The sequence below is a fragment of the Mobula hypostoma genome, chromosome 1, assembly GCF_963921235.1.
Source record: "Mobula hypostoma chromosome 1, sMobHyp1.1, whole genome shotgun sequence".
Classification (NCBI taxonomy): domain Eukaryota; kingdom Metazoa; phylum Chordata; class Chondrichthyes; order Myliobatiformes; family Myliobatidae; genus Mobula; species Mobula hypostoma.
The window spans coordinates 28,987,895-29,132,073 of NC_086097.1; the positions used below are offsets into that span (position 1 = coordinate 28,987,895).

Below are 144,179 nucleotides of genomic sequence, written 5' to 3' on the forward strand. Positions count from 1 at the left end.
TCTCTTCTCACTGCTGCCGTTGGGAAGGAGCCTTAGGTCCCACACCACCAGTTTTAGGAACAGTTATTAACTTACAACCATCAGGCTCCTGAACCAGTGTGGATAACTTCACTCACCTCAACTCTGAACTGATTCCACAACCAATGGACTCACTTTCAAGGACTTTACAACTCGCGCTTAATGTTATTTCTTTATTTGTTTCTTTGCTTGTTTATCCATTTTCCTATTTATTTATTTGTTGTTGTATTTGCAGTTCCTCTTCTTTTGCGCATTAGTTTGTCAATCTTTGTTTGTGTGTAGATTTTCATTGATTCTATTGTATCTCTTTGTTCTATTGTGAATGCCTGCAAGAAAATCAATCTCATGCTAGTATATGGTGACATATACGTAGTTAATAAATTTACTTTGAACTATGAACTTGAAAATAAATCAGAAGAGGGAGACACGAGAGATCTGGAGCAACACACTGTTATAGAGAAAAGAACCATGAGGTCTAATAACTAGTAAACAGAGATGTGAATTCTGCTAATGCCATAACAGGGAACTGCGGACAAAAATAGAGACATGGAATGCAGCAGCGATGACACCTAAGTTTCAGGTTTCAAGTTTCATAATTCACTAATTATGTTATAGCGTGCACCCATTGTTGTAATAGAAAACTGGATTTACTGTTAAGCCTGTAGACGATCATTTTATCCTGTAATCAGGACCTAATCTGCTACATAATTAAGTCTTCCTGCAGCTACCATTCTGTTATCAAAATGTAATTTTACTGGGAACCTTGTCAACTGAGAATATAAAAGCTCTACCAAGTTCAAGTTCATGCTCAGGTCAACCACTTCCAGTCAAGATGGCGCCAGTGTACAATGTCGATATCTTCCAGATAGTCCACAAAATTGGTTATTTCACTTTTGTATCTGCTGTTTATCTTAAGTGTATTTCTCCAACTGTTTGAGCCTGCAATTCACAGTTTTGAAGGTCGATTGAGTGATCTAGAGCTTCGCTGTCTCCGAGAAGACTCCAGGAAGCGTGTGTGAGCGCGAACAGCTTCTAGGAAGCTTAGAGATGGGGTGCGAGCCCGTTAGAGTCCATTTCACTGATTAAAGCATTGAGGAAGATTGAAACATTGAGGTGAATGCGGAAGGCAAGCGAGGATTCAGAGCTGACTATTCAGTGATTTATAGATTAGAGTGTGGACCGTGGACTCTTTCATTCCTATGGTTTTTATATTCTGTGTTTTCTCCCATTTTTTCTTGTTGCTGCTAGGAGATTCTCAGAGTATTTTTGTGCAGGGGTTGGTTTGGGGGCTGATGTTCTTGTGGCTGTGTGGTGCGTTTTGTTCGTTTTTTTCGGCGGGGAGGGGCTTTGATGTTGATGGACGTGTTGCTTTCTTTTTTGTGCAGGGGAGGGGGGTATAATGTTTTTCTCGAACGACTCCATGGTTTTTATTGTTTCATGGCTATCTGGAGAAGGTGAATCTCAGAGTTGTATACTGCATACATACTTTGATAATAAATGGACCTTTGACTGGTATCCTGATGTCATCTGTTATTTTGAACACCAGCCCCCTGTGATCTTTCAGTTTGCTCAGCAGGTCAGGCAGCATCTATGGACATAAGACACAGAGTACCTCAGGCGAGTCTAAGCACTTCAGCCTATGAGGTTGTGCCAACCTATTAACCTGGTATGGTAGATACAATACATTATAGATGCCGTCTATTCCTCCTTGGACAGAGATGAGGAGAAAGTGCTTTTCCCAGCGAGCAGTGAATCTGTGGAATTTCCTGCCCAGGGAAGCTTTACAGGCTACCTCATTGAATGTTCTTAAGACACAGTTAGATAGATCTTTTCATAACGGAGGAATTATTCACATTTGAAGCATTATGTGCAACTTTGGGCCCCTTACCCAAGAAAGGATGTGCTGGCATTGGAAAAGATCCAGAGGAGGTTTTCAAGAATAATCCTGAAATGACAGGGTTAACATATAAGAAGGATTTGATGACTCTGGGCCTGCACACACTGGAGGTTAGAGGAATGAGGGGGGAATCTCATTGAAACTTATTGAATATTGAAAAGCCAAGGGAACTTCAACTTTCCCTACCTATAGAGAAACGGGATAAAATTTTTCAATTAGTCAGAACTTCCTCTATATGTGCTAAACATACATTAATACAATTTAAAGTAGTGCATAGAGCCCATATGTCTAAAGATAAATTAGCCTGTTTTTATTCCCATATGAACCCTATTTGTGATAGATGTCACTCTGAGGTGGCTTCTTTAACTCATATGTTTTGATCCTGTCCTCTTTTGGAAAAATATTGGAAAGGTATTTTTGATATTATCTCAACAGTTCTGTGTTTTGATTTACAACCCCATCCTATTATGGCAATTTTTGGATTGCTAATGGTAGAATATAGATCTTTGTCTTCTTCAGCCTGTTGGATGATTGCATTTGTTCCTTTAATAGCCAGAAGATCTAATTTATTGAACTGGAAGGAGACCAATCCTCCTACTACATTGCAATGGTTTTTCCAAACTATATTATGTTTAAATTTAGAAAAAATTAGAAGTGATATTTTTGTTCCTTCAGTTAAATTTGAAGAGACTTGGAAACCATTTATTCAACATTTTCATATGATGTAATTTGACCTTTCCAAATCCTTCTTATTAACTTAAAATATATGAATAGAGGAGCAGAGTTGACGACATTACTGAACCTGTTGGATTTAAGATATTGGTCTAGCCTTGTTTTGTTCCGTTTGCTTTTTTGGGTTTAGTATTTAGTTCTTTTTTCTGTTTTTTTGGTGGGGGGGGTTTCTTTGTATTTTTTAAATTTTCTTTTCTCTATGATTAATTACATCATGAGTTTGGAAGTCTATTATACCTGTGTTATCTGAAATCTTTTCTGTATATGTTTATTAACAATAAGATTATTCCAATCTCTTCGTATCAACGTTGTTATCTTGTTTATAATCTTGGAAAAATTAATAAAAAGATTTAAAAAGAAAGAAAGAAAGAAAGAAAAGCCTAGATAGAGTGGAGGTGCTTCCTATAGTGGGGGAGTCTCGGACCAGAGAATACAGCCTCAAAAGAGAAGAATATCCTTTTAGAACAGAGATGAGGTGGAATTTCTTTAGCCAGAGGGTGGCGAATCTGTGGAATTCTTTGCCACAAACAGCTGTGGAGGCCAAGTCATCAGGGTAAATTTATAGTGGAAATTTATAGATTCTTGATTATTAAGGGGTCAAATGTTACAAGGAGAATGCAGGAGTTGAGAGGGACAACAAATCAGCCATGATGGAATGGTGGAGCAGACTCAATGGGCCGATGGGCCTGATTCTGCTCCTACGTCATGGTCTTAAGGGTTATGGGGAAAAGACAGGTAGGTGGAGATCAGTCCTTGGCAGATCAGCCATATTTTTATTTAGTGGCACAGCTGGCTCTATAGGCCAGATGGCCGACTCCTGTTCCTAGTTTTTACGTTCTTATATTCTAAAAACAAAGAAGTATGTGTTTGAGGTGAGAGGAAGGAGTATTGAACAGTACAGGCCATCCAGCCCACAATGTTGTGATTCTGAAGGGGATGTTCTTTTCTGAAAGGGTGGTTGACATCTGGAATGTGCTGCCAGAGATGGTGGTGGAATCAGACACAGTTACTACGTTTGAGAGGCATTTATACAGGTACTTGAATAGGGAAAGCATGGAAAGTAATGGATAGGAAAGGGTGAGAGGGATATGGGCCAGATGCAGTTAGCATAACACTATTAGTGTCCGAGACTTGGGAACAATTCCCGCCACTGCTTGTTAGGAGTTTGTACATTCTCCCATGACTCTGGGAGTTTTTTCTGGGTGCCCTGGTTTCCTGCCATGTTCCTAATGCTACGGGGAGAGTACCTGGGGAGACTACCAGTTAGTAGGTTAATTGGTCATATGGGTGTAATTGGGCAATGCAGGCTCATTGGGCTAGAAGGGTCTATTACTGTAATGTATCTCTATATAAAAATAAAAATTTCAATAAATGGGACAAGCTTATATAGGTAACACACAGAAAATGCTGGAGGAACTCAGCAGGTCAGGCAGTGTGTATGGAGAGGAATAAAGAGCTGATGTTTCAGACTGAGGCCCCTTACAGAAAGTCTTCATGGGTGTCATCATTGGCAAGGACCACTTGGCTCAAAGAGCCTGTTTCCGTGCTTAAAGCCTTTCGGACTCTATGATACAGCCCTAATCAGACAAATGGGATTAGATTAGAGATGGGCAAGAAAGGTGGGTGATGGGCTGAAGGGCCTGTTTCTCTAATTATAGAAAATGCTGGGAAGTACTCAGCAGGCCTGTGCAAAGAGAACCAAAAATAACATTGCAGTTAAAATCTGCTACATGGTATGTGTCAAAGTTGTTATATTTATAATATTAACCTGATGGCTTTTTGCTAGAGTCTGTTCAATGCCAAGTTAGCCAAACACACAATGGACATGTGATCACTTTTGAAGGTCGAGAGATTTATGAGTCACTTGATTTTGGCTTCCCAGAGGAAATACTGGAAAACAAAAGTGTGGTCACATTACCGGTATTGTCCAATCTCATGTCTAACGATGGCATACTAGTTAGAACTGTCATGTGATAGATATTGGATGACTAGGAGTAAAGTTGCCATTATGGGAATTGTACTGCTTCATAAACCAGTTCAAAATTACAGGTATCAATATTTTAATAAACACTCAGTGGCCACTTTATTAGATACCTCCTGCACCTAATGAAGTGGCCACTGTGTGTATGCTAATGGTTTTCTGCTGCTGTAGTCCAACCCCTTCGAGGTTCTTAGTGTTCTTCAAAGAAAGTTCAAAGTTCAAAAGTAAATTTATTATCTAAGTACATATATGTCACCATAATACAACCCTGAGGTTCATTTTATTGTGGACCTACTCAATAAATCGATAATAGATTAATGACCATAATAGAATCGGTGAAAGATCTCACCAACTTGGGAGTTTAACCAGAGTGAAGAAGACAAGAAACTGTTGAAGTACAAAAAGAAAGAATTAATAATAATAAATAAATAAGCAATAAGCATTGAGAACATGAGATGAAGAGTCCTTGAATGTGAGTTCGTTGGTTGTGTGAAAATTTCAACGATGGGGCAAGTGAACTTGAGTGAAGTTATCCCCTTTGGTTCAAGAGCCAGATGGTTGATGGTAGATGTTTTCTGAACCTGGTGGTATGAGTCCAGAGATTCTTGTGCCTTCTTCCTGATGGCAGCAGCGAGAAGAGAGCACGTCCTGGGTGGTGGGTGTCCCTTATGATGGATGCTGCTGTCCTGTAACAATGTTTCATGTAGATGTGCTCAATGGTGGGGTGAGCTTTACCCACCATGGACTGAGCTATATCCATTGCTTTTTGTAGGATTTTCCATTCGTGGACATTGGTGTTTCCTTACCAGGCTGTGATGCAGCCAGTCAATATACTCTCCACTATACATCTAGAGAAGTTTGTCAGAGTTTTAGATGTCATGCCAAATCTTCACAAACTCCTAAGAAAGTAGAGATGCAGCTATGTTTTCCTCGTAATTGCACTTACATGCTGGGCCTAGGACTAGTCCGTGTAAATTTTCTTGTTCAGAGATGTTGGGCACACCACTGTTGTAACAGGTGGTTATTTGAGTTACTGTCACCTTCCTGTCAGTTTGAACCCATCTGAACATTCTCCTCTGACCTCTCTCATTAACAAGGCATTTTTGCTCACAGAATTGCAGCTCATTGGATTTTTTTTTTGTTGTTTTGTTTTAAACACTACTCTCCGTAAGCTCTAGAGATTGTTGTGCATGAAAAGCCTAGGATATCAGCAGTTTCTGAGATACTCAAACCACCCGGTGACACCAACAATGGTCAGAGTAACTCAAGATTTCTTACCCATTCTGCTGTTTGGTCTGAACAACTACTGAATCTCTTAACCATGTCTACATGCCCTACAACGCACAAGTTGTTGCCACGTGATTTGCTGATTAGATACTAGCATTAACGAGCAGGTGTATATGTTCCTAATAAAGTGGGCACAGAGTACTTGGCTAATTCAGCTCTAATCAAGGTTCAAATGCTTTATTCATGAAATGTAGATTCGTGGAAGTAGGGTTTTATAGCTTTCAATAATTTAGTGTTCCACTTTATCTCCATGCTATCTCTAATAAGTGATCAGGTCAAAGTCAAGTTTATTGCCACAAGCACAAGTACACATGCAATGAGAAACTCACTGCATCTCCTGCCACAGCATCAGATAAGCAGCACTTGCAAGAAAGAACACGTTAAACATAAATAATACACCATTTTTACAAGAAAGAACACAGAACAAAATCAAAGTCCATTTTATTGGTATTGTTATTAGTTCACTATTGTCACATGTACCAAGGTACAGTGAAAAGCTTGTCTTGCATACTGTGCATACAGATCAAATCATTACACAGTGCATTGAGGTAGAACAAGGTATAACAATAACAGAGGTGTAAAAATTACAGAGAAGGTGAAGTGCAGGTAAACAAAAGGTGCAAGATCATAACGAGGTAGATTGTGAGGTCAAGAGTCCATCTTATTGTACAGGAGTCCATCGTATACAAGAAGTAGCGCATGTGATTAACGTGGTCATAGTGTTGTTCAACGGTAATGGTTACGGTTGTGCTGGTTGGTTCAAGAATGTATTCACTCTTCAAGAGGGTAATTCTGTTAGCTCCAGCTTGTTCTTTTTCTCTTTTTGCAGAATTTACCCTTAATGTCCTTTGGGCTCATCTGAAAGGTGGGTCTCCAGATCCTAACCGCTGTTGGTTCTGGAGGTGATATTGTCCAGAAGGTTAACATACCATAGTACAACATAGTACAGGCTCTTCAGCCCACAATGTCGAGCTGACCTTTTAACCTACTCAATCATAAACCTAATCCTTCCCTCCCATACAGCCATTGTTCTATCATCCCTGTGCTTATCCAAAAGTTTCTTAAACGTCCTAATGTATCTGCCTCTACCACTACCGCTGGCAGTGTGTTCTACGCACTCATCACTCTCTGCGTAAAAAACATAACTTTGACATTAGTATTAGTTATTTCCACCCTGAGAACAAGTCTCTGGTTGTCCACTATCAATGCCCAGTGCCATGAATGGAAAAGCCTGCAAACACCCCAGTCCATCACAGGAAAAGGCCTCCCCATCATTGAGCTCCTCTACAAGGAGCACTGCCTCAAGATAGCAGCTTCTATCATCAAGAATCCCCACCATCCAGGCCATGCTCTCACCTCAATAGAGCCATTGGGAAGAAGGTCTTAGGTCTACATCACCAGGTTCAGGAACAGTTGTTACCCTTCATCCATCAGGCTCCTGACCAGCATGAGATAACTTCACTCACCTCAATACTGAACTTATTCCACAACCTGCAGACTCACTTTCAAAGACTCAATATTACTTATAACATATTTATTATTATTTGACAGACAAATTAGGAGAATGGGCAAAGAAATGGCCGATGGAATGCAGTGTTGGGAAGTGCATGCACTTTGGTAGAAAAAAATGAAACAGTTGACTATTTTTTAAATGGAGAGAAAATACAAAAAACTGAGGCGCAAAGGGACTTGGGAGTTCTTGTGCAGATTTCCTTAAAGGTTAATTTGTAGATTGAGTCTATGGTGAGGAAGGCAAATGCAATGTTAGCATTCATTTCAAGAGGACTAGAATATAAAAGCAAGGATGTAATGTTGAGAATTTATAAAACATTGGTAAGCCTCACTTGGAGTATTATGAGCAGTTTTGGGCCCCTTATCTTAGAAACGATGTGCTGAAACTGGAGAGGGCTCAAAGGAGGTTCATGAAAATTATTCCAGGATTGAACGGTTTGTCATATGAAGAGTGTTTGATGACTCTGGGCCTGTATTCACTAGAATTCGGAAGAATGAGGGGTGACCTTATTGAAGCCCATTGAAGGTCTTGATAGAGTGGATGTGGAGAGAATGTTTCCTATGATGGGAGAGTGTAAGACCAAAGGACACGGCTTCAGAATAGAGGGGCATCCTTTTAGAATGGAGATGTGGAGGAATTTCTTTAGCCAGAGAGTGGTGAATCTTTGAAATTATTTGCCACAGACAGCTGTGAAGGCCAATTTATGTATATTTAAGGCAGAGGTTGATAGATTCTTGATTGGTCAAGGCATGAAGGGATACGGGGAGAAGGCAGGAGATTGGGGCTGAGAGGAAAATTGGGTCAGCCATAATGAAATGGCGAAACAGACTCGATGGGCCAAATGGCCTAATTGTGCTCCTATATCTTATGGTCTTATTATTGTTATTTGTTTTTCTTTTTGTATTTGCATAGTTTGTTGCCTGTCTTGGCTTCTGGATAATTTTTCACTGATTATATTGTGTTTCTTTGTTTCTGCTGTGAATGCCTGCAAGAAAATGAATCTTGGGGTAGTATGTGGTGACATTCACATACTTTGAGAATAAATTTACTTTGAACAATGACTCTTATCATCTTGTATATCTCTATTAAGTCACCTCTCATCCTCCTTCACTCTCAAACTACCCTCATGAAATATATTCTGTAATTCTGGCAACATCCAGGTAATGTTAAGATGCCTTACCCAAAAGTAGAGCAGTGGTGGTGATTTAGCTGTGAATGATATTTTACTCATAAACTGCAAAATAACAAGCCATGAGGATGCCAGAAAACAAAAGGGAGTGGATACTTAACACAACAGGGCAACAAGGTAACTGAAGGCTAGAAGCTGTTGGCTGGTTTGATGAGTGAACAAAGGACTGTGGGTGAGAACTAGATTTAAACAGGCTGCAGGTGACGAGTTGGGAATGAGTGACAGGTGACTCCTGTTAGCTGGGTGGAAGCAGGCTGGTGCCCATCCGAGCAGCTCTGAAAGCATCCCCTTCCTACAACTGGCACCCAATGGCCTAGGGTGATCCGGTTGGGACCGGTGGGTCCATGAGCAATGGATCCAAGATGGAACTGGAAGGCACTCAAGTCCTCTCCTCTGGGCTGCACCCTTCCCAGTCGACAGGTACTGCACACACCGTTCAAGTCCACGTGAATCCATCAATCTGAGAACTGTGGACACTGGACCGCCTTCCACCATCCTTGTTTACAGAAGTGCAGGTTCTGGGTTGATTTGTTCATGGACAACGAGCTTGAGGTAGGGCACTTGAATGGTAAGTGTGATCCTGAGGGATGGTGGTAGCTGGAGATGATAAGTGGGTTGAAGTGATGGGTAATCTTAAAGAGACCGAAGGACTGGGCAAAAGCTAGCAGGAATCAGAAATTTATAGACTTTCTAACCTGCAGTACAGTTGGTTTACTAGGAGACACTGAAGGACTGAATGGACTTCATAGATGTGATCTTGGAGAAGACGAGGAGTTCGCTGAGGTAGATGAATACATACCCATGTAACATGTCTCGGAAGATCTCATTGATGTAGGCTTGTAAAACAGCTGAACTATTGGAAAGTCAGAAAGACATCACTAAGTATTTGCAGTGGTCAGTGGATGTTATGAATGCGGGTGCAGATGAGGTTGTACATGCTCCTTAGATCCAGTTTGGGGAAGATCTGGGCCCGTGGAGTGTTTCAAATACTCTATCCATCAAGGGGGGAGGGTATCAGCTCTTAATGGTGATTTTGATAAGTTCACGGTAGTCAATGAAAGGACTAAGACTCCCATCTCTCTTTTTGTCAAAGAAGAATCCTGCACCTGCTGGGGACTGGGATGGTTGAATGAAGTCGTACTGTAGCACTTTGTCGATGTAGTCGTTCATGGCTTGATTCTCAGGAGGTGAGAGGGAGTCAAATGACCTCGGAGAGGGGTGGCACCCAGGAGGAGGTCAATTGCACAGCCATGTGGCCTATGAGGTGCCAAGGTGCTGGCTTTCTGTTTACTGAAAGCAATGGCTAAATTGTGGTACTCTTGTGGGAGTTTGGTGAGGTCGCATTTCCTCCATCTCCGCGGATTTATGGGATGAACTCAACTGAGGTTGCGGGCAGGTGGGTCCCCCACTCAGCAATGAACTGGATGACCAGGAAAAGTGAGGGTCGTGAGTTGAGAGCCAGGAGTAACCCAAGATGAGAGGAGTGTTGGGTGAGTTGTTAAGGAGAAATTGGATGGACTTGCAGTGCTCTCCAATTCTCTTGTGTGCAGGCTGTGTGTGTGTGCTCTGATGATCCCAGAGACCAAGAGACGTCGATCAATGGCCAAGACGCAGAAGGGGTGAGAGATGGGCATGGTAGGGAGTCCAAGCTGTGCACACAGTCCAGTCTAGAAAGTAGCCTGTTGAGCAGAATCCACTAGAGCCTCTCTGTGTGTAGAACCATTGGGATGTGGAGGAGGACGGAGTGAGTGCATTGGGCTATGGTGCTGCAATGACTGACTTGGGTGAACTTACCAGGTGGAAGGCACCTCTCCTTGGTGGTGCCTTTTCCCTGGACACAGTGGGCATTTGATATGCGGGTAATCGGCGGCTCTGCAGTAAGCGTACAGCTTCTCCCCCCCCCCCCCCAACGCACACACTCTGTGGTTAAGGGAACTCTTCCTGCCCGCATGGGTTATGAAGGTGCTGATGATGAGGGTCCTGCTGCTTGAAATGGTTCTGGGAACGGAACTGGGGTTCCTCCTGTTGATCTGGAGGGTCATTCCACATGACGCTTGTCAATTCAGAGTGATGAGGTTTTCGAGATCGGTGGGCATCTCCCGGGGAGGCAGTCATTTCCAAGTATCCAAGAGGCCGTGATGGTAATGGGCCAAAAGTGTTTGCGCATTCCAGTCACACGGTGCTGCAAGGGCCCTGAATTCCATGGTGTAATCTAGCACCGAGCGTGAGCCTAGACACAGGCACAGTATCTGATCCGCTGACCCCTTACACTATCTGGATGGTCAAAAACCCTCGCGCCCAGTGGCGAATTCCTCATATTTATTGCAACTGGTTGTCTGGTTGTGCTAGTTAGCGGTGGCCCGGGTCAGAGTTCGCCCAGGCAGGAGAGAGGTGATGAAGGAATACAGAGATAGCAGGAGCTCGAAGTGTAAGGCGCACTGGGACAGGAAAGAGCAGCATCAGAGTGTTGGGGAACTGGAGTCCAGGGATCTGAGGGAGGAGGTTGACTGGCGCTGAGTTGTTGTATCAAGTCAGGGAGCTGGTTGAGAGAGATGGACAATGGCTTCCTGCTGCTACAGTATCGCGTGTTCCTGTCGACGGACAACTTCCTTTTGACAGGCATACCTCTGCTGGGTCCATTGTGGGTTCTCCCATCCTGTCAGGAAATGTAGAGGAGGCTTGCAGTGCAGCGGAGACGATTCAGCAATAATTGATATTTTATATTTTAAAACAAGCCACAAGAAGCCATAAAACAAGAAAGAACAGATATGAGGGGTGATTAATAAGTTCGTGGCCTAAGGTAGAAGGAGTCAATTTTAGAAAACCTAGCACATTTATTTTTCCTACATTTACACACTTAGTCCAGCGGTCGTGGAGCATATGGATCCCTTCTTTGTAGAAGTCGGTGTCTTGGACCTCCAGAAAGTGGTGATTGATAAGTTCGTGGCCTGAGGTAGAAGGAGATAGGTTATTAACTTAAAGCTTTCTGCATTTTCCCTCAAAGAGTTGAACTGCACGTGCATGTAACAAGAGCTGTATAACTCATCTCCTTCTACCTTAGGACACAAACTTATCAATCACCCCTGCTGTGGACCACTTCTACAAAGAAGGGATCCATATGCTCCATGACCGCTGGACTAAGTGTGTACATGTAGGAGGGGACTATGTTGAAAAATAAATGTGCTAGGTTTTCTAAAATTGACTCCTTCTACCTTAGACCATGAACCTATCAATCACCCCTCGTACTTAACACAACAAGGCAACAAGCTAACTGAAGGCTAGGAACAACTGGTTAATGGCTGGTTTTATGGGTGAACAAAGGACTGCACATGCGAGCTGGGTTTAAATAGGCTGCAGGTGATGTGTGGAAACGAGTGGCAAGTGACTCCTGTTAGCTGAGTGGAGACTAGAAGGTACCTGGCTGTGCAGGCTGGACAGGTAAATCTCCTCTGCACCCTCTCTAAAGCTTTCACATCCTTCATATAATGAGCTGGCCAGAACTGAACACAATATTCCAAGTGTGGTCTAACCAGGGTTTTATAGATCTCCAATATTATCTTGCAGATCGTGAACTCGGTCCTAAGTTCTTTAGAAGCCATGAATGAGGCTTAAACCTCGTGGTTTAGAAAGAAAAGTAACCAACTCAGTCTAGTAAGAAAGACTAAGAATTTTGCTTCATTGACAACTTTATACTGAAAACTAACTCAAACTAGACAGATAAGAAAATTCTTGTGATGCTAGCAGCGTGTGGGACAAATGCAAGAGATCTTACAGATGCTGGAAATCTTGAACAACACATAAAATGCTGAAGGAACTAAGCATATCGGGCACCATCTATGGAGGGGAATAAACAGTGAATATTTTGGGCTGAGATCTTAAATCAGGACTGGAAAGGAAGGTGGCAAAGCCAGTATAAGAAGGTTGGGGGTGGGATGGAGAATGAACTGATAGGTGATAGGTGAAACCAGGTGAAAGGGAAGATGGGTAGGTGAAGATGAAGTAAAAAGATGGAAGAGGATAGGTGGAATAGGTAAAGGGTTGAAGAAGAAGGAATCTGATAGGAGATGTCAGTGATTCATAGAAGAACGAAAAGAGAAGAGGAACCAGGGAGAGGTGAAGGACAGGTAAGGAGATGAGATAGAGTGAGAGGGCAACCAGAATGGAGAATAGTAAAAGAGAAGGAGAGAGGGGAGAGAAATTAGTTGAACTTGGAGAAATCAGTGTTTGTAGCAGCAGTACAGTGCAAAACATTAAAAAAAAGCTATAAATGACAAAAATAAGTAGTGCAAAAGACACATAACAAGGTAGCGTTTATTGTTTCATGGACCATTCAGAAATTTGATAGGAGGGGAAGAAGATGTTTCTAAAAATGTTGAGTTTGGGTCTTCAGGCTCCTGTACCTCCTCCCTGATGGTGGTAATGAGAAAAGGGCATGTCTTGGATGGTGAGGTTCCTTAGTGATGGATGCTGGCTTCCTGAGACACCACCTGGGATATTCCTTGGCCCAAAATATTGGAGATATCCTTAATAATGGATGCCAGCTCCTTTGCTAGCTATAAGTAGGACTTATCAGCACTTTATACCCTTTGAATCATGATATGGCAATAGGTTCAGGGACAGCTGTGTGAAAATTGTCCTGCTGTTACACGACCTAAGGTTTATTTTATTGAATAAACAAAAACTGATTGTACACTCAGTGGCCACTTTATTAGCTACACCTGTACACCAGCTTATTACTGAAAATAACTATAATCAGCCAATCATCTGGCAGCGACTCAATGCATAAAAGCATGCAGACATGGTCAAGCGGTACAACTGTTGTTCAGACCAAACATCAGAATGGAGGAGAAATGTGATCTTGGACTGTGGAATGATTGTTGGTGCCAGATAGGGTGATTTGAGTATCACAGAAACTGTTGATCTCCTGGAATTTTCACACACAACAATCTTAAGGCTTTAAAAAGAATTGTGCAAAAAAAAACATTCAGTGAGCAGCAGTTCTGTGGGTGAAATGCCTTGTTAGTGAGAGAGGTCTGAGGATAATGGCCAGACTGATTCAAGTTGAGAGGAAGGTGCCAGTAACTCAAATAATCACCCTTTACCACAGTGGCGTGCAGACGGGCACCTCTGAATGCACGAAACATCGAAGCTTGAAGTGGATGGGCTACAGCAGCAGAAGAGCACAATCAAACCCTCAGTGGTCACTTTATTAGGTACAGGAGGTACAGGAGATGCCTAATGAAGTAGACACTGAGTATTTGCACAAAGGATAAAATTTACTGTTTACTAAATCTGATTAAAGAAGAATACAATGAAATGCCAAGAGTAACCAATATCTTTGACAAATAAATAATTAATCCCCAGCGTTAGTCCAATGAATGCTCTGTGGGGGCTTTGTTGTACTGAGAGGGCACTAAGACCCAGGAGAAGCAATGAGTCACAGCTTCTGTTACAGTACACTGCACAGAACAAGAGGCACCCCTACCAGTGAATAATTTAAGTGAAACCAATAAACTAAATAGACTGTAGAAATATAATACAGCTTCCTGCCACTGAGAGAACTCCTTGAACTTCGGCAAATCTACTGGTGTGGTAATTGGCACAGTGGGTAGAGTCGCTCCCTCACAGCTCCAGTGATGGGTTCGATCCTGACCTTGGGTACTGTCTTTGTGGACTTTACCAGTTCTTCCATTGGTGGTGCTGGGTCCCTCTGGTTTCCTCCTGTATCCCAGAACAGTGCGGGTGGTGGGGTAACTGGCCACTGTAAATTAAAGATAAGTACTTAAAGATCAGCTTTGTTTAGGCCAGGATTAAATCAGCAGGTTGCTGGGTGGCACGGTTCAACGTGTATCTCTACATAAATAAAAATGAATAAATTTATCACATGTACGTCGAAACATCAAAGCATATGGTGAAATGTGTCAGTGACCAACAGAGTGTGAGGATTGTGCTGGGGGCAGCCTACAGGTGTTGCCACAATTCTGGCGCTAACATAGCGTGCCCAGAACTTGCTAACTCAAACGCTAACTCTACATCTTTGGAATGTGGAAGGAAACCGGAGTACCCAGAGGGAAACCATGCGGTCACAGGGAGAACTCCTGACAGACGGTGGTGGGAATTGAACCCTGAGTGCTGGTGATATAAAGTATTGCACTAACTGCTATGCCACTGTCCCATCCTCTGTACTACCTTGCCACCCTGGTGTTGGGAGGGTTTTACTCCGATGTGCTGGGCTGAATCCACTATCTTTTGTGGGATGTTCCACTCAAAGACGCTGGTATTCCCATACCAGGCCATAATGCAGTCAGTCAGCACACTTTCCACCACACATCTATCGAAGTTTGCCAAGGTTTTCGATGGCATGCCAAACCTCCGCTGATTCCTGAGGAAGTGCTGGCACTGTCATACTTTCTTTGCGATAATACTTATACGATGGGTCCTGACATCTGCATTTTTGCTGTCCAGATGTTCCAGGATTGTCTGAAGAGCCAATGAGATAGCATCTGCTGTAGACCTGTTGCTTCAGAAGGCAAATTGGAGCGGATTGGAGCGAATCCAGTCAGACGGCTTCTGATATGCTTCAAGATCAGCCTCTCAAAACACTTGATCACTGTGGATGTAAGTGCCACTGGGCAATAGTCATTTGGACAGGCTACCACGCTCTTCTTGGGCAGTGGTACAATTCAAGCTTGCTTGAAGCAGTTGGGTACCACACACTGCCAGAGCGAGAGGTTGAGGATATCTGCCATTACACCAGCCAGCTGATTAGCACAGGTCTTCAGTACTCGGCCAGGTACTCCGTTTGGACCGGATGCTTTCCTTGGATCCACTCTCTCGAAAACAACCCGCACGTCATCTTCAGATACTGAGACCAAAGGATTATATGGAGACATGGGGGTGCACGATGGTTCCTCCCTGTTCTCGTGGTCAAAGTGAGCACAGAAGGCATTGAGCTCATCTGGAAGTGAAGCTCTGCTGTCCCCTACGTTGCAAAATTTAGCTTTGTAGGAGCTTTCGGCATTCAAACCCTGCCACAGCTGTCGAGCATCCCTGGTTGATTCCAGTCTGGTCTGGAATCTCCACTTCACCTGAGAGATGGCGTTCCAGAGACCATACCTCCACCTCTTGTAGCATTCTTGCTCTCCAGACTCAAATGCCTCTGATCTGCCTCTCAGCAGATTCTGGATTTCATTGTTCATCCAGGGCTTTTGATTGGGGAAAACTCTGAACAAATTCATCCACAGCTGTTTTAGTAAAGTCTGTAACAACCCTGGTGTAGTCAGTCAGGTCCTCAGATGAGCTCTTGAACAGGCAAAGTCCACAGACTCAAGGCAATCCTGTAACCATTTCTCAGCCTCCTGCGACTGCCTCTTAGTTGTCTCGATCTCGAGAGCCTTGCTCTTCAGCAAGGTATGCAGGTATTGGGAGTACAGCGAAATGATCTGATTTGCTAAAATGCGGTCTTGGGAAGGAACAATAGGCATTCCTTATCGTAGTGTAGCTGTTGTCCAGTGCAACAGGTTACGTGCTGGTGATAACTGGGCAGGGTTTTCTTCAAATAGGCCTGATTAAAGTCGCCAGCTATAATACAGTCACCACCTCAAGCTACCTGCCGGCCTCGTCTTCATATGGGAGCCCAAGCACGGGAGGATGAACCCTGGGCTCCCTCCCAAGACTATGGTCAACACGCTCCTAGAAGACAGCGGCGCGGCTAATGTAGATGAACTGAACACACTGATGAGGCAGAGGGAGAAGTGGAGAGTCCGTCATCGTGCCCGACGCCGGCCCCCTAGGCCTGAGTGAACATAGTAGTAGTAGTAGCAGCTATAATTTGAAATGCATTAGGATTTATAATGTGCATGACAGTTTAGGTTACAGGGAAATGAGTGGTGAAATGGGGTTGCTTCTAGAGCCCAGATAAACTCAATAGGCCTTCTTCAATGTCCTCCCTGAGGTCCTGATTCAGGGTCTTGACTCAAAATATCAACTCACACTTTATCTTCACTGCTTGTCCCGCTGAGTTCTTCTAGCGTCCTGTTCATTGTTCCAGGTTCCAGCATCTGCAGTTGCTTTCAACAGGCATAGACAAAATAATGGAAGAATTCAGCAAATCCAGTAGCATCTATGGAGGAGAATAAATGGTGCCTTCAGTATTCAGATCAGGGATTCAATTGCTAATGTGTTATCATCATTGGTGGACCATATAATCAGTGGTGGACCAACTCAACAAGATGAGGACGATCTGGGCTAACTGTACTGAGGCACTCTGCTACTGATGGACCGCGGGAATACTAATTGAATTCACCGAGGACTATCATTTAGGAATGCTTTTTTCCAACAGAATATGCGTTCATGTGGTCCCTTTTAGATCTTGCAAACAATGTCTCCCCTTCTGCTCAGTACAGAGTACAGTGCAGTACAGGCCTTTGACCCAGAATGTTGTACCCACCCATTAACTTTCTCTAAGATCAATCTAACCCTTCTCTCCACTTTTCTTTCATCCATGTGCTTCTCTAGGCGTCTATTAAGTGTTCCTTATGATCACATAATGTACGAGTCTGGGTGCCCTTGCAGGCAGGCAGTTTAATGAAGCACGTTCCAGTCAATTGGTGTTTCATTGTGGTTATTTAACTCCTTTTCTTTTGTTTCAGTCTTGTTGAATCTTGGCCAAAGCACAACAACGGCTGCACTCCCTGCTTACTTTGATCCATGTTCTAGGAAAGAAGACTACATCTAGGATTGTTGCAGTAAAGGAGTGGGATTAATTTAGTATTCAGTTACTGTTTCCAAGCTGCAGTTTCAGTGTTGGCTTTAGTTTGAGTTAATGGCCCAGTTGGCCTATCATTTATTATTTTTCCTTTTGTTCTGCATATTTCTTAGTAAAGTTGCTCAATACTCTAACAATAGGCCATAGTCAGCATGGTTTCCTCAAGGGAAAATCTTGCCTGACAAATCTGTTGGAATTCTTTGGAGAAGTAACAAGCAGGCTAGACAAAGACGAATCAGTTGATGTTGTGTACCTAGATTTTCAGAAGGCTTTTGACAAGGTGCCACACATGAGGATGCTTAACAAGCTACAAGCCCATGGTATTACAGGGAAGATTCTAGCATGCATAAAGCAGTGACTGATCGGCAGGAGGCAAAGAGTGGGAATACAGGGAGCCTTTTCTGGTTGGCTGCTGGTGTCTAGTGGTGTTCCACAGGGGTCTGTGTTGGGACTGATTTTTTTTATATATGCTGTATGTCAATGATTTGAATGATGGAATTGAGGGCTTTGTTGCAATGTTTGCAGACGATATGAAGATAGGTGGAGGGGCAGTTAGTTTTGAGAAGTAGAGAGGCTACAGAAGGACTTGGACAGATTAGGAGAATGGGCAAATAAATGGCTGATGGACTACAGTGTATATCATGTGATTTGGTAGAAGAAATAAAAGGGCTGACTATTTTCTAAATGGACAGAAAATACAAAAAACTGAGGTGTAAAGGGACTTGGGAGTCCTTGTGCAGGATTCCCTAAAGGTTAATTTGTAGACTGAGTTTGTGGTGAGTAAGGCAAATACAATGCTACATTCATTTCAAGGGGACAAGAATATAAAAGCAGGGATGTAATATTGAAACTTTATAAAGCACTGGTGAGACACTTGAAGGTATTGTGGGTAGGTTTGGTCCCCTTATCTTAGAAGGGATGTGCTGACACTGGAGAGGGTTCAAAGGAGATTCACGAAAATAATTCCAAGATTGAATGGGTTGTCATATGAGGAGTGTTTGATGGCCCTGGGCCTGAACTCGCTGGAATTCAGAAGAATGAGGGGTGACCTCATTGAAACGTAGCGAATGGTGAAAGGGCTTGATACAGTGGATATGGAGAGGCTGATTCCTATGGTGGGAGAATCTAAGACCAGAGGACACAGCCTCAGAATAGAGGATCATCCTTTTAGAATGGAGATGAGGGGTAATTTCTTTAGCCAGAGAGTGGCGAATATGTGGAATTTGTTACCACAGGCAGCTGTGGAGGCCAGGTCTTTATGTATATTTAAGGCAGAGGTTGATAGATTCCTGAATGGTCAGGGCATGAAAGGATACGGTAAGAAGGCTGGAGCTTGGGTCTGAGAGGAAAATTTGGTGGAGCAGACTTCATGGGGCAAATGGCCAAATTCTGTTCCAATATCTTGTAGTCTTATGGTATTCAGTGTCCCTCCCTCTGGACTTGGGCCATCACAGCACATCCCTGTCAGTAAGACTTGACCACCAAAATGGACCCAGTGGAGAGAGAACTGCTGACCAAGGCCTGGACGTTTGTTGGTCAGGTAGGAGAGAAGTTAACGTCACTTGGAGGCTGTGTTGGCAGAGGTGACAACTACTTACAGAACAGTAAGTCCAGCCTAAGTCGAAGTTCATGGAGCAGAAGTTAAAGTCAGTGGAGACCTGGATGGCAGAAATGCCTCTCATAGTGTGACAATTACTTTCAGAGCAGCTAGCTCAGTCCACACAGAAAGAGTGGATATCAGCACCCACAGCAACTCCACCCCAGACAGCCGGAATCAGGTGGCGGCCATTACAGGTCTCCCTGATGCACTGCAGGACAGTCCCACTCCCACTTCCTTCCCTTTAACAGTCTCACCTGCCTCAGCTACTAATGCCCATGACTGCGCCCAGGATAGAACCGAGTATTCCTCTACCAGGCAGATACTCTGGAGACCCCAATGGCTGTAGGAAATGTATTACCCAGTGTGAGCGGACTTTCTGAGTCCAGCCAGGTCAGTTTGGTGATGATGCGTGCAACCTGGCTTACATGGTGAATCCCTTAGACAGACTCCCGACTCAGCCTGTTCAATGCTCTATGAGAACAAGGCTCCACTGCACCCCAGTCTTTCCAGCAATTTGCAGTCGAGTTCAAGAGAGTGTTTGATCTTCCAGTACAGGGTCAGGAGGCTGCCCACCGACTCCTGGACCTGCATCAAGAGAAAAGGGCAGCAAGGGACTAAACAGCAAAGTTCAGCACACTTACGGTTGAGACTGAGTGGGACGAGAGACCCCTCATCACTGCCTTCCAGCACGGGCTGAGCACAGGGGTCCAGCATGAGATCACCGTGCACGACAAGCAGGACAACCCGGATGACCTGATAAATCTGGCCGTTACTAATGACAACTGGGCAACTGAGTGCCCCTGAGACGGAATGCCCTGAGCTTCCTACTCTTTAGATCCCTGCCTGTCTTCACCCTTCCCTTGTTACCCAGTGCACAGTCTGCAGAGAAGCCATGCAGGTGGGGTACATACATCTATCTCAGGGTGATCTCTGTAGCACCCAGGTTTCATGTCCCAAGTACCCAGTGAAAGAGAAAACCTGTCAGCAGGAGTTCTGACAGGTCAATTCTCCATGCCAGCATCTTCCCCTAATCATGTAATGCTCCCAACGTCCTTATCGTGGGGCTCCCAGACCCACGAGCTTCAGGCATTTATTGACTCTGGGGCAGCCGGGAACCTCATGGATAGCTCTCTGGCTCAAAGATGGAAAGTTCCAACTCAGCAATAGAGAGAGAACATCAATGCCAAGGCTCTGGATGGTCAGCCTCTGGGCACTGGCAAGATCCACCTTTCCACACAACCCCTCCAACATGTGCTAGAAGGCAACCATGGCAACAGCTCTCGTTCCGTCTTGTTGATTCGCCTGAACTGCTGCTGGTATTTTGCCTTTCCTGGTTATCTCGACTCAACCCACTGATTGATTGGTTCTTAATGGCACTCCAAGAGTAGGGACTGGCATGCCTCTCTACCTGTGTGAGTCCAGCTCAAGTCCTTGTCAGTGTATCCCCTCCTGTACCATTTGCTAATGTGGACCTCTCTGGTGTTCCAGCTGAATATGCTGACCTTCTTGAGGTCTTTAGTGAGAAGAAGGCCACCTCCCTGCCTCCACACCACCCATACGACTGCAGCATTGACCTCTTACCCAGTACTAGTCCTCCTCGGGGCCATCTCTATTCCCTCTCTTGTCATGAAATGGTGGCCATGGAAGAATACATGAATGAGGTATTGGTCTTGGGAATTATCCATCCATCAACCTCACCAGCAGGAGCGGGCTTCTTTGTGAGCAAGAAAGATGAGAAGTTCTGTCCTTGCATTGATTATCGACCCCTCAACAACATCATGGTGAAGAACCACTCCCCTCCTTCCCTGCTTGCCTCAGCGTCTGAACATCTCCAAGGAGCAACCATGTTCTCCGAGGTAGACGAGTGCAATGGTTACAGCCTGATTCGCATCCGAGAAGGGGACGGGTGGAAGACAGTATTCAGCACTTCCATTGGCCGTTATAGGTACCTTGTGATGCCATTTGGTCTGGCAAACGCCCCAGCTGTTTTTCAGGCCCTGTTCAACAATGTGTTCCAGGACATGTTGAATCAGTTTGTTTTTGTGTATTTGGACAATGTTCTTATCTATTCCTGTTCTCACCAGGAACACATTCAGCATGTCCAGAGGATTCTCAAATGGTCCCTTGAGAACAACCTTTATGCCAAGCCAGAGAAGTGGGCTATCTCCTCAACCCATGTAAAGGTCAGGCACTCACAGAGTGGCCCAAACTTTCCACAGTGAAACAAGTGAGGCAACTCACAGGGTGTGCAAACCTCTCTCGCCGCTTCATCATAAACTTCAGTTCCATTACGGCCCCCAGAAGTGCACTCACCAAGAAGACCTTTGCAGGATTCCTTTGGACAAGTGAAGTATCCTCACAACTAAATCGATGCTTCACCACTGCCCGGAGCTGCAACATCCAGACCCATCCTGTTCATTTGTCATTGAGATTGATACATAAATGTCAACGTTGGGCCCGTCCCCCCCCAGCGCTCTTCCGTGGATAATCGGCTGCATCCCTGAGCTTTTTTTTCCCTAGTTGCTTGACTCCTGCCATGTGTACTATCAGATTAGATTAGATTATGAGGACACGCAGTCCTCTTTTATTGTCATTTAGTAATGCATGCATTAAGAAATGATACAATATTCCTCCAGTGTGATATCATAGAAACACAGGACAGACTAAGACTGAAAGACTAACAAAAACCACATAATTATAACATGTAGTTACGACAGTGCAACAATGTCATAACTTGATGAAGAACAGGCCATGGGCACAGTAAAAAAAAGTTCAAAGTCTCTTGAAAGTCCCACATCTCACGCAGATGGGATAAGGAAGAAAACTCTCCCTGCCATGCCCAACCACAGTCCAACTCTGAGTCGTCCGAAAGCTTCGAGCTCCGGTCAGCCTTCCCACACCAAGTACCGAGCACCATCTCTGCCGAACTATGCTTTAAACTGAGAATTTCTGGCTGTCAAGGAAGCCCTGGAGGCATGGCAACACGTGCTGGAGGGGGCAGAGCACCCCATTCTGGTTTGGACAGATCACAAGAGCCTCTCCTACATTCATGGTACCACTCCACTCCACTCCTGTCAAGCTTGTCGGGCTCTGTCTTCACCTAGTTTACTTTCACCCTAACCTCCCGTTCGGGCTGCAAGAATACGAAGGCCGGTGATCTCTCCCACAGGTTTCAGATCACTGAGGATGCCAGTCCAGAGACCATCCTTCCTCACTCATGCATTGCTGCTCCGGTGACTCGGGGAATAGAGGCAGAGGTGAGGGCTGCCCGACACTCAGATCCAGGCCCAGGTGGGGACTTTCTAACCCGCTGTTTGTCCCTGCCATTGTGCTCCCCAGAGTGCTGGAGTGGGGTCACTCTTCCCATCTGGCTGGCCATCTGTAGATTCAATGGACCCTGAAGTTTATAAAGAGATGACTTTGGTGGTTGTCTATATCTATATCCCAGAATGTCCACGAGTTTGCCTCTGCCTGTCCCACTTGTGCGCACAAGATATCATGTCAATGTCCTGCCGGTCTGCTCTGCCTGCTGCCTGTGTCTCGCCCCCACTGGTCCCATCTCTCGGTGGATTTCATAACGAGCTTGGTGGAAACACCACCATCCTGGTGGTTATGGACTGGTTTTCCAAAGCTGCTCGCTTCATTGCTCTCCCCAGGATCCCGTTGACTTGTGAAACTGCTCCCCTCATGGTTTAGCACGTGAGCAGGCTGCACGGCTTCCCTCAGGGCATGGTGTCTGACTGCGGACCACGGCACATGCCCTATTTCTGGAAGACTTTCTGTTCTCTTTCGGGAGCCACAGCCAGCCTCTCGTCTGGTTTTCACTCCCGATCAGGAGCCGGAGACAAATTTCAAAGTAAAACTTATTATTAAAGTACATACATGTCACCACATACAACCCTGAGATTCATTTTCCTGAGGGAATACTCAGCAAATCTATAGAACAGTCACAGTAAATGGGATGAATGAACAAGAAGCTGCAAATGTAAATATAAATAAATAGCAATAAATAACGAGAGCATGAAATAACAAGATAAAGAGTCTTTAAAGTGAGATTATTGGTTGTATGAACACCGGAAATAGAATGTGTGTAGTTATCCTCTTTAGTTCAAGAGTCTGATATTTGAGGTGTAGTAACTATTCTTGAACCTGGTGGTGTGAATCCTGGGGCACTTGTACCTTCTGCTGGATGGCAGCAGAGAGAAAAGAGCATGGCCTGGGTGGTAAGGATTTTTGATGGATGCTGCTCTTCGATGGAAATGTTTTATGTAGATGTGTTTAGTGGTTGGGAGGGCTTTACCTGTGATGTACTGGGCCAAATCTACTACCTTTTGTAGGATTTTCCACTCAAAAGCATTGGCGTTCCCATACTAGGGTGTAATGCAGCCAGTCAATACACTTTCCACCATCCATCTATAGAAGTTTGTCAAAGTTTTTGAAGATATGCCGAATTTCAGAAGACCCCTGAGGAAGTAGAGGCTTTCTTGGCTACTATATTTATATAATGTGTCCAGAACAGGTTCTCTGAGATTGTGACACCCAGGAGCTCCCAATGGGTTCCAGCAAAGATTGCCCACAATAACTGCCAGTAATTCTCCACTGTCATATATCAAAGTATATTTATTACCAAAGAATATATAAGTTAAACTGCCTTGATATTTGTTTATTACAGGCAGCCACAAAGCAAGGAGCCCAATTTTAAAAAAAACACAAACACGAGGAATTCTGCAGATGCTGGAATTTCAAGCAACACACATAAAAGTTGCTGGTGAATGCAGCAGGCCAGGCAGCATCTCTAGGAAGAGGTACAGTCGACGTTTCGCATCTCTAGGTAAAGGTACAGTCGACGTTTCAGGCCGAGACCCTTCGTCAGGACATCTGACGAAGGGTTTCGTCCCGAAACGTCGTCTGTACCTCTTCCTATAGATGCTGCCTGGCCTGCTGCATTCACCAGCAACTTTTATGTGTGTTGTTTTTAAAAAAGAAACATCTAGACCAACCCCCAATGTGCAGAGAAAGAGAAAAAAAAAACAAATCATGTAAACAATAGAAGCAAGCAACAACAGCAGCATTTTGAACCAAATTGTGACCCCAGGTCCAAATCCCCAGAGCAGCTCTGAATAGCCCCAAAGCTTCGGTGTTCAGTTCATCATATTAGGTGGACAAATCACCATGAAGTTTTCAGAGATGAAGCACAGAAGCTGGGGGCAGTGTCGCGGAGAGAGGAGCCCCCAGTCTATCTGGGTCAGTGTTTAAATCGCCCAAATAGTGGATCGTACCTTGCATTAGGACCCAGGCTCTGCCGCGATGAATCTCTCTGGGCCGAGATCGCACTGCTGAAGGACTTCTCCAAGTCGGCTTGGCACCCAGAGTGATCCAACCTCCCCCGACTCTCGACATCCTGCATTTTCCCCCTCTGATCCCAGAAGGCATTCCAGCCACCATTCTTCCCTGACCAAGATATTGACAAGGGAGATCTTGCTCCAGAGCATTTGGTCCAGTGCTACAACCACACATGGAGACGGGCCAGGGCTTCTCTGGTATGCACTCAGAAACGCTATATGCCTGGCAGGTTGATTGGCTCCACTGACAGGTGAAGCCTCCTGAGCCGGGGGTGGGGGGAGAGAAATGTCAACTGGTATCCAGAGATCTTCCTTTGAAAGTTGAAAGCCGTAAGTTACCCCCACGGTTTGTGGGGACCATTCCTGGTGGAGACTATCAACAGTCTCATGTGCACCTTTCATCATCAATGAAGATCCATCCAGTGTTCCATGTTTCCTACCTCAAGCAGATGACTACCTCCTGCCTTGCTCCAGTCACCCCCCCCCACGTGGGGGATGGGTCCCTGGTCTACACTGTGTGGCACTTGCTGACATCTCCTCAGGTGTGGGACAGAGTCCAGTATCTTGTGCGTTGGGTGGCCCTGAGGAATATTCTTGGGTTCTGGCTTATGATATCCTGGACAAGTCTTTCATCCTGGACTTCCAGAGGATTCAGGGAGGGTATATAGTAGCACCTTGGGAGGGTTACAATCATGGACTCTGCCACAGGGTCTGGGCACCCTTGCGAGCAGACAGCTGAACAGGATCAACAATCATGCTCATGAGTTTGCATGTTCCAGACAATTAGTATTTCACTGTGGTTCTATTTAATTCCCCTCCTTTTGATTCAATCTTGTTGCCTGGTTCGGAAATTGCACCATCTCGGATCGCAAGACCCTGCAGCGGATAGTGAGGTCAGCTGAGAAGATCATCGGGGTCTCTCTTCCCGCCATTACAGACATTTACACCACACGCTGCATCTGCAAAGCAAACAGCATTATGAAGGACCCGACGCACCCCTCATATAAACCCTTCTCCCTCCTGCCATCTGGAAAAAGGCACCGAAGAATTCGGGCTCGCATGACCAGACTATGTAACAGTTTCTTCCCCCAAGCCATCAGACCCCTCAGTACCCACAGCCTGGCTCGACACCACCCTACTATACCCTCTACTGTGCCTATTGTCTTGTTTATTATTTATTATTATTTATTGTAATGCCTGCACTGTTTTGTGCACTTTATGCAGTCCTGGATAGGTCTGTAGTCTAGTGTAGTTTTTGTGTTTTTTCTTATGTAGTTTAATGTAGTTTTTGTATTGTTCATGTAGCACCATGGTTCTGGAAAAAGTTGTCTCATGTTTAATATGTTCTGTACCAGCAGTTATGGTTGAAATGACAATAAAAAGTGACTTGACTTGACTTGTTGAGTCATGATCAAAGCACAGCAATTCCTGCACTCCCTACTTATCTTAGCCCTTGTTCTGGGAAAAAGACTGCAGCTCCAATTGATACTGTAAAGGAGCAGAATTAATTTAGTATTAAGCTACTGCTTCTGAACCACAATATCGGCAATTGCTTTAGTTTGAGAGTTTTAGTTAGTGGTCCTGTTGGCCTAGCATTGTTTAATTTTCCTTTCGTTCTACAAAGTTCTTAGTAAAATTCGGTGAACTGTTTAATATCTCCCTCCCTCCCATCTTTATGTTATGTTCCCATCTAAATGTGCAATTTATAATAAATATTATGTACAACAGGATAGTTAATATAATATAGAAACACAATTGTGTCAGCATGAATTAATCAGTCTGATGGCCTGGTGAAGAAGCTGTCCGGGAGCCTGTTGGTCCTGGCTTTTATGCTGCGGTACCATTTCCCGGAGAATGACAGCTGGAACAGTTTGCGGTTGGGGTGACTCGGGTCCCCAATGATCCTTCAGGCCCTCTTTACACACCTGTCTTTGTAAATGTCCTGAATAGTGGGAAGTTCACATCTACAGATGCACTGGGCTGTTCGCACCACTCTCTGCAGAGTGCTGTGATTGAGGGAAATACAGTTCCCATACCAGGCAGTGATGCAGCCAGTCAGGATGCTCCCAATTGTGCCCCTGTAGAAAGTTCTTAGGATTTGGGGGCCCATATCAAACTTCCTCAACCGTCTGAGGTGAAAGAGCTTTTTTTTTAATGTACAAACCACATTAGATCCTTGGTGATGTGTATGCCGAGGAACTTCACCCTCTCAACCCCAGATCCATTAATGTCAATAGGGGTTAGCCTGTCTCCATTCCTCCTGCAGTCCACACATCGCTGTCAGTATCTGCCTCTACCACCACCTTTGGTAGGGCATTCCTTCTGAGTCAGGAACCTACTTCTGACACTCCTCCTATACTTTTCCCCCAAATACTTTAAAGTCATGCCCTCCCCCTTGTGTTAGACATTTCTGCCTTGGGAGAAAGTCTGACTATCCACTCTCTCTATACCTCTTATCATCTTGTACACCTCTATCCATTAGTCAAAATGCTGCTGAGTCCACACCTGGTGCATTGCTTCCACTTCAGGTTACCTTGTCTATAAGCCAAAAAGAGTGCAAAAAAAAAGTTTCACAAGAATGTTGCCAGGACTCAAAAGCCCGAGTTATACAAAGGGGTAGGTAAGCAAGAGCTTTACTGACTGTATTATGGTGTTGGGCAGAAGCTAAAAGCATTTGCCATGATTATCCAGGTTTATTGATGGCTCTGTCTGTATCTCCTCCATCCAGCTGGTGTGGTTGGAATGTTCATTTTCCATATAAAGTCACAGGTAACACAAAAGAGAAGGCCCTTCAGCCCACTGAGTGTGTGCTAACTCTCATCCACCCATTTACGCTTTGATCACTTTGCACTGAAATAGACTTAGTTTTTTGCTCTAATTGTTTTTTTTTGTAAAAATTATTTAGTTTGTGTTTTTCTTGTGGACGCAGCTTGTATGACGCTATATGTTGCAAGTAAGATATTTCATTGTACAGCAATAAGCTCAACTTTTACTAAACCCAAAATCAATCCCATTTCATTCCCCTCAACTCCCCCCAGCTTCTGACACTTGCGGGGACAATTTACAACAGCCAATTAACTCACCAACATTTTTTTGGACTTCACTATATTTCATCCGGAGTTTGAAGAAATTTGGTGTGAACTAGAGTGGATAACTTCACTCACCAAAACATTGAATTGATTCCACGACTTATGGACCTGTTTTCAAGGACTCTACAGCTCACGTTCTCAGTGTTATTAATTATTTGTGTTTTTTGTACTTGCACAGTTTGTCTTTTGCACATTGATCGTTTGTTCGTCCTTGTTTGTGTAGTATTTCATTGATCTCTCTGTTCTGTTATGAATAGCTGAAAGAAACTGAATCTCTGCGTTGCGTTTACTACTACAGTAATAAATTTACTTTGGACTTTGTTACTGCCACCCGATGAGTGAACAGTCCGGCACACAGTGTCCTTACATCACAGTCTGTGAACTCCAGGAATTGTTTGTACGTCGTGAGCTCACCTGATGTCGGCAAGCTTCTTTAAAGCTCAAGTAAACATGACTGCAGTGTGCTAAGCTCTGAATTCTCCAGAGATTGTTCCACAAGGGCACTTTGAGTCCCTGTTTATGTAGATAAGGACAGGTAACATTAGGTGGAAATGTGCAATTGTTGCAATCATTGGGATACGTTTAGAAGGGCTGGACTAGTCACTCAACATTTCAGGGTTTATACTCTGTGGCACGATGGGGTGGGGGTGTCAAAGAGGAGGGGGCATTACATTATTGCTCGAAGAGACCATCGCTACAGAAATGAGGGAGGATGTCTAAGAAGGCTTTTCAAATGCCTATTCGCGTAATAAAGGCGCCACAGTAGCCCGGCGGTTAGCCTGACACCGGTGCAACTTGTGGCTTTGGAGTTCAGAGTTCAGAGTTCAATTCTGGCACCTCCTGTAAGTTTGTACGCTGTCCCGGTGACTGTGTGGATTTCCTCCGGGTGCTCCCGCAGTCCAAAGGCGTGCTGGTTATTAGGTTAATCGTCCTGCTGGGCGCTGTGGCTCATAGTGCCAGAAGGGCCTGTTTTGCGCTGTGTCTCTGAATAAAATTGAATGGGTTTTTAGGATAAAACGGAGCACTTTGATGGGTTTATATAACAGGCCCCCTAACAATCAGTGGGAGATAAAAATGTAGAGAAGTCACAGGGATGAGTAAGAGGAATAGAGTTTTAGCAGTAAAGAATTCACTTTCCCTAATATTGTTTTAGTCTGAAAGGATTAGATGGGGTGGACTTTTTAAGGTGCATTCTTAGCAGCGTGGAGGAATTGGTGAGGCCTGGTATTGTGTGCGACTCTGGTCACCTACCTAAAGGAATGGTTGAAAGTGTACAGAGAAAAGTTATAAGGATGTTGCTGAGACTTGAGGACCTGAATTAATTGGGTTAGGACTTCATTCCCTGGAGCGTAGGAGAATGAGGGGAGATTTGATAAAGGTACACAACATTATGAGGGGTGTAGATAGGGTAATTGCAAGTATGCTTTTTCCACTGAGGTTGGGTGAGACTGGAATCAGAGGTCATAGGTTAAGGGTGCAAGGTGAAATGTTTGAGGGGAACATGATGAGGGTGGTGCAAGTGTGGATCAAGCTATCAGTGGAATTGGTGGATGCAGTTCCATTTCAACATTGGAGAAATTTGGATAAGTACTTAGGAGGTATGGAGGACTATGGTCCAGGTGCAGGCCGATGGGAATAGTTTGGCATGGCCTAGAAGGGCTGAAGGGCCTATTCCTGTGCTGTGGTGCCCTATGACTAATTTTCTTGTGAATGTTGTGTCCCTGATGCTCTCTGCCTGTGACGCTGCTGCGAGTAAGCTTTCCATTGCATCGGGTAGTAAACTCGACTTTGAGATGTGCCAAATGTGGTACAGCAGCAAGACTAAGCCAGGAAATCATGTAGTTGGAAATTACTAGACAAAAAAAATCTTCAGGACAGGATTGACATGCTCTCAAAAAGGCAGAGATTGAGCCGGGTTAATCAGAATGGATTTAGTTACAGAGACAAAGACTCTGAGAAGTGCGTGTTACACTTGATATCATTCGGTTCCCACCTATTATTACTGGGGCTATATGCAGCCCTTCCAAATTGAATTGGTGTCTTGCAGAATATGATACAATCTTGCGATTAACAAAATGCCAATATGATTTATTCTGGGGAAATTTGGAGTTTGTATCATGCAATAAGAAAAAGGAAACACCATATCATTGAATTTCTGGGTTCGGTATTTCTATATACTACACTCCGCTCCACGATAACCCGGGACATCTCGCAGCGGGAAGCCCAAGCACTAGGACTGCCTCGTCCCGTGGTTCCCCGCGCCGTGTCGATACCACCCGCCCGGGATCACCCAGGATTCCCCCATTCTGAGAACCCCCGAGACACCACACACCTGCTTCACTTCGGAATTGCCCTTCCCTCCAACTCCGGGATCTCTCTTCCCCCACCCCCAGGTCAAACTCCAGGAGTGCCCCCTCCAATTCCAGGAGCTCTCCTACCCCCACCCGCTCAAACTCGTGTTCACCCCCAAACTCCGGAATCACCCCCCCCCCCGCGCGCACACACACACTGGAAATATCCCAAATTAGTACAGCTCCAGCATCGCCCGTCCTTCCACTCGGCGATCTCTCTCCCCTCCCAAACTGCTGAGCTCGCCCCTCCCTCCGCACTCCGGGATCACCCCCACCACACACACACACACACAAACACAACTCCGGGATCACACCGCCACACACACACACACAACTCCGGGATCACACGACCACACACACACACACACAAACACAACTCCGGAATCACACCGCCACACACACACACACACACACACAACTCCGGGATCACACCGCCACACACACACACACACACACACACACACACCCCCACCCCTCCGGGATCACACCGTCGTGCCCGTCGCGTCGACCAACAAAGCGGCGGCCGCGGCGCATGCTCGGTGCGGCGGCATGGTGGGCTCCTTGCTGTGTTATGTGTTGGCGCCGCTCGCCACTCTCCTCAGCCGGATCACAGGTGGGTGGCGGCTGGGGCCGGGACCGGGATCGCTCTGCGAGCGGGAGGGTGGCTGACGGACCTGGCAACTCCGGCTGGGTGTGACTCTCTCCGCTTCCAGCTCTGTTTTCGGCCGCCCGGGCCAGTTGCCCCGTGCGCCGTTTGGGTTGAGGCCTGGCCTCGGGGTATCCCGGGATCTTATCCCCTCCCTCCCTCCCTCCCTCCCCACTCCTTTCACCATCACCGACTACGTCCCCGTCACCGTCCCGCCTTCCATCTCCCGGTTCCCTTGGTCCCCTTCCCCCCCGACCTTTTCAAATCCTCTGCCCTGCCTCCTCACACTCCTCATCCTTACCCCCGCACCCTCCTCACCCCACACCCCCCTCACTTCCTCACCCAGCTCACTCCTATCGCTCCCGAACCCCCTTATTTTTCACGGAAGTTAACAAAAGGTGCAGAAATGGAGAGAAATTGCCAAGTAATGGGAAAAAATAATGTAAACACGAGGAATTCTGTAGATAATGTTATCGTTTGTATCGGGATATGTCTGCAAAAGTAGATAGGTTAAACTTTAACTTGTGAAAACACATCTGGAGTGTTATGTACAGTATTGACATTCTTATTAAAGATGTTCTTATGAAAAGGTGGATTAGTGATCTCAGTGTACCTCAGTCTGGGATTGCTCCTTATTGTCTACCTGTACTGCACCTTATTCTGCATTTTGATACTGTTTTCTTGTGTGTTACCTCAATGCACTTTGGAATGCCATGATCTGTATGTATGGCATGTTTTTCCCTGTATCTCTGTACATGTAACAATAATAAATCTACCAGTTTGCCGATTTTACCAACTTAATTGCTATTGGTTTATTACAGAGATACAGCGAAACGTTTTTGTTTGTGTGCCATGCATTCGGATTATGCTCTATACTATACACAAAATGTTGGAGAAACTCAGCAAGTCAAGCAGCATCTATGGAGAGAAATGTGTTTCAGGCTGAGACCCTTCATCAGGACCCCTGATGAAGGGTCTCAGCCTGAAAGGTCAACTATTTAGTCCTGACGAAGGGTCTCGGCCTGAAACGTCGACTGCGCCTCTTCCTATAGATGCTGCTTGGCCTGCTGCGTTCACCAGCAACTTTGATGTATGTTATTTCCTCCTTAGATTGATTTGCTGAGTTCCTCCAGCATTTTGTGTGTATTGCTCAGATTTGCAGCTTCTGTGTTTAAGATCATTCCTTATGTAAGTACATTGAGGTAGCAAAATGAAAAACAGCGTGCAGGAACAGCTGTAGCTACAGGAAAAAGTGCAGTGCAGGTAAAGAGTGCAAAGGCCGTGACAAGGTAGATTGGGGGTTCAAAGTGCTAATGCAGGTACAGTACAGCAAGCAAGTAGGAAAACCTGCAGAATGTTATCCACTGTATTCAGAAGATTTGCAAAGTTAGAGAGGTTATACTTGCTTCAGGTACTGGTAAGAACATATCTTGAGTACTTTGTTCAGTTTGATCCTATTTAAGGAAGTGTGTATATGTGTTGGAAGCAGTTCCAAGATGTTTTACTGCACTAAATCCTGGAATGTATAAAGAGTCATAGAGCACTACAGCACAAAAACAGGCCCTTCGACTCATCTAATCCATGCTGAGTTCTACCTAGTCCCATTAATCTGTACCTGGGCCATAGCCCTCCCATCCATGTACTTATCTAAACTTCTCTTAAATGTTGCAGTCAAATCTGCATATACCACTTCCACCGGCAGCTCGTTCCACATTCACACCACCCTCTGAGTGAAGAAGTTCGCCCTCAGGTTTCCTTTAAACATTTCGCCTATCACCCTTAAGCTATGACCTTAAAATTAGGTTCTAGTCTCACTTAACCTCAATGGAAAAGCCTGCTTGTGTTTACCTTGTCGATACCCCTCATAATCTTGTGAGGAAATGTTTGATAGGCTGGAGGCTTAGCTGCTCAAGATCAGGATTGCAAGAAAGGATTTGATTGAAATATATGATCCTGAAAGGGAGGATGTGGAGACGATATTTTCCTTTTTCCCTTGGAGGAAAATCTCGATCACTGTTCAAACATATGTGGTCATCCGTATATAATGACATATAAGATAATTTGACATCTCACCCTAAGCATGGGCTTTTTACTCTCCTCCCATCCGGTAGGTGCTACAGGAGCCTCTGCTCCCGCACCAGCAGGCACAGGAAGAGCTTCTTCCCTGAGGCTGTGACCCTGCTGAACCTCTCATCACAGCGCTAAGCAATATTGCATCCATATTGTACTGTCTCAGTACTTTGATATCTGCGTGCTGTAGCACTTTTTATTTGCAGTTATTTTGTAAATAACAGTATTCTTTGCATTTCTGGTCAGATGCTGACTGCATTTCATTGGCTTTGTATCTGTACTTAGCACAATGATAATAAAGTTGAATTTAATCTAATCCAAATCTAATAATATATACAAGTGATGCTGGAAATCCAAAGCAATACACCCAGTGCTAGAGGAGCTGAGCAAGTCAGGCAGCATCTATGGAGGGGAACTATAAACTATTTTTTTCCGCACTTGAGGCTATTTGGAACTCTTCCATTAAGGGTGATGGAAGGAGTGACAGTCAACATTTTTATAGCAGGGGTAGACATAGGTGAGGGGTGAGAGGATGAATGGAAGAAATATGGAGTGTTATATGCACAAGAATATGTATGCACAGGTAAAATGAAAAAACTTGCAGCAGGCACATAGTATCAGAAAAGCAGTATCTGCAAAAGAAATATAAAATCATACTTTTTTTAAAACAAGAAAGAACTCATTCAGATCAAAGTTCGAAGTACTTTTAATATCAAAGTACGTGTACTGTATACAACTTTGAGATTCATCTCCTTACAGGCAGCCACAAAACAAAAAAAAACCAATAGAATGCATTGAAAAAAAGACCACCAAACACCAAATGTGCAGGGAAAAAAATAGTGCAAACAATAAAAGTGAGCAAATAACATTTGGACCTGAAATTCATAAAAGTAAGTCCACAGCCACAAAGACAGCCATCATTGCAAACAATCCAGGAGCCCGTTAGTTGCAGGCCACAGCCTCAGTTCAGTGCAGAGGTGAGTAAACCTTGCAGAGCAGTAAGCTGAAAACCGACCCATCCCTTGCCGCCAGCCTTGACTCCTTGCCCTTTCCAATCTGGCCCGGTGCTTAAGTCAGCCAAGCAGTTCCTTGCTCTCGGACCTGGACCCCGCTGCTTCAATGTGCTCTCGGCTCTTGGCTCTGAGACCTGCCGCCTCGATTCAGCCCATACCCGAACTTTCCAATTTGGTCTAGCGCTTAAATCGGTGTCACCTCAGCTCGGTCCTTGCTCTTGGGCCTGGGAGCCATTGCCTCGACTCTACCTTGCCTCAGTTCTGCCATTTCAAATCACCTCCAAGTCCACTCCAGCAATGGCCAAACATTGGCTCGTTTCCCACTCTCGGGCCCAGGCCCAGGCCTGGCTGCCTCAACTTGGCCCGCACATGCTACGCCGCAACCATTCTACACTTTGGAGACCTAAGTTCATACTGCAAATATGCCAGGTCTTACAGGTGGTTCAAAAGTTCAGCTGAAAGGGAGGTTACAGGCTATTGATCGTAGTGTTTGTTTCTGAGAAAAGGTGTGATTAATAAAGTAATTAATAGTTGTTTTTGCTGCCAGCAAGTCATTGCTGTGCTTCACCAGCACCGTCTTAAATCAGAAACCGGGAGGTTCATTATTGTACAAAAAGTTGTTGTAATGTTTCTACGCTGAGGTAGGGATCAGGGTTGTGCAGGTTGTTTCAAGAACTAAATGGTTGAAGGAAGGTTGTTGTTCTTGAAGCTGGTTGTGTGGGAGTTCGGGCTTCTATGCCTTCTGCCCGTTTACAGCTGCATGAAGATGGCATGGCCCATGTCCCGGGTGGTAGGGATCATTTATAGATGTTGGCTTCTTAAGGCAGCAGCTCATGTAGATATTTACAAGAAGTTGCAATTAGTTAATGGATCAGGTTGATTTTACTAAATGACAGAGTAGGCTTGAGGAGCTACTCCTAAGTTTGTGTGCTCGTGTAACTTTTTAATGCTCAAATGTAAGGGGAGAATATACTGTGAGAGGCAGGACACTTGGGACCACTGATGTGCAGAGCGCAAGTCTGTAGCTCAGTGAACATGACAACACAAGTTACCTCTTCCTAGAGATGCTGCCTGGCCTGCTGCGTTCACCAGCAACTTTGATGTGTAAAGGTGGCATATGGTATGCTTGCCTTCATCTGTCAGGACAATGAGTACACAAGTCAGGAAGTCATGTTGTAGCTGGATGAAACTTTGGTTAGGCCACGTTTGGAGTACAGTGTGCAGTTCTGGCCACCTCATTAGAGGAAGGATATAAAGGCTTTGGAGAGGGTGCAGAAGAGGTTCATCAGCATGCTGTCTGGATTAGAGAGTGTGAGTTATGTGGAGAGGTTAGACAAATTTGCATTGTTTCCTTTGTAGTGTCAGAGGCTGAGGGAAGATCTGATAGAGCTTTATAAATCTAAGAGATATGGATGGGGTAGATAGAATCTTTCCCAGGATGGAAATGTCAAATACCAGAGGACATCACAGGGTAGATTTTGTTACACCAAGTGCTGGAAGCCTGGAATATATTGCCAGGGATGGTAGTGGAAGACATGATGGTGGCATTTACAAGGCATTTAGATAGATACACAAATATGCAGGGAATGGAGGAATCTGGATTGTGTACAAGCAGATTGGATTAGTTTAATTTGGCATTATGGTAAACACGCACCGTGGACTGAAAGGCCTGTTTCTGGGCTGTACTGTACTATAAGGACTTGTGGAAAACTAAGAGGATGAAAGTGTTATGTCTGTAGAGCTTTGGCTGGAGGGCGACACTGTAGTGTAGTGGTTAATGCATCACTTTGTAGTGCTTTTCAATTCCTGCCGCTGCATGTAAGAAGTCTGTACGTTCTCCCCGAGACCGTGTGGGTTTCCAGCTTCCTCCCAGTACATACACGTATGGTTAGTGTTGGTGAGGTGTGGGAACGCTATGTTGGTGCAGGAAGCATGGCAACACTTGCAGGTGACACAACAGAATCCTTGCTGATCTGATTTGAAACAAAATAACTCATTTCACTGTATGTTTTCATATACTTGTGACAAATAAAGCTGATCTTTACGTTTGGAATTAGGATTGTTTGGCAGCCTTGTTTCATGGTGGGATATCACTGCACTATCAGATGTGTTCTTGGATGTAATGTCAGTCGGAGCCTTTACTTATTAAGTTTGATGTCAGGAAATCTGTAATGAGGAAGGGGTGCTTTGGTTGAGATGAACCTTGACTTTTTGAAGGATCTTATTTAAGAGGGGGATCTAAGGAGTTTTAATAGCGTGGTCCAGGGAAAACCTCAGTGAGAGACAGTGTAGTGAAACGTGTGCTTGCTAGGAAATCTTTGAAAAAAAAACAATACTTAACATTGTAAGAGCAAGATGGAGAGTTTTTAAATTAGGAGGTAAATTTTTCTGATGATCGGAATTTACGGAATCATTGAAACTTAATGGCATTTGGGTGTTACTGAACTCTGCTTTGTAGTCTTGTATAGCAGTGGAATTTTTAATGCCTCCAGCTTTCATTTGGAGAATGAGTTCTGAATACACATTGCCCTCTGGGTGAAAATATTTTCTTTCAATTTCCCTCACACCAATTTACTTTTTTAATTCCCTTAAATACTTCCTTACAGTGACTAATGTGTCTTTTCTGTTTACTTGTGTATTGGCACTCAATTTCCATTAGTAATTTTTAAAAGTGCTTATACAAATGTAAAGGTTCATTTGCATGATTTATTTCTCAGGTCCCCACGTTGATGATGACACTGAGAAAGAACGTCCAGAGGATTCGTGCTTGGAAACTGATGAAGTATCTGGCAGTGGTTCCGCTTCATGGTTCCCACTTAGCAAAGACCAAAGTCTTCTGCTCCAGGATTGGCTAGGCGTGCCAAGTCCAGTTTCAGTAGAGGAGAAGGGCACAAGTGCCGATGCTGATCAGGTCCCCCAGCGTTCTCTGACAGAGATCCTGGAGGCAGAAGAAGCCGCCATGACATGGCAGCAAGCGAGAAGCAGGCCAACAGTGGGCCCGCAGGTGGATCCGTGCCCAGTTGCTGCAGACCAGGGGAACACTGAGGACCAGGGGACATCTCCACCAGACACCTCCGTGAGCTGGCCACCCTCCCTTCCACAGGGTGCAAAGAGGGAGACCCCAGGTTGGATGCCAGCATCTCCCCAGAGTGCAGTTAGGGTCCTCCGACCCCCTCCGACTAGGTGGCAGTTCCACCCTCAGCAGTATGACCACCAGGACGTGGGCACGACTGATTGGCAGTTGATGGCATCGCACAGCATGAGCCAGCCTGGTGGCAGCCCGATGTGGCACATGTCCACTGCATTAGGTGTGAATGAAGCATCAGCAAATACACTGTGGCAGTTCCAAAATGAAGGGGATCTTCTGATGAACATAGGTGAGAAGATCAATAGTTCGAAGGTAATTCATAGAACATAGAACAGTATAGCACAGTAAAGACCCTTCAGTCCAAAATGTTCTGCTGACATATTAACTTCATCCCAAGATCAATCTAACCCTTCCCTCTCACGTAGCCCACCATGAGATGGTGTTGCAATTTGATGGTTTTGTTGATTCTGTTAATTAAATAGCTTGAGTTTAAATCCCAATACTGACACTGACTGTATAAAGATGGCTTATGTTGAGATACTTAGTTGCTGAATAAGTAGGCTTCGAGTTTTCAGTGATTTGGTATTTTACTTTATCTTCTCGTTATCGTTGGTAAGTAATTAAGTCAAATTGAAGTTTTTGTCAGGTAAGCACAGGTCCAGTGAAAAATTTGCAGCATTACAGGCACATAGCATCGGATAGACAACGTTCACAAGAAAAACAAAAAGACAACTTCAAAAAGAGAGTTTTTACAAGAAAGAGCACAATTAGAACAAACAAAGTCTATTTTAATGCAAAATGATCTTAGTGTTGCTAAACTGTAGTCATTAAGATTGCGTATTAGTGTTGTTCAACAATGAATGGTTGAAGGGAAGTAGCTGTTCCTGAATCTGGTGGTGTGGGACTTCAGGCTTCTGTACCTCATGCCCGATGGTAGCTGTGAGAAGGTGGCATGGCCCAGATGGTGGGGATCTATGATAGCTATTGCCTTCTTAAAAAAAACACCTTCTGTAGATACTACGGATGGTGGGGAGAGATGTATTGGGCTGAGTCCACTGCTCTCTGCAGCTTCTCACATTCCTGTGCCTTCAAACTTCCATAGGAGACTATGATACAACCAGTCAGGAAACTTCAAACAGTCTATCTGTAGAAGTTTGTTAGAGCACTCGGTGACAAGCTGAGCTCCCTTAACCTCCTAAAGAATATGCTCCTAGATCTTTACTTTCCTGTGATAGATCCAGAGATCAATCAAGGAGTCCCTGGAATGTAAACCATAACCATGCTCCCATGACAGTCTCCTGATTTTCCTTAGCTTCCTGAATACTAAGGAAATTCAGTATTCAATTTGGGCCAAAACTTGAGCTGTAACCCAAGAAGAAGTTTAACATGGGATAGATAAATGACATTGCAATGGAAAATAAGGTAAATACAATTCAAATTATGTCATGATCAGCAATTCACCAGATACTTGAAAGCTGATTGCTCAATTATTACATGGTTCAAAATACCTTGGAATCCAAAGAGTTGAGAATTTTTCCTGACTGGGAATAGAAGATATGCTTTTAATTACAATTAAAGGTATGTCTTGTGCCCCCCATCAAAATCAGAGTGCCAAAGGTTTTGGAGAGAAGGCAGGAGAATGGGGTTTAGAGGGAAAATAAATCAGCCATCATTGAGTGGCAGAGCAGACTTGATGGGCCAAATGATTAATTCTGCTCCTATCACTTACGGTCTAAACGATAATTGGCTCAGAATGCCTAGGAAGTGGTTAGCTGAGTAGCAATTGCTTTACAGCACCAGTGATCTCAGTTTGGGATTTGATTCCCGCCACTGTGCGGAGTTTGTATGCTCCCCCTGTGGCCACGTTGGTTCCCTCCAGGTGCTCCAACATCCCACGGGTCAGGGTTAGTGACTTGTGGGCATACTTTGTTGTTACCGGAAGCATGGTGACGCTTGTGGGCTGCCCCCAGCACAATTCTCACTGATTTGATTTGACACAAAATGACACAATTCACTGTATGGTTTAATGTGCCTGTGACAAATGAAGCTAATCTTTAATCCCAGGGATATATTCTTCACAGAGTACTGCCTTATAAACCAACTCTGCTTGGAGTCACCGTGTGTCTTGCATCTGTTAAATGTATCAGTATTCTTGACTGGCCTCATTTCTGGCCAGATAGCTGAGACAGGCCTTTGAAGAGTCCCATGCTGGTCAGACCGTCACATTCTCATCAGCATTCCTCTGACATTCCAGCACTCACCTACACACGAAGGGCAATCTGCAGCATGTAACAAACATACCAACCTCTACGCCTTTCACCCAAATGAACCTCACGCAGTCATAGGGGGAACAGATAGCATCCAAGCTCAGGATTGAAGCTGGGTTGTTGGGGCTGTGATGCAGTGACTCCATCAGCTGCACCTTTGTGCTGCCCACGATGATAATCACCTGGTCTGTAGCTTTTCTATGCCTTTGGCAGGGGGTGGCGGGGTGAGAATCGACCTTACTTAGAAAGGAAAAGAAGAAAATTTTGCTTTATTTGTCACATGTACTGTACATGGAAACGTTCAGTGAAAAGCATTGTTTTTGCATCAAATTAAATCAATGAGGATTATACTGGGCAGCCTACAAATGCCACCATGCTTCCAGAACCAACAAAGCATGCCCACATTAAAGGTAAATGTTATGAACCTTTACTGTATGGTTTAGGAATGTGGGAAGGAAACCAGAGCACCAGGAGGAATCCCACACGATTACAGGGAGAGCCCCAATCTTACGGTTAGCTAACAGCTATGATACGTGTTTATTAAAATGCACTCTCAGAACCATTGACAGCGTAAATTATTCCTGTTCCTTTGCTGAGTCTGGGGGTCACTGATGGTTTGGTTCTCTCCCAGGCCAACTAACCAGAACGTGGGAGCCTTTAAAGAAACAGCGTGCGGATGAAGCCAGTAAAGGCAGCCTGTTTGAGTTCACCATCATGTCATACAATATCCTATCACAGGATCTTCTGGAGACTAATAAAGGTCTCTACTCTCACTGCCAGCCGGAGTTTCTGACCTGGGAATTTCGATTCCAGAATATTATGGAGGAGTTTGAGTCCTGGGATGCTGATGTGAGTACACCAGAAATAATCAATGCTCATTAACCATCTTGAATGATCAACAGTTCTTATGCTCTCTAGAATCCTAGAAAATTTGCAATGTTAAAGAAGCCTATTCACCACAAAAGACCCACCCAGCCTAATACCACCTTCCAATGCTTAGGCTGCTTAAGGCCCTACATGGTCCTTCTGGGAGAGACTGTCCACATGTGAATCCATTGGAGTTAGTTATTATAACCAGTGCTCCTGGTGTGATCTCCTCTACATTGGAGAGCCTTGATATAGGTTGAGGGATTGCTTCATTGAGCACCTTTGCTGTATCCACTGTACCAGCCAGGATCTCCTGGTGGAATTTAATTTCATCTCATTCCCACATCAACATGTCTGCCCACAGCCTCCTCTAAGGCAAAGTTGTGGTCAGACAGGGATTAGAAGTATAGCACCACATAATCTGCCTTGGTAGTCCCCAAACTGATGTTAATTGCTCTAATTTACAGTAAACATTCCCCTCTTTTCCACTCTACCTTCCTCCACACCCATCAGCCCATTTCTTTCCCCTCCCACAAGTTTCCCTGCCCACCTGCTTTCCTTTCTTTCATTGTCCACTCTCCTCTCCTATCAGATTCCGTCTTCTTCAGTCCCCTGTCACTTCTATCTGTTATCTCTGTTTCTTGTGTCATTTCCACTCTTTTCTCACCCCCCCCCCACCACACTTGCCTGTCTTCCCTCTCTTACCTGAAACATCGACTGTCCATTTCCTTCCATAGATGCTGCCTGGCCCGCTGAGTTCCTCCACCACTGGATTTGTTGTCCTTCAGGTTTGGCTCAATTACATTTCCAATTAATATTGAAATATGAAACAAAAATGCTGAAAGTAGCAAGTTGGGCAGCATCTATAGAAAGAAAAAAAAAGAGGGACTGCATCAAAGACTGTTTGTCAGACCTGGGAAAGAAAGAAAACAAATTAGTTTGGGCGACACAGTGGTGTAGCGGTTAACACAGTGCTGTTATGGCACCAGCGACCAGAGTTCAATTCTGGTGTCTATAAGAGTTTGTGCGTTTTCCCTGTGACTGTGTAGATTGTCCTGCAGCTACTCTGGCTTCCTCGCACATCCTGAAGACATACAGGTTAGTTGGTTAATTCATCACCTGGGTGTAATTGGGTGGCACAGGCTGTTGGTTCAGGAGGGCCTGGTACTGTGCTGTATCTCTTAATAAAAAGTTTTAGGTTGCAGAAAAAGGTGGGGGATAGGTGGAAGGGACAAAGGGAGGAGATAAGTTAATAGAGTCCTATGGTCAATGTGTAAATGGGAACAATTAGAAAGTAAATGAACAATGAAGAGAGCATATAGTGATTGAGAGGTGTAGAATGCTGGTTCACCTGTGCTTGTGGAGAGAAAATTGCTGAGCCAACGACACAGGTGAATGTTGAGGTAGCAGTTAGCATAACACTATTACAGCACCAGTGACTGGGGTTCAATTCCACAGCTGTCCGTAAGGAGCTTGTTCTTCCTCCCCACGACCGCGTAGGTTTCCTCTGTACACTCCGGTTTCCTCCCACATTCCAAAGGCGTACAGGTTAGTAGGGAAATTGATCACGTAGGTGCAATAGGGTGGCGTGGGCTTGTTGGGCCAGGCAGGAAAAAGTAAGATGGCAGAAGCTGTAGAATTAGATTTGCATCTGGAAGGCTGCAGTGTGCCCAGGGACGTGGGAGAGATACCTCGTTCACTGAGGCATGAGTATTGGCACTGGGGGAGAACTTACATTGGGAGAGGCTTCATTTGAAACGTGCTGGTACTAGTAATTGGATGTAATGTGTAACTAGATAGCATTCAATTAATTGGAGTTAGGGTGAGGGTTCAAGTGATAAAAAGTTTAAAAAGGAGATGAGAAGATTGGCACGGGATAGTGATGTAGAATATAGAAGAGTACAGCACAGTCCGGGTCCTTCAGCTAATGTTGTGCCTACCGGTAGATCATTCTAACCAATGTCGCCCTCATAACCATTCTTTTCTCATCCGTGTGCCAGACTAAATGTCCCTGATCTGTCTATCTGCCTCTACCATCACTCCTAGTATGGTAATCCAATCACCCACCATGTCTGTGTATTTTTAAGAAAAAACAGCTACCTCTGAATTCCTCCCTGTACTTTCCTCTGATCCATCTTAAAATTACCCTCTTGTCTTAGCTATTCTTACCCTGGGGAAATGTTTCTGGCTGCCTACACGATCTATGCCTCTTGTCTGGTACACCGCTATCAAGTGAAAGAAAAGTATGACAGGAAGGGCCAGAAAATAGATGCAATTGTTTGGCAGAAATTGAATGAAGTAAAAGCTATAACAGCCCAAAGCTTGAGGCTCTTTACCCGAAAGAAGGGGGACATTTGTAATAAGACATATGAGTTGGCAGCACAAGTAGAAATAAATGTTTTTGATTTTATCTCTGTGGATAGGTTAAAACAGGCACCCATTATAAGCTCTCTGACTCCCACAGCTGACCAGAAAGTGCTTGGTAAGAGAGGTAGGGGGTGGGCTGAGAGGTCTGGCTTTAATCACAGTGATCCCCAGAGCTGGATAACCTTTCTGACGCGCCCCTCCGGTTAACTTCTCAATGAACAACAGCCATTTTGATCTCAGATAAGGGTTGAGACCTTTGACCAGTTTTCATGTGGTTGGTGATTGACATCCATCTGTCTCGAAGGACAATGGGTGGTGGTGATCATCATCAGAAGCCTGGGCGGAAGGTATGGAGATCCTGAGATGCCCAGTTGTCAAGATTCCCCTTTTGGCCTCACCAGTGTAACCCAAAGGAAAGCTTATGAAGCAGTACATTTGGCACCAGCTTGGCTGCAGGAGCTGCCAGAAGGATGTTCAATGATGTGCAGCCACCTTAAGGCCTCCACTCTGCATTTGCTGTCTGGGTTTACTCCCATAGCCTTTGTCTCTCCCGAGGCTGCCCACATAGCTGGGGATCTGGTTCATGAGCACCAGAGTATGTCCACAAGCCAGTGGGCCTGCATGCTATGTGTGCAGGGGCCAGACCTCCTCCCTGTCCTGTATAATTCAGCCTGAGTCTGAAAGGAGTTCAGTTTCAGTTTGTGCCAGCAAGGAAGCATGACATGAAGTTTGCTGTTAGAGAGGCGATGTATTGGCAGAGAGAGACTTATACATTCAGCTCTCCTTTTCACAAGACCACTAGTCAACAGTGGAAGCTGACAGTGAGAGCAGCAAGCACTACCTACTACACTACCACACTAGACGTGTCACAACAGCCATTTTGACATCAGTTTTCATGTGCTGGGGTTGTAATGAAGCATGATGTAAGCACAGGGTACTTTTGAGGCAAGAAGCAGGAGGGAAATGAGGGAAAACCTTGCCAAGAATGAAGGTCTGCAGTTGAATGGAGCCTCACGGGCTGCATGCCTTCAAGCAGTGTCAGTGTGTGGCTATGCTTGTGATACCCAGCCTCTACTTGGCTCCTTCCACCACTGTACTGTTTGCGGTAGCTGATCGAAACTTAGCCACATGGAAGTTGCAACTGGGAAATAGGAAAGTCCTGATTTGTACAGCAAACCTTCAGGAGAGCGAGTCCAAGAAGATCCAAGTGACTGTCACCTTCCTGATGCAGTGTTTTAGACTGCAAACAATTAACTACATCTTCAATGGCTAAGATCACCTACTTTACTATTTTGAATATAGTCAGGTAAGTTTACTGAGTTAGATATTTACAGTGATAGCATATCCAATTAGCAGAACCCCTGTGAATATTGATTACTAGTGTCAGTTCCAAAAGCCTCTTGAGTGTACACTGCAGACACCCAAAATAAACCCCTTTTGTTACAGTGTTAAAAGATGGCTCCATGAATATACAACAGGACAGAATAGTGAATGATGAAACAGATTTGTCCTAAAGTGCATTAAATGTTGGGGATAGGCAAGTTTAACAGTGTGCTAGTAGCAGGAATGTACAGTAGAACATAGAACATAGCAGCATAGGACAGACCCTTTGGCCCACAATGTTGTGGCAGCCTTTTAACCTACTCCAAGATTACCTCTTCTCTCCTACAAAGCCTCCATTTTTCTATCATCCTTGTGCCTATCTAAGAGTCTCTTATAAGTCCCTAATGTGTCTGCTTGTCACGCTTGGCAGGGGCTTCCATGCATCAACAACTCTCTGTTGATATTAACAAAAAACTTACCTCTGACTCCCCAATCCCCCAAACTTCCATCTGGCTATTCATTTGATCTCTGCCTTTTGTCAGCTTGTACAGCTCTATCAGGTCACTTCTCATCCTCCTTCACTCACTGCAGAAAAGCCCTCGCTCACTCAACATATCCTCATAAGACATGCAACTCCTGAATAAATTGGAAGGATATTCTTAACACTAATTTTTTTTTTAAGTTGAACTTGTAGTTGGCTATTCAGCTCTGTGGACAGTACTTGCCATTATCACTGGGTTACAATCCTGTCTGATGTGACATCGTTTTCCAAATATATACTGAGTACATCCAGCTCTACCACACCACCACCTCTGTTGACCCCCTTCTCTGTCTGTAAATTATCAAACTGTGTATTTGATGGGTGGAAATTTGCTCTGACTGTAAGGAACACAGAAGTCGGTGGATTTGGTAATTGTTATAATGTAAGATCCTGGGGGACTTCCGGTAGCACTCATGGAGTGAAGTCGCGTTCTTGACTCGCTCCATTACCTCTGAGTTTTTTTTCTTATGATCAGCTATATTTTAATTAACCATTAAGGCATCAACTTTTACAATACTTTGAAATAAATTGGGCTCTTCGATAACTGGATGCGTTTAAGGTCTGCTATGTCTAAGAATGGGAAAAATGGGAAGGATGGCAAACCTCCGGTTAAACCGAAAGGTATTGATTTCCCCCCGACTGAACCACCGGTGACTTTGAAAGCTATATCGGAGTTAATTCAAAGGGAAATTTCAACCTCTGTTATGGAGCTGATTCGTGCGGAAATTTCAACCTCTGTTACGGAGCTGATTCGTGCGGAAATTTCAATTAATTTCCAGAAAATTGCCGATTCAATCGATAAGATACAAACATCTATTACGGAACATCAGTCGGCTATATCTGATCTTCAAAAATCCACGCAACAAAGTGAGCTTAAGATGGGGAAAATCGAAGAAACAATTAATGTAATGAAGAAGAAACTTGACTTTCTGACCTTTAAAAACTCTGACTTAGAATCTAGAGTGCGACGGCAGAATCTACGAATGATCGGGGTGCGTGAAGCTGTTGAATCTGATAACCCTATGAAGTATTTTTCTCAACTTTTAAAAGATGCATTTCCTACTGTATTTCCTGACCAACCACCGCTATTGGATCGCGTTCACAGAGTTCCATCATACTTGCTTAGGTCAGATAAACCTCGACATGTCATTTTACGGTTTCATTACTTTCAAGACAAGGAGAAACTGTTTCGATTTGTTCGACCTAAAGGTTTCATTGATTTTTTGGATCTTAAATTCCGATTCGTGGAAGATTTCAGTAAACCAATCCGGGATCAACGGGTTCGTTACAGATCTGTGATGTCGGAACTCTACAAGATGGATTTAAAACCAGCGCTTCTTTACCCTGCACGTCTAAGGAGTCGTACGTTGGATGGAGCCCTCCGTTTTTTTGACTCTCCATCGGATGCCCAGAGTTATCTGGATCAATTTTCACCTTCAACATCTTAATTGTAATTTTTTTAACTATCTCCGTTGATCGGAGGCTGTGAATTTGTCGGTCTTAATTTTTTTTTGCCCTATTTGGGCAGAAAAGTTTATTTTTGATTACTTAATATGGTTGCTAAACTTTCTTTTTAACTGCGTCATTTCTTTCTTTTTCCCAGGGGATTCTGGGTGGTTACTTCCTTATTGTCATTTTACGTATTTTCTTTGTGGCCTTAAATTTTGTAGTTTTTTTTTAAATCTATTTTGTTTTGTAGGTTTTTATAACTAGTTAATGTTAATAATCTTTTTTTTGTTGTTCTGTTTATTCATGGGTCTGGGGTTTATTGCGGTTTTTTTAATATATTTTCTGGCTTTTATTCTGTTATGTGTTTATTTTAATTGAGTTATCTTTTTTTTATTCTTTTACTGTTTTATTATCAGCTGATCTTTTTTATATTTACACTTTTTTTTAGGGAGCGTATACCGGAAGTCATGGGGGTAGTTTTAGTGCTTGCTTCTTTCGGGCTGGTCTGCGTTAGATTTAGCCTTGGGGTCATGGGGTGGGGGGTGGTGGGAGGGGCTTCACGTTTTAGTTTCTTTCTTCTTGGGCTATATACATTATTGAAGTATTGGTTGCGTTCTTCCCGGTATCTCTTGTATGTTCTGTTCCCTCTCCGGGTTCGTGGGTCGAGCCTATCGTCAATCCTCCTTGTTGTGGGTTGACTTTAGGGTTTATGGAGTCTATTATTAATTTTGTCTCCTGGAATACTAATGGTCTTAATCATCCTATTAAAAGGAAAAAAGTTTTTAAAGTGTTCCGGAGACTTAAAGCACAAATTTTATTCTTACAAGAGACCCATGTGCGGAGGGGGGACAGACTACGTTTTTTTAAATTCTGGAAGGGACAACAGTTTCATTCGAACTCCAATGCTAAGATTCGAGGCGACTCTATTTTTATAGACTCCTCAGTTACTTTTATACAACATGATATTATTTCTGATCCGAATGGTAGATTTCTATTGGTTAGTGGTTTACTATTCAATAAAAAAGTAGTTTTGGTTAATGTTTATGCTCCTAATATGGACTGTCCGGAATTTTATAAATCATTATTTAATCAGTTTCCGAATTTGAATGAGTTTTCATTGATCTGGGGCGGAGATCTTAATACCTGTTTGTCTCCAGCTTTGGACCGTTCGGCTCCTTTACGGACCTTACCTAATAAATCTGCAACTTTGATTAATTCATTCCTTTCTGATTCTGGGTCGACGGACATTTGGCGCTTTTTGCATCCTCAGGAAAAAGATTTTTCTTTTTTTTCACATGTTCATCATTCCTATTCAAGAATTAATTATTTCTTTATTGATTCTCGTCTTATTTCCTCAGTGATTAAATGTGATTATGATTCTATAACCATTTCGGATCATGCTCCACTTAAGCTTTCTATTAAAATTCTGGCCAATATACAAAATAATAGACAATGGCGTTTTAATTCGCTGTTGCTTCAGGACTCGGACTTTGTTAACTTTATGAATGAACAGATTGATCTTTTTTTTACAATTAACCATACAGAGGATATTTCTGTTAACACTCTTTGGGACACTTTTAAAGCTTATATTCGTGGTCAGATTATCTCGTATTCTGCTGCTTTGAGGAAGAAGCAGAAGCAGGAGGAGTTGGTAATTGTGGACAAGATTAAGGAAATTGATAAGAAATATGTTATAGCTCCTTCTGAGGAGTTATATAAACAAAGAACTGAACTTCAAATGGAACACAGTTTATTACTCTCGTCCTCGATTGTAAACCAATTAAAGAAAACAAGAAGTGAATTTTATTTACACAGTGACAAAATTGGCAAACTGTTGGCTAATCAATTGAAGTCTAATTATGGTAAATCTCAAATTAATCAGATTTATAACCAAAATGATCGACTGATACTTGATCATGTGGGGATTAATCAAACCTTCTGTGATTTTTACTCTTCCTTATATCAATCAGAGTCTCCTCGAGATTCTAAATATATGAATGATTTTTTTAGGTAATTTAGACTTCCCTGAGATTTCACAGGATATGGCTTCTATGTTAGATACTCCCATTACCATGGATGAGATTAAGAATGTTATTTTCTCTATGAATTTGGGGAAAGCTCCTGGCCCTGATGGGTTTACCGTAGAATTTTATAAATGTTTTGCTCCTTCATTAATCCCTTGGCTCTGTAGGGTTTTTGAGGCTTCATTGAAACTTGGTAAACTTCCTGAATCTTTTAATAGAGCGTCAATTTCTTTAATATTAAAGAAGGATAAAGATCCTGCTCAATGTGCATCTTATAGACCAATATCTTTATTAAATGTTGATTCTAAAGTTTTTTCTAAGGTATTAGCAAATAGATTAGAAAAAGTACTTCCCTCTATTATTTCGGAAGACCAAACGGGTTTTATTAAAGGTCGTTACTCTTTTTATAATATTCGTACACTGTTAAATATCGTTTATACTCCCTCACAAAATGTTCCTGAATGTGTTATCTCTTTAGATGCCGAGAAAGCTTTTGATAGAGTAGAATGGCCTTATTTATTTAAGGTGCTTGAAATGTTTAATTTTAGCTCGAAATTTATATCCTGGATTAAACTCTTATATTATTCTCCTGTGGCCTCGGTCCGTACTAACTCTTTAAGTTCACCTTTTTTCCCTCTTTTTCGAGGTACTCGACAAGGTTGTCCTCTTAGTCCCTTATTATTTGATATTGCATTAGAACCTCTTGCAATTGCCATTCGAGAATCTCCAAATATTACTGGGATAACTCGGGGCTTAAAGTCCCCTAAATTATCACTCTATGCTGATGATTTACTTTTATATATTTCTAATCCTCAAAAATCCATCCCGGCTGTTTTAGAGTTATTAGTACAATTTGGTCTTTTTTCAGGTTATAAATTAAATCTTAGTAAGAGTGAACTCTTTCCGATTAATAAACAACTTCCCTTATATTATAAATTTCCATTTAAATTGATTAATAATTATTTTTCATATCTTGGGATTAAAATTACTTGTAAATACAAAGATTTATTTAAGACTAACTTTTTACCATTAATAGACCATATTACTCAACTTTCATCTAAATGGTTTCCTTTATATTTAAGCAACATACATCAAAGTTGCTGGTGAACGCAGCAGGCCAAGCAGCATCTATAGGAAGAGATTTAACTTTGATTGGTCGTATTAATGCAGTTAAAATGTTTTTTTTGCCAAAATTTTTATATATATTTCAGGCATTACCAATCTTTGTTCCAAAATCTTTTTTTGACAAAGTTGACTCTAAAATTTCTTCATTTATTTGGCAGAATAAAAACCCGAGACTGGGTAAAATACATTTACAGAAAGCTAAGAGAGATGGAGGCTTAGCATTACCTAACTTTAGATTTTATTATTGGGCAATTAATATTCGACATATGAAATTCTGGTTACTGGACCAGGATATACTATCCATTCCTAAATGGGTAGTATTGGAATTACAATCTGTTCAGGGTTTTACACTTGGCTCTATTTTAGGTTCCTCTCTTCCTTTTGATTGGAAACGCCTTAAACAGGTGTCTAACCCGATAGTTAAATATACCTTGCGTATTTGGTTTCAATTCAGAAAATTTTTTGATCTTAATCAATTTGGGTTAGCGATTCCTATTTTAGGTAATATTTTTTTCTCCCTCTTTTACGGATCGTGCTTTTCAAATTTGGAAGACTAAGGGTATTTCACGGTTTTTGGATTTATTTTTAGATAGTTCCCTTATGTCTTTTGAACAATTATCTAATAAATATAACTTATCAAGAATACATTTTTTTAGATATCTACAAGTTAGAAATTTCCTAAGTACTATACTTTCTTCCTTTCCAATGCTTCCTCCTACATACATTTTAGATACTATAATCAATCTTAATCCATGTCAGAAAGGTGCATCGGCTATGATTTATAATATTATTATGAAACTTAGGAAAGCTCCATTTGATAAGATTAGGGTAGATTGGGAACAGGAATTGGGGTTTACCATTTCCGTGGATGACTGGGGGCAGATTTTACAATTAGTCAATACTTCCTCTATCTGTGCTAAACATTCCCTAATTCAATTTAAAGTTGTTCATAGAGCACATATGTCCAAAGATAAGTTAGCGCGCTTTTATTCTCATATTAATCCTTTTTGTGATAGATGTCCGGGGCAGATAGCCTCTTTAACTCATATGTTTTGGTCTTGCCCTACTTTGGAAACTTTTTGGAGAGACATTTTTAATATTATCTCCAAGGTATTGAATATAGATATCTCTCCTCACCCTATTACTGCTATCTTTGGACTACCTAAAATTTCCAGTAATCTCTCCCCTTCAGCCCGTAGAATGATTGCATTTCTTACTTTAATGGCGAAAAGATGTATCTTACAACATTGGAAAGAGCTTAATGCTCCAACTACCTTTTTTTGGTTTTCTCAGACGATATTATGCTTGAATCTGAGAAAATTAGAAGCAATCTTTATGACTCCTCATTTAAATTTGAACAGACTTGGAGATCTTTCATTCAATATTTTCATTTAATGTAATATATACCCTTCTTGTTTTTTTTTACTGTTTTTAATGGAGGTCGGGATTGAGGACGTGATTTTAAGTTTAACTCTGTTTGGTTTCAAGTTAGCCCATTGCTTTGCTTTGCTTTTAGTTAGTTGCACGGTGGGTTTTTTTTGGGGGGGGGGTTTCCTTTTCTCTATTGATATATAAATAAAATTAGTATACTATTATGTTACCTTGGTATGTTATGTTTAAATTACATTGTTTGTAGTATTTTTTTTTGTATTAATATCTTCTGTAATTTTATTATATTCTAACAGTGTATTAGTGTCTATATGGCTTACCTTTTTGTATACTTATTTAATAAAAAGATTTAAAAAGAAAGAAAGAAAGAAAGATCCTAAGAAACAGGAGCAGGTGTGAGCCAACTGGTCTGTAGAGGTTGCTCTGCAATTCAATAAAATGATGGCTGATCTTGCTGTGAACTCAGCTTCACCTACCTGCTTTTTCCCTATAACTCTTAAACTGGACAAGAATCTATCATCTAAATGTGTCTTAAATATATTTAATGAAACAGCTTGTACTACTTCCCCGGGCAGAGAATTCCACAGATTAATTTCTCTCTGGGAAAAGTAGCTCCTCCTCTGTCCTCAGTCTACTCCTCTGAATCTTGAGGTTATGTCCCCTAGTTCTAGTCTCACTTAACATAGAACACTATCGCACTAAACTTTTACTAAAGTCGCTTATTCAACCTCTCTAACACTGCTCGACTCCACTCTTGCCTCTGCCTAACTGCTGCTAAAGATTTAACTGGCTTTCTCTCAGATTTTATCCTCTGTAGACCTAGGGTCGTCCAAAGCACAGCTGCTCCTGTTGTAACAGAGTCTAGCTGAACTACACTGACTGCCACTTAAGTATTATTTCTGTTTAAAAATTATAAACAAGAATGTGAAACCTCTTCAATTATTTTGGCCTTCTCAACATCCATAATCTCTAGTTGTACTGTGCAGAATAAGGGCCATTGGTTCATCATGTCCTTGCTAACTATTGCATCCATGTAAACTAATCCCATGTACAGGACCTGCATTAGGTCCTTAGACATCTATACCTTGCTAATTGAAAAGTTTGTTTTTGCTGTTTCTGAAATGTTTGAGACCATCATCTCAGGCAGTGCATTCCAGATTTCAATCCCTCTCTGTGGGGTTGAACAGTAGAAATACACCCTTGCATTCCTCTAGACTTCCCACGCTCACCTTAAGTCTCTTGTCTCAGACACCCTCACCATGGGGTAGAAAGATCCTTCCTCTCCGTCTTGACTATGTCTCATAACATTAGACTTCTCCCTTTATAATCTCTGTTCTCCTCTAACTTTGGTCTCTGGAGTATCCCTAAATTTGACCACATGGGTTTCCTCTGGGTGCTCTGGTTTCCTCCCACATTCCAAAGACGTACAGTTGAGGTCACTAAGTTGTGGGCATGTTTGTTGGCGCCAGAAGCATAATGATACTTGGAGGCAGCACCCAGCACATCCTTGGACTGCTGGTTTTTGCATTTTGCTTCTAGAGTAAACAGTACACATAGCAGTAATAAATGGGCAGTTCAGTAGCATAGCAGTTACAGCACCAGCAAAGCAGGTTGAGACTTGCTGCTGAATGTAAGGAGTTTGCCCATGACCTTAAGGGTTTCCACGGGATGCTCCTGTTTCCTCCCAGGCTCCAAGGATGTACAGGCTAGAAGGTTAATTGGTCACATGAGTGTAATTGGGCAGCACCGGCTGGTTGGGCTGAAAGGCTGAATCTCTAAATAAATAATCACCCCACCATTGACAGCTGTGTCCTTCAGCTGTTGGATTGCTTCCCAATGCTTCCTTCAAGATGTTACTTAAAACTTGCTTCTGGTCAGTTAACTTGGCACTGTGACAAAATTTTGCCGGGAAAATGCTCCCGTAAAGCACCTTGTGTTCAATGTCTTTACTGTCTCTTATGTCAGTACTAGCTTATATCAGTGTCTGCTCGCTTCAGCACAGTGCCTGGTCGATGCAAACATGTAGGCGTTGGGGCAGCGTGGTAACGTAACAGCGCATCACCTTACTCGTGACTCAATTCCCACTGCTGCCTGTAAGAAGTTAGTATGTCTCCTCCCCCCCCCCACCCATGATCACATGGGCTTTCTCTGGGTTCTCTGGTTTCCTCCCACATTAGTTAGAGTTACTAAGTTGTGGGCATGTTTTGTTGGTGCCAGAAATGTGGCGAAGCTTGCAGGCTGCCCAGCGCTACCTACATTGATTTGATTTGACCCAAAATTACACATTTCACTGCAGGTTCCAATGTACATGTGACAAATAAAGTTTATCCTTAAAGACATAAATTTTAAATTGCTACTCAGTCCTCAGCTCCTGTGACAACCTAAATATCTTCTATTTCCCTATCAGATTATGTGCCTGCAGGAAGTTCAGGAAAACCATTACTATCAGCAGTTTCGGCCAGCTCTCCAGCTAAGGGGTGAGTGACCCAAAATGAACTGGAATTTATTTTTGCTACCTCCCACCTTCTTATTCTGGCTTAACCCCTCACCTGCCAGTTTGTACTCCTTTTCCTCCCACCTTCCCCCTCATATTCATTCCCTCCCACCTTCTTATTTTGGCTTATTCCCCTTTCTCTCCAGCCCTGATGAAGGGTCTCAGCCTGAAACTTCACCTGTTTACTCCTCTTCACATATCTGAGCATGTACTCTCCGTAGATTTGCTGAGTTCCTCCAGCACTTTGTGTGTGTCACTTTGGACCTTCAGCATATGTATTGATTTTTTTCTCTATTCTCTAAGGAATAGATTATATTAGCTTTATTTATCACACGTACATGGAAACATACAGTGCAATGCATTTCTCTGCACCAATCAAATCACTGATGATTGTGCTGGGGGCAGCCCACAAGTGTCACCCTGCATCCAATACCAACATAGCATGTCCAGCAACTGACTAACCATAAGGCCATAAGACATGGGAGCAGAATTGGACCATTCGACCTATCCATACATTCTTGGAATATGGGAGGAAACTGGAGTACTGGGATGAGGGTCATGGGGAGAACATTCAAACTCTTCCAGACAGTGGTGGGAATTGAACTCCAGTGGGTGATCGCTGGCACTGTAAACCAATGTGCTAACCACTATGTTACTCTGCCATCCACACAAGGTGTGTTTTTCCTTCCTGCAGACTTATGGCACTGTATAGGCCCTTCTGCCCATCATGCCCATGCTACCCATTTTGCTCATTAACTTTAATCCCATTTCCTGCATTGGCTGTATATCCCTCTAAACCCCTCCTATCCATGTTCTCATCCAATTGTCTTTTATATATTGTACCAGCCTCAAACACTCCTCTGGCAGTTTATTCCAAATATCAACCATCTTCTGCTTGAAAAAGTTTCCCCTCAGGTCCCTTTTAAATCTTTTCCCACTCACTTTAAAACTATGCCCTCTAGTTCTTGGTTCCCTTTCCCTGGGGAAAAGACAGTATGCATTGCCTCAATCTATACCACTCTTTGTTTTATACACCACTATAAGATCACCTCTCAATCTCCTGCATTCCGAGGAATAGAAGTCCAGCCTCCCAACCTCTCCCTCTGGCTCAGACCCTAGAGTCCTGGAAACATCCTCGTAAATCTCCTCTGCACTCTTCCCAGTTTAATGATGTCTTTCCTATAAAAGGTGACCTCAATGCTGTGCTCAGTTTTGGTAGATTTACTTTTAAGAATTCTGAACTTCTCTACTCAGTGAGCTAGGCTAAATTTGAACTCACCCCGATATGTTCAAGCCAAACAAGAGGATGTACATGATTGAATATTGCCTACAGTAGGTTGTTAGGTGAGGGGGGGGGGAGTGCATTATATATTACTGAGCCAAGGCAGAGTTAAACTACTGTTGGATTCTGATGCTTTTGCAAGTCAGAAGTGAGGCATAAAACTTGTGGCTTATAGCCATTTCATTAAACATTACAGGAGCAAAGAAAAAAACAAACTAAAAGCAGTTGTGGTCTTCTCATACTCAGACTAGTGATAACAGCATTTCAATGATAACAAATAACCTATAAAATAGCCAGATTCAAGTGGTGTGACCCGCTAATGAAAACTAAGACGTTTCTAAAAAAAAATACAGAAGCAACTGTACAGTGATTCCTGGAAAATTCACTGAACAGTTTCATGTATATATAATAGATAATCATATGAAAATACAAGCAAACACAGGAAAGTTAAACTACAAGAAAAATAACAATTCTACACTTCAATCCAACACAACGAGAGCGGTCAATTCAGTTGAATAGCAGAACGGCTTGTTAAGGTAACTGGGCAAATCTTTAACATTATCTCATCGCTTTTAACACAATATTTCTGCTGCACATTGACTTTGCATAAACTTCTCCTTTTTATTACAGTTCAGTGCTGGAGGTGCTTGATGTCACAACCTCAGAATAGAGGCACTTCCATTTAGAACAAAGATGAGGAATTTCTTTAACAAGAGGGTGGGGAACCTATGGAATTCATTACCATGGACGGCTGTGGTGGTCAAGTCATTGAGTATATTTAAAGCGAAGGTTGATATGTTCTTGGTTTGAGACGTGGAGAAGTACAGCACGGAAACAGGCCCTTTGGCCCATCCAGTCTGTGCTGAGCCATTTAAACTGCCTACTCCCATTAACCTGCACCAGGACTGTAGTCCTTCACAGCCCTATCGTCCATGTACCTATCCAAACCTTTCACCCTTAACCCATGACCTCTGGTTGTAGTCCCTCCCAACCTCAGTAGAAAAAGCCTGCTGGCATTTACCCTATCTATACCCCTTATCATTTTGTATACATCTATTAAATCTCCTCTCAATCTTGTATGTTCCAAGGAATAAAAGTCGAATCTATTCCATCTTTCCAGACCTGGCAACATCCTTGAAATTTCCTCTGTACTCTTTCAACCTTATTTACATCTTTCCTGTAGATAGATGAGAAAAACTGCACATGGTACTCCAAATTAGGCATCACTGATGTCTTGTATAACTTCAACATAACATCCCATCTCCTCTCCTCAATACTTTGGCCAATGAGCCAAAAACTGTCTTTACAACCCTATCAAACTGTGACGCCACTTTCAATGAATTATGGACCTGTATTCCCAGATCCCTTTGTTCTACCACACCCCTCAGTGCCCGACCGTTCACTGCGTAAGACCTACCCTGATTGGTCCTACTGAAGTGCAACACCTTGCACTTGTCTGCTTTAAATTCCAGGTTAGTCAGGGTGTCAAAGGTTACTGGAAGAAGGCAGGAGAATGGGGTTGCGAGGAATAATAAATCTGCTGTGATGGACTGGCATGGTGGGCCAAGGGGCTTAACTCTGCCCTTATGTCTTAAGAATCTCATTGAAACCTACCGAATATTGAAAGGCCTAGATAGTGGACGTAGCATGGATGTTGCCTATAGTGGAGGAGTCTAGGACCAGAGAGCACAGTGTCAGAATGCAAGAATGTCCCTTTAGAACAGAAATGATGAGGAATTTATTTAGCCAGAGGGTGGAAAACCTGTGGAATTTATTGCCACAGATGGTTTTGGAGGTTAAGTCATTGGGCTTTTTGAAAGCAGTAGTTGATAGGTTCTTGATTAGAAAGGGCGTTGGATGTTATGGAGCGAAGGCAGGATAATGGGGATGAGAGAGATAATAAATCAGCGATGGTCGAGTGGCAGAGGAGACCCAGTGGTCTAAATGGCCTAATTTTAACCCTATGTTTTATGGTCTATCTGCACATCCATTTACAAGAGGATGCTGTGGACTCCTGTAAAAAAGTAAATAGGAAGAGTTAACTCCAGTGAACCTTTTGGATATTGCCAACTAATTACAAAGCAGAAATAGACTGGGTTAATTTTTCCTGATTTGGAGGTGTCTGGGAATGAACCTGTAGAGGTAGACAAAATTAGCTAGTGTAGTGAGGCCCGAAGGTCGGTCCAAAGGCTTGTTTCCAAGGTCAGAGGTCTGCAAGTCTGACCAGGGAATGGAGGTTGGAGGCCCAACATCTGCAAACCTGGGGCCAAGGACTGTTGGTCAGGGGCCCAGAGGTGGCCTGTCTATATGTGAGTGGATGGGTGGGCGAGAGGGTGAGAAAGGGGCTTGTTTTGCTGTTGAGATGGATCGGCCATGATCAAACGGTAGAACAGATTCAATGGGCTGAATGGCCTAATTGTGCTCCTGTGTCTTATGGTCTTGTATTAAATGCTGCAATGTAAATTTATTATTGTAACTTACAACCTTGTGCTGAAATGCCAAGGAACAGGGAAGGATAATTATAAATATGTCATTAGAAATTCACTTGTCATTGTTTTACTGCCCGATTGTATCCATTTAAGGACTCTACAAAGTGCCACAGCCAGTGAGAGAGACACAAAATGCAGAGGTCAGAAGGGAATAAGTGGTCAACATTTCAGGCCAAGGCAGTCTATCATGACTAGAAAGGAAGGAGTAAGAAGCCAGAAGAAGAAGATGGGGGAGGAGGGGGACGAGTACAAACTGGCAAGTGATGGGTGAGACCAAGTGGGTGTGGGAGAGGGGGAATGAAGTAAGAAGCTGGGAGGTGATGGGTCAAAGAAGTTAAAGGCTGAAGAAGAAGGAACCTGATAGGAGAGTGAACCGTGGAATAAAGAGCAGGAGGAGGGGAACCAGAGGGAGGCGATGGGCTTGTGAGAAGGGTATGAGGAGAGCCAGAATAGAGAATTGAAAAAGAGGGAAGAGGAAGAAATTGTATGCTGAAAGGGATATTTCCATTAACGAGAAAATCTGCAGATGCTGGAAATATGAGCAACACACAGAGAGTGCTGGAGGAACTCAGCAGGCATTACAAATGCTACACCTGCCCCTACACCACCTCCCTCACTACCATCTAGGGCCCTAAAACAGTCCTTCCAGGTGAGGTCACACTTCACCTGTGAGTCTGTTGGGGTCACGTATTGTGTTTGGTGCTCCCGATGTGGCTTCCTTTACATCGGTGAGACCCGACATAGATTGGGAGACCACTTCGCTGAGTATCTATTCTTCATCCGTCAGAACAAGTGGGATCTCCCAGTGGCCACCCATTTTAATTCCACGTTCCATTCCCATTCCAATATGTCCATCCATGGCGTCCTCCACTGCTGTGATGACCACACTCAGGTTGGAGGAACAACACCTTATATTCCGTTTGGGTAGCCTCCAACCTGAAGGCATGACATTGATTTATCAAACTTGTGGTAATGCCTCCCAGCCCCCCAACCTCTTTTCCCTCTCTCACTTCATCTCACCAGTCAACTTCTCAGCTTTTTACTTCAACCCTCCCCCTCCCGGTTTCAGCTTTCACCTGGTGATTCTCTCTCCCTTCCCGCCACCTTTTAAATCTTCTCCTCAGCCTTTTTTTCTCCTGGTCTGCTGGGTTCCTCCAGCATTTTGTGTGTGTTGCTTGAATATTTCCATTTCACAGCCAATGATACATTTTGAATTGAGGCCTCTCTTAGGAAATGCAATTGGCAACAAATGGCAGAATGATAACGAGAAAATCAGTAATGTTGGTAATGCTGGGTGAATAGATACATATTGGCCAGAGCATCCAAATCTACTCCCCGTTCCTCTTTAAGTGGTGTCGTGGAATCTGTAATTCAGGAGGGAAGATGGAGCCTTGGTTTAATGTCTTATCAAAGATTTCTCCTCTGCTGATTCAGCAGAGCCCTGCACGCAGTTGTCAGTGAAGATTCTGGAGAGGCTTCCCATTCACTCCAATCGAGGGGTCATTGAAGGTTCCGGGTTAGCGTGGCGTGGTAGCATAGCAGCTAGTGTAACGGTTTACAGTGCCAGTAGTCAGAGTTCAATTTCCTCCACTGTTTGTAAGGAGTTCGTACGTTCTCCCTGTGACTGCATAGGTTTCTTCCACGTGTTCTGGTTTCCCTCCACATTTCAAAGACAAATGGGTTAGTAAGTTGTTGGGACCAGAACATGGCAACACCTGTGGGCTGCCCCCAGAGCATCCTCACACTGTGTTGATCATTGACGTTTAGATCACAGAACAGTGCAGCACACAATGTTGTGCCGACCTTTTCACCTACTATCTAACCATTCTCTTTCACAGTTCTCCATTTTTCTATCATCTCTAACAGTCACTTAAATGTTTCTAATGTATCTGCCTCTACCACAATCCCAGCTGAGTGTTCAGTGCGTCTACCGCTCTCTGTGTATTTAAAAAAAACCTTACTTCTGACATTGCCCTCCCCTATACTTTCCTCCCATCACCTTAAAACTATCTCTACCCTGGGAAAAAGTCTCTGGCTATCCGCTCTCTCTATGCCTCTTATCTCTTATCAAGTCACCTCTCATTCTCCTTTGCCCTGAAGAAAAAAGCCCCAGGTCACTCAGCCTTTCTTCACTGTCTGCTCGATGTACATGTGACAAATAATGTTTACTTTTATCTTTCCCGTGTGTGAACCTGCTTGTTTTCTCTCCAGGTTATGACTGCTTATACAAACGGCGCACTGGCATCAAGACAGATGGGTGTGCTGTGTGCTTTAAGCGGGACCGGTTTAGTTTAGTCTCTGAGCACCCTGTGGAATATTTCCGACCCATTGTGGAAACGTTGAACAGGGACAATGTGGCACTGCTGGCTTTGCTCCGGCCCCTAACTCCAGGCTCCGGCCAAGACGCCTCAAAGCTGCCCGACATCTGCGTGGCGAACACTCACCTCATCTTCAACCCGAGGCGGGGGGACATCAAACTCACCCAGCTAGCTGTGTTGTTTGCTGAAATTCAGCAGGTGGTGCAGGCAGCTCAGAGTGATGGCACACCTTGCCCCATCATCCTCTGTGGGGATCTGAACTCTGTCCCAGACTCCCCTCTGTATAAACTCATCTGCAATGGAGAGCTGTACTATTATGGAATACCTACCTGGAAGGTAAGGAGGCAGCATGAGATTTCAGTATTTCCAAAGCTATCATTAGAGTCATAGAGCCCTGCAGTACAGAAACAGTCTGTGTTAACTAACTCTGCCAAGTCCCATTGACCTGCACCTGGACCATAACCCTCCATACCCCTCCATCCATATACTTATCCAAACTTAAGTGTTGAAGTCAAACCTGCATCCACTTGTTCTGCTGGCAGCTTATTCTATGCTCTCACCACCTTCTGAGTGAAGTTCCCCTTAAACGTTTCACCTTTCATCCTTAACCCATGACCTCAGGTTCTAATCTCACCCAACCTCAGTGAAAAAGCCTGCTTGCGTTTACCCGAATTATACCCCTCATAATTTTGTGATGCTATCAAATTGTACTTCATTCTCCTATGCTCCAGGGAATAAGGTCTGAACTTATTCAGCCTTTCTCTATAATGCAAGTCCTCACGTCCCAGCAACATCACTGTAAATTATTTCAATCTTACTGTACAACTTCCCAGGTTTTTCTGTAATGAGATGCCTCTGGCCCTTTTGCTGAGAGGATGCCAGTGATCTGTTTTATTATAATTAATGTTTCGGCAGGTATCCTGTCAGGAGGATTACTCTTATCAGTTTTGTCCGAGGAAACTCTACGGTCCTCTGTGGCCGAGCAGACTCAGGATAACTGACAACTGTCAGTATGTCGGCGTGTGTGAGAAGAAGACTACAGGTTAGTTACAGATCTCCCCATGCGATGCTGTGCTGCTTTCTGGTACTCTTTCCTTTCTGTTGGTGGGTATTTTAGGACTGAGATTTTGTCTCATTATTCCTTTAAAATGCCTTCCCTCTGCAAAGCCTCATTTTTATTTATGGATACAGCTTGGTAACAGGCCATTCTGGCCCAAGGAGCCCATGCTGCCTAACTACATCCATGTGACCAATTAACCTGCTGACCTGTATGTCTTTGGAATTTTGGGAGGAAACCAGAGCACCCTGAGGAAACCCATGCAATCACAGAGAGAATGTACAAAGTTCTTGCAGACAGTGGTAAAATCGAACCTGGCTGCTGGCACTAGAATAGTGTTGCGCTAACAACTATGCTGCTATGCCACGCTATTTTCCTTGATCCTCTTCCCAAATGTTGCTCCAGTTCACTTTGCATCTAATTGCTTTTGGAGAAAGGTAGTCATGAATTGTATTTTGGTGAGACACCACGGGAATGCTAATGGTAACATAGAACAGGTCAGGAATAGGACCTTCGGTCTACCATGCTGACCGTGATGTCAATTGAAACTACTCCCATCTGCCTGCACATGGTCTGGTTCACTCTATTTTTTTAAAGATCAGCTTTATTTGTCACCCACACATTGAAAAATACTATGAAATGCATTGTTTGTGGCAATGACCAACACAGTTGAAGGATATGCTAAGGGTAGCTCACCGTGCTTCTGGTGACAACATAGTATGCCCACAACTCATTAAACTTAACCTGCACGTCTGTGGAATGTGAGGGGGAGCCCGAGCACCCGAGGGGAAACCCATGTGCTATGAGTAGAATGTACATACTCCTTACAGACAGCGGCAGGAATTAAACCCAGTTGCTGATCACTGGCGCAGTAAAGCATTACGCTAATTGCTACTGTTGAAAATGTCTAAATGCCTCCCAAATGTTGTCATTATATCTTATTTCACCCCTCTCTCCCCCCCCCCCCCCGGTGTTGGGTGTTGTATCCCAGGTATTTGTGTGTGTGTGTGTGTGTTTTTAAAAACTTGTCTTGAAATCTCCATCGTCCCTATTTCCCTTCTTTTCCCTTTTGAAACAGGAACATCACTACCTATTCCTCAGTCTCCCAGTACCTCCCCTATGGCTAAAAAGAATTGAGATATCTATCATTTATAGTCTCACTTGCTTTGGTAGATCTCATCGGTGTTTTTCAAGACATCCAGCACCACTTACTGCTCTAGAACAGTGTTTCCCAAACTTTTTTTTTAGCCCAATGCCCCCCAAAACACTTCAAACTTGCCAATGCCCCACTAAAGCACCTTCATACTTGCCAACACCCCTCAGGCATGGTATACTTTCCGGTGCCCCTTAAATGTAAAAACATATCTACCATATGCTAACATGAGAAAATGATTCTGCTTTAAATTTTTATTTGTCGTTAAAGTTGGCTTACACAGTACCTGTGTACTGTACAGCAGCTTCAATACCAATGTGATCATTGAGCTTGATGATTTTTACAAAGAGTTGAAATATCTGGTTCAAGTTGTCAGCAAAAGCCTTAAGTCCCCACGTGTAACAATGTCCAGATGGTTTCTGGTTGTTTTTATTGTGAGTGTGTGGTTCACTGCACTGCACTACCTTTCAACAAGGTAGGAGGATGGAAGTGCAATGAAGGGCAGTTTGGCTCTTCTCCAAAGACCAGGAAACTTCGTATTACAGTGTAGCCACATACCACAAAATCCTTCTTTTTCAATCTTTTTATTAGTATCATAATGATAAACATAACATAGTATTAATACAAAGTTATTGGGATTACATTGTTATAATTAACATATTTAAATATAAACCCAGTTGGCACACGGGTATTAAACCTCCCACTCGTACAAGATACAAATATAATAGACAAAAAAAAACATGAAAAAGGAGAAGGAAAAAAATACCTCAAAAGAAAAACTAATCTAAACAATGCTAACCAACTAAACTAAGAGAGAAAAAGACATGGGCTGTTGTGTAATGTCAAAAAAAAGAACCATTAGTGTCGTTGACTCTGCTCCTCTCAACGTATATTAAAAAGAAATAGGTTTGGAAAAGGTCAAATTACATCATATGGAAGTGTTGAATAAATGGCCTCCACGTCTTTTCGAATTTAATAGAGGGATCATAACTTCTAATTTTTTCGAAGTTTAAACACAACATAGTTTGAGAGAACCAATGAAATGTGGTGGGAGGATTGATCTCTTTCCAATTCAGCAAAATGGATCTTCTCGCCATTAATGTAAGAAATGCAATCATCCGACGAGCTGAAGAGGTTAAATGATTTAGTTCTATCATTGGTAACCCAAAAATTGCGGTAATAGGGTGAAGTTGTAAATCAATACTCAGAACAGTTGAAATAATATCAAAAATATCTTTCCGGTATTTTTTTCAAAAAAGGACATGACCAAAACATATGAGTTAAAGAAGCTATCTCAGAGTGACATCTATTGCATACAGGATTTATATGAGAGTAATAATGAGCTAATTTATCCTTAGACATATGGGCCCTATGCACTCCTTTAAACTGTATCAACGCATGTTTAGCACATATAAGACCATAAGACATAGGAGCAGGATTAGGCCATTTGGCCCATCAAGTCTGCTCCACCATTCAGTCATGGTTGATCCTTCTTTCTTCTCCGCAACCCCATTCCCTGGCCTTCTCCCTATAACCTTTGATGCCGTATCTAATCCAAACATAAGACCATAAGACACAGGAGCAGAGCTGACCCTTCAAAGTAACTGATCAAGATCGTCCAGCAATATCATCTGCAAACTTACTAACTGTGAAAAAGGATCTATTGCTTTCCCAGCATATATGATGAATAAACCTTTCTCGTGCTTCCAGCCGGGTACAGGTATCGATTTTTTTTTTAAGGTTTTCGGATATTTTTATTGTGAAGCAACATCAGCTTAACCACAACCGACAATATCCTAAAGTACAACACTTCTTTTTTCTTTTCTTTCTTATAACAACATAATGAAAGTCAAATGAATGTATGTACAGTAAACAAGCAAAAAGCAAAGGAAACCCTACCACCTCATCTCCTTTCCCCTTCTCAGCCCTACCCTCCCCTCATCCCTCCCGTATGTGCTGTTTAGGTCCTACCGCCCCCCACACTTAGTTCAGCTGTCGGTCTCTTCTAAATACAACGTAATGGTTGCCAGATTTTTTCAAATTCCTTGAGTCTGTCCTTGATAACGTATTTTATCCTCTCTAGATGCAGAGTATCCATTAATGCCACCAGCCATTGTCTGAGTGATGGAGTTTCCTCCTTTTTCCAGAACATCAGTATGAGTTTCTTTCCATTAAGTATGCCATAGGTCAGGAGTTGTTGCTGGGTAGCCTGGAATTTGTTTGACCTCGCAGAAGTTCCAAAAATTATTAAAATGGGGTCTGGTATTATCTGAACCTTTAGTACCTTCGATAGGATCTCAAATATTTGCTTCCAATACTCTTGTATCCTGGGACATAAAGCATAACTATGTAACAAATTTGCCTCCGAGGACTGGCATTTCTCACACACTGGGGACACCTCTGGGAATATTTTATGAATCCTTACTTTTGAGTAGTCTATGTAGGATGGATAACTAATTGAAGAATTTTTTCCCATTTTTCAATAGGTAAAGTAATCTGACAGAGTTGAATGGCCGTATTTATTTAGTGTGCTTGAGAAATTTAATTTTAGTCCGATATTTATATCTTGGATTAAATTGATATATCATACCCCTGTAGCTTCAGATTTTACTAATACCACAAACTCCAACATTTCTGAAAAACATTTTTGCTTCTTCATCATTCTGAATTTTGATAATTTCTTCTTGCAAGCTCTCTTCCTGCTCTTTCACCTTGCAAAGAAATGGGTTAATTGCCTTTTGACAGCTAACACACTTCAGTGTGAGGCAGCAATTGTACAAACTTTTCATCATTATCTTGACATAACTGGCGAAATATTCTGCTATTTCATGGATGACCTTTAATTTTGTTGATAGCAGATATTGCAAGAGTCATGCTTGAAAAAAGTCGCTGGCTGAGATTTTTGGCCGCAAGATATTGACGAAGAATTATACAGTGGATTGCAAACAGACTTGGAGTTTCTTTTTTCATAAATGCCACTAAACCAGCATGGCGACCTGTTGCACAAGAAATCATGCTCCTAATTGGAATTCTTTTATCCTCGATATACATTTTGAGCTCGTCGTAGATCAATTTTCTGTTGATGTTTGTTTTTAACTTTTTACAAAAGAGAATCTCTTCATAAACTTTTCCATTTTTGATAAACCATACATATGCCATTAGCAATGCCTTGTTGTCTCTCACAGTTGACTCATACAGTTGTATCCCACGTTCTGTTTGTTGTAGCTCTGCATAGTTGATGCTCGGTATCTTCACTTATTTCATCAATACGACAAACTACAGTTATTACTCAGAGGAATTGATTTTAAAATACTGCTATCCATTTTGAGAACAGTGGTGAGCCCTTCTGATACATTATTAATCTTTCACCAATTGTATGAGATTATCTAATGCTATCATTTTGGAAATGTTATAAGAAGCAATGAGACCACTTTCAAGGCCATTTTTAGTTTTCTTGACAAATGACTTGAGTGTGCAACACTTTTCAAATGCTCCTTTCATCTTCTGGAACTGAGAAATACCATAAGTGGGCTTTCCATGGAAGTGTTCCTGCAATCTTGGTGGTTTCATGGCTTCATTAGACAGTACAGTATCACAAATAAAGGCATTGCTGATCTGACGGCAATGGAATAAAACCGTACTCCAGGTATGTAACATTTCTGTAGACCCACCTTTCGTCGTTTCTGTTTCTTAGCGGGATTAGAATTCAAGACTTCAGCACCTTCAGACTCAGAGATTACATCGTATGTATTTATCGTCATTAACAGGGCTAAATTTAAATTAAAAATGAACACTAACTGGGAATGTCTATCGGATGTTGACGATGGCAGCGAATTTACACAGAAGGAACGGTGGTAGTGGCACACAAAGGTGAAGATGAAAACGATCACAACAGCAAAAAAATTATGTTGGCAAGGATTCAGTTTGGAATCTGAATGTTAGTTGGGATGGAGCGGGTGTTCAGCAAGCTGCATGTATACTATTCCAGTTATCGTGATTGGGGATTACGAAGCTCTCATAATCCCCAAAAAATGGTTCTTGACTGCAAAATAAAGCCAAGGTCACTTTGAACTGCTCAGTAGGAATCCTCAGGGTAGGCAGGTTCACTGATTAGCTCTATTGCACCATTTGGTTCTGGCAGTGCTGCATCATTGAATAACCTGTTTTCCACTGATCTGTAGAGAAGGTTGAGAGGGTGTACTTGACTTTACCAACTGTTAAATTGCATGAACTTGTTCCGTGCCATGAGTCAAGAGGAAGTGTTGGGCACCCTGGTTGCTAATTTATGAATCCCCAGTAATGTCTGTTTGGTTGGTAAGGTTGGGTGAGATTGCTGAGTTCCAGTGGCTTTGTGCTGACGAGTCTCACAACTTGCAGAGCTATAGTTGTTCCTGTGTTCCAGTGCCTCATCCTTTTTTTTTTGTAAGTGCCTGCTCTACCAACGGTCAGTCAGACCTCGTGCCGCAAGTTGGGGTGCTGCTTACCCACCCCCCAAGAATCTTGAACACTCCCACTCATATAGACAGGCTTCCAACCCCAGGCCTCTGGGCCTCTGACCAGCAGTCCTTGTCCCCAGATTTGCAGATGTCGGGCCTCCAAATTCAATTCTCTGGTCAGACTTGCAGACCTGTGTCCTTGGACACAAGCCTTTGGACCAATCTTTGGGCCTCACAACACTAGCTAACTTTGTCTAGCTCTACAGGTTCATTCCCAGCTGCCTCCAACTCAGGGAAAACTAACCCAGTCTTTTGCTGCTTTGTAATTCGTTGGTAATATCCATTGGGATTAACTTTTTGTATCTGTCTTGTTACAGGATTCCACAGCATCCTCTTGTTATTCCAGCAGTGACCTGGCAGTGACTGATTGTGTTTTATGTCTTCAGGAATACGGAGGTATGGCCGTGAGTTCCTCCTCCAGTTTCGATACTCCACACCAGCACTTGTGCGGCCAGAGCATCTTGATTTTATTGAAGGCGTAACGGATGCTAAACCAGGTATAGCCAGACTGACATGCAGATAGACCAGAAGACATACGGGCAGAATTAGGCCATTCAGCCCATCAGATTTTCTGCCGTTTGTTCAACACTGATTTATTATCCTCCTCACCCCCATTCTCCTGCCTTCTCCCTGTGACCTTTTGGCGCCCTTACTATTCAAGAAACTATCAACCTCAGCTTTTGCTTTTAATATACCCAATTACTTGGCCTTCACCTCCATCTGTGGAAATAAATTCCACAGGTTCACCATCCTCTGGCTAAAGAAATTCCTCCTCATCTCTGTTCGAAAGGGACATTATTGAATTCTAACACTGCACTCTCTTGTCCTAGTCTCCCCCAGGATGGGAAGCATTCTCTCCATGTCCACTCTATCTAGGCCTTTCAGTATTTGGTAGGTTTCAATGAGATCCTGAAGACATAGGAGCAGAATTAGGCCACTTGGCCCATCGAGAATGCTCTGCCATTCCATTATGGACCCCGTTCTCCTGCCTTCTCCCCATACCTTTTGAAACCCTTACTAGGAAAGAAACTCGGATGGTTGTTTACCTCCCAGGTGCCAGGGTCCGGGATGTTTCAGATTGCGTCCAAGATATCCTGCAGTGGGAGGGAGAACAGCCAGAGGTTGTGGTACGTATTGGTACCAATGACATAGGTAGGAAGAGGGAAGAGGTCATGAAAGGAGACTACAGGGAGTTGAAGGAAGTTGAGAAACAGTACCGCAAAGGTAGTAATCTCGGGATTACTGCCTGTGCCACGTGTCAGTGAGTATAGGAATAGAGTGAGGTGGAGGATAAATGTGTAGCTGAGGGATTGGAGCAGGGGGCAAGGATTCAGATTTCTGGATCATTGAGACTTCTTTTGGGGCAGGTGTGACCTGTACAAAAATGACAAGTTGCACTTGAATCCGAGGGGGACCAGTATCCTGGCGGGGAGGTTTGCTAAGACTACTGGAGAGAGTTTAAACTAGATTTGCTGGGGGGTGGGAACCGAACTGAAGAGACTGGGGAAGAGGAGGTTGGCTCACAAACAGAGAAAGCTTGTAGGTGGTGTGAGAGGGAGGATAGGCAGGTGATAGAGAAGGGACGCGCTCAGACCGATGGTTTGAGATGTGTCTATTTTAATGCAAGGAGTGTTGTGAACAAAGCAGATGAGCTTAGAGCGTGAATCAGTACTTGGAGCTATGATGTGGTGGCCATTACAGAGACTTGGATGACTCAGGGGTGGGAATGGTTACTTTGAGTGCCAGGTTTTAGATGTTACAGAAAGGACAGGGAGGCAGGCAAAAGAGGTTGATCGGAGATAGTGTCACGGCTGCAGAAAAGGTGGACGCCATGGAGGGATTGTCTACGGAGTTTCTGAGTGGAGGTTAGGAACAAGAAGGGGTCAATAACTTTACTGGGTGTTTTTTATAGGCCGCCCAATAGTAACAGGGATATCAAGGAGCAGATAGGGAAACAGATCCTGGAAAGGTGTAATAATAACAGTTGTCGTGATGGGAGATTTTAATTTCCCAAATATTGATTGGCATCTCCCTAGAGCAAGGGGTTTAGATGGGGTGGAGTTTGTTAGATGTGTTCAGGAAGGTTTCTAGACACAATATGTAGATAAGCCTACAAGAGGAGAGGCTGTACTTGATTTGGTGTTGGGAAATGAACCTGGTCAGGTGTCAGATCTCTCAGTGGGAGAGCATTTTGGAGATAGTGATCATAATTCTATTTCCTTTACAATAGCATTGGAGAGAGATAGGAACAGACAAGTTAGAAAAGTGTTTAATTGGAGTAGGGGAATTATGAGGCTATCAGGCAGGAAATTGGAGGCTTAAATTGGAAACAGATGTTCTCAGGGAAAAGTATGGAAGAAATGTGGCAAATATTCAGGGGATATTTGTGTGGTGTTCTGCATAGGTACATTCCAGTGAGACAGGGAAGTTATGGTAGGGTACAGGAACCGTGGTGTACAAAGACTGTAATAAATCTAGTCAAGAAGAAAAGAACTTACAGAAGGTTCAGAGAGCTAGGTAATGTTAGACATCTAGAAAATTATAAGGCTAATAGGAAGGAGCTTAAGGAAATTAGGAGAGCCAGAAGGGGCCATGAGAAGGCCTTGGCGGGTGGGATTAAGGAAAACCCCAAGGCATTTTACAAGTATGTGAAGAGCAAGAGGATAAGACATGAAAGAATACGACCTATCAAGTGTGACAGTGGGAAAGTATGAATGGAACCATAGAAAATAGCAGAGGCACTTAATGAATGCTTTACTTCAGTATTCACTATGGAAAAGGATCGTGGTAATTGTAGTGATGACTTGCAGCAGACTGAAAAGCTTGAGCATGTAGATATTAAGAAAGAGGATGTGCTAGAGCTTTTGAAAAGCATCAAGTTGGATAAGTCACCGGGACCGGATGAGATGTACCCCAGGCTACTGTGGGAGGCAAGGAAGGAGATTGCTGAGCCTCGGGCAATGATCTTTGTATCATCAATGGGGACGGGAGAGGTTCCGGAGGATTGGAGGGTTGCGGATGTTGTTCTTTTATTCAAGAAAGGGAGTAGAGATAGCCCAGGAAATTATAGACCAGTGAGTCTTATCTCAGTGGTTGGTAAGTTGTTGGAGAAGATCCTGAGAGGCAGGATTTATGAACATTTGGAGAGGTATAATATGATTAGGAGTTGTCTGCATGGCTTTGTCAAGGGTGGATCGTGCCTTACAAGCCTGATTGAATTCTTTGAGGATGTGACTAAAGACATTGATGAAGGAAGAGCAGTAGATGTAGTGTACATGGATTTCATCAAGGCATTTGATAAGGTACTCCATGCAAGGCTTATTGAGAAAGTAAGGAGGCATGGCATCCAAGGGAACATTGCTTTGTGGATCCAGAACTGGCTTGCCCACAGAAGGCAAAGAGTGGTTGTAGACGGGTCATATTCTGCATGGAGGTCGGTCACCAGTGGAGTGCCTCAGGGATCTGTTCTGGGACCCTTACTCTTCGTGATTTTTCTAAATGACCTGGATGAAGAAGTGGAGGGATGCGTTAGTAAGTTTGCTGACGACACAAAGGTTGGAGGTGTTGTGAAGAGTGTGGAGGGCTGGCAGAAGTTACAGCGGGACATTGATAGGATACAAAAGTGGGCTAAGAAGTGGCAGATGGAGTTCAACCCAGATAAGTGTGAAGTGGTTCATTTTAGTAGGTCAAATAAGATGGCAGAATATAGTATTAATGGCATTGTGGAGGATCAGAAGGATCTTGGGGTCAGAGTCCATAGGACACTCAAAGCAGCTGTGCAGATTGACTCTGTGGTTGAGAAGGATGTGGAAGCCATCAAAAAGGTACAGAGGAGATTTACAAGGATGTTGCCTGCATGGAGAGCATGCCCTATGAAAACAGGTTGAGTGGATTCGGCCTTTTCTCCTTGGAGCGACAGAGGATGAGAGGTGACCTGATAGAGGTGTATAAGATGATGAGAGGCATTGATCGTGTGGCTAGTCAGAGGCTTTTTCCCAGGGCTGAAATGGTTGCCACAAGAGGACACAGGTTCAAGGTGCTGGGGAGTAGGTACAGAGGAGACCTCAGGGGTAAGTTTTTTACTCGGAGAGTGGTGAATGCGCGAAATGGGCTGCCAGCAATGGTGGCGAAGGTGGATACAATAGGGTCTTTTAAGAGACTTTTAGATAGGTACATGGAGGTTAGAAAAATAGAGGGCTATAGGTAAGCCTAGTAATTTCTAAGGTAGGGACATGTTCGGCACAACTCCGTGGGCCAAAGGGCCTGTATTGTGCTATAGGTTTTCTGTGTTTCTATGTTTACTAATCAAGAACCTATCAACCTCCGATTTATATATACTCAATGACTTGAACTCCACAGCCATCGTACTAATTGGGGTACAAGATCATCTACCTTATTCTATATACTGCAGGCATTCAAATATAACATCTTCAGTTCTGTATTCATCACCCTTTTTGATTTTGCCCCCATTTTACACTTTAATTCATCCCACTGAATGCAAGTTTGCCTGCCTACCCTCACAGTCTCACTACACACTGCATCGACTTGCATACAAACTGTCGCATCCTCAGCCCTATCTCTCCAGTTCTATCCCCCCACCAACTTAGTTTAAACCCTCCCCAACAGCTCTTATCCTGCCCACAAGGACATTGATTGCCCTCTGGTGTAACCTGTCCTTTTTGTACGGGTCATACTTTCCCCAGAAGAGATAGCAATGATCCCGAACTCTGACACCTTGGCCCCTGCACTACTTCCTCAGCCACTCATTCAACTATACTATCATCTTATTCCTGCCCTGACTAGCACATGGTCCTGAGAGTAGCACAGTGGATTGCTACCGTGGAGGTCCTGCTCTTCAGCCCCCATCCTAATTCCCCATACTCACTGCTCAGGACCTCTTCCCCTTTTCTACTTCTGCCATTGCAATGTGCACCATGACCTCTAGCTGCTCACCCTCCCCCTTGAGAATCTTCTGCAGCCGCTCTGAGACATCCTGGACCCTAGCATCTGGGAGGCAATACACCATCCTAGTTTCCCTTTCAAGGCCACAGAATCTTCTGTTTGTCCCCTATTGAATCTTCCATCATCACGTCACAGGCAAGTCCCGAGAGGCCCTGCTTGCATTTTCAAACTGTGGTGCATGAAGTCTCCGACTCACTCCACGATTTCCCGTTCCATGATCCCTTCCCTCACCCCCCTTTTCTAAACTCCAGCAAGTACAGGCTCAGTTCTGGCAGCTGCTCTTCCTCAAGCAGCTCAATCCATATCCCATCACCTTGTGTATGGCAAAACTTGCCTCTCATGTCTCCATCAAGTGTTTCCCCTCTCACCTTAAAACTTAAGCCTTCTAATTTTAGTCTCTCCTACCCTGTGGATGATGAGGTGCAAAAATACTGAATATCTACATCCCTCATGATTTTATAAGCTTCTGTAAGGTCACCCCTCAGTCTCCTATGTTCCAGGTTAAAAAATATCAGAGCCTATCCAGCATCCTATAACTCGGGCTCTCCGGTCCGGGCAACATCCTTGTGAATCTTTTCTGCACCCCTTCAAGCCTAATCAGATCCTTCCTTTAGCGTGATGACCAGAACAGTGCACGTTACTCTGTGTACAGTATGTGTGGGGGGAGTGAGGGTGAGTTAATGCAGAGGCCACTATTTCTTTTACGGTCTTTCATCTTCTCTGTTGACACTGCTTTGGTTTCTGTCTCCACTCAGAACCTCCTGGAGATGGGTCGGAGCGCTACGTCAGTGTGTCTGATCCAGAGGATGAACTCTTCTGTAAAAGGTACCATTACAGGACTGATGTGGAAGGTGTGCGGAGGAGATTTACCAGGATGCCGCCCAGATTAGAGAGCATGTCTTACGAGCATAGGTTGAGCAAACAAGGGCTTTTCTCCTTGGAGTGAAAGAAGATGACAGGTGACTTAATGGAGGTGCACAAGATGATAGGAAGCATAGATTCCAGGATGGAAATGGTGGATATGAGGGGGCCATAACTTTAAGGTGTTTGTAGGAAAGTATCAGGGAGATGTCAGATAGTTTTTTTTTACACAGAGTGCTGAGTGCATAGAACATGTTTCCAGCGGTGGTGGTAGAGGCAGATACATTAGGGGCACTTAAGTGGCTCTTAGGTAAGCACAAGGATGAAAGAAAAATGGAGAGATATGTGGGAGGGAAGCATTAAATTAATCTTGGAGAAAGTTAAAAAGTGAGCACAACACTGTGGGCTGAAGCACCTGAACTCTTCTACAGTCTGATGTTCTACACCAACTGAGGTGATGGGATTTGAGCTCCCGACTGTGACAGGATTTCTTGTCCGTGGTAACGATTTACGGTGGTAGCAATGTATAGCTGGAACCTTAACATCTCTTCTTCTGGTTATAGATAAACAGGTGAATCTCGCTCTTTGTCTAATATAATTCAGCAGTGCAGTTGGTGACCTCCACTGACCCAGCTTTGATCCTGTCCTCCGGTGCTGTTTGTCTGGAGTTGGCATGTTCTTCCTGTGTCCGGAGATGCAAGAGATTCAACAGATGCTGGAAATCTTGAGCAACACACACACACACAATGCTGGAAGGAACTCTGCAGGTCAGGCAGCATCTATAGAGGAAAATATACAAATAAGCCTGTCCCGACCCAAAACATTGATTGGGTCTTGGCCCAAAACATTGATTGTTTATTTCCCTCTATAGATGCTGCCTGACCTGCTGAGTTCCTCCAGCATTTTGTCTGTGCCCTGTGCCCACGTGAGTTTTCTCCAGGTGCCCTGGTTTCCTCCCATATCCCGAAGACAGATAGGTTGGTTGGTTGGTTAATTGGCTGCTTATTGGTAGAATCTGCAGGAAGTCAATGGGAATGGCTTCCCATTCCCATTCTGCAGTAGTGTAGAGGGGTGATACAGTGGTACAGCAGTTAGTGTAGCCTTTTACAGTGCCACTGATCGGGAAGATCAGGGTTCAATTCCTGCTGCTGTGTGTAAGGAGTTTGTAGGTCCTCCCTGTGACGATGTGTGTTTGCTTGGGGTGCTCCAGTTTCCTCCCACATTCCGAAGACGTGGGTTAGGGTCAGTGTAATGTGAGCAGGGTCTGTTGGCACCAGAAACTTGGCAATACTTGGGGGCTTACCCCTCCCAGCACATCCTCAGACTTTGTTGTTCATTGACTCAAACAACAAATTTCACCATGTGCTTCAAAGTGCATGTCACAAATAAAGCTAATCTTTAATCTTTGGAATATGGGGTGAATAAATTGGGCTAGGATGTAATTGATGTAAAAATAGGTGTTTGGCACAGACTCGTGTCAAGCGGCCTGTTTCCATGCTGCGTGACTCTATCAGTAATGGTGATTGTGTATCCTAGATGATGGAAACAACCCGTCTCACCAACCCTTTGTCTCTCTGTTCCACTCAGGTCTCCCACCACCATCCGACACAACCTCAACCTGACCTCGGTCTACACTCATTTTCAGTCTGACACAGGACGACCTGAGGTCACGACCTGCTCGTCGGGCTTTGGCCTCACTGTGGATTACATATTCTACTCTGCGCAGCCCGTTGCTGATACAAGTAGAAAAGGTTGGTGGGTTTTCTATAGACCATGAAGGCGGAGTCGGGAAGGTATAGTGTCCGATGAGTCTTCCATGTTCCAGATGTATTGCAGTGTTGGATGGCATAAGTACAAAGTTCGAAGTGAATTTTATAATCAAAGTATGTATATGTCACCCAATACTACCTTGTGATTCATTTTCTTGCAGGCAGTCACAGTACAACAAAAAAATGCAATAGAATCGATGAAAAACTACACACAGGCAAAGACTGACGAATAACTAATGTGCAAATTACAAAAGAAACCATTAAGACCATAGGACATAGGAGTAGAATTAGGCCATTCAGCACATCAATTCTGCTCTGTCATTCCATCAGGGCTGATTTATTATCCCTCTCAACCCCATTCTCCAGCATTCTCTATAACCTTACTAATCAATAACCTATCAACCTGTTTTTTAGATATACCCAAAGGCTTGGCCTCCACAGCTGTCTATGGCAATGAATTCCACAGATTCATCGCTATCTGGCTAAATAAATTCCTCCGCATCTCTGTCCTAAGGGGATGTCCTTCTATTTTGAGGCAATGTCCCCTGGTTCTAGATGCTCCCACTATAAGAAATATCCTCTCCATGTCCACTCTATCTAGGTCTTGCAATATTCAATGGTTTCAATGAGAATCTGCCCATCCCCCCCATTCTTCTAAACTCCAGTGAGTACAGGCATAGAGCCATCAAACACTCCTCATATGTGGTAATAATAATAAAAAGGTTGGGATGTCATGTTGCAGTTGGACAAGACTTTGGTGAGGTCTTGGTTGGAATTTTGTGTTCAGTTTCCATGCTCTATGATTTTAATAAATAGTAAAGTGTTAATATTATTCAGTACGAAGCAGCAGAAGGTGCAGGAGGACAATAACTGGAACAAATGGAGGGTGAAATAATGCACATTTAAGCACCTTTTTGTCCATGTGATGTGTTTTAGAAGAGTACAGCATAGTACACGCCCTTCAGCCCACGATATTTTACCAACCTTTTAACCTACTCTAAGATCAATCTAACCCTTCCCTCCCACATAGTGTCCTTTTCTATTTCATCCATGTGCCTGTCCAATGCGTACATAATGTATCTGCCTCCACCACCAACCCCAGCATGCTTCATGCTCAGAACGCTTCGTTAAAAAAAAAACTTGCCTCTGACATCCCCCTCTATACTTTCCTCTAATCATCTTAAAATTATAACCGTCATGCTAGTCATTTCTGATCTGGGAAAGAGTTTCTGGCTGTCTTCTTGATTTGTGCCTCTTATTGTCTTGTACACCTCTATCAAGTCACTTTTCATACTCCAAAGTGAAAAGCCTTAGCTCGCTCAACCTGTTCCCATAAGACGTGCTCTGCAATGCAGGCAGCGTTCTGATAAATCTTCTCTGTGCCCTCTTTAAAGCTTCCACATCCTTCCTACAGTGAGGCAACCAGAACTGAGCACTGCAGTATACTCTAAGGGTGGTTTAACCAGAGTTTTATAGAGCTGCAACAGTACCTCGTGGCTGTTGAACTCAATCCCCTGACTAATACCTGTACAAAAGGGATAGGCTACACCTGAACCCAAGGGGGACCAATATCCTTACAGGCAGGTTTGCTGGAGCTGTTGAAGTTGGTAGTGTAAACTAATTTGGCAGGGAAATAGGGACCGGAGTGATAGGGCAGAGGATTGATAGGGCTGTTGGTTTACAAGCAGAGGCAGTGTGTAGTGAGACTTGTCAGGAATGACAAGCAGATAATAGGGCAAAATGCAGTCAGTGGGATGAGTTGCAATGTAATGAGAGAACAAAATCAAAAAGGGTGACGAATACAGGACTGAAGATGTTATATTTGAATGCACATAGTATACAGAGTAAGATAAATGATCTTGTAGCGTAGTTAGACATTGACATTGTGGGCATCACTGAGCCGTGGCTGGAAGGAGATTATAGTTGGGAGCTTAACAACCAGGAATACACATTGTTTCAAAAGGACAGGCAGGTAGGAAGAGGGGGTGGGATAGCTTTGTTAGCAACAAATGAAATCAAATCCTTAGAAAGAGCTGACATATGATCAGAAGATGTAGAATCATTATGTGTAGAGTTTAGAAACCACAAGGGTAAAAAGACCCTGATGGGAATTACATACAGGCTTCTGAACTGTGATCAGGATGTGGGCTACAAATTACAGCAGAATTTAGAAAATGCATGTTAAAAGGGCAATGTTAGGATAGTCATGAGGAATTTCAATATGCAGGTAGATTGAGAAAATTAGATTGGTGCTGATTTTGATTCCCAAGAGAGAGAATTTGTAAAATGCCTACAAGATGGCTTTTTAGAGCAGCTTGAGGTTGACCCCACTAAGGGATCAGCTTTTCTGGATTGGGTGTTAGATAATGAACCGAATTTCATTTGGGATCTTAAGGCAAAGGAACCTTTAGGAGACAGTGATCATAATATGATTGAAGTCACCCTTCATTTTGAGAGGGAGAAGCTAAAGTCAAATGTTACGGTGGAGTAAAGGGAATTACAGAGGCATGAGATAGCATTTGGCCAAAGTTGACACAAGCCGGGATGACAGCTGAGCAGTAATGGCTGGAATTTCTGGGAGCAATCCGGAAGCTGCAGGTTAGACACATCCCAAAGAAGTAGTATTCTAAAGGTGGGATGATGCAACAATAGCTGACAAGGGAAGTAAAAGCAGAAGAAAGGGCATATAACAGCAAAATAAGTGGAAAGTTGGAGGAAGTTAAAAGTTAGGGAAGCTTTTAAAAACCAACAGAAGGCAACTAAAAAGCAATAAAGAGAGAAAAGATGAAATATGAAAGTAAGCTAGCCAATAGTATCAAAGAGGATACCAAACAATTTTTCCCAATATATAAAGAGTAAATGAGAGGCAAGAGTAGATATCAGACCTGTGGAAAATGATGCTGGAGAGGTAGTGATGGGGGACAAGGAAATGACAGATGAACTGAATAAATATTTTGCATCAGTCTTTGGAAGGCAGTAGCAGTATGCTGGAAGTTCAAGAGTCGGGAGGCAGAAGAAGTGAGTGCAGTTGCTCTTCTTAGGGAGAAGGTGCTTGGGAAACTGAAAGGTCTGAAGGTAAGTTACTTAGATCAAATGGATTACATCTCAGGGTCCTGAAAGAGGTAGCTGAAGAGATTCTGGAGACATTAGTAATGATCTTTCAAGAATCAATTGATTCTGGGATGGTTCCAGAGGACTGGAAAATTGCAAATATCACTCCATTATTTAAGAAGGGAAGGAGGCAGAAGAAATTATAGGCCAGTTAGCCTCTTGTCAGTGGTTGGGAACATCTTGGATTCAATTGTTAAGGATGAGGTTTCGGGTTACTTGGAGGGATATGATAAAATAGGTTAAAGTCAGCCTGGTTTTCTTAAGGGAAAGTCCTGCTTAACGCATCCGTTGCAATTCTTTGAGGAAATAACAAACGGGATAGAGAAATGAATAGGTGGATATTGTATACCTTGATTTTCAGAAGGCCTTTGACAAGGTACCACACATGCAGCTGCTTAGCAAGATAAGAGCCCGTGATATTACAGGAAAGATACTAGCATGCAAAGAGCTTTGGATGATTAGGAAAGAGTGGGAATAAGATAGCCTTTTCTGATTGGGCTGCCAGTGACTACTGGTGTTCCACAGGGATTCGTGTTGGGACCACTTCTTTTTACATTGTATGTCAATGATTTTGATGATGGAATTGAAGACATTGTGGCCCAGTTTGCAGATGGTACGAGGATAGATGGAGGGACACGTGTTGTTGAGGAAGCGGACAGGCTGCAGTAGGACTTAGACAGATTCAAAGAACGGGCAAAGAAGTGACAGATGGTATGCAGTGTCGGGAAGTGTATGGTCATGCACTTTGGTAGAAGGTATAAAAGTGTAGGTTATTTTCTAAACAGAGAAAATTCAAAACTGAGCTGCAAAGGAACTTGGGAGTCCACCTGCATGATTCCCTAAAGGTTAAATTACAAGTTGAATCAGTGGTGAGGAAGGCGAATGTGATGTTAGCATTCGTTCTGAGAGGACTAGAATATAAGACCATAAGATATAGGAGCAGAATTTGGTCACTTGGCCCAATGAGTCTGTTCCATGGTTCATTCCCAGCCGTCGCCAGTTCAGGGAAAACTAACCCAGTCTATTCCTGTTTTGTAATTGGTGATATCCAAACGCCCATGTGGAATTAACTCTTCCTATTTATCTTGTTACAGGATTCTGCAGCTTCCGCTTGTAAATGGACATGCAGATTGACTGTAAGCCAGAGGGTTAAAATTAGGCCATTTGGCCAACTGGGTCTCTTCTGCCATTTGACCATTGCTGATTTAATATCTCTCTCAGCCCCAATCTCCTGCTTTCTCCCCAAATCCCTTCATGACTAACCAAGAAACTATCAACCTCCGCCTTAAATATACCTAAAGACTTGGCCTCCACAGCCTCCTGTGGCAACAAATTTCACAAATTCATCACTCTCTGGCCAAAATTAGGTCGGCTGGTGGCACAGTGAGATCAGCGCTGGGCTCGAGAACAGAGGTTCCCGAGTTCAATCCAGTGACAGACCGCCCCTGTGCGCGTGCTCTATCCGTGCCGGGTTGATTTTGAGCCTTTCGAACTGCGCCTTGTAAGGCATGAAAATGCCTGATGCTGGCCTCTCAGGTCTGAGTCGATGTTATCATCATCATCTGGCTAAAGAAATTCCTCTTCATCTTCATTCTAAAAGGACACTCCTCTATTCTGAAGCTGTGTCCTCTGATCCTAGACTCTCCACCATAGTAACCATCCTCTCCACAGCCACTCTCTGCCTGGCCTGCTGCGTTCACCAGCAACTTTGATGTGTGTTGCCTTTCAACATTCGATAGGTTTCAATTTGGTCACCCCACATTCTTCTGAATTCTAATGAATACAGGCCCTGAGCCTTCTCTGGCTAAAAAAATGTCCTCCTTACCTCTGTTTTAAAGAGTTGCCCCTCAGTTTTGATGCTGTGCTCTCAAGTTCTGGACACCCCCACCATAGGAAACATCCTCTCCACATCCACCCTATCTAGTCCTTTAAACATTTGGTAGGTTTCAATTAGATCCCCTCGCATTCTTTTAAACTTCAGTGAGTACAGGCCCAAAGCTGCCAAATGCTCCTCATGTGTTAAACCCTTCATTCCCGGAATCATCTTTGTGAACCTCCTCTGGACTCTCTCCAATGACAACACATCCTTTCTGAGGTATGGGGCCCAAAACTGTTGACAATACTCCCAAGTGTGGCCTGACTAGTGTCTTATAAAGCCTCAGCATTATCGCCTTGCTTTTGTATTCTATTCCCCTTGAAATTAATGCCTTCTTTACCACAGACTCAACCTGCAAATTAACCTTCTGGGAATCTTGCATGAGGACCTCTAAGTCCCTTTGCACCTCTGATGTTTGAATTTTCTCTCCATTTAGATAAGTCTGCACTTTTATTCCTTTTACCAAAATGCATTATCATACATTTCCTACCACTGTATATCATCTGCCACGCTTTTGCCCATTCTTCCAATTTGTCTTAAGTCCTTCTGCAATCGCATTGCTTCCTCAGCACTACCTACCCCTCTACCTATCTTCGTATTATCTGCAAGCTTCACCACAAAGCATCAATTCCATTATCTAAATTATTGACAAACAATGTGAAATTGAGAAACCCCTGAGGGACACCACTAGTCTCAGGCAACCAGCAGAAAAGGCCCCCTTTATTCCCACTTGCTGTCTCCTGCCTGTCAGCCATTCCTCTATCTACAGTATCTTTCCTGTAATGCCATGGGATTTTATCTGCTAAGCAACCTCATGTTTGGCACCTTATCAAATGCCTTTTGAAAATCCAAATAAATGACATCCACTGCCTCTCCTTTGTCCACCCTGCTTGTTACTTCCTCGAAGAACTCTTAACAGATTTGTCAGGCAGAACTTCCCTTTATAGAAACCATGCTGACTTTGACTTACTTTATCCTTAGTCTCCAATAACCCAAAGCCTCATCCTTAATAATGGAGTCCAACACTTTCCCAACCACTGAGGTTAGGCTGACTGGCCTATGATTTCCTTCCTTTTGCCTTCCTTAAAAAAATGGAGTGACATTTGTAATTTTCCAGTCCTCTGGGACCATACCAGAATCAAGTGATTATTGAAAGATCATAACTACAGATGTATATCTGCTATCTCTTCAGCAACCTCTTCCAGAACTCTTGGATATAGTCTATTTGGTCAAGTGATTTATCCACCTTAAGACCTTTGAGTTTGCCTAGCACTTTTTCCTTTGTAATAGCAATGGCACTCACTCCTGCTCCCTGACACTGACGTCTGGTACACTGCTGGTGTCTTCCACATGAAGCCTGATGCAAAGTATTTATTGAGTTTATCCACCATTTCTTTGTCCCCCAATACTACCTTCACCAGCATCATTTTCCAGTGGTCCAATAGCAACTCTCACCTCCCTTTTACTTGTTATATAACTGAAAAAACTTATAGTATCCTGCTATATATTATTGGTTAGTTTGCCCTCATATTTCATCTTTTCCCTTATGGCTTTTTTAGTTGCCTTTTGTTGGAGTTTTAAAATTTCCCAATCATCCAACTTCCCACTCACTTTTGCTACATTATATACCCTTTCCTTGGCTTTTATGCAGTCCTTAACTTCCCTTGTCAGCCACAGTTGCTTACCTTTGCCATTTGAGAACGAACTTCTCCTGTGGGACATATCTAACCTGTGCCCTGTGAACTATTTCCAGAAACTTCAGTCACCTCTGCTCTGCAGTCATCCCTGCCAGTATCCCCCTCCAATCCACCTGGGCAAGTTCCTTTTCATTCCCCTGTAATTCCCTTTCCTTCATTGTGATACTGATACGTGCGACTTACGCTTCTCCCTCTCAAATTGCAGTATGAATTCAATTATATTATGCTCACTGTCTCCTAAGGGTTCCTTTACCTTAAGCTCCCTAATAAAATCTAGATTATTACACCCAGTCTAAGGTACTCTTTCCCTAAGTAGGCTCAAGCACAAACTGCTCTAAAATGCCATCTCGTAGGCATTCAACAAATTCCCTCTCTTGCGATCTAACACTAACCTGATTTAGAATACAACTACTTCTTTGGGATGTATATATCCTGAACCTTCCGAATTGCTTCCAGAAATTCCAGCCTCACTGCTGTGCCGTCATCTCTGCCAGTGTTCTTTTCCAATGAACTTCAGCCAGCTCATCTCTCATTCTTCTGTAATTCCCTTTACTCCACTGTGATACTGATATAAAACCAAGGATGTAATGCTGTGGCTTTATAAGGCACTGCTGAGGTCTCACTTGGAGTATTATCAGCATTTTTGGATCCCTTGTCTAAGAAAGGGTGTACTGACATTGGAGAGGGTTCAAAGAAGGTTCAGGAAAATTATTCTGGGAATAAAAAACTTATGACATAAGGAACGTTTGGTGGCTTTTCATAGTAGTCATAGTCATACTTTATTGATCCCGGGGGAAATTGGTTTTCGTTACAGTTGCACCATAAATAATAAATAGTAATAAAACCATAAATACTTAAATAGTAATATGTAATTGTGCCAGGAAATAAGTCCAGGATCAGCCTATTGGCTCAGGGTGTCTGACCCTCCAAGGGAGGAGTTGTAAAGTTTGATGGCCACAGGCAGGAATGACTTCCTATGACGCCTCTGTGTTGCATCTCGGTGGAATGAGCCTCTGGCTGAATGTACTCCTGTGCCCGCCCAGTACATTATGTAGTGGATGGGAGACATTGTCCAAGATGGCATGCAACTTGGACAGCATCCTCTTTTCAGACACCACCTTCAGAGAGTCCAGTTCCATCCCCACAATATCACTGGCCTTACGAATGAGTTTGTTGATTCTGTTGGTGTCTGCTACCCTCACCCTGCTGCCCCAGCTCACAACAGCAAACATGATAGCACTGGCCACCACAGACTCGTAGAACATCCTCAGCATTGTCCAGCAGATGTTAAAGGACCTCAGTCTCCTCAGGAAATAGAGACGGCTCTGACCCTTCTTGTAGACAGCCTCAGTGTTCTTTGACCAGTCCAGTTTATTGTCAATTCATATCCCCAGGTATTTGTAATCCTCCACCATGTCCACACTGACCCCCTGGACCCTCTTGGCCTGTAATCACTGGAAATTCGAAGAATGAGGGGGGATCTCATTGAAACATATTGAATGTTGAGAGGCCTAGGTAGGATGGATGTGGAGAGGATGTTTCCTATGGTGAGGGAGTCTTGGGCCAGAGGGCACAGCCCCAGAATAGGGGGATGTCTATTAGAACAAAGATAAGGAGGAATTTCTTTACACAGAAGGTGGTGAAACTGTGGAAGTCGTTGCTACGGGCGGCTATGGAGTGCAGGTCATTGGGTGTATTTAAGGCGGAGGTTGACAGATTCTTGATTAGTCAGGGCTTGAAAGGTAATGGGTCAGAAGGCAGGAGAATGGGGTTGAGCCATGGTGGAGCAGACTCAGTGGGCCGAATGGCCTAATCCCGCTCCTATGTCATGATCTAATGAATGTCAAAATGCCATATACAAGCTCACCTTATCAGCTTGAGGGTTCTAATGTTGTATAGTTTCTACAGAATATACGAACAAAAGGAAAAAGGACACGAATGTTGGTGGTGAAGTTGTGATCTTGGAATTGTGACTTCCTAACCTGGTTGCCGTGACCTCCTTTGCGTTCTCTCCTTGCCAGGGCACCGGCGATACCAGGATGGACCACTGAAGCTGCTGGGTCGGCTGCCCCTTCTCTCCGAGCATGACATCTGGCTGGCTAATGGTTTACCCAATGCCGTCTGCTCATCTGATCACCTGTCCCTCTTGGCCAAGTTTGGGCTGAAGCCCCACAGTTGATCTTACAAAGAAATGGAGAGTGAACAGTGAGACTTGCTCCTGGCAGGTGCCTTTGCAAAGCTTTTTGGACAGATGCCCCTCGGGTGGGTAGAATGAAGTTCCTTGTAGGGTATATAATTACCATTTTATGGTCTGAATTAGGCTATTTTAATCTTTTTGCTTTTTTTTAGTGGTCTGGAATATCGAGTACACTGCTTTAAGATAATGAAAATACAGTTGGCCTTTTGGTGGGGGTCTGGAACAAGTAGGCTGATGATTTTGTCACCAAGAGTTTCCAGAATGTGATTTTCTTTCATTTGTTTCCCAGGCAAGAGCTTACTTGAAAGCCAATTGGACACAGTGATAATTTGCCAAGTGTTATTTCTGGGCACTTTCTGTTCGCCCCCCATACATACCTGTGGCTGGATGTGGAACTGTGCTGGATTCCCTAGAAGCAAACCATTCTATATTCCTTTCATTTGCACTATACAAGGCAGAGTCCACTGTCTGTTAACCAAATCTGAGCTTTCTTTTCCCCTCTGGCCCTGGAGTTTTAAAATCTTCCTTCTGCTTCTCAGTAGGTCGCAGTCAATTCAGAAACAGTCCTGGTTTGCACCTTTGGACAGGCATGCATGGATTGGGGAAGGGATGGGAACGGGGTGGTTTTTAAATCCCTCTAGGGAACTAGTACATTAATTCAACACAAACAGGTTCTTCTTCCTTCTCAAACATAGTCTGGCATACATAAATACCCCTGACTCTGGCCTTTCCCATTCCATATATATCTATGTGTGTTTCTGACACACACATATATTCTGGACCTTGTCAGCAAAATAGTGTCGTGATCCCTGACTCTGAAATTCTTTCCTTTAATGAAAGCAGTATCAGGGTTCTGTCTTCTTTCCATGGTAGCCTGACTGAGTTAGGAGTTAGTAACAGGTGTGAGGCTCTCTCTATCCCTGCATCAGATTTCCAGGGGATTCCCTGCTGCTTGTAGATGAAGCAGCTGAAGAGTGGGTTGACTCAGGAAGACCAGAACTATTGGAGACAAATTCACCAAAAATAAAGGGTTCTGTACCTGGTACCCTCTCTAATTTCTTTGTTGCTGGATAAACAACCAAAAACAACACACATAAAAAGTGCTTTAGGAACTCAGCAAGTCAGGCAGCTTCTACAGAGGAGAATAAGAATATTAATGTTTTGGGCCAAGATCCTTCATCAGAACAGATCTTCTCAGCCTGAAACGGCGACTGTTTATTCCCCTGCATAAATCCTACCTGATCTGCTGAGTTCCTCCAGCAGTTCGTGTGTGTTGCTGAGTATTTCCAGCATCTGCATGATCTCTTGTGTTTATAAACGAATGTTTTGAGTTTGAAGACTGATAATGAGGCAAGAGATTTCAGGTGCTGGAATCGGGAGCAACAAACAAATGCTGGAGGAACTCCACGGGTTAAGCAGCATCTACAGGCATGGAGTTTGGGGTGTGGATCTGTTGAGGGGTCTCGATCCGAAATGTCAACTGTCCATTTCCCTCTGCAGATGCTGCCTGACTGAGCTGCTCCAGTGGTTTATTTTTGCTGACTGTTGTCTGCCTGTGCTTTAACTGTGTGATGCAGTCAATGGACTGAATATTGTCTTTCTGTCACAGCGGAGTGCTTTTTGCTCTCCGAACTGAAAATCAGAGCCTTTCCACAAGTTCACTGCCAAATCCCAGCCACTCCTGCTTGCTCCGTTTTTCAGACTGTTTCTTTCTCTCTCCTTGACCCTGAGCCCCTCTCCAGGGAAGGGGCAATGGCTGGGATTCCCAGCACGTCTCGTCCTCAATTCAGGATGAGGTGAGTGTGTGAATCGAGGCCCCGCTCGAAGCTCCTCGCTCTCCCACTCGTCATGTTCAGGTAATAAGGAAGAGCAGAGTGAGCTTTATTTGGCTTGTGTTTCAGTGGCACAGTGCTCAAAATGTTGTCCCAGTAGTCACATGGAGCTGTCTTATCTCGTGCCAGGGAGTGCAAGGCATTGGTTCCTAGGCTCTGCTGAGCGTTTAGCAAGTGCCACCACACAGCATGGCCTCTTCCCACACAACTTTACATTGTGTTGTGTGCTGCTGGGGCTGAGAATGATGTGCACCTTACTGTGGAAGGGAATCCATGTTCAGTACCTGTAACACTAAATTTGGACATTCTCGAAATAGGGGGAGGAAATAAAGGAGCTAAGTACAGCCCTTCAGACCTCTTCTACTTGAACTTAGGGCTGATCTGTCTCTGAACTCAATGTGTCCTTGCAGTGAACCTTTTAATGTAGAGGTGATGAGCCAGGTTTCTTCTGGTGTGCAGATTCCGTGTTGGAATGGGTATAGGTGCTATAGGAAAAGGACCCATCCTGGCTAATCAGGACACTTAATGTACCAGCCACTTGGGCAGGTTAATGTCACTGCAGACACTGCGATAAAGTCAATGAAGTGAGGGAGTGTAGGAACCTCTTAAATTGTGTTTTGAGGCTTCGTGTCTCATCCTTAATCATCGCGCATTTTGGAAATGAATCTTGTGTCTCAAACCAATGAGCTATATTGTTACGCAAACACGAGGAATTCTGCAGATGCTGGAAATTCAAGCAACGCACATCAAAGTGGCTGGTGAACGCAGCAGGCCAGGCAGCATCTCTAGGAAGAGGTACAGTCAATGTTTCGGGCCGAGACCGAAGAGTCTCGGCCCGAAACGTTGACTGTACCTCTTCCTAGAGATGCTGCCTGGCCTGCTGCATTCACCAGCCACTTTAATGTGAGTAGCTATATTGTTACATGGCTTCTAGATCTTCTGGGAGTGCTCACGAGACGGAGGGGCATTGTTAGTGTGATGGGAACTCTGTTCCCCAAGTGAGTGACCAGTTGGGTGCATACTGTATCACGTCTCGGGATCTTTCCCAGGTGAAGTCATGATAATGGCCTTTAGGTCAAGAGGTAAAAATATTGGACATTCATAATGTATTTTAAACACTACCTCCCAAACAAGCAGACAATTGCCATACGTTTAATTCTTAGTTGCTTTTGTAAACGTTTGTACGACTGGTTTCTGCATTTAGAGATTGCTTTGGATTAATTGAAGGCTAAAGTTGTGGACCCTGGATGCAGTCTTAACTAAAGGACCAAATCCCTCGGTCAGCTGGAATTCTGGGGCTTATGGATTTGTGCCTAAGGTTTGAAACTATTAATGTTTAAAAACGCATAGATAAAGCATATATTCAAATGGTGCAATTCAAAGGCTGCGTTTTGCTGATATTTTTGTGACTTAAGGAAATAAAAGTTTGTTTATTTGAAGTGTTGTCATTTTTGCTATGGGTGAATGTTTGCAATGCATTGATAACGTGTTTAATAATGTATGGCTGCAATTGTTGCAAGCTTTGTGGAACTGTCTCTGAAACACAGACAGGAGATCTGCAGATGCTGGAAATTCAGAAAAACACACACAAAATGTTGGAGGAACTTAGGTCAGGCAGCATTTACAGAGGGAGATGGATAGTCAATGTATTGATGAAGGGTCTTGGCCTGAAACATCGACTGTTTATTCCCCTCCATAGATGGTGCCTCACCTGTTGGCTTCCTCCAGCATTTGGTGTGCGTGTGTTTCTTTAAACACAGTTTAATACATATATTTTCTGTACTCTAAGCGAACTTGGAACTAAATCTGGATGTGGATGAATGTTTTGAGAGGCAATGTTGTAAACTAGGTAAACACAGAACAGCACAGCATGTTATACTTCTGCCCGTGATGTTGTGTCGACCGCTTAACGCACTCCAAGATCAGTCTAACCCTTCCCTCTCAAATGGCCCTCCATTTATCCATGTGCAGAAGGTACTCTTAAATGTCCCTAATTATCTACCTTTACCACCACCCTGGTAGCACTCCCTTACCACTGTGTGTGTGTGTGTGTGATATATATGTATATATATTTTAAATAACTATCTCTGACATCCACCCCTCCAATCATCTTATATATACTTGTATTAATTATTTCCACCCTGGGGAAAAAGTCTCTGGCTGGCCACACTATTTATGCTTCTTTCATCTGTACACCTGTACCAAGTCGCATCTCATTCTCTTTCACTCCAAAGAGAGAAGCTCCGGCTTGCTCAGCCTATTCTCCTAAAACATTCTCTCTAATCCAGGCGGCATCCTGGTTAATCTCCTCGGCCCTCTCCAAAGCTTCCACATCCTTCCTACATTGAGGTGACCAGAACTGATCGAATGATCTAACCAGAGTTTTATAGAGCTGCAACATTACCTCATGGCTGTTTAACTCAGTCCCCCAACTAATGAAGGCCAGCACACCATATGCCTTCTTAACAACCCTGTCAACTTCGAGGGATCTACAAATGTGAACCCTACATCCGGGTTTGAGAATGGTCTCCAAGCCTGCCTTGTTCCATGCAACAACTAGGAGCCTCTGGTCCACCATCATTCACTGTGGAAGAGCATGTGGGATGGCATTGAGAACCTCAAGGACTGCATTGGGAGCATGTGTGTGTGATGATTATTACAATGCTATTACAGCATCAACATAAGGTGTTACTCCAGTCACTACGCTACTGTTATGTTGAGACCAACTCTTCATGACTTCGTGAACTCCTGCACACCAAGCCATCTTGTTGGAAGCTGCCTCTCTAAGATCCCCCAAGGTCATACATATTGTCTGAGCAATATTATCTATCGTAGTCTCTGTCGTCCTCTCCTTTTACCTTCTGTTTTACCTAACATGAGAGTCTTCTACAAGGAATCCTGATTTCTCATGATGTGGCCCAAATATTTGAGCTTTTGTCACATAATCAAGCCTCCTAGTGAGCTTCAAGTATTGACTTGTTGGATCTCCTTATTGTCCAATGAACTTTTAACACTTTCCTCCAACATCCAAGTTGAAAGGCATCGATTCTTTTGTATTCTAATAACAAACTGGTTCAAGATTGGGAAAGGAGTACGACAAGGCTGCATACTGTCATCCTACTTATCTAATTCTGAACACATCATGAGGATGCTGGTCTGGAGGACTCAAATATTGGAATCAAAATTGCCAGACAAAATATTAACAACAGATATGCAGACGATACCACTCTAATGGCTGAAAGTGAGGAGGATCTGAGGAAGCTTCTAATCAAAGTGAAAGAAGAAAGTGCAAAAGCTGGCTTGTTGTTCAATATTTAAAAAATAAACAGGATTATGTTAACCAGTCCAATTAACTCCCTGGTAATAAATGGAAGTGGAATCAGTAATGGATTTTGTCTTCCTTGGTTCAAAGATTTCTATAGATGGTAACTACAGCCATGAAATTAAACAGTGTTTACTTCTGGGAAGGGCAACAAAGGCAAATTTAGATAAAATACTGAAGAGCAGAGGCATCATCTGTGAAGATCCATGTAGTCAAGTCTATGATATTTCCATTTGTGATGTATGGCTGTGAGAGCTGGACTATTAGTAAGGCTGAATACAAAAGAATCGATGCTACTGTACCACCCCTATTGACCCCTTCTTTCCCCACCCTCCCTGAAGCTTTAGTCTCTTTCATCGCTCAGTGGATTGTGTACAATAGTTGGACATCATTATTACAAATGTGCAAGTTGTTGATGCGGCCACACTTGTGTGCAGTTCTGGTCATCCAGCTATAGGAAGGATGCCATTAAGCTGGAGTGCGAACAGTAAGATGTGTTACTGGGACTGGAGGACTTGAGTTGTAAGCAGTGCTGAGGCTTCTTTCCCTGGAGCATACGAGGCTGAGGGTGACCAGTAACCTGTGTATAAAATTTTGGGGGCATAGATAAGATGAGTGTTCATAGCCTTTTTCCTAGGAGAGAGGATCAAAATCTACATGGCATAAACTTGAAGAAAGAGAGGAAATATTTACTTGAGAGGCAACTTTTACACACAATGGGAATGAGCTGCCAGAGGAAGCTGTAGAGCTGGGTTCAATTCATCATCAGCATTATGTGCCATGTAGTGTGACATGGGTGATCATGGTCTTTGTGGCCATGATTATTCTTGGCAAAGTTTTTGACAGAAGTGGTTTGCCATTGCCTTTTCTGCTGGGCAGTGTCTTTACAAAGTGGGTGACCCCAGCCATTATAAATATTCTGAAGGGGTTGTCTGCCAGGTGTCAGTGGTCACATAACCAGGACTTGCGATCTGCACCAGCTGCTCCCATGACTTTTCATGACCCTGATCAGGGGATTAAGCAGGTGCTACACCTTGCCCAAGGTGACCTGTAGGCTAGCAGAGGGAATGAGCACCTTACACCTCCTTTGGTATCTCCACCCCGCCACCCAATTACAGTGTTTAAAGTAAACTTAATATCAAAGTATATGTTAGCATATACCACCTTGAGATTCATTTTCTTGCAGGTATTTACAGGAAAGTAAAAAAATACAATATTTATGAAGATTATAGATGTAAAACCACTGACAAACAACCAGTGTGCAAAAGAAGGCAAACTGCAAATAAAAATGACCGAGAACATGAGTTGTAAAGGGTGCTTGAAAGTGAGTGCATAGGTTGTAGAATCAGCTTAGAGTTAGAAACATAGAAAACCTACAGCACAATACAGGCCCTGTGGCCCACAAAGTTGTGCCGAAAATGTTCCTACCTTACCTGCCTGTGGCCATCGAATTTGCAGCTCCTCCCGTGGAGGGTCAGACACCCTGAGCCAATAGACTAGTCCTGGACTTTTTTCCATCTGGCATAGTTTGCATTTTGTTGTTTGATTGTTTGTGGTTTTCATATTGCTATATTTATGCTCTATTTTTGGTTGTTGTGGCTGTAACGAAACCCAATTTCCCTCGGGATCAATAAAATATATCTATCTATTTATCTAAATTACTAAACTTACCTATAGCCCTCTATTTTACTAAGCTCCACGTACCTATCCAAAAGTCTCTTGAAAGACCCTATCGTATCCGCCTCCACCACTGTTGCCGGCGGCCCATTCCACGCACTCACCACTCTCTGTGTAAAAAAACTTCCCCCTGACATCTCCTCTGTACCTACTCCCCAGCACATTAAACCTGTGTCCTCTTATGACAACCATTTCAGCCCTGGGAAAAAGCCTCTGACTATCCACATGATCAATGCCTCTCATCATCCTATACACCTCTATCAGGTCACCTCTCATCCTCCGTTGCTCCAAGGAGAAAAGGCCGAGTTCACTCAAACTATTCTCATAAGGCATGCTCTCCAATCCAGGCAACATCCTTGTAAATCTCCTCCGCACTCTTTCGATGGCTTCCACATCCTTCCTGTAGTGAGGCAACAGTACTGAGCACAGTACTCCAAGTGGGGTCTGACCAGAGTCCTATATAGCTGCAACATTACCTCTCGGCTCCTGAATTCATTTCCACGATTGATGAAGGCCAATACATCGTACGCCTTCCTAACCACAGAGTCAACCTGCGCAGCTGCTTTGAGCGTCCTATGGACTCAGACCCCAAGATCCCTCTGATCCTCCACACTGCCAAGAGTTGTGAGTGAAGTCATCCATGCTGGCATGGATAGGAAAGGTTCAGAAGGATGCAAGTCAAACATGGGTAAATGGGACTAAATTAGACAATTTGGTCGTGCTGTATGACTCATTGACATACTCTTGTTACCTTTAGGGATTGGGAGTGGGGTTGTGGTATAGACTCCAAGTTTTGTTTGTTTGTGAACCTCCTTTATTATGCAGTCAGTCCCATGTGCATCACCTTCTCTGGATTAAATTTGATTTGTTTAATCTTCCATACCTTTCTGCAGTTTAAAGGAGTACCAGAGGGGATAAATATCTGTACCAAAAGTGAATGTATTTATCTGTTCTAAAACCAAAATTAATCTTTCAGATTAAGTTGTGGTTGGGCACTGAACAGTAATTGTGGGGCCTACTGGCACCCTGTGGCTCCACGTAGTATTGCATTGTTACTTTTCCCAAAGAGATTTAGAGATTAAAGATAATCTTTAGTAGTCACGTGTACATTGAAACATACAGTAATGTGTCATTTGCGTCAACGACAAACACCTTCGGAGGATGTGCTGGAATCAAATTTAGCGCGACTTTGTTACGTGCCTTTAATCTTGACCCACGGGCCTGCATACCTGCAGTATCATTCATTTTGATCGTGTCCATCGGTGATTATTCTGATTTAACTCCGACCTCTGGATTCCCTAAAAATAATTTAAAATAATGCCGACTGACTCCAGTGTTATTCATATCCACAGTCAGGGGAGCACAGTAGTGTAAGGTTCCAGTGACCCAGAATCCATTCCCGCTGATGTCTATAAGGTTCTCCCCGTGACCGCGTGGGTTTCCTCCCATATTCCAAAGATGTGCAAATTAGGGTTGGTGAATATGTTGGCGCCTGAAGTGCGGTGACACATGCAGACTGTGTTGAACAACACGTTTCACCGTGTGTTTCAATGTACACGTGACTAATAAAGCTAATCTCTAAATTTATATTTAAAAAGAAAAATTTCTGGTTTCTGCTTTGTGGGAAAAGCGATCATTGGTTATTTGAGCTTCAATTCTATTACCTATTATTCAGAGTTCCCTCACCAGGGGAAACTTCTCTTACCTGTTTAACAGATTTATCACTTCTACTTGTATCCGCCAGCCTTTGTGGGAAAGAGTCCTTCTGGAATGAATAAAACCAGGGCGCATTTGCTGATAAAGTACACATCTCAGGAGGAGTTTTAGCCAGAGTGGGCAAACCGCTGCCATCTGTGGTAGAGAGCACGGACATAAGGGCGAGAGTAAAAATGTCTCTTTATTTGTCGCATGTGCATCGAAGTATACAGAGAAATGCGGCGTTTGCGTCAACGACCAAAAACAGGCGGAAGGTGTGCTGGGAACAACCTGCAAAAGTCACCATGCCAGCATTAGCATACCTACAACTCCTATCCTAACCCATACGTCTTCCGAATGTGGGAGAAAATCGGAGCACCCGGAGGAAACACATGCAGTCACAAGGAGAACATACAAACTGGTTGCACATAGCGGCAGGAATTGAACCCCGATTGCTGGCACGGTAAAGCGTTACACCAACGACTACACTACTGTGACGCACCCTAGCAGTGGGCCACTCAGCCCCTCTAGCCTGTCCGGCTATTCAGTCTAGGTCATGGCAACCTCTATGGCCTTCCATTTGAGGCAAATAATGTTGATGCATTACGTCGGAACCAGGTATAACGAAATCTAGAGGTCTTATCCAAGGATCAAGCACAGCTGGAGACTTTAAACAGTTTAAGAGAGACGAAGGAAGCGGCAGCCAGCAGGCAACTATTGTGTTGTTGAAACTCATTCACAGGTATGTCAGGAGAGGAAATGGCTCCCCTGCCTGTTACGCTCACTCCAGCCCAGTACCGTGGCTGACCCTCAGCTCCCCTCCGCAGTGGCTGGAGATGGCCTCTGGAGACGTGGGAGATGGTGGATGCTGGAATCAACTCACAGGCGGCATCCACGGAGGGACTGAACAGAAGCTTTTGGCCGCCACCCTTCATCTGACTGGGACATCTTGTCCCATTCTCTTAAGGCCATGGGGGTGTGGTCCAACTCCGACCTTGAGAATGAAAGCAAAAGCGCTAGGGAACCTGGAAGGATTAAATGAAGGGAGGACAGCGGACTGTTCTGGTCACCGCGCAATTAGGAAGGATGTGATTAAACTAGGGTGGGTGCAAAAAAAGATTCTCAAACATGGTGCCTGGACTCTAGAGCAGGTGGTGAAATTATATGGGCTGGTGGGGTGGGGGGGTGTTATACAGGGTGCATGGAATGTGCCGATGCTGGTAGAGGTAGATAGAAACATTTAAGAGACGCTTAAATAGGCGCACGAATGCTTGAACAAATGTAGAAGGGAACGGTTAGATTGGAGTAGGTTAAACCGCTGAAGGGCCTGGACTATGCTGTTAAATTCTCCGTTACGAGGAGAGGCTTTTCCCTGGAGCGAAGGAGGCCGAGAGGTGACCTTAAAGAAGTTATTAAAATCACTAGGGCAGAGATACGGTGAATGGTCACAGTCTGAAACTGGAAGGTGAAAGGGAAAATATTTAAAAGGAGCCTAAGGGCAGGCAGGTTTTTTCCACCTGGAGAGTGATGGGTATATGGAACGAGCTGCCGAGTAAGTGGTTAAGGCACGTACGTTAACGGTTAAAATGTACAGGTACTTGGATAGGTAACGTGGAAGGGAAAGATTTAAAGATTAGCTTGATTTGTCACATGTACACCGAAGCATCCAGTGGAATGCGTCAAATCAAATCAGCGAAGATTGTGCTGGGCAGGTCGCTTCCGGAGCCAACATAATGTGCCCACATCTTCGCACCCCTAACCCGTGCATCTTTGGAACGTGGGAGGAAACCCGCACAGTTTCAGGGAGAACATACAGGCTCCTTACAGCAGCGGCAGGATTCAGACTCCCGATCTTACAGCTGGCTGCGTAAAGCGATGCGCCGTCCCAGAGGGATTGGGGCCACAAGCCGGCAAACTCAGGTGCTTTACACACCCTGGTCAGCGTGGACGAGTCGGACTGAATCTAAGTTGGTGGAGGAGCCCAGTGGGGCTCATAAATACGGAGTAGAGTAGTTGGCCTGACTTGGCCACGCCACCCAAGGTGCCTCCCTAGACTTGTCCCCTTTGCTTGCATTTGGCCCACGTCCTTATAAACTTCGCCTGTCCGTTTACCTGCCACATGTCTTGTCAACATTACAACTGTCCTCGCTTCCCTGCGGATCGTCACCTTGTCGTGATGGAAAGGCTTGAGGGTTCCTGAGATCCCGACAGCTACGCCGTCTGGAGTTTAACACCTGATGGGGTCAGCGGTAAGGTTAAAGGGCAGGCCCCAGACAAAGTTCGGTGGTGGAGCTGGCCGAAGCTAAAGACCCAGCAACAGCGGCAATGACGGCAGAGGAAAGCTGCAGCGGGGGAGGGTCGCCAGTCGTCCTGCGTTCCAGGCCACTGGACCCTGATCACCGGCTGTCAAGGACCGTGTTATCATGTTAAAGTCACGCACAAACGTTTTCCATTAACATCCTGGATTAAGTATAAACGGGTTCCTAATCGGCCTTTACAGCCACCTGAATATCGTACTCAATTAGAGTCATCGTACATAGAAACATAGAAAACCTACAGCACAATACAGGCCCTTCGGCCCACAAAGCTGTGCCGAACATGTCCTTACCTTAGAACTACCTAGGCTTACCCATAGCCCTCTATTTTTCTAAGCTCCATTCACCTATCCAGGAGTCTCTTAAAAGACCCTATAGTATGCCTCCACCACCGCCGCCGGCAGCCCATTCCACACACTCACCACGCTCTGCGTAAAAAACTTCCCCCTGACATCTCCTCTGTACCTACTTCCTTAAAACCATGCCCTCGCGTGTCTGCCATTTCAGCCCTGAGAAAAAGCCTCTGACTATCCACACGATCAATGCCTCTCATCATCTTGTACACCTCTATCAGGTCACCTCTCATCCTCCGCCGCTCCAAAGACTAATTGTTCCCTCCTCTACTAATTCCTCTCGCAGCTCTACCGTCTACTACCACTCTCTGGCTTTTCCCACTAAGCCAGTTGACCACAGAACAGTCGCAACGGGCTGAATGGCCCGCTGTGCCCTGGTCATGCTGTTGACAGCAAGTAATCCACTAACCACCAGCAGGGCTCGCCACAAGAAAAAAATGCCCAGCAATTATGTGTAATTTAGCAGGGGTGAAGGTGATTGCGGTGTTTGTTTTGCGTTGATCCCAGCCGGTGACGGTACTGTAAATCTTCGTGTCCGACTGTCTGGGCTTCATAACAAACTGACAGCCCTCTGGGCGGCACTGGCCTTGACGTTGACTTCAAGCCCCAGCTTCCTCGCTTCAGGCCCCTCGGAGAGTCGACGAGACTCCAGGGTTTCGTCATCTTCCTGACTTGCAAAGTGTTCGTGGGGGTGGGGTGGGGTGAAAGACACGGCCGGGTTGATTAGATTGATGCCGGAAAACTTCTGTCAGAGCGCTGTACAAATACAGAAAGGTTCGCCTTCAATTACTCACTTCTCCATGGCAGATTAAAGTTGTAAACAGCCGCCGAGGGAGGGGGTTGATGGTGGGTGCCGGGGGGAGGGCCAGAGGGAGACCAGGGAAGGGAGAGAAATCAGAATTAGGTTGATTATCGCCAAGGTATGTCATGAAATCCGTTGTTTTGCGGCAGCAATGCAGTGCCACACATAACAATCACTATCACACAGTCATAGAGTCAAAGAGCACTATAGCGCAGAAAGCGGCCCTTCGGTCCGTCTAGTCCACGCGGAACTACAGTATTATTCTACCTAGTGACGTTGACTCTCCGTATCCCTCCCATCCCAACTGGAAGTACTTATCCAAACTTGTCTAAAATGTTGCAGTCGAATCCGTATCCACCACTTCCACCGGCAGCTGGTTCCACACTTGTTGCATCCTCTGAGTGAACAAGTTTCCCTCCTATTCCTCTTAAGCATTTCACCTTTCATCTTTAAAGCATGACCTCAGGTTCCAGTCTCGCACAATCACAGTGAAGAAAGCCTGCTTGTATTTACTCTGTATCCACGCCTCATAATTCTGTATACATTTATCAAGTCTCCCCACACTCTCTTGCGCTCCAGAGAATAAAATCTTAACCTATTCAACCTTTCCCGACAACTCAGGTCTTCAAGTCCTGACAACGTTATTGTAAGTAATAAGTTACAATAACACTTTATAAAAAGTTATATAAATGGTGCTAAAGAGGAATCGTGAGACGGTGTTTATGGGTTCATGGACTGTTCTGATGGCAGAGGGGAAAGCTGTTCTTAAAGCTGAGTGTGTGTATTCAGACTGCTGTGCCTCTTCCCTGCTGCTAGTAACGCGAAGAGGGCATGACCCAGCTGGTGATGGATGCCCCCTCCTTGAGGCATTGCCTTTTGAAGAAGTCCTCGAAGGTGAGGATGCAATCAGTCAGAAGGATCTCCAGGTGCATCTGTAGAAATCTGCTAGTCTCTGGTGACATACAAGATTCTGCTCAAGCTCCTAATGAAGTAGAACCACTGGAGTGCCTTTTTCATGGTTGTATCAATATGCTGGGCCCAGCATTGATCCTCTGAGATGCTGACGTACATAAACTTGAAACTGCCTGCCCTGTCCACCTCTGACACCTTAATGAGGACGGGTTTGCATTCTCCTGACTTGACCTTCCTGAAGTCCACGGTCAATTCCTCACTCTTGCTGACGCTCAGTGGAGGGTTGTTGTGTACACGTATACACCTCCTCGTCGACATTTGAGATTCACAGTAGTGTGAACCTGTAGATCGGTGTATTTATATCTAACACCCTGGGAAAGGTTTCTCTGCTAACTTAATGGTCTTTCTGTAGAAGCAGTGTTTGGGTTATGGTTAGAGATAACAGGGGCTTTGGAATGCGGGCCGTCCAATGACGGGAGTGTGTTTTCATGCTGTGTGCCTGACACTGAGGGAATCTGGGTCTTTTGTTTGGGCGAAGATGGAGAGAGAAGATGCCAGAAAGTGGAGGTCATGGACACCAGAAAGGAGTGGTCTTGGAGTGGGGCCGGGAGTCGACGAAGCCCAGGGGAATCGATGAAGGACCAGCGGAAGAGAATCCGTGAGTTCCAACGTGCACATTAGACTGTCTCATTAAAATGGGCCCTTTTCTTCTTATTTTTTTTCGTCGTTCGGTTGCATCTGGAATTTCCATTTGGCCGACGATTTCCCTCCGCACCGCTCTGACATATTGGGAAATCATGTACGTGGCAGGTTACAGCAGTGGTTTGCCTTTGCCTTCTGCTGGGTGAGTTTAAAGAGGTCACTACCTCTTGCAGTGGATGACCAGGACGTCTAAGTGCCTTGTCGTGCTCTTAGCGCTCCACCACGCCTGCTGGCCTGCCTTCTTGACCGTTGGACTATTAATCGGTCTCCTCTGCTCAGTCTGCCAGGGCCAGACTTCATACACTGGGAAAGGCAGATCCCCTACCTCACCGAGGGTCGAAGAGCTGTCGGCTATCCTCACCTGGTTTGGCCTGTCTGCCGAGACGGTTTACCAGGGTGTGGCCGCTGCACGTGTTACAGCTACTTGGAGCCACAGGTGAGAGCTGAGCGCCAGGCGGGGACCAAAGGTGGACAAGCTGCCCCGAAAAGGGCACGGCAGGCCCCCCCACCAGAGGTGCTACCCCTCCCTAGACACCCCATACACCCCTTGTTTTCTTTACTAACCCTCTTGTCAAATTAATAATTATGAAGCTAAATTGTTTATTTGCATATGGTTCACTGCCTGTTATTTTGTGGTACTGATTTGTGACAGGGTACACGTCACGCAGCATCCGCACAAACAGGAGGTGTTACAGCTCAGATTTCACACGTTTAGGCGGGGGCCAGAGACTGTCTTCCCTAGACTAACGCTGCCAGCCAAACCTCGAACCTGATGGTTACATATAGATGGTGGTTGTGGTGTGCCTAGCCACACAGCCATGAGTGTAGAGAGAGAGTCGAGCAGTAGGCTAAACATGCATCTTTGGGGTGAGCCCAGGTTGATTGTCAGCACAATGATGTTGACCTTGTGCTGATGTTGTGTTGCCCAACCTGCTGAGTTCCTCCAGCATTTTGCGTGTTGCAGAGAAGCAGACATTGTTACTGATCTGCACTGACTGTGGTCTCCAGTTGCAGAGGGAGGTACAGAAGCCCAGGTTGTGAAGCTTCTCAGTTAGTAAGGTGCGGGGGATGATGGTGTTGAACGCTGAGCTGTAATCAATAAACAACAGCCTGGCATATGTATTGTTGTTGTCCAGATTTACCCTCCATGTAGGGCAAGCAAAGGAGAAACAACATTGAAAAGTACCGAATATCGGAAGGCCTAGATTGAGTAGATGTGGAGATGAGCGTCCACAACCAGAGGGCACAGCTTCAGAAAAGAAAGTCGTCCCTTTAGAATAGAGATGAGGAGGAATTTCTTTAGCCAGAGTGTGATGAATCTGTGGATCTCATTGCCACACATGACTGTGGAGGCCAAGTCACTGGATATATTTAAAGCAGAGGTCAATATGTTCTTGATTAGTAAGAGCATCAAAGCGTACAGGGAGCGTGCAGAAGAAAGGGTTTTATAGAAGGATAGTAAATCAGCCATGGAGCTTGATGGGCTCAGTGGCCTAATGCTGCTCTTATGTTTGTATAGTCTAAATGTAGTCTTGATCTTGTCTGATTCCAGTCCTATTCCACCCATCCATCACAAGCTCTCCTGCCAACATGACTGGTTCTGTTTTGTCTTCTTCCAACAGCAGCATCTCTTAAGCTGAATAAACCAAAGGTTCTGCAACAAGTCTCTCTCCTCCCCTTTCAGCAACCCCCAACCCCAAGGACCTCCTTCCAGCTAATCCCACAACGTCCGATTTGTGGCCAAAACTCTCTCTGATTTTGCAACACAGTGTATTTATTTTATACATTCCCCCTAGGGCAGTGGGAGACTCTGGTTTCCAGTGGACACACCTGAACCATAGCCCTCTGTACCCTCCTATCCATATACTTATCAAAAAATCTTCTAGTTGAACCCACGTCCACCACTTCCACGGGCACTCATTCCACAAGAAGTTCCCCTTCAGGTTACCGTTTAAATATTTCACCTTTCAACCTAAACCTATGACCTCTAGTTCTAGTCTCACCCAACCTCAGGGAAAAAAGCCTGCTTGCATTTACCTACCTATAATTTTGTACACCTCTGTGAAATCCCCCATCATTCTCTCACGCTCCAGGGAATAAAATCCTAACCTATTGAACCTTTCGCAAAAATTCAAGTCCTCAAGTTCCGGCAACGTTTTTGTAAATTTTCTCTGTACTCTTTCAATCTTGTTGATACCTTTCCTGTAGGTAGATGACTAGAACTGCACACCATACTCCAAATTAGGCCCTACCAATGTCTTATACAAGTTCAACATAACGTGCCACCTTCTGCACTCGATACTTTGATTTATGAAGGTTAATGTGCCAAAAGATCTCTTTTGAGGAAGCTGGGCAATAAAGTTAGAGACCAGTTGACAGTGAGCCATCTATTATAGTTCACCAGCTTCCGTTTACCCCCGCTGATCAAGACCATGAATTCTTACACTGCTTAGTATTCCAGAAATAAATTCCTTTCCTCTTATATTTTGAACTCTTTGTTACCAGGGCAGATGCTGCACAGATTGGAACATAGACCACAGAACAGTACAGGCACTTTGGCCCATGATGTTGTGACATCTTTTTAACCTTTCCTCCTACATAACCCTTCATTTTTTTTATCCATTCATGTGCCTATCTAAGACTTTCTTAAATGTCCCTAATGTATCTGTCTCTACCACCACCACTGGCACCCACCACTCTCTGTTAAAATACTTACCTCTGGCATCCCCTTAAACTTGCTTCTGATCACCGTAAAAAAGTATCCCCATTTGTGTTGCCATTTCTACCTTGGAAAAAAATCTCTGGCTATCCACTCTGTTTATGCCTCTTATCACTTTGCACACCTCATGATAAGTCACCTTTCATCCTCTTTCACTCCAAAGAGAAACCTTAGCTTGCTCACCCTTTCCTCATAAGACATGCTCTCAAATCCAAGCAGCGTCCTGGTAAATCTCCTCTGCGGCTTCCACATCATTCCTGTAAAGAATTGACCAGAAATGAATGCAAGTGTAGTTTATTCGGGATTTTATAGACCTGTAACACTACTTAGAGGCTCTTGAACTCAATCCCCCCACTAATGAAACCAAAGCACCATATATCTTTTTAACCATCGTATCAACTCACTCAAACAACAGGAATTCTGCAGATGCTGGAATTTCAAGCAGCACACATCAAAGTTGCTGGTGAACGCAGCAGGCCAGGCAGCATCTCTAGGAAGGGGTACAGTTGACGTTTCAGGCCGAGACCCTTCGTCAGGACTAACTGAAGGAAGAGTAAGAGATTTGAAAGTTGGAGGGGGAGGTGGAGATCCGAAATGATAGGAGAAGACAGGAGGGGGAGGGATGGAGCCAGGAGCTGGACAGTTGATTGGCAAAAGGGATACGAGAGAATCATGGGACGGGAGGCCCAGGGAGAAGGAAAAGGGGGAGGGGGGAAAGCCCAGAGGCTGGGCAAGGGGTATAGTTAGAGGGACAGAGGGAGAAAAAGGAGAGAGAGAAAAAGAATGTGTGTATATAAATAAATAAATAACAGATGGGGTACGAGGGGGGAGGCGGGGCATTAGCGGAAGTTTGAGAAGTCAATGTTCATGCCATCAGGTTGGAGGCTACCCAGACGGAATATAAGGTGTTGTATCAACTCACTCTGCAGCTTTGAGGAATCTATGGACGTGGCCCTAAGATGACTCTTTTCCTCCAACCTGCAAAGAATCCTGCAGGTTGTACTTTTGCTCTATGTCTTACTTACGATGGCTTGGATAACATTTCCCTTGAAGAAGGAACATGCAAATTCATAGTTCTTTAAGGAGCGCATTTAACAACTGTGTGAGCAGGAGACTGTGGTATGGAGGGGCGGGAAGAGATCTTATCTTGCGGAGTATCTGGTGGTTGGAAACCTGTCAGTTCCCTGATCTCTGGGCAGTAACTGGGAATCATCAGGAAACCGACAAGTCAATGCTACCCTCTTCTCATTGGAGAGGAGGTACAGGAGCCTGAAGACACACACCCACCATTTTAGTAACAGCTTCTTTCCCTCCACCGTCAGATTTCTGGATGGACCATAAACACTACCTCACTATTTTTGCTCAGTTTTTAAATATATACGTTATTTCTTTTCATAATTAATGGTATGTTTTATGTATTGTACTGTACTGCTGCACAAAACAACAAATTTCATGACATATATCAGTGATGATAAACCTGCTTCTGATTGGGAATTATGGAACGATTCCCGAGGATAAATCCAGAAAAAGCAAATGCCCTGGTTTCTTTCAAATCTCAAATTATTTTCATTTTAAATTTGTGCTTGTAAATGACTTGTAATCTATGATCCGGCCTGCCAGCGATGAGTGAAAGGAATCAGATGGACCCAACCACCATCGCTCAGGGATTAGCCAGGAAATGAGCCCTGGGGTTTCCTAGCACTGAATAAATTATGTAAATAAAGAATAAACAAATTCTCTTTACATCCACTCCCGCAGAATAAAGGGGACATTCTCCTCATTCTTTTGGCTTTTGATATTTAGTTTAACAGGAAGGGCGCTGAATCGAGGCCGGTCTATATTTACGCCCCTCCAACACAAGTCAGCGGGAGAGACCCTGGGGAATGCACAAATCCACTCACACCTCGCAAACAGAGAAACCCGGTGCTCCCTCGAGCCACATCTGGAGCGAAGGATACTTGGTGAAGTTTCCAGATGCCATTTGACCTGTACATTTAAACTAAGCCCTCCGTTTATACTTGTGAAAGTGCTGTGTTCATAAATTAACCAACCGATTTCTGCCCTAAAGCTGAGCTGATGCGGCAGCAGCCACATAGCATTGTAGAGAAATACAACACAGCTCTTGAGTTCAAAAGTTACGACGCAGCATTGCAGCTCTAATAAAGCCTGGTTATACCACACTTGGAGTATAATGTTCAGTTCTGGTCACCTCATAATAGGAAGGATATGGAAGCTTTAGAGAGGCTGCAGAGGAGATTTATCAGGAGGCTGCCTGGATTAGAGAGCACGTCTTATGAGAATAGGTTGAACAAGCTCGGGCTTTTCTCTTTGGAGTGAAGGAGGATGAGAAATGACTTGTTAGAGGTGTACAAGATTATAAGAGACATAGATAAAGTGGATAGCCAGAGATTTTTTTTCCATAATTTTAAGGTGACTGGAGAAAAGTATAGGGGGGGATGTCAGAGGTAACTTTTTTACATGGAACGTGGTGACTGCATAGAACGCTTTGCCATTGGTGGTGGCAGAGGCAGATACATTAGGGACATTTAATAAACTCTTAGATGGGCACATGGATAAAAGAAAAATGGAGGGTCACGTAAGAGGGAAAGGTTAGATTGATCTCAGAGAAGGCTGAATGATCAGCACAACATCATGGGCCGAAGGGCCTGTACTGTGCTGTTCAGTTCTCAGTTCTATGCAGACCCTTTGGCCCAACCAGTGTATACCAATCACAGTCCCACCCAACTTCCTGCATTTGGCCCATATCCCTCCCAGTCCCACCCCTCCATGTACCTACCCAAGTGAATGATACTGTTGTACCTGCCTCAACCTCTTTCTCTGGCAGATCATTCCGTATACACACCACCCTCTGTGTGGAAAACATTGCCCTTCAGGTCCTTTTCAAACCTTTCCCCTCCCACCCTAAACCCACGACCCCTAGTCTGGATTCCCCTACCCTGTAACAATCCTATGCCTCTTATAACTTTAAACACATCTGTCCGGTTGCCTCTCATTCTCCTTTGCTCCGAGGAATAAAGACCAAGCCTGGCCAATCTTGCCTAAAGCTCAGGCCATCTCGTAGAGCAGTATCCTCAGTACAGCATCTCGTAGAGCAGTATCCTCAGGAATGCTTTCTTCACTTTACAGCTAAGCCACATCTCTCCTTTAAAGAGATTAGGTCAGCTTTATTTGTCACATGTACATCGAAACATACAGCAAAAAACTATGTTTGTGACAACGACCAGGATGTGCTGGGGCAGTCTGCAAGTGTCGTCATGCATGGCGTTCCCACAACTTGCTAATCCTAACCCAAGGCAGTGCTGGGGTTCATCAGTTTTGTTCCAGAACCTGAAGGCAGCAGGGAAGAAGCTGTTGCTGAACCTTGAGGTTTGAAGCTTAGATCCAATATTGTGGCAAATCCTGCAACTGGATTGAGATTCAGATTTATTTATCACGTGGACATCGAAACATGCAGTGCAATACACCGTTTGTGTTAATAACCAACCCAGCCAGGGATGTGCAGGGGACAGCCCGTAAGTGTTGCCACACATTCCAGTGCCAAGATAGCATGCCCACGATGTTCTGCAGAGCAATGCAAGCAGTGACAACACAACAGCAAAGCAAGCCCCTTTCCTCCTGTGACCCACACAGACCAACATTCAACCCCAGGACAGGCCCCCAACCTTAAGTCCCTGGCCCACACTCGCAGACTCCAACTTCCAAACTACCGGCACTTAGTTCAGACTACTAAGGTTTGCCTACTGCATCTGGTGCGGCCATTGATGACACCCAATGATTGGGGGACTGCTTTGCTGAGCACCTCAGCTCCATCTGCCAAAAAGCAGAATTTCCCGGTGGTCAACCATTTCAATTCCTATCCTCATTCCCGTTATGACACAGCATCCTCTTCTGCCACGATAAGACCACCCTCAGGGTGGAGGAGCAACATCTCATATTCCACATGGGTAGCATGAACATCTACTTCTCCAACTTCTGGTAATAGTTTTCCTTCTTCCCTCCCTCTCCTTCATTTTCCCACTCTGGCCTCTTACTTCTCCTCACGTGACCATCACCTTTCTCCCATTCTCCTCTCCTATCGGATTCCTTCCACTCCAACTCTTTGCCTTTTCCACTTACCACCTCCCAGCTTCTTACTTCACCAGACCTCCCCCAAACTCACCTGTCTTCACATCACCTTCAAGCTCATCCTGCTCCCCCTCTCCCCCACCTTCTTATTCTGGCTGCTCCCCTTTGCATTTCTGGATTAGAATCATGTCTTATGAAGATAGTTTGAGTGGGCCAGCGCTTCTCTCTTTGGAAAGAAGGAGGATGAGAGTTAACTTGATAGAGATGTACAAGATGAGAAGAGGAATAGATGGACAGAGAGAGACTTTTCCCAGGCTAATACAAGGGGGCATAATTTTAAGGTGACTGGAGGAAAGTATGGTGGGGATGTCAGAGGTAGTTATTTTTACACAAGACTGGTCAGTGCGTGGAGTGTCCTGCCAGGGGTGGTGGTAGAGGCAGATAAGTTGGGAACATTTAAGAGACTCTTAGATAGGCACATGGATGAAAGGAAAATTGAGGGCTATGTGGGAGGGAGGGGTTAAATTGATGGTGGAGCAGGTGAAACGGTTAGTACAACATAGTTTTATTACAAAGACACGTTTATTACAAATGACACGTTACAATACTACAACAAGCACAGCTACAATAACAGAGACTAACACAAATAACGTGAACTCAATTAAAATGTTCCCATCCCTGTTAAGGATAACGTTTATCTCCTGTGGTGTCCAACAGTCACAAAGCACATCCATGGTATCTGCGGGCACTGTGTGCTCCCTCTCCACAGTTACCCGGGCATGGACATACCCCTGGAACAGAGCTTTTCCTCTTGGGCATCCAGCCGCACACATTCACGCTGGCCTGGGTCACCTGGCATTCGACTGTGAGGTGTGCCGAAAAGTCCACACAAACTGCTGGATAAATCCCAGTCCTTTACTGGAAAAGCCCTCCCCACCATTGAGCACATCTACAAGGAGCAGTGCAACAAGAAAGCAGCATCCATCCTCAAGGACCCCCACCCTCCAGGCCGTGTTCTCCTCACCGCTGCCATCAAGAAGCAGGTACAGGAACCTTGGGTCCCACACCACGAGGTACAGGAACAGTTATTGCCCCTGAACTGGCATGGACAACTTCACTTGCCTTAACACTGAACTGATTCCAGAACATATAGATTCACTTTCAAGGACTCTACAACTCATCCTCAGTATTATTTATTTACTTTCTATTATTAGTTACACAGTTTGTCCTATTTTGCACATTGGTGACAGGTGTGTCGAGGACAACAGAGGGGGAGCCTACCACCTACTACGAGTACCCCTTCATCTTCTCCCCCACCTTCTTACTCTTGACTTCTAATCTCTAATTTTCTAGTCCTGAAGAAAGGTCTTGGCCTGAAACATTGTCTGTTTACACTTTTCCATACATACCTGCTAGGCTGCTGAGTTCCTCCAGCATTTTAGAAACATAGAAACATAGAAAACCTACAGCACAGTACAGGCCCTTCGGCCCACGATGCTGTGCCGAACATGTACTTACATTAGGAATAACTTAGGGTTACCCTTAGCCCTCTATTTTTCTAAGCTCCATGTACCTGTCCAGGAGTCTTCTTTCAATCTTTTTTTCCTTTCAATCTTTTTTTATTGATTTAAAAGAATAAGGATAAAAACAAACCAGAGGAGAGGTTATCTCGAATACGTATTTCAATAATGATACAAAGAAAGGAATATACACTGTCAAAATCATATATAGTGTTAAGCTAATATAAGGAGACAAGAGAACCACTTCTCCTCTTACCAGTTCATAGAAAAAAAAGACTCAAGATTTCCTCAAGAAAACCTGCAGCACAATACAGGCCCTTCCGCCCACAAAGCTGTGCCGAACATGTCCCGACCTTAGAACTACCTAGGCTTTACACATAGCCCTCTATTTTTCTGAGCTCCATGTAGCCATCCAGGAGTCTCTTAAAAGACCCTATCGTATCTGCCTCCACCACTGTCACCGGCAGCACATTCGACACACTCACCACTCTCTGTGTAAAAAACTTAACCCTGACATCTCCTCTGTACCTACTTCCAAGCACCTTAAAACTGTGCCCTCTTCGTGCCTGCCATTTCAGCCCTGGGAAAAAGCCTCTGACTATCCACACGATCAATGCCTCTCATCATCTTATACACCTCTATCAGGTCACCTCTCATCCTCCGTCGTTCCAAGGAGAAAAGGCCGAGTTCACTCAACCTAGGGCATGCTCCCCAATCTAGGCAGCATCCTTGTAAATCTCCTCTGCACCCTTTCTACAGTTTCCACATCCTTCCTGTAGTGAGGCGACCAGATCTGATCACGGTACTCCAAGTGGGATCTGACCAGGGCCCTATAAAGCTGTAGCCTCTTGGCTCTTAAACTCAATCCCATGGTTGATGAAGGCTAATGCACCATATGCCTTCTTAACCACACAGTCAACCTGCACAGCAGCTTTGAGTGTCCTATGGACTCGGACCCCAAGATCCCTCTGATCCTCCACACTGCCAAGAGTCTTACCATTAATACTATATTCTGCCATCATATTTGACCTACCAAAATGAACCACCTCACGCTTATCTGGGTTGAACTCCATCTGCCACTTCTCCGCCCAGTTTTGCATCCTATCGATGTCCTGCTGTAACCTCTGACAGCCCTCCACACTATCCACAACACCCCTAACCTTTGTGTCATCAGCAAATTTACTAACCCATCCCTCCACTTCCTCATCCAGGTCACTCATAAGAATCACCAAGTGAAGGGTCCCAGAACAGATCCCTGAGGCACACCACTGGTGACTGACCTCCATGCAGAACATGACCCACCTACAACCACTCTTTGCCTTCTGTGGGCAAGCCAGTTCTGGATCCACAGAGCAATGTCCCTTTGGATCCCATGTGTGTCTTGTGTGTATTACTCTCAAAAAGACATACAGGTCAGGGTTAGTAAGGAGTGGGCATGCTATGTTGGTGCCAGAAGCATGGTGACACTTGCAGGCTTCCCCTAGCACTTCCTGTGTTGACCATTGATGCAAACCACGCATTTCACTGTGTGTTTGGATGTACCAATGACAAATAAAATTTACCTAATCTAATCTCTGTATAGGACGACTGAATGGTTCCCAGTATGATAAAGTGGACTCTTTACCTCACAATCTACTTCATTATAACCTTGCACCTTATCATCTACCTGTACTGCACTTTCTCTGTAACACTTTATCTTGCATTCTGTTGCTGTTTTCCCTTGTCCTGCCGCAATGCACTGTTGGAATGAAATGATCTGTAGGGGCGGTGTGCAAGACAGGTTTTTCCACTGTACCTCGGTACGTGTGACAATAATAACGCAATTTACCGGCTTACATTGACCACTCTACCACTGGTTGTGTGTCAGTCTTTGTTTATCAAGTTCAAGTTTAATTGTCATTGAATACAGCCAAATGAAACAGCATCACTCCAAGGCTAAGGTGCAAAATACTGTACCGACAGTCATACACAGCACAGGGCACATACAGTATAGCACATATAAGACAGAGTAAAATACAGTCACACAAAAACTATAGTCCAAATCCTTGAGTCCATGAATGTTGCAGCAGTCTACAGTCAAACGCAGCACATCTTGTCTTCTGCTGAGCGAACACAGGAGGGCAGCACTGACTCCATCATGGACACTGCGCCACACTGCCTCCAGCAGCCCAGTGGAGCTTGCCGACTCCGACGCCTCTCCCCTGGGTGGCTGCAAGCGGGCGACACCACGGTCCGAGGCCTAATCCTCGCTACGACTGGGGTTACTCAGCTCGCCCTCCATTGTCACCTGCCGTTTGCCAGCAAAACAGTGAATCGGACTTTCAGCATTCCACATTACCAATGTCCCGCAGGGTCTTGCAATCACAAGGAAAGTGACTAAGACGATCACTCACTCTTAGACTGCACACTACCTTCACGCACCGATTCCTCTCTGTCGCAGGCAACAGCACGGTCTGCACCGAGTCCAGCTCCTTCAGATTCTCCACCAATGAGCAACTCAGTGATGGGGTGGATCCAGTACTTAATGTCCAGCAGGGTTATGTGATTGTGAAAAGACAGTAACACCTTTGATTACAGTAGAAGCCACTGTACCCGAGCACACCACCATCATACTGGAAATTTTATGTATAGTTTTTCATAAATTCTATTGCATTTCTTTATTTTCCTGTAAATGCCTGCATAAAATGAATCTCAAGGTATTAGATGGTAACATACACGTACTTTGATAATAACTCGACCACAATACCCATGATCTCAGCATTCACCGGCCTTTGAGCCCCCTTCTCCAGCCTCTTTGTGACTTCCCCACTCTCTGACCCAACTTGTTCTTAAAGGCCCTGCTGTTAAAAGATGAAAACAGATTTTTTTTCTTGAAAAAAAAACATTTTCCCTTGGTGGTGGAAACCACATTAAAAGTTTACGAGGAGTAAACGCCCTGTATCTGAGCGGGACTCATTTCACTCTCGTTTCACCTCTTAAAGTATTTAGTGCTGTAAATCTGTAGGAGGCTGGTCAGGAGCCAAACCACCTCATCAATCAGCTTCCCATCAAAGGGCTGGAGGTAGCGAGAGAGTGAAGGCACAATTCTCGATAACCTGCTGTATTTCCATTCATCTAATAATGAGCGTTACTTCACTGACCTGTTTAACATACCACTTGCCACTTGCATAAACATAAAGCACGTCCAAAGATAATTTAGCCAGCGGGCTTTGGGAATGTTCCAACGGCCGTGGAATTGAGTAGACGCTCTCACCTCCTCACACCACCACCGCTACCACCTCCCACTCCCATTCCCAAGCTCATTTTACTCTCTTTCAGCTGGAGAACCTTCTTTGCCAAGTCGTCAAAGGATAAAAAGTTATGAATGTTTTATCTGGGATGGATTTTCATTCCATAGTCTATTTCAATGGTACCCAAACTCTCCTTTGCTCTGGAATTGTCTGCCCCCAATTTCAGGATGTCTTGCTTTTATTATAGTAATTGGAAACTCCAAGCCTCTCACTCAGAAACAAAACTCATGAAAAAAGTCATTGGCTGCAGTCTACCAACGCCGCAGGACTTGTTTGTGTCCAGGACAAAGAAGTGGGCAGGAAAAATCATTGCGGACACTACCCACCCTGCAAACTGCCTTTTCCAAAAGCTCCTTCTGGAAGGCGCTATAGGGCTATTAAAACAAAAACCTCACACCATCATAAAAGTTTCTTCCTCCAGGTAGTTAATCTGATTGACCGTTCCAGTTAGCCCTACCCCGCCCCCTTCTATCTATCACCCCAGCCACTGCACTGCACTGTAAACAGCTTAAACCACTTTTTATAACGCTGTTTACATTGGAAATACACACTGGAATTTGTCTATTTATACATATTTTATTCTATTTCTGTACTAACTTTATTTCTCTATAATTCTTTATTCTGTATAATTGTTGAATGTTGTTTTTGGTGCATGTTGCACCCTGACCAACGCACCAGAGCAATTCCTAACACAATTAAAAAGTATATGGTGAATGGAATTGTTCCTGGATCCCGGATCATTGATTCTTCATCCCTGGTGTAACAAGGTACCAAATAACAGATGCAGTAGGAAGTGAATGAGTGTCTGTTTGATCACATTAGACAGGATTGGATTGGTTTATTTTTGTCAAATGGAACATATATAGAAAGCACAGTATAGGCCCTTCACCTCACGATATTGTGCCGACCTTTTAACCTACTCCAAGATCAATTTAACCTTTCAACCCTACACAGCCCATAATCCTCCACTCTTCTTACAGTTAACTCATGTGCCCCTAACATATCTGTCTCTATCACCACCCCTGGTAGGGTGTTCCACACACTCACTAGCCTCTGTGTAAAAAAAAAGCTGCCTTTGACATCCCCCCTATACTTTCCTCCAATCACCTTAAAATTATGCCCTTTTGTATTAGCTATGTCTGGCCTGGGTAAGAGACACTGGCTGTCCACTCAGCCTATTCCTGATATATTAGGCAGGGTCCACGAAGGGGAGGCTGGCTCCTGTGTAGTCACATGCAGAGCAGTTGTCATACCAAATTGTGATTCTTTCTATGGTGCATCAATAAAAATTGGTGCGGGTCAAATGAGACATGCCAGATTTCTTTGGCCTTCTGAGGAGCTATTGGTGAACTTTCTTGACCACATAATAGTGCATGAGACTGTATGTATGTATCTATCTGTGTCTCTACGCTAGATTGATGTGGAGATCAGAAGGGGGAGCTGGATACCTGCTCAGAAGATCGGGGATTTGAGGGCAGTGGGGAACTGGTAAAGACGAGAAGTTAAGGTCAGCGTATATCAGAATGGTGGGGCGGAGTGGCCTTCTCCTGCTATTGTGTTCAGCTCACTGTTGTATGCGTTGCTCAGCTTGGGTTCCATTTACACTTTCGGGTGAGAAGCTTGGCCAACTGGCACAGTGGCACAGTGGCACAGTGGTGCAGTGGCGCAGTGGCGCAGTGGCGCAGTGATGCAGTGGCGCAGTGGCGCAGTGGCACATTGGCGCAGTGGCACAGTGGCGCAGTGGTGCAGTGGCACAGTGGCGCAGTGGCGCAGTGGTGCAGTGGCACAGTGGTGCAGTGGGGCAGTGGCGCAGTGGAACAGTGGCACAGTGGTGCAGTGGTGCAGTGGGGCAGTGGCACAGTGGTGCAGTGGCACAGTGGCGCAGTGGCACAGTGGTGCAGTGGCGCAGTGGTGCAGCAGTGCAGTGGCACAGTGGTGCACTGGCACAGTGGCACAGTGGCGCAGTGGTGCAGTGGGTAGAGCCACTGCCTCACTCCTTTAGAGACCCGGAGTATTCCTTAAATCTTCTTCCTTTGTAAATAGAACACCAAACAGTTCGGCTCAGGAACAGGCCCTTCAGCCCACAAAGTCTGTGCTGAACACAATGCTAAATTAAACTAACCCCTTTTGCCTGCACGGGATTCACATCAAGGATCAGCCACTTGGTTGGACCAGGACAGGCCACTGGGGAAGCCTCTTGAAGACCACTATTGTACCTGCCTCCATCACCACCACCCTGGCAGCCTGTTGCTCACACCCACCACTGTCTGTGTACAAAACCTGCCCCGCATATCTCCCTTAAACTTTCTCCCTCTTGTCTTTAATCTATGCCCTCTTGTATTCAATATTTATACCCAGGGTGGTGGGGGGGGGCGGTGGGTGACCAAACATCTGCTCTATCTACGCTTCTCATCATTCTCTAACCTTCTCCTCTCAGCCTCCGACGCTCCGGAGAAAACAACCCAAACTTGTCATGACTACCTCTGCCTCTACCTCCTTCTTGGGTAGAGGATCTCAGGAAATACTTTGGGAGCTAAAGATGATTATGATGGCCAAGTCATTGGGTGTACTTAAAGCAGAAGTTGATAGGTTCTTGATTGGTGAGGCTATCAAAGGTTACGAGGAAAAAGCAGGAGAGTGGGATAGAGAGGGATTATTATCAGCAACTCGATGGGCTGAATGGCCTAATTCTACTCCTATGTCTTATGGTCTTATGGTCTTATGGGGAAAAAAAAACTTTCTCAGAAGGCTCTAACCCTTACTCCTTTCCCAAATCCCATACCCGGCCCAACACAGAGTGTTGTCCTAGTAAGTTCTTACCTGTAGGCAGCACAGTGTAAACTCTGCCAAAAGTCTCCCACCCCCATCCTTGACTCCATCATTCCTTGGTTGTTAACAGAACAAGCCTCATTATCGCTAACGTGTTTGATGAATGTTCCATTTTTCCCAATCCTGTTGTTTTTGTTAGCAAATATATTTTCAGACAAGTTGCAGTGAACCAGTAATATTCTGTAATCAGTGAAATATTCGGCAAATGCCAAGGAGAACATTTACTTTGGTCTCTCGGGTAATAGAGCATTTTGCAAAGCATTCAGCTAATGTTTACACTTTTGGTTTTCTATATATTTTTTCTGAATTGTTATGTGCTCAAGGCCATGCCAAGTTAGTCCACTGTAGAAATGATTTTGTAAGAATCTGCTCCCTCCCAGAGGGTCCGATGTCGACTTTAGTTTCAACAAGTAAATATGGCCCTGACGGAGAAGGAGAGGGCAACATTTTCAAAGATTGCTGGAGTCTGTGTGAGGACAGAGTGACAGAGTGACAGAGAGACATACACTCAGCGTTTTAGGAACAGCTTCTTCCTCTCCGCCATCAGATTTCTCAAAGGTCCATGAGCAGTGCCTCATTGATTTTGCTCTCTTTTTGCATGATTTATTTTTTAATGTAATCTATTGTAGTTTATAGGGTTTTTTTGTATAGCACTGTACAGCTGCCACAAAACAATAGATTCCATGGCATACCTCCTGTACCTAATAAAGAGGCCACTGAGTGTATGTTCATGGTCTTGCACACCACTGTTGTAACGTGTGGCTATTTGAGTTATGCGCCTACCAGTCAGTTTGAAACAGTCTGGCCGTTCTCTTCTGACTTCTCCCATTAGCAAGGTGTTTTCACCCACAGACTGGATTTTTTTTTTTGTTTTTTGCACCATTCTCTGCATAAACTCTAGAGACTTGTGAAAATCCCAGGAGTTCAGCAGTCTCTAAAATACACAAATCATCTTGTCTGACACCGACGATTATTCCACGTTCAAAGTCACTTAGATCACATTTCTTCCCTATGCTGATGTCTGGTCTGAACAACAGCTGAACCTCTTGACCATGCCTGCATGCTTTTATGCACTGAGTAGCTGCTACAAGATTGGCTGATTAGATATTTGCATTGATGAACTGGCGTACAGGTGTACTGAATAAACTGGCCACTGAGTGTATGTCTGTGATTTCTGATTCTGATTATGAGAAAGCCCCTCGAATGTTTCGAGTTGACCAGAAAACCCAATGTAGATTGCATACAGTATAACAAAGAAAACGTTTAGCAATATTCTGGAGGAAGCCGGTGAGTTAAGCAGCATCTGTGTGTGAAAAAAGAAATGTTGATGTTTCCCTTTGAAACGTTGCATCAGGACTGAGAGTGGAGAGGGAGGACCCAGTAACTCTCACCTGTTTTTGCAGATGCACCATTGATTTGTCTGACCTGGATGCATTACAGCTTAGTAATGCAACTGCTCTGCAGGTGACTGCAAAAAAAACTGCAGAGTTGTGGACACAGTTCAGCACTTTAAGAAAACTAGCCTCCCCTCCATGGACTCTGTCTGCTTCAGTAAAACGGCCAGCATGGTCAAAGACCCCACCCACCCCAGACATTCTCCCATCTCTGCGCCTCTCCCCCCCCCCACTGCATCAGGCAGAAGATTCGAGAGTCTGAGAGAGCATATCACCAGGCTGAAGGTCAGCTTCTACCTGCTGTTGTCAGACTCTTGACTTGTGTGATAAAATGGACCCTTGACTTCACAATCTACCTTGTTATGACCCTGCACCTTGTGGTCTGCCTACACTGCACTCTGTCTGTAACTGTAACACTTCATTCGGCACTCTAATACTGCTTTGCTTATGTATACTGTGGCTCGATGTTCTTACGTGTGCAATGATCTGTTTGAATGGCACACAAACAAAAGCTTTTCACTATATTGCGGAACATGTGACATTAATAAGCAAAATACCCATTGCGAGGATAGCCGGTACGGAAGGACAAGGGGGAGGGTGAGACAGTGATTGAAAGGTGATTATATGCTGGCTGTCTCCCCTTCCACTCTCAGATCTGATGCAGGGTTTCATCAATTCCCATGCACTCACAGATGGTGTACAACCCACTCAGTCCCTCCAGCAGATTGTGTGCAACTCCAGATTCCATCCTCTCTTGCGTCCATGAACACAGAAAACAGGTAATTTGGCCCATCAAGTCTATGCTGGCTCTCAGAGCTATCCCATCAGCCCCATCCCCACTCATTTCTCTGTAACCGATTCTCTCTTACAAGCCCATTAATATCTGTTGATTCTATCCACCCGTGGTTGTCCATTTAACCCACCAGCCCGCACGTCTTTGGGACGTGGGTGGGACAGAATCAGAATCAGGTTTGTTATCACTGATATATGTTGTGTCTTGCAGCAGGAGTACAAAGCCACATATAAGAAGTTATTATTCACGTGAACATTGAATTTTCCAATAATCGGTAACCTTCCCTCTCACGGGTGGTTTCCCCCTCCTTATGATTCTCCTCTGGTGCTACCATTTTCCACCCCTTTGCCTTAACCACCCCCCCTCCCAGCTCTCTGTCATCCGTCTGGCTTGATCCACCCACTTACAGACACAGTTCACCCTCAGTTCTCACAACACCCCTTCCCCTATCTGGTTCTAGTTCCATCTGTCATACAGCTCTCCTCAAATGGATCCCATTTTCACCTCCTGTACTTCACAGGGTCCGGCACTGGTGGCCTTTGGAATTCTTGTTGATCTCCCTCCCTGTGACTGCCTCCAACCTCCACACGCCCCTCCTCCCTCCTCGCTCCACCTGCCTCCCATTTCTCTCTCGTTGTCTGCACCATCAATCATCCAACTGCCACTCTCTTCCCACACTATCCGCTCCCCACCCCTATCTCGCTCAACGAGCCTGTCACCTTACACCCTCATTTCTATTTATATGTGTATCGCTCTCTCTGTCTATTTATCTATTTATCTATCTCTCTATTTATCTCTGCCTCTCTCACTGTTTATCTGTCGATTTATCTACCTATCTTTCACTATCTATCTATCTATTTATTTATCTATGCAGGTATACTTATCATCAAAGATCCCCACCTTCCAGTCCATGCCATCTTCTCGCAGCTACCATCGGAGGGGTGATACAGAAGTCTTGAGACCCACACTACCAGGTTCAAGAGCAGTTACTTCCCTTCAACCGTTCAGTTCTTGAACTAATGGGCACAACCCTGTTCACAGCAAGAGCACTTTGATGACTTTGCTCTATAATGAACTTACTGTTTCGAAAAATATTCCAAATTCCAAAAAAGTTTTCTTTTGTTCTAGCAACACACATAAAAGTTGCTGGTGAACGCAGCAGGCCAGGCAGCATCTCTAGGAAGAGGTACAGTCGACGTTTCAGGCTGAGACCCTTCGAAGGGTCCTGACGAGGGGTCTCGGCCTGAAACATCGACTGTACCTCTTCCTAGAGATGCTGCCTGGCCTGCCGCATTCCACCAGCGATTTTTATGTGTGTTGCTTGAAATTCCAGCATCTGCAGATTTCCTCGTGTTTGCGTTTCTTTTGTTCTACTTGTGTTATTTCTTGTAAAAGGTGTGTGTAGTTTGTGTTTCTTGTGAACACTGCTTACCTGATGCCCTGTGTTGGTGTTGCTGTTGCAATAAGCCTTTGCATGCATGGACTCGTGTAGATGAGTACAAACTCGACTTTGACTCTCTCAGTCCAGAGGTCACCTTGGACAAATATCGACAGAGGTACCATGGGGAACACTCCGACTGGTCGCATCACCGTCTGGAATGGAGGTGCCAAGGCACAGGATCGGAAGAAGCTACAGAAGGCCATAGACCCGGCCACTAGCCTCGCCACCATCAAGGTGATCCTCAAAAAGCAATGCTTCAGGAATGTGACATCGATCATGATGTGCCTTTATCGTCCATTCTATGCCCTCTTCTCAGTACTACTTTCAGAGTGGAGGTGTAGGAACAGCTTCCCTCTCCTCCACCATCAGATTTCCGAATGGTTCATGATTGCATGAACACCACCTCACTTAATTTGCTTCCTTTTTGCACCATTTGTTTATTTTTCTATTTCTTATTGTAGCTAATAGTAATTTTTTATGTCTTGCATCTTCTGCTACCACAAACCAACAAATTTCACGACATACGTCAGTGATAATAGACCTGATTGTAATTCTGATTCGGAACCCCCTGTTCTGCTGGCTTTGTGACTGGGAGGGTGCCATACTTCCATCTGCTGACAACACCACTATCTTTGGCTGAATCAAAGGTGGTGACAAGCCGGCATACTGGAGGGCGATTGAGAATCTGGCTGAATAGTGCCACAACAACCTCTCACTCGACATCAGCGAAACCAAAGAGGTGATTATCGAAGAAACCAGGGGCCCACGAGCCAGTGCTCATTTGGGATCGGAGGTGGAGAGGGTCAGGAACTTTAGATTACTGGGCAATATCATATCAGAGAATCTGCCCAGGGACTAGCACGTAAATGCCATTATGAAGAAAGCACGGCCGCACCTCTACTTTCTTAGCAGTTTGCGCAGATTCAGTATATCGTATAAAACTTTGACAAACTTCTGTAGATTCACAGTGGAGGGAATTCTGATTGGTTGCGTCTTGGCCTTGAATGTAAACACCAATACCCAAGAATGGAAAAGACTGCAAAAATTAATGGATACAGCCCAGTCAATCACAGGAAAAGACCTGCCGACCATTGAATATGTCTGCAAGGAGCACTGCCACAAGAAAGCAGCATCTATCGTCACGGACCCCCGTCATCCAGGCCACGCTCTCTTCTCACTGCTGGCATCAGAAGGAGGTACAGTTCTGAACCAGCGTGGATAGCTTCACTCACCTCAACACTGAACTGATTCTCCAACCTATGGGCTCACTTTCACGGACTCTACAACTCATGGTCTCGGTATTAGTTATTCATTTATTATCATTACAATTATTTGCTTTTTTTTGTAGTTGCACAGTCTGTCTTTTTTGCACATTGATTGTCAGTCTTTGTGTGCAGTTTTTTCATTGATTTTATTGTAATTCTTTCTTCTACTGTGAATGCTGACAAGAAAGTGAATCTCAGGTGAGTATGCGGTGACAAATATGTAGTTTGAACCTTGATTCAGACCCCTGTCTCACCATTTCTCCTTATACTGACCACCTCCAGTATATGGAAGGAAGAGTCGAGAGCCAGGGCATTGACATGGGACGTCAACAGTTCCTTTTCCCCCAACAGACACTGCTCCAGCCACAGAGACCCTCCAACAGATTGTGTGTTGCTCGAGATTCCAGCGTCTGCAGTCACTGGTGTCTCTGGTGTTGGTTGTCTTGCTGGCCTCCTGTGCCGAAGTACATGCCATTTCTGCTAAATTGGCATGTCACTGACCACGGAGCTAACTACGACAAATCAGAGGTAGGTCACACCCAAGTAACATCTCAGCACAGTTTTATTACTTAAAAAATAGTCACACATACGTGCACGCACACACACCTATATAGAATATGTATATGTACAGAATTTACAGCAACATGGGTCCACTGAATGGACAATGTACAAGGCAGCAGCCGTAAGGTGTTGAGTGTTTCCGGTCACCTTGATTGTCAGCTGTCTGAGTCCAGCTCACTCTCTGGGGCTGCAGCTCTCTCTTCCCTTAAGGTCTTCCCAGCCGGGCTGGGTTTCAAGTTTTTGATCCATTTCTGGGAGTCTGATTCCTCTGAGGACGACCTCTTCTGCCTCCTCCATTTAGCTCGACGGTTTTTAAACCAGACCTGGGTGGGGGAGAAGAAAACAGAGAGAGAGAGAGAGAGAGAGAGAGAGAGAATTAGGCCATTCAGCCCATCAAATCCACTCTGTCATTCGATCATGGCTGATTTATTATCCTTCTCAACCCCATTCATTTTATACAATAGTTTGTTGTGTACCTGAGCCCTTTACAGTTCCTAAGTTCTCATCTGGGATCATAAGATGATGAGACAGAGGAGCAAAATTAGGCCATTAGGCTTATCAAATCTAGTTCACCATTCCACCATGGCTGATTTCTTATCCCTCTCAACCCCATTCTCTTGCCTTCTCCCCGTAACCTTTAACACTCCTACTAAACAAGATCTATCAACCCCCACTTTCAATATACCCTACGACTTGGCGTCTCTGGCAATGAATTCCACAGATTCACCAACCTCTAAAGAATTTCCTCATCTCCATTCCATAGGGACGTCCTTTCATTCTGAGGCTGTGCTCTCTGACGCTAGACTCTCTCACCACCAGAAAAACCTCTCCATGTCTGCTTGTCACCATGCTTCCAGCGCCAACATAGCATTCCAATGCCCACAGCCTACTGGCACCTCAGTAACTTTGCTCTGTTTTTGCACTGCTTATTTTGTTTCATTTATATACACCTGTAAATATATTTCTTATTGTAATTAATAGTATAGTCTTATGTTTTGCACTGAATTGGTGCCTCAGAACAACAAATTTCACAACTTATATCAGTGATTATAAAGTTAATTCCGATTCTGATTACTAACCCTAACTCGTTTGTCTTTGGAAGGTGGAAGGGAATTGAAGGGCCTATGTTCCATGTTCTTCAGTCTCTCGTGTGTCACATTTGTGCTTATTCCTTCCCAGAATCACTGAGATTTAAACAACTTTATCCTGTACTATCCCTAAAGCCACTTCAAAAGCCCTGGATGCATTACAGGGATTGAGGGAAAAATATTACAGCCTGGTACAGGCCTTTCAGCTCATCGTGATGTGCCGACCGCTAAAAAAACCTATTCCGTGACCACTCTAACCCTACCCACCCACACAGCTCTCCATATTTCTATCATCCATGAGCCTATCTAAGTGTCTCCAGAATGTCCCTAATGTATCAGCTTCTACCAACACCCCTGGTAGCAGGGCCCACACTCTCACCACTCTCTGATGTGAAAAAAACCTATCTGACATCCCCCGCCTATATTTTCTTCCAATCACCTTAAAATTATGCTCCATCGTATCTGCCCTGGGAAAAAAGTCTCTGTGTGTCCACTCCATCTATGCCTCTTATCATCGTATACACCTCCAGAATAGGAATCCAAATCGGGTTTACTGACGTGTGTTTCTGGCAGCTGTACAGTGCATAATACTGTATACATTATACATTTTAATAAGAAATATATTTTTAAAAATTAAGTAAAAAGAGAACAAGAAAACACCTCTTTCCTCCGATCACCTTAAAGTTATGGCCCTCAGAGGTTGCAGTTTTGCTACACGACGCCGTGTAGACTGATGGGTTAAATGGCCGTTGTAAAATTGCCCCTAGTGTGTAACTGAGTAAGTAGCATCAGTCTTTCTGCTTCATATAAGACAGTGATAATAAACCTGATTCTGATTTTGTGGAGGAAGCGGGGAAAATACAATGAGATCAGTGTACACGGGTGATGGATGTCTAGTGTAGGTTGAACAATTAATTGTATGACTATGAGATATAAAACGTTGCCTTAAAAGGCATTGGTCAGGCCACATTTGAGTATTGTAAGCCATTTTGGTCCCCTTTTCTAAGAAAAGATTTTCCGACATTGGAGAGAGCCCTGAAGTGTTTCATAACAATGATCTGGGAATGAAAGGGTTAACCTATGAGGAATGTCTGATAGCTCTGGGCCGCACTCACCGGAATTCAGTAAAAGAACGGGGTTCTTTCTGAAACTCATTGAATATTGAAGGCCCTATTGAGAGGATATTTCCAATTGAGGGGGAGTCTAGGACCAAAGGACTGAGGCTCAGAATAGAATTAGAAAAGAGCTGAGGAGGAATTTCTTCAGCTGGAGGGTGGAGAATCTGCAGACGACTGTAGAGGCCAAGTCATTGGGTATATTTAAAGTGGAGGTTTGATAGCTTTTTGATTAGGAAGAAACTCAAAGGTTATGGAGAGAAGGCAAGAGAATGGGGTTGAGAGGGTCTGAATGGCCTAATTCCACACGTGTGTCATTGTGTTATGGAGTAAGAACTTGCATTCACTTAGTGTTCTTACATCACGGAGTATTTTACAGCTAATTGTTCTGTAGACACCAGTGTGATGGGGGAAATATAAAACTGGATTTACACAGAGCAATGTCCCCCTAACAAATATAACCTGTTCATCAGTAATATTGAGTGAGGGAGCTACAGTACCCTGAAAAAATATTCAGCCCCCAAAACTAATTTCCCTCCCCCTCCCACTTTCAGATCTCTCTTCTCCAGCCTCATATCCCTTTTGCCAATCACCTGTCCAGCTCTTGGCTCCATCCCTCCCCCTCCTGTCTTCTGCTATCATTTTGGATCTCCCCCTCCCCCTCCCACTTTCAAATCTCTTACTAGCTCTTCCTTCAGTTAGTCCTGACGAAGGGTCTCGACCCGAAACGTCGACTGTACCTCTTCCTATAGATGCTGCCTGGCCCGCTGCGTTCACCAGCATTTTTTATGTGTGTTGCTTGAACTTCCAGTATCTGCAGATTTCCTTGGGTTCACATTTTACTGCCTTATTTTCTAAATTTAAAATATATTGAAGTAGGATTTTTCAAGCAAATCTACAAAACATGATGCATCATGTCAAAAAAAATTCCAAAACCTGTCAACAATTTACTAAAAAATTTAAAACCAGAATTATGAGGCTAAAAAAAGTATCATCCACTTTGTAATTACTACACTAACTTTCCTCAGGTGCAATATACTATTATCTTACCAACTCACTCAATTTGTTGATGTCGAAAATTGGAGGATCACCTTTTTTAAATGAATTCATAAGAATAAATATCCCTCTCTCTGTGTAAGGTCCGACAGTATGGTTCAACAGACTAAACTAAAATGAAGACGAGTCAGGGAAATGAGAGTAGAGAAGCACAAATCTGGGGAAGGGTTCATCTCAACGGCACTGAACATACATTGGAGCTCAGTGCAGTCCATCATGAAAAAGTGAAAGGAAATGAAGCCACAGCCACACTGTTTGGATCAGGCTGCCTGTCTAAACTTAGTCACTGGAGAAGAATGGCACTCGTGAGGGAGGCCACTGTGATGCCAAGTCACTCTGAGTGACCTGCAGAAGCTAGTGGCTGCAACTGGAGATGAGTCCATGGCTCCAGAATCTCTCAGGCCTTTCACAAAAAATGTACTTCAAAGTTAAAAGTTCAAAGTAAACTTACTATCAATGTACATATATGTCACCAAATACAACCCTGAGATTATTTTGCAGGCATACACAATAAATCCATAATAGAGTAATAACGATAATAGAATCAGTGAAAGACCACACCAACTCTGGTGTTGAACCAGTGTGTAAAAGACACAAACCGTGCAAAAACATAAAGAAAGAAAAATAGTAATAAATAAATAAATATTGAGAGCATGCAATGAAGATTTCTTGGAAGTGAATCCGTAGGTTGTGGGAACAGTTCAGTGAAGTTATCCCCTTTGGTTCAAGAGCCTGCTGGTTGAGGGTAATAACTATTCCTGAATCTGGTGGTGTGAGTCCTGAGGCTCAAGTACCTTCCTCCCGATGGCAGCAGTGAGAAGAGAGCATGTCTGGGGAGGTGGGGGTCCCTGATGATGGATGCTGCTTTCCTGCAACTACACTTCATGTAGATGTGCTCAGTGGTTGAGAGGGCTTTGCCTGTGATGGACTGGGCTGTATCCTCTACTTTTTGTAGGATTTTCCATTCAGGAGTATTGGTATTTCCATACCAGGCTGTGATCCGGGCAGTCAATAAATATCTCCACCACACCTCCATAGAAATTTGTCAAGATTTTAGCTGTCATGCTGACTCGTAAGGAAGTAGAGGCACTACCGTGCTTTCTTCATAATTGCACTTAAATGCTGGACAGGTCTTCCAAAATGATAACACACGGGAATTTAAGGTTTCTGACCCTCTCCACCTCTGATCCTCTGATTGAGGACTGGCTCATGGACTTCTGGTTTCCTCCTCTTGTGGGACAGTGGCAAGGAAGAACCCTGGCTAAAGGAAAAGCATATCCTTGCCCATAGAGGCTTTGCAAAACGGCACTTAGAAGATACTGTAAAGATGTTGAAGAAGGTCTTGTGGTTGGATGAGACCAAGGTAGAACTTCTTGGTCTCAACACTAGCAACATATGTGGTGCAAATCTAATACTGCACACCTGCCAGTTAACACCATCCCCACTGTAAAGTATGGCGGAGGTAGCATCATGCTGTGGAGATGCTTTTCAGCAAAAGGTACTGGAAGTCTGGTCAGGATTGATGGGAAGATGACTGCTACTAAATACAGACAGATCCTAGATAAAAATCTGCTAGCCTCTGCCAGAAAACTTAAACTGGTGAGGAAATTTGTCTTTCAGCAGGATAACGACCTAAAACACACTGCCAGAGCAACCATGGAATAGCTTCAAATGAAGAAAATCGATGTCCTTGAGTGGCCTAGTCAGACTCTTGACCTTCACCCGATTGAACATCTCTGGCAAGACCTCAAGATTGCTGTGCACCACCACTCCCCAACTAACCTGGCGCAGTTTGACTAATTTTGCAAGGAGGAATGGGCAAATCTTGCTGCATCACATTGTGCAGAGCTGAAAGAGACTCATCCATAAAGTCTACTTGCTGTAATATCTGTCAGAGGTGGTTCAACTAAGCACTGGGCAAAGGGGGACGAACACTTTTGAAGTGCAAACATTCCAGTTTTTGAATTTTTTAGTTTTTCATGCTTTACAAATTTCCCTGTTTTTTTGGGCTCTACTGTGTAAAAAAAGGAACATGTGATTCACAAGTAAAAATTGTCAGTTAAATTGATCAAAACCCCTGGTTGTAGTACTCATTTATGTGAACAAAGGGTTGGGGGTTGAATACTTTTACAATGCACTGTAACTGTTACAGAAATCACAGTTAATGGGATCCTTGCTTCGAACAGTGGATAAACTGGACCCACTGGATAAATGACATTAACAGGGACATGTGTTCAAAGGGTTACAGCACCTTATAAACACAAGAGATTCTGCAGATGCTGGAAAACTTGAGCAACCCACACAAAATGCTGGAGAAACTCATCAGGTCAGGTAGCACCTATGGAGGGAATAAATGTTGATGATTTGGGCTGACAAGCTTCAGTCCTGATGAAGGGTCTCAGCCCAAAACATTGACTGTTTATTCTCTCCATAGACGCTGCCTGACCTGCTGAGTTCCTCCAGTATTTTGGGTGTGTTGGTTACAGCAGCTTCATGATCACACTTACAATGGGCAGACCTACAGCTCTAAAAGCATATTGATGTCCTTACTTCCTCAAGGAAATTTGGCATGTCCAAGGATAATTCTCACTGATTTTTACGGATACATCACAGAGAGTATTCTGTTCCGATGCTTCACAGCTTGGTGTGCAGCTGCTCTGCAAGAAACTGCAGAGAGTTGTGGACACAACTCAGCACGTCACGGAAACCAGCCTCTTCTCCGTGGAACACACACAAAAAATGCTGGTGGAACGCAGCAGGCCAGGCAGCATCTCTAGGAAGAGGTACAGTCGACGTTTCGGGCTGAGACCCTTCGTCAGGACTAACTGAAAGAAGAGATGGTAAGAGATTTGAAAGTGGGAGGGGGAGGGGGAGATCTGAAATGATAGGAGAAGACAGGAGGGGGAGGGATGGAGCCAAGAGCTGGAAAGTTGATTGGCAAAAGGGATACGAGGCTGAAGAAGGGAGAGGATCATGGGACAGGAGGCCTAAGGGAGAAAGAAAGGGGGAGGGGGGGAAAACCTAGAGGATGGGCAAGGAGTTATAGTTAGAGGGACAGAGGGAGAAAAAAGAAAGAAAAAGAAGGGAAAGAAAAATAATTAAATAAGGGATGGGGTACGAAGGGGAGGTGGGGCATTAACGGAAGTTAGAGAAGTCAATGTTCATGACTCTGTCTATACTTCTCACTGCCTCAGAAAAACAGCCAGCCTAATCAAAGACCCCAGACACCCCAGTCATTCTCTCTTCTCCCCTCTCCCATCGTGCAGAAGCTACAAAAACCTGAAAGCATGTCCCACCAGGCTCAAAGACAGCTCATATCCTGCCGTTATCAGACTTTTGAACGGACCTCTCATACGCTAAAGGATGAATTTTTGATCTTCCAGCCCACCTCAACATGACCCTTGCACTCTATTTGTCTTCTTGTACTGAACTTCACTGTAACCACAACACTATAGTCTGCATTACGCATTCTTTTCACCGCAACGATGTAATTGTGATTTCAACACTTACCAGAAATTTGAATATGCACATGGATGGGAGGGGTGTGGAAGGGGTTGGGGTGCAGGTTGATCGGACTAGGCAGAGTAATCGTTCAGCATGGACTAGAATGGGCAAAGTGCCTGTTGCTGTGGTATAATGTTCTATGATTGTGTATGGAATGATCTCTATGGATGGCAGCAGGCAAGACAAAAACTTTTCAGTATCTCGGTACATGTGACAATAATAAACCGACCCTAATGCGTATCAGAACCACTGTTCTTTAAACGTCAGTGGTCTAAGGTGAGAGGGGCGAGCTTTAATAGGAAACTGAGGGTGTTCAATATATTGTCCAAGCTGCCAGAGGAAGTGGTTGGGGCAGCCACATTAACAACACTGTAAAGTTACTTGGACAGGTACGTGGATGGGAAAGGTTTAGAGCAGTGGTTCCCTATCTTTTTTTATACCATGGACCCCTACCATTAACCAAAGGGTCCGTGCACCCCAGGTTGGGAACCTTTGGTTCAGAGGGACATGGACAAATGGGATTGGCTTAGATGGGAATATTATTGGCAAGGACCAGTTGGGCAGAAGGCCTAATTCCATGCTGTATACCTCTAAACCTCTATGACTATCCTTGGCTGGACCTACCACTCTCTGTGTAAAAATAATTGTCTTCTAAATCTCCTTTAAACTTTCCCTTTCTCATCTTAAACCTACATCCTCTATTATTTGACATTACCACCCTGGGAAAAAGACGCTAAACTCCCCTCCCTGTCTTTCTCTTTCATAGCTTACCAAACCTCTCCCTAATCGAATCTACACTAACTGTTTAAACAATTCAAAGCTCCACTTTGAATCACTCTCCTGGTAAAGTATTTTTATCCAAATACCCCACTGAATTTATTAGTCTCTGTTCTAAATTTATGACAAATATTTCCAACTTGTTTCCACCCAGCCTGCAGACAGATCTGGTCAGTCCAATTCCGGGAAGGATATGGAGAATTTGGAGATGGTGCTGAAGGGTTCACCAGGATGCTTATTGGATTTGAAAGGGTGTGAGGTTGGATAAACTTTGCTTGTTTTCTCTGGAACATTGGAGAGACATAGAAACATAGAAACATAGAAAATAGGTGCAGGAGTAGGCCATTCGGCCCTTCGAGCCTGCACCGCCATTTATTATGATCATGGCTGATCATCCAACTCAGAACCCAGCCTTCCCTCCATACCCCCTGACCCCTGTAGCCACAAGGGCCATATCTAACTTCCTTTTAAACATAGCTAATGAACTGGCCTCAACAGTTTGCTGTGGCAGAGAATTCCACAGAGACCTGACAGAAGTTTCTAAGAGGCGTAGGTGGACAGTCAGATTCTGTCTCCTGGGGTAGAACTGTCGTACTAGAGGGCATGCATTTTTGGTGAGAAGGAGTAAATTTAAAGAAGATGTGCAGGACAAGTTTTCTGTGCAGCAAGAGGTTGGTTCCAGGAATGAGCTGCCGGAGGAAAAGTAGATAAAGAGTGTTAGACAGATGCACGAACATGCAGGAAATGGAGGATATGGATCATGTGCAGGCAGAAGAGATTTGGTTTAATTCGGCATTGTGTTCAGCACGACATTGTGGTCCGAAGGGCCTGGTCTTGTGATGTACTGTCCTATGTTCTACGTGACGGCGGCCATGGTGGTGTTGCAGTTTAACACAACATTTCCCAGCTCCAATAATCACCGTTCAGAGTTCAATTCCCTCTGCTGTCTGTAAGGAGTTTCTACATTCTCCCTGTGACAGCGGAGTTTCCTCCAAGTGCTCTGGTTTCCTCCTACATTCCAAAGGTGTACAGGTCAGGATTAGTGAGTTGTGGACGTGCTGTGTTGGTGCTGGAAGCATGGTGACTCTTGTGGGCTGCCCCCAGCACAGCATCAGACTCTGTTGCTTGTTAACACAAACAATCCATTTCACTGTATATTCCCATGTACGTGTGACAAATAAAGGTCATCTTTAATTATTTTATGTTCAGGGAGGACCTTGACCAACCCCTGTCGTGGCTGAGACTTGCAACCAATGTAGTCTTATTGCTGTGTCCAATGGGGATCAGTGGGAGATGGCTTCAAAGCAGAAAGGTGGCACTTGGACTCCTGATCTTAAGACCTGAGTTTAATTCCACTCAGGGGAATTGTGAAATTTTAATTCCGTTAATAAACTGGAATTTGGGTGGAGGAAAGTGAGAATTAAATGCAGCAATTTGTTCCCAAAAATGATCAAATTGTCGTAAGAACCCATATGGCTAAATATTCAGCTACTGAATTAACTCACAGTGTCAATGAGTTATACAGCATGAAAACAGGCCCTTCGGCCCATCTCACCATGGTGACCAAGTTGCCTACCTGAACTACTCCCATCTGCTTCCATGTGGCCCATATCCCTCTAGACCTGGCTTCCCAACCTGGCATCCACAGACCCCTCGGTTAATGGTAGAGGTCCATGGCATAAAAAGGCTGAGAATCCCCTGCTCTAAACCTTTCCTATCCCATGTACATGCCCCAGGAAAAGAGAACCAAAAACTGGAGGGCATAGGCTTAAGGTGAGAGGGGAGAGATTTAAAGGGAACCCGAGGGGCCAATTCTTGACATAGGCGGTGGTGAGTATATGGATCGAGCTGCCAGAAGAAGTGGTTGTGGCAGGAAAATAAGCACATTTAGATCGTAAAGACCATAGATCACAAGAGTCATAGATCATATTGATTTTAGATTAGGTTAAAAGGTCAGCACAACAATGTGGGCCGAAGGGCCTGTACTGTGCTGTACTTTTCTGTTCTCACGTATATCGGGGTACAGTGAAAACCTTGCCTTGTATACCAGCAGAACAGAATAATTGACTGTTATGGTGCATTGGGTTGGGTGGCACTGTAGCAAGGAGGTTAGCGTAATGCCGTTACAGTGCCAGCGGATTTCAATCCCGACACTCTCTGTAAGGAGTGAGTTTCCACCAGCTGCTCCGATCTCCTCTCACATTCCAAAGACGCACTGCTCTGGTAGATTAGCTGATCACACGGGTACAACTGGGTGGCACAGTCCCATTGGGCAGCCTGTTACCAAGCTGTCTCTCTAAATACATAAAATTTAAATACAGAAATAGTATCAGGTAAAACAATAACAGCATAAAGCAGACATGCAGTGGCTTGAAGTGGCTCACCACATCTTTATTTCTCAGTAGAGAATTGCCAATTCCAGTGGAGACTCAAAGGGACCTTTGGGATCCACATCCATAGATCTTTCAAAGTTGCCGTGCAAGTTGACAGGGTGGTTAAAAAGGTGTGTGGTGTTTAGGCATTCAATAGTTGGAAGATTGAGTACAAGAGCCGTGAGGTAACGTTGCAGCTCCACAAAGCTCTGGTTAGACCACTCTTGGAGTATTGTGTTCAGTTCTGGTCACCTCATTATAGGAAGGATGTGAAAGATTTAGAGAGGGTACAGAGATTTGCCAGGATTTTGCCTGGATTAGAGAGCATGTTTTATGAAGAGCTAGGGATTTTCAAGAGTGTCAGGGGGCAGAAGTGAGTGTTGGTGCTATTACTAAGAAGAAGGTGCTTAGGAGGTTGAAAGGTTTGAAACTAGATAGTCACGTGGACCAGATGGACTATACCCTAGGGTTCTGAAAGAGGTAGCTGAAGAAATTGTGGCGGCATTGGTAATGATCTTTAATGAATCAGTAGATTCTGGAATTGCTCAGGAGGACTGGAAAATTGCAAACGTTTCTTCACTCTTTAAAAAAGTGTTACAAGGCTTACTTTGTAATAATGATCAGTTAGGTAAAGAGAGAATCTGTAATTACAGACAAGTACCTTTATTAACTCAGTTCACAACCACGTGAATTGACACAACTGAATACCTGAGTATACATCTACTGAGTTTCTCTGACCCTCTATGAACAGTCAAAGAATAGAAAAGGTAATACCCAGAAAAGGAGTCTGTGTTGGGCATGTGTTCCTCATGGTCCTGATCCAATCTCCATATGTCTGTGGGGTACTTCAAACTGCGATGGTTAGTCTCTGGAGAGTTGTCACTTCTTTGCATTCAAAGCCTCTGCTTTTATTATCCTTACCAGTTCAAATGTCACATTTCAGTCTCGCTGGCTGTGGGTCAGCTATACCACCCTCTTACTGGCGTGGGTCCAAGTCAGCATCCATTTATTGCCCTCTTCCACAAGTGACAACTGATAACTCTTGCTCTTTGTTCTAAGTCAGTTAGCAAACCAGTAACCAGCTCAAATCACTCAGGAAAGACACAGGCCCCACCATTCACAAACCCGCATGTTATATCATATCAAAGAACACCTCACAAATAACCTCTTATTTGGAAATTATCTCTAGTCCAGCAGGTTACCCGGAGCATCATTGTCTCTACTTTAAACACTGATTCAGCCAAGCAAAGCCAGTTCACAAAATGGAGGATGCAGAGCAGCTTTACAAAATGGCAGCCTCCATTCCTTCAGCCTCATGGCAAGGACAAAGACTGTTGGTATGTTTACTTCCACTGTTCTTGATTAATTAAAATTCACTAATTTGTAGACTGTAGTTCTTTTTGGCCAAAATAGGGAAGGAGGCAACTTCAGCAAATGCTCCAAGCACAGGGAGCAATGATAGTCATTAGAATCAGAATCAGGTTTATTATCACTGACATATCTCGTGAAATTTGTTGTTCTGCAGCAGTAGTACAGTGCAATATTTAAAAATTACTATATGAGTTACAATAAGAAATATAATAAACAAATTAATGGGGCAAAAAGAGAAACAAAATGGTAAGGTAACATTCATAAGTTCATGACCATTCAGAAATCTGAATGTAGAGGAGAACATTGAGTGTAAAGGCTCTTGTAGCTCCTCCCTAATGGTAATAATGAGAAAAGGGCATGTCCTGGATGGTGAAGATACTTCATGATGGATGCTGCCTTCCTGAGGCCACACCTTTTGAAGATGTCCTCAATGGTGGGGAGGCTAGTGCCTTCTTCAGAGAAAGGAGCGAGGAAAGTAGACTAAGTGTAGAAGTATTTGAGCCAGACAAACATTGGCGGACAACAATACACGTACAGGTTCACCACAGGTGGTGAATGTCTTTACCAGTTGTAGGCTATATAGGGATGTCAGAAGGGGCAAGATTAAACCTATTTCCCAGGTGAGATGAGATTATTTCCTTGCACAGTTCATTTGAAAGAAAAGTAAATTTATTTTTCATAAACAAATCAATCTGAGCACACAGAATTCCAGAGTTAAGGAGGCTCTGTGAGAGAGGAGGGGTCTTTACAAACAAATTCAAATTGTTATCTTACTAAGAGGATTTAAACTTTACACATAGACTTCAGACTGATGGAAAGAGACCTAGGCAGCCTGTCATAATATTTAATTTGATTTATTTATATTATTTTTATTTAGAGATGCAGCATATTAACAAGGTTGAGCTGTCCAACTGCTCCCATGTGACCAATTAACCTACTAACCTACACGTCTTTGGAATGTGGGAGGAAACCAGAGCACCCAGAGGAAACCTACATGGTCACGGATAGAACGTATAAACTCCTTACAGACAGCAGTGGGGATTGAAAGTGTGTTGCTGGTGCTGTAAAGTTTTGCTCAACGCTATGCTACAGTGCCACCCCTGATCATGTTGAGCACGCCACCCCCCCCCCCCGGGATGTGTGCTCACCCCACTGCTGTTCCCGCTGTTGACTCACAACTGCACTGCGTCAAGTTCACTGACAATACAACAGTGCTTGGCCTCATCAGCAACAATGATCGGTTGGCGTACAGGGAGGAGGTAGAGAGGCTGGTCAAATGGTGTGAGGACAACAACCTGAGTCTCAGTGTGGACAAGACGAAAGAGATGATTGTGGACTTCAGGAAGATGCAGGTCGACCGCTGTCCATTGCAGGTCGATGGCTCTGCCATAGGGAGAGTGAAGATCACAAAATTCCTTGGTATGCACGTAAAGGACTGACAACATCTCCTCACTAGTCAAGAAGGCACAGCAGCGACTACACTTTCAGAGGAGACTGAAGTGTGCAAGGTTCCCCTGAGAGGATCACTGGGGTCTCCCTTCCCCCTGTTTGTGACATTTACTGGGACTTGCAGATGAAGAGCTCACGGTATTGTTGAGAATCCCTACCACCCATCCCACAATCTCTTTGACCCACTACCATCAGGAAGGAGGTACAGAAACATCGGGACTAAGACTGCTTCTTCCCTCAGGCTGTCAGACTAATGAATACCCTGTTGCCACTGAGGTCTCGTCACCAGTGCAGGAAGCTGTTGACTGTACACATGGTTTTTTACTGTCATATGTAACAAGGTACAGTGAAATACTTTGCATTGCGGGCCATCCATTTCGATCACTCCAACATAAGTATATCAAGGTAGTACAAAGGGAAAAGCAACAACAGAATGCAGAATTATGAGGGGGTACAGATAGGGTCAGGGTGGGGGGGTGAAGATCTGTCTCTACCAAAGGAGTTGTAAGGTGCTCCTTCCCTCCACTAACCTTGGACAAGGTGTAAAACCTGCTTAACCCCCAATCAAGGTCACGTGAAGCTATTAGAGCAGACGGTGGATGGTTGTATGAGCAGCCAGTGCAAATCACAGGTCCTGATTACGTGACCGCTGACACCAGGCAGACAGTCTCTGAAGAGTATTGATAATGGCTGGGGTCACCCGTCTTGTAAAGACACTGCCCAGAAGAAGGCAATGGCAAACCACTTCTGTAGAAAAATTTGCCAAGGACGACTATGGTGAAAACCTTGACCGCCCATGTCATATGACACGGCTAGTAATGAATGAATGAAAAGGTATGGTAAATGAAGCTGGCTTTTTCCCCTCAGACCCAGTGAAACCACACTAGAAGTCATAGGTTTGGGTGAAAGGTGAGATGTTAAAGGGGACCCTGAGGGGGAACTTCACTCAGAGGGCAGTGTGAGTGTGGAACAAGGGTTCTGAATGAGGGTTCAATATTAATATTTCAGAGAAATTTGGGGAGGTACATGGATGGGAGGGATATGGACGGATATGGTCTGGATGCAGATAGATGGGACTAGACAGAAGGCCAAGCCAGCCAAAGGGCCTGTTTCTGTGCTGTGGTACTCTATGACTTTAATAAAGTGTTACAGTTACAGGAAGAGTGCAGTGCAGGCAGACTGTATGGTGCAAGGGCCACAGTGAGGTAGATTAATCAATCATCTTAATTGTAGGAGCCTTATAACAATGAGATTGAAGCTGTCCTGGTGGTATATGTTACAAGTTTTTGTATTTTCTGCCCAGTGGGAGAGGGGAGAAGAGAGAATGCCTGGGTGGGTGGGTCTTTGATGATGCTGGCTGTTTTACCGAGGCTGCAGAGCCCACAGAGGGGAGGCTGCTTTCTGTGGTGTGTGGCGTCGTGTCCCAACTCTACAGTTTCTGGTGGTCATGGGTGGATCTGTGAAAACTGGTGAGGATCAACAGAGAATATGTCGAGCCTTCTGAGGACGTGGAGGCACTGGTGAGGTCTCTTGGCAGTGGCGTCAATGTGGTCAAGCAAGAAAGCACATCAGAGCCTCTGCTTCCTCCAGAGCTCAAGTAAGTTCAACCCATCGACCCCCGCAGAGATCCTGTTTGTCTGTGAGTTATTTGTGTGTGTAGTAGGAACCGTGTCCTGGCATTGTGTGGATGTAAATGGACTGTGGTGCCTAGCCGTCCCAACAATCCTCAGTCACTCATCCATCACTGCTGCTTGAGCCAGGGATTGCCATTCCAACAAAATCCTGATCTCCTCCCCCTGCCTTCTTATTCTGGTTTCTGCTCCCTTTCTCTGAGTTCCTCCAGCGTTTTGTGTGTGTTGCTCAAGATTTCCTGCATCTGCAGAACTTCTGGTGTCCAGGTTTTCCAAGTCCCTCTGTGGCCAAGGGACTATTGCAGAGAAGACAGATTTTCTCTCCAGGGTCCAATTCTAGTTCGGTCGGCAAATCATCTGTTCACTGTTAACATACAGTACAAATGGACTGCCTAGTTCCTGTATCACACTGGTGACTACAACTTAGGAGACCTTCAAATATTGAATGAGGGAGATGCTGGCCCACATACAATATAGTTAACTTTCATGAACCAAATACTCCCGGTTATTTTTGAACTGGTCCCAAATTCTGATCACATCTAGTTGTATGTCAAAAATATTCCTGGGATTATTAATTACTCCACTGTACAGGAGCTGCCTGAGAACAATCTGTGCATAGTATTTGACAGCACATAAAAATAATGTCCAGGCTAACCCCTTGAGTTACTGCTTGTCTCTTGTCTCACACAACACTCAAGATGCAGCTCACTAAAACATCTGGAAGACCTGAATCAAAAAAAGGAGGAATGGAACTGATTTGGAGTTGAGTCTCAGTCCCATTTCATCTCTGAAGTACAACAGTATTTGTTCCATAAGCAAGTTTGGCTGGACGGTTTATGCACAGGCTGTCATGTAGATTAATAAAGGATGGCAAGGCAGCACAGTGCTAACAGTGTCAGCGATTGGGTTTCAATTCCTGCCCTTGTCTCTAAGGAGTGTGTATGTTCTGCGTGGGTTTGCTCCTGGTGCTCCAGTTTCTTCCCACATTCCAAAGACGTACGGGTTGGGGTTAGTGAGTTGTGAGCATGCTGTGTTGGCACCGGAAGCATGGCTGCACTCGCAGTCTGCCTCCAGCGCATTCTCGAGCTGGGTGAGGGGGAAGGTGGGTGCTGGTGGAGGAGAGGTGAGTTAAGAAAATGCTGCATTGCCTTCTCCTGTTGGATTCCTTCTTCTTCAGCTCTTTACCTCTTCCACTTACCACCTTCCAGCTTCTTACTTCAAACCCCTCCCCAACCCACCCACCTTTCCCCCTCACCTGGTCTCACCTATCACCTGCCAGCTTGTACTCCTTCCCCTTCCTCCCCCACCTTCTCATTCTGGCTTCTGCCCCCTTCCTTTCCGGTCCTGATGAAGGGTCTCAGCCCAAAGCATTGTCTGTTCAATTCCCTCCATAGATGCCGAGTTCCTACAGGGCTTTGCAGGTGGATATTAGTATTGGTATTATTATAGTGAAAAGCTTGTCCTGCAAACTGTTCCTACAGATCAAATCATTACCTTGCATTGAGGTAGAACGAGGTAAAACAATAACAAATGCAAAATAAAGTGTAACAGTTCCAGAGAAAAGTGCAGTTCAGGTAAGCAACAAGGTGCAAGATCTTATCGAGGTGAATAGTGAGATCAAGAGTCAACATTATCGTACTAGATCACAGGATCATCACCAGTACAGACTATTTTACAGTTACACTGTCACAGAGAAATTCAAGACAGATACAGTCCCTCCACCCCAACAACTCTATGATGACTTTTTCTCTAAAGTGTTAACAAAGTATGGCTTTTAACCTTCCTGACTCTATCCAGTAGTCCGTTCCATGAGATGGTGCCCCTTTATATGGAGTAGAGATTATTGAGCTAGGTCTCGAATTTTTGACATTTTTAGTTTGATATCATCTTTCAGTTGCCCCTTTCTGAGGCTGAAGAGGTGAATGTTCTCTAATGCACCCTTACAGCCCGGACTTCTAAACCACAGCACAGCCCGTGGTGTCCGAATGATTCTCTTGCGTACTGGGAAAAGAGAGTTGAGCACTGGGCTGGAACAGAGCATGCCCACGAGTTTGGAATGATTTATTGTTTGTAGTTCTGGCCGCCCCATTACAGAGAAGCTGGAGAGGGTGCAGGAGCTTCCCCTCCCAGAAGTATTCAGCCCCCAAGTGCCACCATGTTTCCGGCACAGACATTGCATTCTATTCCTAAATAGAACATCTTTGGAATGTGGGGGGAAACCAGAGAACCAAGAGGAAACCCACGCTTTCATGGGGAGAATGTACAAAATCCTTCGAGACAGCGGCAGGAATTGAACCCCAATCTTACGGCTGGTGCCAACCACCACACTACCTTGCCACTGTATAGGACACAGAACATAGAACACTAGAGCCCAGCAACAGGCCCTTCGGACTGCAATGTCTGTGCCAAACACAATGCTGTCTTAAACTAATCCATATCCTTCCATTCTCTGCATACTTATTCATCTAACAGCCGCTTTAATGCCACTATCATATCTACTTTAAATTTCTTCCCTCTCACCTTCGATGCATGTACTCTAGTCTATGCCTCTCATAACAACTTAGGACGGGTCGGTAGTGTAGATGTTAGCATACCACTATTACAGTGCTGGTGACCCGGGTTCATTTACCACCACTGGCTGTAAAGAACCTGTACGTTTTCCCTGTGACCGTGTTTCCTCCCACATTCCAAAGATGTACAGGATGGTAGCTTAACTGGTCACAGAGGTGGAAGGGCCTATTACAGTGCTCAGTCACTAAATAAAATAAAATAATTTTATAAAACTTCCATCAGGTCTCCCATCAGTCTCTAATACTCCAGAGAAAACAACCTAAGTCTATCCAATCTCTCCCTAATAGCTCATACCCTCTCAGACCCTCATACCCTCTAATCAAAGGGCCTCAGGAATGAAGGAAAACAAAGGGGAGGAAGTAAGGAACACTAAGGGGTTTGGATACCAGAAGTTAGTGCCTTCTCAACCCTTTTCTCCCCCTCACCTCCCTGATATCTTCCTCCTTCCTTTTTTTCCATCATCCAATGCCCTCTCCTATCAGATTCCCTCTTCCTCATCCCTTTACCTTTTCCCCTATCCCCTCCCAGCTTCTTACTTCATCACCCCTCCTCCACCCACCCACCTCCCCACCTCCTCCCTCACCTGGTCTCACCTATCACTTGCCAGCTTCTGCTCCATCCTCTCCCCGCCCCCCCCCCACCTTCTCATTGTGGCTTCTGCCCCCCTTCCTTTCTCAGCCCAAAACGTTTTGACTGTTTATTTCCCTCCATGGATGCTGCCTGACACGTTAAGCTCCTTCAGCAGCTTGTGTGTGATGACCTTTGTGTTGTATTGTCTGATCTGTGGACTCTCGCTGATAGCAGACACTCCCTGCTTGAAAGCAGTGAGCATACTTTGAAAGTAGGCCATTGGTCACTTTAGAATATTCTGTGCGGCTGATGAAACCATTGGATTTGGGAGCAGAATTAGGCCATTTGGCCCATCGAATCTTCTCCATCATTCCATCAACTCCATTCTCTTGCCTCCTCCACATAACTTTTGACACCCTTATTCATCAAGAACCTATCAAGCTCCACTTTAAATATACCCAGTGACTTGGTCTCCACAGCCGTCTGTGGCAATGAATTCCACAGATTCACCACCCTCTGTGTTTCTGTCCTAAAGTAACTTCCTTCTATACTGTTCTGAAGGCTGTACCTTCTGGTCTTTGACTCACCCACTATCGGAAACATTCCCTCCATGTCCACTCTCTCTATGCCTTTCAATATTTGGTAAATTTCACTGAGATCTCCCCCTCATTCTTCTAAACTCCAGTGAGTATAAGCCCCGAGCCATCAAACACTCCTCATACATTGACCCACATTACCGTTACTCTTTACCATTAGTCCATAAGACATAGGGGCAGAATCAGGTCATTTTGTACCATCAAGCTTGCTCCACCATTCCATCAGGGCTGATTTATTATCCCTTTCAACCCCATTCTTCTGCTTTCTCCCTACAACCTTATTCATCAAGAACCTATCAATCTCTGCTTTAAATGTACCCAATGATTTGTCCTCCACAGCCGTCTGTGGTAATGAATTCTATAGATAAACAACCCTGTGGCTAAAGAAATTCCTCCTCATCTCTGTTGTAAAAGGATGTCCCTTTATCCTGAGGCTGTTCCATTTATTGATAGTCAGTAAAGACTCAATGGGATGAAGAGCCTTTCTCTGAGCTGAATCTCTCTGTGGTGCGCGCAATGTCTTTTTGTTTGGTTTACCTCCACCTTCTCCTCACGGAGGTGAACCCTCCGAGCTAGCTGTTCTCTGGTGCCCACATCTGGGTACTTGGTTTCCTGGAAGAGGTTCTCCAAGGCTTCCAGCTGCTCGTCCGTGAAGATGGTCCTGTGGCGGCGTTTCCTCCGGCAGTGAAGCTGGTTCAGTAGCTGGAGGTCAGTGCGGGACAGGGCGCCCAGGCTCACGTAGGGCAACACCTGGGGGGCCATAGGGGAGAGGTAGGCTGAGGTCGCCCCTTCCAACCCTGCCAAAGAGAAAGCAAACGTCAGCGCGCTGTAGAACTGAGTCACAGAAAGAGAGAAACATTCTATTAGTTCACCGGGACTCGAGGGTCATAGCGTCACAGCACAGAAACGGGCCCTTCAGCCCATCTAAAAACCATTTAAACTGTCTTCTCCCAATGACCTGCACTGGGATCATAGTCCTCCATACCCCTACCATCCACATTATCCAAAACTTCACTTAAACGTTGAAATTGAGCTTGCATGCTCCACTTGTGCTGGCAGCTCGTTCCACTCTCTCACCACCCTCTGAGTGAAGAAGTTTCCCCTTATGTTTCCATTAAACATTTCACCTTTCACCCTTAACTATGACCTCTGGTTGTAGTCTCACCCAACCTCAGTGGAAAAAGCCTCCTTGCTTTACCCTATCTATACCTCCTCATAATTTTGTATATCTCTATCAAATCTCCTCTCAATCTTCTACGTTCTAAAGAACATAGTCCTAACCTATTCCTTATAACTCAGGTCCTTCAGACCCGGCAACATCCTTGTAAAATTTTCTCTGTACTCTTTCAACCTTGCTTACATCTTTCCTGTAGGTAGGTGACCGAAACTGTGCACAATACCCCAGATTAGGCCTCACCAATGTCTTTTACAACTTCAGTATAACATCCCATCTTCTGTCCTCAGTACGTTGAGTTATAAAGGCCAATGTGCCAAAAGCCTGAATTATGGACCTGTATTCCCAGATCCCCTTGTTCTACCACACTCCTCAGTGCTCTACCATTCACTGTGTAAGACCTACCCTGGTTGGTCCTACAGAAGTGCAAGACCTCGCACTTTTCTGTATTAAATTCCAACTGCCATTTCTCAGCCCATTCTTCCAGCTGGTGCAGATCTCTCTGCAAGCCATGTTTACAGAGAGATGTTAAACCAGATGATAAGCCAGATTTACAGAGAGATGTTAAGACCATAAAATATAGGGAAAGAATTAGGCTATTTGGCCTGCTGCGCTATTCCATCATGGCTGATATATCATCCCTCTCAACCCATACTCCTGCCATATCCCCGTAACTTTTGACGCCCTTACTAACCAAAAACCTATCAACCTCATTTTAAATATACCCAATGACTTGGCTCCCACAGCTGTAAGTGGCAATGAATTCCACAGATTTGTCACCCCCAGGCTAAAGAATTTCCTCCTCACCTCTGTTCTAAAGGGACGTCCTTCTGTTCTGAGGCTGTGTCCTCTGGATCCTTTCCAAGCACAGCAAACCCTTTCTTAGAAAAGGGGCCCAAAACTGCTTGCAATACTCCAGATGCAGCCTGACCAAGGGCTTAAGCAGTTTGGGATGGTTTTCATTGGATCGTAGGAGAATGAGTGGTGATCACAGAGGGCAAAGGCTTAAGGTAAGTGGTGGGTTTTAATGGGAACCTGGGGGGTAACCTCTTCACCCAGGGGACGGTCAGTATATGGAACAAGCTGCCAGAGGAAGTAGTTGAGTAAAAGTTTGCACTATTTATTCTATTACATATACATTTTTATTATGAATGAGGTCTACTTTTGAAATTAGAAGATGTAAATGTTTGAGGCAGGTATGTTAACAGTATTTTAAAAACACTTGGACAGAGAAATGGGTAGGAAAGATTTAGAGGGATCGGGACCAAATAATCATGATCAGCATGGGGATTGGGCTGAAGGGCCTGATTATGTCATAGTCATAGTCATACTTCATTGATCCCGGGGGAAATTGATCTGTGATTCTGTGCAACTACAGCCAGAAGGAAGTCACATAGCCCATCTCAGAATGCAGAACGTAGAACATAGGAACCAGCTCTTCATCCCACAGTGTTTCCACTCATAACAAAATTGAAATATATTAAATCTCTTCTGCCTGCACATGATCCATATCCCCCCATTCCCTTCATATTCACGTATCTCTTGAAAAGCCTTTCAAATGCCACCAGTGTATTGCTTGCATCTTTACATCTGGCAGTCCATTCCAGGCACCCAGCACTCTGAACTAAAAAACCTACCCAGCACATCTCTTTTCAACTTGCCCCTCTCACCTTAAATGCATGTCCTCTAGTGCTTGGCATATCTATCCTAGGAAAGAGATTCCGGCTGTCTACCCTGTCCACGCTTCTCATAATTCTATAAAGTTCTGTCAGGTCACCCTTCACTACAGAGAAAAAAAACAATTCTGGTTTGTCCAACCTCACCTCTAATCCAGGCAGCATCTCTTCTACACCTTCTGCAGAGCCTCAAATCCTCCCTGTAAGGGGGCGACCAGAACTGACTACGATAATCTAAGTGAGGACTAGCTGATATTGTATACAGCCACAATGTGATGTCACAACGTAAGTCAGCAGACATCTGACTGTGATTAACATCGACCATCATCATAGACCCCCACCATCCAGGACATACCCTCTCCTCACTGGCAGGAGGTACAACAAACCTTAGCTCCCACTTCACCAGATCTCGAACAGTTATTACACCTCAACCGTCAGGCTCCTGAACCGGCGTGAATAACTTCATTCTCCGCAACTCTGAACTGATTCTACAACCTTCAGATTCACTTTCAAGGCCTCTTTGCATCTTATGTTCTCAGTATTATTTTTTAATTTGCACAATTTGTCTTCTGTTGCACATTGATCTTTGTTGATGTATAATTTTTCATAAATTCTATTGTTTTTATTTTTCCTGTAAATGTTGCAAGGAAATGAATCTCAGAGTAGTGTATGGTAACATATACGTATTTGATAATAAATAAATGCACTTTTAATTTTGAATTTTAAAGTTAAAACATCAAAGTTCAAAGTAAATTCATTATCAAGGTATTTATATGTCACCATATACTACCCTGAGATTCATTTTCTGTGGGCATTCACTGCAGAACTACAAAAGATCTACAACAGAATCAATGAAAATCTACACACAGAGACTGACAAATAACCAATGTGCAAAAGAAGTAATCTATGAAAATACAAAAACAAATAAATTAATAAGTAGATAGATAAATAAATAATACTGAGAATGTGAGCTGTAGGTGAGTCCATAGATTGTAGAATTGGTTCAGAGTTGAGGTGAGTGAAGTTATCTATGCTGGTTCAGATGCCTGATGTTTGAAGGGTAATAACCGTTCCCGATCCCGGTGCGGGACTCGAGGCTCCTGTACCAGTAGTGAGTGGAGAGCGTGGCATGAGAACTTTGACATCTAATCAAGTGTCTACAATCCCGAGCCGATCTACAAATCACCATCATTTCCAGGTAAGGCTAGCTCCTCATCCACTTCACTGACACCAGTCATGAATCCCTCCAGCAGTCAGTCCTGGGGTGCTGTAAGCAGATATGATAATGACCTTCAAGAAGCATTTAGACAGACACACGAACGTGAAGGTAATGTGGGGATGTGAAGTTGTTCTCTCTTCCTCTCTTCCCGTCGGGCAGCAGATACAAAAGCCTGAAAGCATGGACCACCAGGCTTAAGTACAGCTTCTATGCCACTGTTATAAAGATTTAACAATTAGCTTCATTTGTCATACTGTAGGTACATTGAAACATGAAATACTTTGTTTGTATCAATGACCAACACAGTCTGTGGATGTGCTGGGGGAAACGTGCAAGTGTCGCCATGCCTCAGGCACCAACATGGCACATCCAGAACTTATAGCACACCCTGACCCGAATGTCTTTGGAGTGTGGGAGGAAACCAGAGCACCCGGAGGAAACCCAAGCATCATGGGACAATGAATAAACCTTACAGCTAGTGGCAGGAATTAAATCCCAGTCTTACAGCCTGTACGGTAAAGCATTTATACTAACCACTACGCCATCATGCTGCCCCTAAAAACATGGAACGCTTTGTGAATGTGCATGTCAAATATACTTGTACGGCTATTAAATAGTTTCCTAGTATGATATCATAGACTCTTGACCTCCCAATCTTCCTAGTTGTAACCTCGCACCTTGGTTGCCAGCTCTGCACTTTCTCTGTTGCTGTTCCACTTTATTCTGCATTCTGTTATCGTTTTACCTTGTTCTACCTCAGTGCACTGTGTAATGATTTGATCTGTATGAAGCATGTGCAAGACAAGCTTTTCACTGTATCTCGGTACATGTGACCATCCATGATCTGGACCGTGTGTGGGCAGAGGGGATGGGCTTCATTGGGCATGGTCAGTGCAGTCAAAGTGGGACGAGGAGCCTGTCCCTGTCTTGTGCCGTATGTCTGCCCCAATCCTTCGCTCCGCCCCTCGGGCTCTGCCTCATGAAAGTACAAAGTAACTGAGCAAAGCCAGGCATGTGTCAGAGTGAAGAGGAACAGTGTGAAGCCGTAGCCTCCGGTCGGATCAGACACAAGAAGGGTTGCAGATGCTGAAATTAAACAACAGGCTAAAATTGCTGGAGGCAGGATTTTTTGTGTGTTGCTCTAATCAGGTTGGTTTTAAAACCAAAATAGAATCAGAATCAGAATCAGGTTTATCACCAATGACATATGTCATGAAATTTGCTGTGTTGCAGCAACAGTACAATGCTATACATAAAATACACTATAAATTACAGTTAGAAATATATATATAAAAAATAAGTAAGTTGTGCAAAAAATAGTGAGGTAGTGTCCATTCAGAAATATGGCAGAGAGGAAGAAGCTGTTCCTGAATCACTGAGTGTGTGTTTCCACTCTCCTTGATGGTAACAATGAGGAGAGGGTATGATGTTGAGGGCAGGGGTCCTTCTGAGGCATCAGCTTTTGAAGATGTCCTCCATGTTGTGCCCATGATGGACTTTGAGTTTACAACCCTCTGTGGCCTTTTCTGATCCAGTGCAGTGGCCCCTCCACAGCAGCTGGTGATGAAACCAGTCGGATTACTTTCCATGGTACATCTGTAGAAACTTGGTAGAGTTTTTGGTGACATCTCAAATCTCCTCAAACTCCTAATGAAGTATGTGCCTTCTTTGTAATTGCATCAATATATTGGGCCCACGATAGAGCTTCGGAGGTGACACCCAGAAACTTGAAAATGCTCACTCATTCCACTGCTGACCCCCCGATGAAGACTGGTGTGCATTCCCTTGACTTTATTTGTACAATGCCTTTTCATTCTTATATTTCTAAACATTCTATTTAGTGCTCAAAAACACTGTTTAAGCCAAAAGTACTGTTGTCACTCATGTGGCCCCTGGGGTGGTAGACTATTACAATACTTGAGGGGCTTCGCACCTAAACTGGCCCCTCCCTCTCCAGTAGCAGAAGAACCCCATACTGTGGTCCTCCCCCACCGGTGGCTGCATCGAGCACATAACCCCTGCAGCCTGGAATGTGCCTGTCAGCAGCATTCCTCCGCCGGTGTAGCGATGTGCAGGCAGACCAAAGGGTGTTCCTCACAGAGTCTATTCAGATCAGATTGCCGTATCCACCAAGACGGGGCGCCATGAAATCATGGCGAAACGGCCACTTCTGGTGGTCAGATGTCAGGGTATGAGTCACCAGCACAACCTCACATTTGCCCCTGCACTCTTCACGGAACAGAATGTGCTGGTGATGAATTTAAGCAGCGGGATGCTCACATACCTACTCCCTGCTACCGAGTGGGAAAGGGAAGAAGCTGGAATAAGAGGGAAGGGGAGAAAGAGAGGGAGAATTATCCCACTCCCACTTCCCTCTCCTTCCACTCCCCACTCTGGCTTGCTTCTTACCTCTTCTCTTCTCCTCACCCACCCATCCCCTTCCCCTGGTGCCCCTCCTCCTTCCATGGTCCACTGTCCTCTCCTATCAGATTCTTTCTTTTTCAGCCCCTTATTCCATCTATTGGCTCCCAGCTTCTCACTTCATCCCTTCTCCCCTTCATCTACCCACCTTCTCCTCATCAGTGATCTTCTAGCTTGAACTCCTTCCCTTTCCCCCGCCATCTTATTCTGGCCCACCCCCTCTCCACTCCTCGTGAAGCATCTTGGCCTGAAACACTAACCGTTTATTCCATTCCATAGATGCTGCCTGACCTGCTGAGTTCCTCCAGTATCTTGTGTGTGTCACTCTGGATTTCCAGCATCAGCAGGATCTCCTGTGTTTCTAATCAAGCACCATTCTGCTCATCAATCTAAACAGTCAACCAGTTTTAAAGCATTGGGCCCACTACCTTTCACATTATATGTCAATGATTTGGATGATAGAATTGATGGCTTTGTAGCTAACTATACAGATGATACAAAGATAGGTGGTGGGGCAGTTAGTGTTGAGCAGGGAGTCCGCAGGAGGACTTGGGCAGATTCGGAGAATGAGCAGAGAAGTGGCAGATGGAATACAGTATCTGAAATTGTATGGTCATGCACTTTGGTAGAAGGAATTAAGGCGTAGTCTATTTTCTAAATGGGAAGCAAAATCAGAAATTGGAAGTGCAAAGGGACTTGGGAGTCCTAGTGCAGAATTCCCTAAAGGTTAACTTGCCAGTTGTGTTGGTAATAAGGAAGGCAAATGCAATGCTAGCATTCACTTCGAGAGGATTAGAATATAAAAGAAAGGATGCAGTGCTGAGTTTTTATCGGGCATTGTTCAGACTGTATTTGGAGTAGTCTGAGCAGTTTTGGGTTGCATTTCTAGCATAGCATTGGAGAGGTTCAAGAGGAAGTTTACGATAATCCTTGGAATGAAAGAATTAATACTTGAGAAAAATTGATGCCTCTGGGAGGCTGTATTCACTGGAGTTTAGGATATTGGGGGTGGGGGATCTCATTGAAACCTAAGGAATTCTTTGCCACAGATGGCTGTGGAGGCTGGGTCATGGGTATATTTAAAGTGGAGGTTGGTACGATCCTGATTAGTAAGGGCATCAAAGTTATCGGGACAATGGCATTGAAAGGGAAAGTAAATCAGCCATGATCAAATGCTGGAGCAGACTCGATGTGCTGAATGACCTAATTTCTTATGGTCTTATGGTTTTATGATTTTATGACAGATCATTGTTCTTGTTAACTATTTTCCCTCCTCGGATGCTGCCTGACCTGCTGAGTATCTTCAGTACGTTCTGATTTTGTTTCAGATTTCCGGCATCTGCATCTACTTCCCTTCTACCATCTGGTTCTTGAAGCAATCTCCACATCTCTAATCACTGCCTTGTTATAGCAACACTGTGACCACTTTGCACTACAATGGACTTAGTATTGTTGTTCTAATTGTGCTCTTTAGAGTCATAGTAATATAGGCCCTCCAGCCCAACCAGTTCATGCTGACCACACTGTCCACTCAGCTAGTTCCAATTTCTTGCGTTCAGCCCATATCCCTGCGAGCCGCCCCTCCATGTAGCTATTCAAGTGCCTCTTAAATGATACTATCATACCTGCCTCAACCACTTCCTCTGGCAGTTTGTTCCAACACTCCCCACCCTCTGCGTGAGAAAGTTGTCCTTCAGGTCCCTTTTAAATCTTTCCCCTGTCACCCTAAATCTATGCCCCCCAGTTTTGGACTCCCCTACCCAGGGGGAAAGACTGCCCAACTTAGCTTTGCGTCCCAGCCTTGCCAGCCTTTCTCTGTAGCTAAGGCCCTTTATTCACGGTAACTTTCTTGTAAATGTACTCTTTCCGATTTAACCACGTCCCTTTTAGGGAGACCAAAACTGTACAAAGCATTATTTGTATAATTTTTATGATTTTCTTGTGAATGTTGTGTTTCTCATGCTCTGTGCTTGCGACGCTGCCGCAAGTAAGTTTTTCATTGCACCTGTGTACACACGTACTTGTGCAGATGTCAATAAACGCTATCTGAATTAATTTATGTTCATCCTTAACCAAATCTCCTCGATCAGTTGGTATTTATTCAAACACTCTGTCGGGTCATTTTTCTTCTTTTTTTTAAAAAAAGCGACGACATTAGAAATATTTCCAACTCAACGGGGCGATTCTCAAATCAATAGGGTTTTGAAAGATTCGGACCCTCCGCATTCTCCTCACTCAAACTCTTCCAGTGGCCTGGGTTAGAAACCATCAGATCCCGCTCACTTAATCTATCCAGGCCCCATTACAGCCCCATTGCAGATTTAAGAAGTTTACCAAATCAATTTGCCACTTTGAATTAAATTTAGTTCATTTTCAACCGCACGCTGTAAATTATAATTTGATTTATTTGGTTCTCTTCCGAGAATTCCGAGAACTAATGAGACATACCAACAACAACAGCCACGTTCGCTTCGTTATATTTGTCTCTAATTCCAACTCATTCTAAAATGTGATTACATGCCCGCTTCCCGGGGAGAAGGTAAAGGATCAACGTTTTATGGCCAATTTCTTCCCCTCTTCCATCAGATTTCTCTATGGCCCATGAACCACTGAGCACTACCCCGCTACTTCCCTTTTGCTCTACGTAGTGTTCGTTTTCTCTAATTATGAATTACAGTATTTCTATATACTGTTCTGCACGGCTGCCACAAAAGTAATACATTTCACGACATATATCAGTGATAATAAACCTGATTCTGATTTAACTATTACAGCGAGGAGGTACAGGGGCCTGAAGACAGACACTCAACACTTCTTCCCCTCCGCCATCAGATTTCTGAAGGGGAAATGAACCCAAGAACTGTTACTCGCTTTTTGCACTGTGTGTGTGTGTGCCCTGATGCTGTTTCTGATTTTACTATTACAGAATCCCCTTTATCTGCCTGAAATTACGTTTTGTTTCCACAGCCGTTGTAATGCCGTCGTTAACAATTTTACGCGTTGCTTTTATATTACGTGGCTGTAGTTTGCGTGTTGTGCCTTTTTATATTATATGCCGAGTTTGTTTTAAATTTTCTCTTCTGCAAGCTTTCAATATCCACGTTGCTTTCACACACATGGCGCTAATCGCCCTTTGTCAATAGTCTCCTACCGCTGTCTCTCACGCTTAATTTTGCCTCATGTATTGATCTTTGCTGAAAATATGTGGGTAACGTTTGCTCTGTTGCGCTGTAAATTGGTCTCGAACTGAGCCAAAACTTGTCTGACAACCTCCTGGAGTTTCACTGTGTTCTCACCTACTCAGACGGGATTACCCTGCCCGATGTGAGGTCTTATTTAAAACCCAAACTAATAGGTTAAACCAGCAACAACAATCACATTCGTTTAATTATGTTTGTCCCTAATTCCAACTAATTCTCGCCGAGTTAATTAATTCTCCCTCCCTCTCCCTCCTTAAATTCAATATTGTCTCTTAACCGATTAATTCTTAAACGTCAGGAAATTGTCATGGGTATCCATTGTAATCTAACCTCTCTCGGCGACCCGCCTTTGGTCAGCTCCCGACCCTTATCCCGGGACCGGGGAGTCCCTCGACACCGTTGGGCAAAAATACCTCACACACAAAGTGTTGGAGAAACTCAGCCAGTCAGGCGGAATCTACGGAGGGGAATAAAGATTCTACGTTTTGGTCCGAAATCCTGTATGTGGCGACACTTGTGGGCTGCCCCCAACACATCAATAGAGTCATTGCGATAGAATAGTACAGCATCGAAACAGCCGCCTCGGCCTATTCAGTCCATACCGAACTATTAATCTGAATAATCCAATCGATCTGCATCCGGAGCACAGCCTTGCATATCCTCCCATCCACGTACCTATCCGAATTTCTCTTAAATGTTGAAATCGAGCCCGCATTCCCCATTTTCGCGGGAAATTCGTTCCACACCCACACCTCCCTCTGAGTTAATAAATTCCCCTCCTTAAATATTTCACCTTTCACCCTTAAACCATGACTTCTAGTTCCAGTCTCACCCACCCTCCGCGGAAAAAACCTGCTTGCATTTATCCACATCCTCGGGGACCCTTGGCACATTTCACTCTATGTTTCGATGTACACGTGATAAATAAATCAGAATCTCGAGTTTTGGCTGTTTATTCCCCTCCATAGATGCTGCCTGATTTGCTGACTTCCTCCAGCACTTTGTCCGCGTGTTGCTCAAGACTTCCAGCACCTTATGTTTATGATTCAGGGTCGGAGAGCGCGCCGCTTTGATGGGAAATCGCGTTTCGCGGATCAATCGATCAATATTTCTCATGTTCATAGTTCAACAGAGAATGGAATTTAAACAGGAGGCATGTTTTACTTTCCACATTGGACAGCTAA

The 144,179-nt window shown here is 44.2% G+C and overlaps 2 protein-coding genes across 2 annotated transcripts in view; one reads left to right on the forward strand and one right to left on the reverse strand.

Annotated features, from left to right (window-relative positions):
* Positions 1–30,070: 30,070 nt before the first annotated feature.
* On the forward strand, positions 30,071–84,310 carry LOC134345108 (protein angel homolog 1-like). Its single transcript, XM_063045281.1, has 10 exons — positions 30,071–30,379; positions 36,213–36,872; positions 39,482–39,699; positions 52,343–52,412; positions 58,412–58,854; positions 59,434–59,560; positions 65,611–65,721; positions 70,942–71,011; positions 72,635–72,798; positions 81,522–84,310. Exons 1-10 carry the CDS (start codon positions 30,316–30,318, stop codon positions 81,677–81,679), a joined length of 2,085 nt encoding a protein of 694 aa, XP_062901351.1. The 5' UTR covers positions 30,071–30,315; the 3' UTR covers positions 81,680–84,310.
* A 30,890-nt stretch (positions 84,311–115,200) lies between these two features.
* The window catches only part of gsc (goosecoid), a 38,494-nt gene continuing 9,515 nt past the window's right edge, over positions 115,201–144,179 (reverse strand). Inside the window, exons 3-4 of the mRNA XM_063042002.1 lie at positions 133,843–134,102; positions 115,201–115,528 (exon numbers count right to left, since the gene is read on the reverse strand). Coding sequence (XP_062898072.1) covers positions 115,361–115,528; positions 133,843–134,102 — 428 coding nt within the window. The 3' untranslated portion in view covers positions 115,201–115,360. The remainder of the gene's footprint in view (positions 115,529–133,842; positions 134,103–144,179) is intronic.

Bases quoted from the DNA above. Each gene is read 5' to 3' on its own strand.
- LOC134345108 (XM_063045281.1), top strand. From the start codon at position 30,316: ATGGTGGGCTCCTTGCTGTGTTATGTGTTGGCGCCGCTCGCCACTCTC. The intron at 52,413-58,411 runs GTGAGTGACCCA...TTTTCTCTCCAG, and splicing joins GCCAGCTCTCCAGCTAAGGG to GTTATGACTGCTTATACAAA. The intron at 65,722-70,941 runs GTATAGCCAGAC...GTCTCCACTCAG, and splicing joins CGTAACGGATGCTAAACCAG to AACCTCCTGGAGATGGGTCG.